Genomic DNA, 144,179 nt, shown 5'->3' on the forward strand with positions numbered 1-144,179 from the left:
CATCCTTCATCAATTAAATTGATGACAAGAAACGGATTTGGCATACTACTTATTCTCGTTGAAAGGATTAAGATAGATATAGCGCAAACTTGCGAAGGTCTTCAATGCACCACCGGTATTATTGAAATAACAAATAAATTGATATGATAAATGAAGGAAGAGGAACTCTTGAAAGAACCACCGTAAGAATTGAAAACGAACGAAGAAGAAAAATAAAGAAACACCGGGAAGAATTATCAAATGCACGAAGGTGCTTGAGGGAATTTAGATCCACGAGAACAAAGAGATCACGAGCTGATTAGAGAAAACTTGAATCATGCACCGGAAAGATTAGAGAATGATAACTGACAGCTGAGGATAAATAAACCTGAATTGATGGACTCTGGATAACAAACAGAGAAGACTCTTGCATTGCTCCGGATGGGTGAAAAGAATTCTGACAATCGAAAACGATTATGAGAGGATGGCAACAATCTCGAATGACGAATCATGAAGAGAATGGAGCAAGGTTGAAAGAAGAATGTTCTTTGGTCTTCAAAATATAAGAATGACGATGAGAAACACCATCAAGAATCGTTTAGGCACTCCGGAAGAATCAAAACGAAGAGGTTGAACCAACGATGAAAAGAATTTGAAATATCTTGGAGAAAACATTTGACTGATGATAAATCATTCTTAGGTCAAAACTTCGAAAGGAATTTGAGAATACCTCCGGGAAAATAAGAAGAGTCAGGTAAGATCCTGGGAAAAGACCTGTGGGTTAGGGCCCACTCAAAATAAAACACCGTTGAACGATTACTTGAAAAGAGAGATTGCATCGGTTGAATTAAATGAATTGAGTGAGATAACAACCTCGAAGATCTTGAATGAATGCAGAGTGGAAAACACGAATCTTCGAGATATCTTGGGCACTCCAGAACAATTAAATAGCAAGAAGTGAATGAATATGAGGTGCACCGGCATGAGAAGGTATTTGAAACGAGGATAAAAGGATATGATCAACACCAAAGCTTGATTTGAATTCATCAAATAAAAGAGAACGAAGAATGATCAACTAGATGCTCCGTTAGCATCTTCCTAAGAATCACCGGATAAGAACATTGCCGGAAAAGAATGGAGAGACTTCATATGAATAAAAGGATACTTGATTAAGAATTCCGAGTCCTCGAAGAAAACAAGGGAGGGAGGGCGGGAAAAACAAAGGAAACTTGGGATGGATGAAACGAACACCGTTGAGAAAGCTGAGATTGAATCTTGCGGATATTGAAAAGATCGGATCCACTTGAAGAGAAAAAAAACACGCCGGGTGAAAATGATTGATATGACACTCTTGATGATCAAGAAGGATTGGTATTCACATCGGAGTATGAGAACACCATTTGGGGAAGGTATGGAATCAACATTTTGACTTTGTGAAGCACTCGAAAACCACAACTCAAAACAAAACAAGGATTGGCTTGCAGAATAAGCCGGAACAAACATATGAATAGAGATTTCGTCTGAAGTTTTCGTGGTGGGGCTACACGGACTCCGATCATATAGCACCATCATGTACAAGGAAGTGCACATGACATACGAAGCGTCCCCGGGTCGGCATAGCCAAGGACTCTTTAAGACACACAAGAACAACTGTTAAAACCCAACCGATGAAATAGGCGGACCACTTAGAACGTCGAACCCCAATTTCATATCATACATCTATGGGAAAGATATCCAACGAGCTACTTGAATCCAACCTATGAAACTCCCGAACCTTTCCGGTTATGCAATTCAGGTGTTGGGGATACAGGGGAAGCATAATATCTCACCCAATTAGCAAAATCCTACATCCAGCTGTATCCCATCCTTCAACACATAACCAAGAAGAAACTTCGGAAACCATCTACCTCAACCTTCAAAAAACATCCGTTATACAAGTTATGGCGATACTCCCCAACTCCGCCCAGTACTGGTGGCGTCGAGGTTATCTCACCAACAACTGCATAAAAGAGATTTTCGATGTCGGCGAAACTAAACTCAGGTATTCCAGAACTGCAACGATAAAATTGTGACGACAACACCTCGGAGTTTAACTCCCCGGGACACTGCCACAACCCCTAAATGTCAGGAGGCACCAAGAACAATGTTCTCATCACAAAACCATCGGAACGATTCCAAGATACCCGCGTGATCCTAAAAAAATTTTTTAGTGAAATTTGAGAAGAGAAGAGTCAAAACTCTACGTCAGGATGCCTCACCAGAGCGATGAAGGGACTGGGGAGTAAAAAGAATTCTAAACTCTCCGATATATAATTCCTAAATGACTCAAAACTTTTTTCTAGACTCAACAACGTCAGCTAATTCGATATAGTGATACACACGTCGTCGTGGGAGTAGTGGTTCACGCCACGGTAGTCGAACTTGACGAACCTGAACTCTTCGAGGGTCGTCGTGGTACTTGACGATATCCAGGACGATTTTGTGATCTGCCGGTCTCGATGAACTGTAGGGGTACTTCATCTCGGGTTTTGCGACGGTAGTGGAACTTGATGCATCCAATGCCTTCGTGTGTAGAGGTACTTGCAAAAACCGAGATGGTCTTGATGATCCGGCGAGACGACATGGTTCAGGGTGGTCTCGGACTTGCGGCATTGGACAGAAACATGACGAGGTGCAGCCGCTTGTACAGGGGGAAGGGCACAGCCCACGCGTTGGGCATGCAATCCATGGAGGCGCTTCAGGTGCGCCAGGCTCGCTCGCTCGTTCTGGAGCAGAACGGCAAAAGCAGGCGGTGCTAGGTACTCACGGCGGCAGCGCTGGGACTCCGGTGGCATGGAGAGATGGCGGGGAAGGGTGGATCCGGTCCGTGGGCGTCGGGGCTGGCCGGAGATGGGTGAGGACGGCGACGAACTTGGGGCGGAGGAGGCAAGAAGGCGTGGCGGCGGCCTGGACTCGGGCAGGAGGCCGAGCGTTGCAGGCACGTGACGAACAGGCGAGAACGGTGGAAATGAGGTCAGGCTCGGGAGGATGGAGGCCATGGCCGAGGGTGGCGGTGCGGAGAAGAGGTACGGTGTGGAGGAGGAAGGGCCGGCGTGGTCCTGGTGGAGCTCGGCGGCGGTGGCGCAGGCTTGCCGGCGCCGGGAACGAGGTGCGAGAGAGGAGAGGCCAGCGAGGAAGACCGAGAGCAGGGGCATGGCGATGCGTGAGCTCCTCTCTGGTGCGTGAGGCGGGAGACGAGGAAGAAAAACGAGCAGAGGAGATGGGGAGAGAGATCGAGGGGATCGGGCTCCTGGCACTGGCTGCGTGCGCGAGCGGCGGCCTGGAGGGAGACGAGGGCTATGGACGAGGGAGATCCCAGGGGTCTGAGAGAGGCTAGGGTTAGAGGGGTGCGGGCCAAGGAGGGGCAAAAGAGGCCGGCTGGCCTAGGTGGGCTGCGGGGGAGGGCCTATTGGCCGACTTGGCTGGGGAAGGTTGGGCCGATGAGAGGCCCAGTTGGGCTGGACTCTCTTCTCCCTCTCCCTAATTAATTTCTTTAACCGAAAAGAATTAGAGAGAAAGGAAAAAGAAGGGGTTTTAGGGAAAAGAATTTGAGCATGAGGAAAATTTTCCCGGACTCATAAAAATAAGCATGATCACAGAAAAATAGAAGTGGCAAGATGGGAGGAATTAAATTCAAACGCATTTGGATTTAATTCAAATGGTTTGGATAGGAAGTGAGGGTTGGGAAAGTCCAAAAATGTTGAGATTTTTGATGGGGCTCTGATAAACAAAGAAAGAAATATTGACAAGGTTTGGAGGTCAACTCAAAGCAGAAAAGGCATGTGATTTGTTTGCGCGTGTGTTATGTTTAAAACCAAATTAATGAAATATTTAATATAGCTCCCTAATGTATTGGGAGGATATGTTATATATAGAAATCACCAGGTGAGTTCCCTCAATTTAAATAGATCAAAGATCTATGCATTTTATTTAGTTGAGTTTTTTTTAAATGAAATGGCATGATGACATGATGCAATGCTCAAGATGCAAAGATGAATGCAACAGACAAAAGAAATCACCCGACGAAACTCGAAAAACATGGAAGGCATCTGAAGCTCCGGTCTTGGGGCGTCATAGAAGGGGCGGAGTCCCCTCCCCCCCCCCCCCCCCCCCCCCCCCCCCCCCCCCCCCCCCCCCCCCCCCCCCCCCCCCCCCCCCCCCCCCCCCCCCCCCCCGCTTATCTCTGCCTTCTCGCAGTCCGCCGTTCTTCCTCCTCTTGGTCCCTCCATCTTGCTAACTTGCGAAAACATCATGGCGCCGATTAGGAGGTTCTCCGCGATGGAAAAGGGAAAGACCCCCCTTGTGGAGCCCGAGCTGCTTCCGTCGAAGAAGAGGTCCCGGCGCCCTCACGACGCCGGGGCAAGGCAAGAGGTGACACAGTGTCACATCCCTAGTTCTGGTATGACCTAGACCAGCTAGTCAGTTGTGCATCATGTTCAAATTGCATATAAATTTGAAATGGGGATTGTGAAACCCTCAGAAATCATTTTTGGGAAGAACCCAGATAAAAATTGCTCCAAAAAGGTCCAAGAAAATGTTCATGTTGCTCTCTGAAAATATTGGTAAGAGGTAAAAATCAAACCAATATTTTTAGGAACTCATAAATATTTATTTTGGCCATTTGGAATTAATGCAATAATTATTTGCTTGGATATATATATGATATATATAATATATGTCCAAAAATTATGCCAGTAATTGAGGAGCTCTGGAATAATACCACTAGCCCCTGCAAAAATTGGCATAAGAAAATAAAATGGTTTAGTATTTTTATTAAACCAAACAAATGTTAGAAAAATAGAAAAGAAAAACAAAAATGGAAACACCTACCTGGACCTTACCTACGGCCAGCTCCTGTGCTGGCCCAGCACTGTGCGGCCTGGCCCGGCCCAACTGGCCAAGCTAGTCATCCTCCTCCTTGCCAGGAGGAGGCGAAGGAGGGCACAGCGAGCGCGCGCATGCACGCCACGCTCCTACCTGCCTGCCCCCCCCTTTCCCTCGGCGCTGTCCACCCCAGAGAGCTCCACCGAGCCCCCTGGCCTCTCCTCACTCTCTCCCGAGCTCTCTCCTCTCCTCTGCTCGTCTTCTCTCCTGCGCCCGAACGCCACCGCAGCACGTTGTCGTGAGCCACCGCGACAATCGCCACCGCCCCGTCCCTTGCTGTTGTCCCGGAGCACCGCTGCCCTCGACTACGCCTCCTCATCGAGCTGGACGATGCCAGGAGCACTGCAGCGTCGCCACCGCCGTCAACCCCTTCGTCGGAGCCGCGGATCGCCGCCACTAAATTCGTCGCCGACTGGTCCTCCCCGAGCCCACCGACGACGCCTTCGAGTTCGCTGTGAGCTCCCCTTCCTCCTCCCCCTAGCCCCGTAGCTCAAGCGCCCCCCTAGCCATGTCGGCCACCTTGGCCGAGAGCCCGGCTCCGCCATTCATGTCGCCGCCGTGGCCACAGCTGCCACAGCTCGCAACCGAGCTCACCACCGTTCTCAGTGCCCTCCCGCGCGTCGTTTGCACCCAACCGCAGCCCCCCTACTGCCCCGCAGCACCTAAACCCCACGCACCCGACTCCGGCCGCCGCCGGGAGCTCTGCTCCGGCGAGCTCCGCCGTTTCCGCGGCCTCCCCTAAGCGCGGCTAGATGCGCCTGTGCACGGGCTACCCGCCGGTGGCCTCCGTGTGCCAAACCATGGCCTCCAGCTCGTTCCGGCGAACTTCTGCCGTGGCTCGAGGTCGTCGCCGGCAAAACTCCAGCGGCCGATGTGGCGCGTGATTAGCTGCTAACCCTGCCATCTAATCCACCCCCTAAGCCACTGACTATGGGCCCCAGGGCTCGGTCAAACCCTGGTCAGCTGGGTTTGACTTGGGTTTAGCCCTGGTGTCACTGACGTGTGGCCCCCACACATTAGGTTTGACTTGGTCAGCCCTGCTGACGCCTCTGTGACGTCATGCTGACGCAATAATGATTTTTTTGGATTTTAAATAATTCAGAGTATTCCACAAAATGCTATAAACTTCAAAAATTCATAGAAATTCAACCGTAGCTCAGATTGAAATAATTTATATATGAAAAATTATCAGAAAAGTTCAATCTATCCATCTGTACCTGTTTCATGCATGTCTAACCAACTTATACTTGCTGTATAGGTGAAAAAATATAAATGGCATTTATAAACATTTAATTTAGAGTTGCATTTGAACCTTTGGTTCAAATGGACCTCTTCCAAATAGAATGCTAAATGCATTAGCTCAAAGCACATCACATACTCATGCCATGATCATGCATCATATTGTTGCATATGCTTGTGTTTGATTATCGACACCGTTCCTTCTCGATAGGTCCTGCTCCAAAGACTGATCCAGAGTACCTGTCTGAGGAGCAGTGCCCCCCTGTTGATCTACCAGGCAAGCAAACCCCCTTGTTCATTCCGATACAATCCTACTCTCTCGCTCCTGCTCTCATTTATTGCATTAGGACAACAATGATTCAACTACTACTTTATGCTGCGGTAGTTGAACCCATTCCTCTGCATGACCTGTCATTGCCACAATAAATAGTTAAAACCCACTAGCATGTGTAGGAGTTGATTGAGCCATGTTGTGTTCTTGCCATGCCATGCCTGCTATTGCTTAGAGTTGTGTCAGGTCTAATTCATTGGGAATGAATTGGAGTGGTACGATATGTTCTAGTGTTGAGAGTTAAGCATGTGAACACGATTTGGTAAAGGTAGCGGTGAGAGGCCATGTAGGAGTACATGGTGGGTTGTCTCACTGGAACCGTCCTTAAGCACTGAGTTCTGTGTATGTTGTCCAATGACTAGCTACTACCACACATTGGAATTCTTAAGTGCCCCTCTCGACTTATTAGCCAACTTGATCTCTCTCCAGGAGTTGCAAATAGTTTCTGGTGTTTGTAGGTAGTGTTAGTAGTCTACCAAGTGGCACCCGGCTAGGTGGGCTTGGGACAGACTAGGCACAAGTGGCATGGTGTACCAAGCATAGATCCATCCGACGAGGTGGGCTTGGGAACCCTGCACATATCGTTTGGGGCCGTGAGCGACACCCCGGCCGGATCTCCTTGCGGATGGAACCCGAATAGGCGATAAACCTGGACTAGAGTCTTGTGTGGTTAGTCAGGTCGTGGCCGACACCCTCGCCAGGCTTCCGCTTGAAGGTTGCCGAGATACATGACGTGTACATGGTGATAAGTGGTGAGAGCGTGTGTGAAGAAGTACACCCCTACAGGGTTATCATGATCTATTCGAATAGCCGTGTCCTCGATTATGGACTTCTTGGATGCTTAAGTGGTACATAGACAACTTAAAGTGGATACTCTAAAATGCTCAAGACAAGTGTGAGTGCTATGGATGGCCTTCTCGTAAGGAGACGAGGATGAATCCATAGTAGTGTATTGATGTGGTGATTAGTGGACTCGTGTGTGCTGCCTCACCTCAAAGAAGTTTCTCGTTGTCGTAGAACAGGATAGCCAATGAGTCAAAGCTGGCTTGCTGCAACTAAACCCCACATTACCTTCTTGATACAAATGCATGTATGATAGGATCTGATGTAAGTCTTGCTGAGTACCTTTGTACTCACGTTGCTTTATTTATGTTTTTGCAGCGGAGACTTCGGTCTTATTAGTTTACTTGGACTTCGACGAGTAGCTTGCACCTCAGCTACAATCTTGTGCCCCTGGGAGGGACTTGTAGATAGTCAGGCTTCTTAGCCCTTTTCTTTTGTAGCTGTCCGTACTCAGACATGTAATGCTTCCATTGCTTGTATGCTCTGAAAGATGGGTCATGTGACCCATGTTTGTATTTAATGCTATGTGGCTCTTCTGGTCCTTTATCTATATGAGTTGCATTATGTTGTGATGCCATGTTGTACAGCACATACTTGCATGTTATGCGTACGTGTGACGTGAATTGCTATGTGAGGGATCCGACAATCTAGTTGTTTATCCTTGGCAGCCTCTCTTATGGGGAAATGTAGTCTAGTGCTTCCTTGAGCCATAGTAGTCCGCTACAGCCCGGTTCACCGGAGAACTACTAGCCCAGCACTACTGCTCAGGACACTTGACTGGCCGGCATGTGTTTCATTTTGTTCTTGTGTCTGTCCCTTCGGGGAAATGTCACGCGGTGACATCCGGAGTCCTGACTAGCCTGCTACAACCCGGGTTCCTCGGAGTCCTGTTAGCCCAGTTCTACAGCCCGGATTCACACGCTGCTGACCGACATGCTCGATGTGAATCATGTATGCCTGTCCCCATAGGTTAGTGCCGCTTTGGGTTCACGACTAGCCATGTCGGCCCGGGTTCTCTGTCATATGGATGCTAGCGACACAATCATATACGTGAGCCAAAAGGCGCAAACAGTCCCAGGCCAGGGTAAGGCGACACCCGTGGGAATACCGTGCGTGAGACCGCAAAGTGATATGAGGTGTTACCGGCTAGATCGATGTGACTTGGGATCGGGGTCCCGACACACAGCCTTGGTACGAGCGGCTGCGCCCTAGCTTCCCACTTCCTCTCTACGCTCGAGCGCAAGGCTAGAGAGAAGGCGGCATCTGCCCACGCCATAAGAGCTGCGGTCGCGGGGACCAGGCTAGAGCCGTGCGTCCATCTGTCCTGCGAACCCACGCCGAGGCCTCCTCCCATGAGTTCATGTTGTGGGCGGCGCTGCCCCCGCGCACGTCGATCCGGTTCCCGCAGTTCTGCACCGAAGAGATGCCACCGAGGGGCCGCTCGAGTTGTGGCTGCAGCATGCCGGGTGCTGTAGTCTAGCCTCGGGAGCAGAGGTTGAGGTCATGTCCCCCGTGAGGATGGGGCGAGGTCGCCCGTGCCTGCCGCGTGGAGGGGGCCCTCGCCATCCACTTCGAGTACGACAATGCCTCCACATTGTTCTTCAAGGTCTTTGACGACGAAGGCCATCGCTTGGAGTGCTGCCCCGGAGGAGACCGTCAGTAGGGCGAGGCGACGAGCGCAGTGCCTGCCGTGGGTCCTACAGATGGCTCCTCCAGCAGCAGCAACGACTCCTGGGAGTCCAGCGACTCTCCTGAGCCTAGCGAGTCTCTGGAGTCGAGCGATGACAGCCACATGCCCCCGAGTTCCCGCCGTGCCCGGAGCGCCGAGGCGACCTCCGCCCGGTGCCGACGGTGATCTGGATGGGGTTGGCGCCGGCCTCACATGGCCCACTATTGATGATGGCGTCGGCAGCAGTGCCCATAGCCGGGCCTCTTGAGGCCGTTCTTGTTTTTTTCCCTGCGAGGAATCGAAATGAACCCCAAGGGGGTATGTAAAGAACCTGTAATGCTTTTGTTCCATCGCTCATTACTCTTAATATGAGGTTGTGGTTGCGTGTCTCGCTCAGGCATTACTCCCCCTTTTCGTTCTTGTGGTAGCTTTAGCGCTATATGCCGTCAGGTCCCAGTCCCCAGGCGGGCTCCAGCTGTCACTAGTATGCCAGGTCGCGATGCCGTGGTCAAGGCCAGGAGGTGAGCGGCCTGAGGTCCGGTAAGAGCTCCTGAGGCGCGATGCATAGGAGGTCCCCATTGGCGTGCAAGCAGCTCCCTGGAGGCCGAAAAGGAAAGCAGCACTGCCGAAGCGAGTTTACGAGAGCGGTGGGCTTCAGACAATGGGATTCGCTCTATTACACATGGGCGACTTATCTTTTGGCAACATTATGGTGATTCCTTGCATGACGCCCAGCTTGTGCTTCAGCGGTGATGCTACTAGGTAGGGCCACGCCGATCTCCCCTTTCCCCGCTCATCTGGATGCTCTGCATAGTCGGGTCATGTCCCTCGAGCGAGGCTCAGTTGCTGCTGGTATGCTAGGTCATGATGCCATGGTCAAGGCCAGGGGGTGAGGGCTGGAGAGTCAGTAAGATCTCTTGAGGGGCTATGCTCAGGAGTCCCCCCTTTAATGCACAAGCGAATCGCATAGAAAAAGGGGCGGCCAGCGAGGCCGCTTGTAGTTGAGCTCCGGAGATCCCTGCTGGGTAGTTTGGGAGAAGAGCAAAACTCACAATTGCATTTGTTGTCCTGCCGCTGTTCTTTCCGCAAGAAAATGATGGCACTGAGTATCTGGTGAGGTTACGTGCGCGGAGTGGGCCATGAGCCAGAGCTCGATCGCACAGGTTTATCAACGTTGCATGGACGGACCTGAGGACAAGCGACGTGCCAGCATCTGAAGCCCCCATTATGGGATGAGCGAGAGGCTGGTCAGCAACGCGGGGAGCCGCGAAGGGCGTCAGGTAGGTAGGTGATAACATAAATCATGTTACGGGAGAGGATAAAGCTAGTACAGATAGATGCAAGAATGATACGTGCCACAGGGACGGACCCTATGCGTCATGCGGATGATGCGGCCCGTGGGGCGCCCCCAACGAGATAAACTGAAGACGCAAAAGGATACGCGCCACAGGGACAGGCCCATACTACTTGGGGATCATGCAGCCCGAGGGGCGCCCCCACTGAATAAACTGGAAGATGTCACCTGGTGCCATTGCTGGAGAGATGTTGAAGTAGCTGAAGATGCACCTTGAAGAGGTTTCCCCTTACGAGCCGCCTTGGTCTTGGACCTCAGGAGGCTCTAGGGGCTCGAGGGGTTCGTGAAGAACCGTCGCGACCTCCGCCAGGACCACGTGGTTCCTGGCCTCCTTAGTAGCCACGATGCTTCACAGGCGATGCTGGAAGGCGACAGCCGCGTTCAGCAAGCCAAAAGGCATGCGAACGTAGCTGTGAGCTGGGCCCTCACACTGACCAGCGCGCGAAGGCCAGAAGCGCTCCTGAGCTGCGGGTCTGTTTAGCCCTGGGATGTTGATGCAGACGCGCAACTCGTCATCCTTGCTAGGACAAGGAGCTGTGCCAGGTGGTGAGCGGCGGTCGCCGCGCATGGCTCTTGCCTCTTGAAGCTCCTCGGTCGCCCTGGTGATGAAATCCTGAGCACCTGGCACCTTGTGCCTAGTGCCCTCATGAGGGAAGCGTGTGGTGAAGCACACCTCCATGTGGTGCCCGAACGCCTACCTCGTGACATTGGAGAGGTTAGAGGCCCTCTAGAAGAGAGCCCTCGAGCCCAGCCTAAGGAGGGCGCCGGGCACGCCTTCCTATGCGAGAGAGGCAGGCGCCCCATCCATGGGCGCTGGTCCTGAGGTGGTGCCGCTGGAGATGCCACTCTCCCTAGGCTCTTGGCGGAGCAGCTGCTTCATCTTCTTGGGGACTGCCTGAGGGGGGTTGATGGCGCCTTCATTGTCTGGGTCTTGAACCACCACAGCCTGGTAGGCACGCTCAAGGGAGCACACCGCGTCCTTCTCCTCGCAGGTGACCATGATGACACCGCAGCTTCCTGGCATCTTGAGGGTTGTTGTAGCCATGGTTGGTCAATGCCGTGAACTTGGCCAGGGCTGGATATCCAATGATGGCATTGTACGGCAGGCAGATGTGGGCGACGTCGAAGTTGATGAGCCCGCTGTGGTAGTTGTCGCGCTGGTCGATGGTGCCAGTGAGCGGATCTGCCCTATCGGGGTGGTGGAGCCATTGGTCACTCTGGAGAAGGGCTTGGTGGGCTGCAACTGATCATATGGCACTTGGAGGCAGTCGAACGTCTCGATGGAAAGAACATTGAGTCCCGCACCGCCATCGATGAGGGTTTTGGTGACAAGGACGTTGCTGATGACGGGCGAGCAAAGCATCGGGAGGACGCCGGTAGTTGACGCGCACTTGAGCTGGTCGGACAAGCTAAAGGTAATGGTGCACATGGACCACCTGAGCGGGCGCGTGGCCTCGAGCTTGGGGAGGTCCGCGTTCACCTACGCGCAAACTGCTTGAAGATGCGGTGGGTGGCCGGGGCCTGAGCGCCACCCAAGATGCAGGCGATGGCGCTAGGCTCCTGGAAGCCCCCAGCCCAATCGTCCCGGTGGTGGTCTTCATTCCTCCTTTGTGGTGGCGGCAGCGGAGGGAGATTGGCCTTGCCCTGAGGACTGTCCTCACGAGGCTGGTCCCTCCAGACGCCCTCGCGAGGCTGGTCCTGCCAGCGGTCCTCACGAGTCTGGTCGCACCACTCCTGGCGGGGCCGCGGTCGTCCCAGCACCTTCCACTTCTGCCTCCTCCACGATTGTAGCCTCGGTCGTTGCGCTCGGGGCGTCGACCAAAGTGCCCGTCGTCGATGGCCCTGAGCTCCTGACAGTCATTGGTGTTGTGGCCGTGTACGTTGTGGAAGGCGCAGAATGGGTGGCTGGCCTTGGATGACTCGGGGTGGTCGCAGCCGCGCTTCATCTGTGGTTTAGCCACGAGCACGGCTGCCCCCTTGCGCTTCACGTCCTTGGTCTTGGCCTTCTTCTCTTCTGAGTCGGCAGCTAGGAGCTCGAGGAGGGAGAGGCGCCCCTCCTCAGCTCTCGCGCACTTGGTCGCCATGTTGAACATCTTCGGGGTCATGCACAGGTCCTCATGTATGGAGAGCTCCTCCTTAATCTTGACATCGCGGACGCCATCACAGAATGCAGAGATGATGGCCTCGTCCGTCATCTTGGGAATCTTGAGGCGAACACTGTTGAAGTGCTAGATGTACTTCTACAGCGTTTCCCTTGGTTGTTGCTTGATGCGACGCAGGTCACCCGTGGCCGGCGGGCGGTCGCGAGTACCTTGGAAGTTGGCGACGAAGTGCTCACGCATCTCGCCCTAGGAGGAGATTGATCCCGGTGGCAGGTTCGGGAGCCATGGGTGCGTGCCGCCTTTGTGGGCCATGGGGAACCAGTTCGCCATGACTTTCTCATCGCCGTTGCCTGCCTCGATGCTCAGCTCCTAGAGCTGCAGGAACTCAGTAGGGTCGGGGGTGCCGTCGTTGCGCGGAGGCATGTCAGGTTTGAACTTGTCGTGCCGGACAACGCTGCGTAGCTCGGGGGTGAAGACGCGACAGCCCGCGGTGGTCGCCGAAGCCCGTCGTGTAGGCGGAGCCCGGTCTTGGTATCCAATTACCGCCGCCGCAGGCGGCATGCAGTCTTGATGTGGTGGTGCCGGGAGTGCAGGAGAGTCCCCCTGCGGCCGCTAGACCTCTTGGCAGCTTTCTTCTTCACGCGCGGGCGCCCTGCACGGCGGGTCACGCCGCGGGGTCGCGCGTCTTGGTCCGAACGCGACATCTTGACTGGGAGGTGGTGGAGGCGCTCCATGGGCTACGTCGCCCGCAGTAGGGGGCGGATGAGGTAGTGAAAAGGACGGTGCAGAAGAGCTCCTAGCAGCGCTGACGTGCTCAGTGATGCGGTCTAGCCAGTCTTCGTATAGGTCATTGATGGGGCAGTAGCGCAGCTTGCGCGTCTACGGGCCAATGACGACCGTGGGACGATGAGCCGGCCAGAGTCAGCGACGGGGTGGTGGTGCGTCCGTCCCGCCGCACAGAGGGGTGCAGCGACGAAGCTTGCTGCTCGTTCCCCGCCGGGCCGGTGGCAGCGTTGGAGCAGGTGATAGAGAGCATCAAGGAGGCCCATGGACAGGCGCCGTCTGGGCGACGCGGGCAAGGAGAGGGGCTCGGCGCTCAGCACGGGCTCGACGAGCGTCAGCCATGGAAGCGGTGGAGCGGCGGTGCGTCGGTGGATGGAAGAGAGGTTTCAGCGCATCCCCTACATGGCACGCCATATGTAGGATTACGAGTTCTGCAAACCCTTAAAAGGTTCGAACACTGGGGTGCGCACGAAGAACAACCTATCCCCAGTGCGCTCGCTAAACGATCCCACGACCTACCTCGACGAACCCAAAGAACGAGTGACACAGAGATTTATCCTGGTTCGGGCCACCTTGCGGTGTAATACCCTACTCCGACTTTGTGGTGGATTGCCTCGAGGGGCTGAGGATGAACTAGTACAGTGGATGAACAGCTTCAGGAGGTGAGGTGTTGTTGAGCTTGATGAGCTGGTGAGGTTGTCAGCGTAGAATGGCCCCCGATTCCCTTTTCTCCCTCCCCCTGGTGGTGGCTAAGTACTATTTATAGTGGTCTTGGTCCTCTTCCCAAATGTAGGCGGGAAGGGATCCCACAACGGCCAAGTTTGAAGAGAGACAACTAGTACAAGCTATCCTGACAAAAGTAGTCTTCGCCTGCAAAAGGCTCTGGTGGTGACGCTGCCGTGGGCTCCGCGATGTTCTCCATCCTGTCATCCTGGCGGTCTTGGTCTTGTTGCACCGATATGGAAACCTTTGCCTGATACCTCGGGACCCTGTACCTGCACTTGCCTCCTTAGCACCAAAGAGGAAGCTGGTACACTTCGTCCGCTGGTGCCCGCCTGGCCTTTGTCATCATGGCTCACGTCATGTGAACCACGCGAGGTGCACCCTGCATAGATATCTCCGCTCCTCGGGAGCCAGCCTAGCGAGGCTGCCCCTAGGGAGGTCTTGGTGTCATCCGCCTCACGAGGGTCTTGAGTTGTAGCTACTAAAGCTGGGCCGTATCGGGCCGCTGATGGAGCAACACCATGAGCCACAGACAGGAAAGTCTGTGTATCCCCATTTCCAGAACGCCGACAGCGACAATATCTTCAGTCAAGCACCAACAGGTTTTGTGGGTGGCATGTGATTGGCACCTCCTGTCTATGATGTGGCGGCTACCGCCAGCCCTGCTGTAGCACCGTGACCTAAGCAGGTTGAAGCAGTAGTGGTGGCCTTTGTAGGGGCTAGCGGCAGAAGTGGCCAAAACTAGACGAGTAGTTGTCGCAATCACAAAGTCGGCAATGACCATGGACTGAAGCATGGAGGCGTCTAGGAAAAAATAGTTGGATTGTTTTAAGATTGTTTTGCCATGAGGCTACCATTGGAGAGGGTCTAGCATACTAGACCGTGCGACCCGGTCGTATAGGATTTTCTTACATGCTGACCCGTGTGCCCTTTGTTTAGCACTAACCCACCTTAATTATAGAAGACCATCCTACCTAATTATGGTGTGCATTTTTATTTAATGTGAGCCCACAATCAGTGGCGTACAACTTCCTTTCCAATCAAAGTTTGCATGCATTGCATGGCAGCCCACAATCTCCTCTACTCCCAATCAATTAAGGCAAGTTTCAGCCCACAAATCCCTCCTTTCCAATCGCGGCGTACAACTTCCTTTACAATCAAAGTTTGCATGCAATGTATGGCAGCCCACAATCTCCTCTACTGCCAATCAATTAAGGCAACCTTCAGCCCACAGATTGATCTTTTCCAATCGAGTTTACAAAGCAAGCATCCCATAAATCCTTCCTTTCCAATCGAGGCATCTCCTATGTTATATTCTTTGTTCTTTGATTTTTGAGGCTGCCTGTTGATATTCAATGCAATTCGTGACATATATAAATTGAAGTGATTCGTTGTAATAAACCGAGGTGGTACTATTAATTGTGATTACACGTCCTTTTTTCTTAATATGATGCCTTCTTTTATTTTTTTAAGCACACTTGTGTGGCTCCTGGTCATCAGAATTTGTTTTTGGGAAAAGCCCATAAGAATTTATTTACGAAAACATATTACCTGGATCTCGGCCCATAAGAGCAGCGGTTGCCTGGTATCGCCTTCGAACTGGTTTTATCCATAGGATAAGTAGCCCATCTGGCAACATTTGTTGCGTGTGGATGGGAAGGTCTTAAGTTCAAACCCCGTGCTAGGAATATATTTTTTGCTTCTACCTCACATCTGAATTAATCATTAAATAATAAAAATACTCAAAACAACTAATAAACGTATGGAGAACTATGAAAGCTTCCACCCTATATTATTAGGTAATGATAATGATAGCAAACAGTTTCAGCCAGACACATAGAAAGATAGGGGCTTATAATGTTGCCTCCCAACTTATTCACCTCAAGGATAATGTAAACAATAATAACTCATGATCACTCATATCCAACTAGATATATATGCCTACATCTTTCCCCAACACATGATGCTTGCAGAAGAGAAAAATAAAAAGGAATAGATGAGAACACTATTGACTCTTGCGTGAAAAGTACATACATAAAAGTAAAACATTGGCCCTTTGCAAAGGGAAGCACAGGTTGTCATACACATTTTATTTTTGGATGTGCAAGCTCTTAGTGCAAAGGAATGTCAGTTTGTATCACCCCTTGTGATAGCAACCTTTATGATGTAGTCTGTCGCTTTTAATACTTTACCATCACAAGATCGTACAAAGCTTATTTTTGGATCGTTACATATTTAGGAGCAATTTTGATTGCTTTATGCACCGATGACAACTTACTTGAAGCGTCTTATTCAATCCATAGGTAGGTATAGTGGACTCCCATGACATGAAACTGGGTTTAAGGGTTTTTGGATACACAAGTAGTATCTCTACTTAGTGCATATTTTTGTCTAGCAAAGATATCGAGCAAGCACCACATGTTGGAGGATCTATAAAAATATAACATCTATCTGAATATAAGAAAACATAACTCGTTATGTTGTCTTCCCTGTCCAACGCCAAAAGTTTGACATAAAATACTTAATGGGGCTCACAATCATAAAAGATATCCAAGATAGTGTATCTGCATGTGAATCTTCCCTTCCCTTATTAACTCTTTCATGAATTGCATCATTGACCAATGTTGTGTGTTAAATTTATATAAATACCACTTACACTTTTCTTTATGTAAAGTCATTCCTTTCCATAAGATTGGCATATGATCTTTTTCATTGTTTCCATTGCTAGGATTGAAACATGAAAATAAAGAAGCAAAAAAAACTCAAAGTACTATTTATAATATAACTCTCATCTCGATTACATAGATAGATAGATCACGAAACTAGCACTCAAAAATAGATCATTCTAAACTTTTATTGAACTAAATCACGAAGTAACTAAGGATTAAACTAAAAATAGGTAAAGATAATAAAAATGATGGTGATACGATACCGGGGCACCTCCCCAAGCTTGACACAAGCCAAGGGGGGTGCCCATACCTGTGTACTCAAGGGGAGTACCCATACCTATGTACTCAAGTGGGCTTGCTCTCCATAATGCTCATGACTGAGTCCCTCAAACTCTGAATTTCCCGGAGAGCTTGATGAGTTAACTAAGTGTTCCTTTCCACCTCAGCCATAATATGTTTATTCTCCGGTACCCAAGAGGTTGTTCCTGCATCACTTTCTCGTGGACGAGATATGTCCGAATTGGACGGTGTGTGCATATGAGGAATATTTTCAACCCCATAGTTGTGAACCACATTATGAAAATTGTTCTGATGTGACCTATGTGAGGGCTTCCTAGAGGGAAGACCTCCTTGCACTTCATGATTCCCTTGCTCGTTCATTGGCCTCATGGCTTGATTAGGGTTCAGAGTAGTGGAGATGCCAGCCATCATGTCCCTCTCCGAGGCCGGAGGATGGACTCCGAGCGAGTCTCCATCATCTTCTTCCATGGCGGCCTCCTCGGTCCCCTATCTCCTTAGTTCCATCTGCAGCAACCAAGAATCGTATTCTACATTGCCGCGGGAGGAAGAAGACATGATGCTTGGCTTGGTAGATCTGATAGAGAACAACACGGAACAAGAATAGGGGATTATTCCGCGATGCGGCGGTCAAAACATCCAGTAGTATATATAAAGAATTTGTATCTTGCAAAACAAGTGTTCCAAAAGAAAACAAAGTCGGGAAGGCTCACGTTGTAACGCCCGGATAATCAATCTACAGTAACCTTATGCTAATGGTGCCATGTCATCATGTTACTATTGCTAATATTCACTTGATCCAAATCACAATTCAAATTCAAATCCAATCTAAAGTCAAAAATTCTTATTTGTCAGTCATGAAATCTAAAATGTTCATCTGGTGGCAAATGATGCATAACAAATATTGGTGGTGAACCAACATTATTTGCAACGTGTTTAAATGGCCTAAACCAATTAAAGAAGTGGCTAAAACAATAGATTAAATGCCTTTTTAAATTATAAAAGTGGCAAAAGGCATCCCAAACTTTTGTGGCAGGGCTCAATTTTTCCTAGTATTTGTTTCCTCCACCTCCACATACTTGCGAAGTCATTTGGTGGCTTAACTAAATGCAAATGGAGGTTGTTAAAAGAAAGCAGTATAAAAAAACAAAGGATAAAGAAAAAGGGGGCCTCCCTTCCCCAATGGGCCTCAGCCCAGCTAGCCTCTGGACCAACCAGGCCGGCCCACTCCGTCCTCCCTTATCCCCCCATGCGCCCGAAATATCTAGCAGAATCCCCCACTCCTCCTGACCCCCGATCCACTTCCCCCATCCCCCATGATCCCAGCTCTCGCACGACCACCCCTGCCCCGCTCGATTTGGACGCCCTCCCGCGCCCAAGGCATCCGTCGCCTTCGCTGCCTCACCTCGCCCCCGATGCCCGTCCGCGCGCCGCCTCGTACCCTCCACCCCTGATTTGCAACTGGGCTCGGCCACGATGCCGCCGCCGCTCGGAGCCCCCTCGCAGGAACCAAGACGTCGCCAACCGACGCCACGCCGTCGCCGGACCTCTCCCCCTCACCGGATCATCCCCGTCCTCCTCCACGCCGGCTCCTACGAGCCTCGCCGACCCCCCTGCTCGGCAACGGCCGTGAGCGCACCCCCCTCCATCTTCCCTCTTTCTCCGTCGCCGCGAGCGCCGCCCCCCTGCTCGTCACCGCCTAGGGCCGCTCTGGCCGACCGTGCCACCCGCTCGCCCTTCCGCCTGCGCCCGCCTGCCTCTGCCGCCTGCTCCACCTCGCCCCGGCGTGCGCCTCCTCCCCTGCTGCTGCCGCGGCTTGCGGCGCGCTATCTGACCCGAGCCGCCTCCACCCCATCGCGCCGCACCACCCTGTCGCCCCGCCTCTAGCCTCGGCTCCGCCGTGCCAGGCCTCGCCGCCGCCGCGGTCACCACGGCCCTCCCCGCGCCCGCACACTGCTTCGCTCGCGCCCGAGGCTCCATGGCCGCACCCCCTGGCCACCGGCCCCGCGCGTCCCCACCACTTCAGCTTGCTGCTCCACCCCTGGCCGCCAGAGCCCTGGCCACTGCTCCGGCTGGCCTCGCCGTGCCTAGCTTCGCCCAGTGACCACGTGCGTGCGCCACAGCCGTGGCTGGCCGGCCACAGCCGCCGCCCCACCCTGGGTCGCTGACCACAGGGGCACCCACCCTGGCAGATGGGCCTATGACAGTGGGGCCCGCCCCCAAAATGTTTATAAGAAAATGTATTTTAAAAAACTAAAACAATAATAAGTAATTAATTAATTAATTAGGTAATTAATTAATTGAATTAACTCTGTTTAGTACCTAATCAACTAGGTTAGTTAAATTAAATATGCTGGAGGAGTCTATGACAAACAGGTCCCACTTGTAAGTTGACTAGTAGTGGTCAATGTAGACCGCTGACGTCATCATTTGCTATTCTGGATAATGTTAAAATAAATAAATAAAATTCCAAAAATTAATAAAACTTTAGAACATCATTTTAAATAAACCGTAGCTCGGATCGAAAAACTTTGTACATGTAAGTTGCTCAGAACGACGAGACGAATCCGGATACGTAGCCCGTTCGTCCGCCATGCATCCCTAGCATAGCGAACACATAACTTTCCCCCTCTGATTCTTTTGTCTGAAAACGCGGAACACCGGGGATTTCTTCCTGGATGTTTCTCCCCTTCACCAGTATCGCCTAGTACTGCGTTAGGACACCCCTGGCACCGCGTTTTGCCTTATTATATTTTGTGATGCATTGTTTGCTCTGTATTTACTGTTTCTTCCCCCTCTTCTCTCCGGTAGACCTTGAGACCGATGTAGTCCCTATGGTTGACTACGTCGACGATGACCCCTCCTTGCTAGAGCAACCAGGCAAGCAAACCCCCCTTGAGCATTCCGATATCGCCCATTTCTTTCCCTCTCATGCTTGCATTAGAACTGCTACTGCTTTCTGTATGATCCTACTCTGATGCATAACCTGTTTTTGTTACCTGCTTTCATACCTTACCTGCTTATCCTAAACAACTTAGTATAGGTTGGTGAGTGATCCATCAGTGACCCCCACCTTGTCCCAGTTGCCCCGCTTTATGTTCGATGACGCGATCAACATGATCGACGTCCAGGCCCCGACACCGCACATCACCCCCCTTAGTTGTACGACTCTATAGAGTTACCATCGAGTGCCGAGGGTGGAACCTCTTATATCACTCCTGATGAGACCTCTGTAATGTAGCTATTCGGTCGTGGTCATCGAGGGTGATTTCCTCCTTAACCACTTTCGATACGGCTCTGTCGTGCAACCCATCAAATGTGAACCTCGAGGGTGGATCCTCTTACGTTCACCTTGATGACAACATCGAGTGGAATTCACCGGGGGTGATTCCTCGGGTTTTCCCCTTGGTGTTAGACACACAGTTACTATGGTTACTATGACTTTGCAATGTGCCATGTTACTAAAGACGGGTCGGCCCTGAGGGGTACCCGCGCGAGTTTAATAGCGAGTGATGTGGAGTCGGGTTGACCTGGAAGGTGCCCGCGACATACTTATGAGGCGTGGCCGGACATTCTTAGCCCTTACTGCAAGTACTCGAGACGGGGCGACGGGGTCACATCGATCGTGAGTCTCTGCTCGTTACCGCGTGCTCCTAATCGACTACGGTTTGGATACTTGATCTGAGGGGCCTCTAGCCTGATAGCACTAACCATCACGTGGGCATTCTATGGGCGTTCTGCGTCGTATGCATCAGCCGATACTTAATAGATGTCAGCGACTGAGCGGAGCGCGCCGGGTTGGACTGGTAAGCACCTACCTTGTTGAAGGAGGTAGCTAGGTCTGCTCACCGGCCGCGTACGAACGTGCAGGAGTTCCCAGGGAGATGGCCCATGACCCCTGGGGGCATAGGTTTAGTCCGGCGTGCTGACCTCTCTATTAAGCCTAGGTCGGGTTGCAGCGTATTGTTTGGCCGAGGCCGGGCATGACCCAGGAAAGTGTGTCCAGCTGGAGTTAATCGAGTGTGGTGGGTAAGTTGGTGCACCCCTGAAGGGAAGAAAACATCTATCGATAGCCTGTCCTATGGTAACGGACACTTGGAGCTGTATCCCGATCGATACAACTAGAACTGGATACTTGAGATGAGACATGGAGATGAGACTTGGATATGAGATGATAACTGGATAGTATGGCTCTATGATTGCTTTCTCACAGGGAGTCAAGAAAGGATCTCTGGCCGAGGTTGATAACATTACTACTTTACATTATGTTGATCTATACTCTTCTAGATGCTTGAAGATGCTAGTCTTCGATAGGCTAGGCTTTCCCCTTCCCTTCTGGCATTATGCAATTTAGTCCACAGATACAACCCATTCCTTTCATACAGATGCATACTTAGTTTAGATCTGATGTAAGTCTTGCGAGTACTTTGGATGAGTACTCACGGTTGCTTAGCTACTCCCCCCCATACCCGATTGTTGCGACCAGATGATGGATCCCAGGAGCCAGACGACGCCACTGATGACTACTACTACCCGGAGGATGCCTACTACTACGTGAAGGCCGCAGACGACTAGGAGTAGTTAGGAGGCTCCCAGGCAGGAGGCCTTGCCTTTTCGATAGTTGTTGCTTTTGTGCTAGCCTTCTTAAGGCAAACTTGTCTAACTTATGTCTGTACTCAGATATTGTTGCTTCCGCTGAATCTTGTGTATTCGAGCTTATGTATTCGAGCCCTCGAGGCCCCTGGCTTGTAATATAAAGCTTGTATTATTTTAATTTGTGTCTAGAGTTGTGTTGTGATATCTTCCCGTGAGTCCTTTATCTAGATCGTACACATTTGTGTGTATGATTAGTGTACGATTGAATCGAGGATGTCACAAGTTGGTATCAGAGCCGACAGCCTGTAGGAATCCCCCTTCCACACTCCTTGGCTGAAGTCAAGTCTAGACATTACAAAACTTTTTACTAACATGGCTGTGTGCCTTACGGGCCCACGTCGCCATTTGGGTGGTATTAGGATCCTTTATTCCTCGTCTATACTCTGGGACTCTGATCTCTCTCCTATTCGAGTTAAAATGGTTTTACTAAATCTAACTTTAGGTTCTCGATAATACTTTCTCCCGGAGAGCCCCTCATTCCAGATGATCGCCTGCTACACCAGAAGATTCTGAAGATACTCTCCGATGTTCTCTCAAGACTTTGTGCCCGTTGCTTTTGTAATTCCCTACCACTAAAATATCCCTATGGATAAATACATACACCCGTCGATCTTACTTTTATTCCAAGTTGATCTTGTTATTACAAGATACCTCGAACTTCTCTCTATTGCTCCGAGAAATCTTTGTGCTTACTGTCTTGTAGTTCCTTGTCGCCTGAATACACCTACAACTTAATCCTCACACTCACCAAGGATTTGTTTCTCCCTGGTTGTTCATGTGTTCACAAAAGTCTTCTAAATGCCATTCAATCTTTCAAAAATCCTCAGCAACCTATGGCTCTTGAAATTCTTGCTTGCTTTCATTATGGTCAATCCCATAAGTCTAGTAATCTTATTAACATCCTTTGCCACTATCATTTTGAGTCCATTGATTCTATATGTGCGCGAATGCACGCAATCATCAGTTGATCCTTATAAATTATCTTCCTGGCTCGGACGTCATTTTGAACATGAGCGGGATCTCGACCAATCATATTGCCATCGATTCTACCCCTAAGGCTATTCAACTTATCCATCCCTAATCATAGCATTGCTTCTGATCCCTTATCTTGGAATTCATAATTCCTTTGCATTTGAACTTTGAGTTAGTCAGTTGTTTCTATAATCCGATGCACTTGCATTCCTTCTTCCTTTGATAGAGTACCGATACTCACATCGGTTCCCTTGTGGACCACCAGATCCCTTTTTCAGATTTTATCCGGCAACGTCCTTCATATTCAGTAACCTTGTAGCCTTTTCCTCGGATACATAATGCCTTTGGTAAGTTCTATCCTCCGCTTTCTCAAGCATGCTCTACTACCGAGCTTGTGTTACTTACTCTCGAAATTTATGATATATGTTCATAAGATGCCCCGATGGGTTGAAACTATGCCTTCCCTAAGCCGTGTGAACTCGAAAGTTATACGATTTATACTCTACTGGCTTTTCGTTAGATAAAATTTCAATACTAAAACTTCATCAAGAGCAAGAAGTAAAATGAAAGATTATGCATTGTAGAAGTGGGAGTCGACCCTGAACCTTTGTGTTCATGCCCACGGACACGGTGTGGAACTTATCATGAAAGCTTCTTGCAAGGATGTTTAATCAGTTGAATAATTCTTCTGGTACCGTAAATTGGATCCCTTGCGCTTATGGTCTCGACCATATGTCCTCCTTGATCTCATTCACTCGGTAAGTTAAAATTACTTATCCTCTACAAATAGTTTCCCCCGTCCAACCTCTACTCCGATTTACCTTCTGGCATTACACCTAGTACTTGATACTCGGAAGCTTTATACCTCATCACATCATTCCTAGCCTGATCGGCTATATTTTATCGTGTCAACTTTTAACTATTTTACCTGGTCCTTATTCCCGGAGCAAAAAAATATCGAGGTGATCTAATCTTATGTCGATCTTCCTTGTCATAACAATTGTCCTTGGATGACAAGCTTGATTTCAAGTTTGTGTCGTACCTATGGTTTCAATAACTTCTCGCTTCATCATTCCGTGGACTTGATGTCATTGCCGATCGGTTACATCTTCTTGAAACCTCTCAACAAATGTGTCGTGATCATCATCAACATTTTGACCCCTTCCAGGATATCAATTGAATTCATGATGAGAAGTACCATCCTTTTCCTCGATGATTTGTGTTATCATCGACCAATTTATTGCCATCCGTTCTACACAAACTTGTTCGTGTTTTTAGCAACCCTATCGCTTTCAAGTTAATGGTAGATATTTCATTCTTAGACTATTGGTTGTTGAATCACCTTTCTAACATTGATCATGCTACCTAAGACCATATTTTGGGTGTACTTTTCAACGAATGCTTAATTATGTGTATTTTCCTCGAGCATACATCCTTATATCATTTGATCCGACAAATGTTATCTCCTTGTTCACATAAGTGTGGAAATCCATCTTTTGAAAATCTCAATGAATTGTTGCTAAGTTCATCATCCACCTCTTCATCCTCTCCTTGGTTTTAGTGATGAACTCTTGTTTCGGAACTCGCCTCCATATTACATTTCCCAAGAATCTTACAATGTCGTCTCGTCAATTGTGTTGCACCTTTTCTTCTGAGGCATCCTGAGTCTGAGGCATCCTGGCACCAATCAGATCTGAATCCCGGTCAGATATGATGGTTGGAATATATTTCCAAGAGTTATTACATTGGTCCTTATATACCGGTAAGGTGATGTCATGCCTATCACACCTAGCCGGAGGACTTGTTGATATAGATTCCTTTTCAGCAAGGTTATCCCTTCTTCCATGAGGCAATGGTAAGACCTATTCTACAAGTTATTCCTGATGGATCCGACCTTACCTGATGACCATGTCAATGCTATCCCGAAGCATGACTGTGGTACTACGAATTTTATTAAGAACATTGGAGGTGCAATGCTAAATGTTTCTTGATCAATCATCCAAACACCGTTGTATGGATAAACATCATGATTCTCCTTGCCCCATTAACTAAATGGATAAGTACTTGATGTCATGTCATGTATATCATGCTCTGTTTGTTCTGGGGAAGCATATACTCTAATGCTTTTGTATAAGCACATTTTCCTTTCCATTATTTTGTTTAACCTTTCTTATGATCTATTTATGTTATAAGCAGAAATAATTCCCTGCTTATGGGAATACCTCGGTTTACAACTCTGTCAGTGTGACCCTTTTATTATTGCTGACGACATCCTGGTAACCCCCGATGGACGAGAACTTTGCCTATTGGTCCGCCTCGTTCAACGAGCAGGAAAATGGTTCTCTTCGTCCCTCGCCCTTGGTACCAACGTTGTTGCCAACATAACTGACAGACCATCCTCTGCCATGCCTCGCTACCATGACCGTGCAATATGTCGGCGTCCTTTCTACTTTTGAACCACATGGTGGGCCCATAACCCACAGTTCCATAGGATCGGAACCTGACTCTCCTGTACAACCTTGATTCCAAAATATTCTTGGCACTCAGCTTCGTATGTAATAAACGAGCTAACTTCCTCACCATGTTACATTTCGGTATCAGAGGCGACATTATTCTTCTTTGCTTTGAATCCCTTCATTGTCTATTTTAGGCATCAGCTGGATGCCTACCTGGTTAAAACATGTTGAATCTCCGTATAGCACTCTCGATACATCCTGGTGCTTCTAAAATCTGCTTCCTTGAGATAACTACCGGATGCTGCTCCTTTTAGACAATTGTCCTTATAGCTTCCCCCTTGCTCCACCTCTTATATCTCGGGACGAGATTTCTTATAGTGGAGGAGATTTGTAACGCCCGGATAATCGATCTACAGTAACCTTATGCTAATGGTGCCATGTCATCATGTTACTGTTGCTAATCTTCGCTTGATCCAAATCACAATTCAAATTCAAATCCAATCTAAAGTCAAAAATTCATATTTGTCAGTCATGAAATATAAAATGTTCATCTGGTGGCAAATGATGCATAACAAATATTGGTGGTGAACCAACATTATTTGCAAGGTGTTTAAATGGCCTAAACCAATTAAAGAAGTGGCTAAAACAATAGATTAAATGCCTTTTTAAATTATAAAAGTGGCAAAAAGCATCCCAAACTTTTGTGGCAGGGCTCAATTTTTCCTAGTATTTGTTTTCTCCACCTCCACATATTTGCAAAGTCATTTGGTGGCTTAACTAAATGCAAATGAAGGTTGTTAAAAGAAAGCAGTATAAAAAACAAAGGATAAAGAAAAAGGGGGCCTCCCCACCCTCGTGGGCCTCAGCCCAGCTGGCCTCTGGACCAACCTGGCCGGCCCACTCCGTCCTCCCTTATCCCCCCCCCCGCCGCCCAAAATATCTAGCAGAATCCCCCACTCCTCCTGACCCCCGATCCACTTCCCCCATCCCTCACAATCCCCTCTCTCGCACGACCCCCTGCCCCGCTCGATCTGGACGCCCTCCCGCGCCCAGGGCACCCGTCGCCGTCGCTGCCTCAACTCGCCCCCGACGCCCGTCCGCGCGCCGCCTCGTCCCCTCCACCCCTGATTTGGAACTGGGGCTCGGCCACGACGCCGCCGCCGCTCGGAGCCCCCTCGCAGGAACCAAGACGTCGCCAACCGACGCCACGCCGTCGCCGGACCTCTCCCCCTCACCGGATCATCCCCGTCCTCCTCCACGCCGGCTCCTACGAGCCTCGCCGACCCCCCTGCTCGGCAACGGCCGTGAGCGCACCCCCCTCCATCTTCCCTCTTCCTCCGTCGCCGCGAGCGCCACCCCCCTGCTCGTCACCGCCTAGGGCCGCTCCGGCCGACCATGCCACCTGCTCGCCCTTCCGCCTGCGCCCGACTGCCTCTGCCGCCTGCTCCACCTCGCCCCGATGCGCGCCTCCTCCCCTGCTACTGCCGCGGCTTGCGGCGCGCCATCTGACCCGCGCCGCCTCCACCCCGTCGCGCCGCACCACCCTATCGCCCCGCCTCTCGCCTCGGCTCCGCCGCGCAAGTCCTCGCCGGCGCCGCGGGCACCGCGCCCCTCCCTGCGCCCGCACGCTGCTTCGCTCGCGCCCGCGGCTCCATGGCCGCACCCCTGGCCACCGGCCCCACGCGTCCCCACCACTTCAGCTTGCTACTCCACCCCTGGCCGCCGGAACCCTGGCCGCGGCTCTGGCCGGCCTCGCCGTGCCTGGCTTCGCCCAGTGGCCGCGTGCGCGCGGGACAGCCGTGGCTGGCCGGCCACAGCCGCCGCCCCACCCTGGGTCGCTGACCACAGGGGGCCCCGCCCTGGCCAGATGGGCCTATGACAGTGGGGCCCGCCCCCAAAATGTTTATAAGAAAATGTATTTAGAAAAACTAAAAATAATAAGTAATTAGTTAATTAATTAATTAATTAAATAGGTAATTAATTAACTTAATTAACTCTATTTAGTATCTAATCAACTAGGTTAGTTAAATTTAATATGTTAATTAGTGGAGTCTGACAAACGGGTCCCACTTGTCAGTTGACTAGTCAGCGGTCAATGTTGATCGCTGACGTCATGCTGACATCATCATTTGCTATTCTGGATAATGTTAAAATAAATAAAATTCCAGAAATTAATAAAACTTTAGAACATCATTTTAAATAAACCGTAGCTTAAATCGAAAAACTTTGTACATGAAAGTTGCTCAGAACGACGAGACGAATCCGGATACGCAGTTTGTTCGACCGCCACGCATCCCTAGCATAAAGAACATACAATTTTTCCCCTTTGATTCATCTGTCTGAAAACGCGGAACGCCGGGGATTTCTTCCCGGATGTTTCTCCCCTTCACCAGTATCGCTTAATACTGCGTTAGGCCCCTGGCACCGCGTTTTGCCTTATTATATTTTGTGATGCATTTTTTGCTCTGTATTTACTGTTTCTTCCCCCTCTTCTCTTCGGTAGACCCCGAGACTGATGCAGTCCCAGTGGTCGACTACGTTGACGACGACCCCTCCTTGCCAGAGCAACCAGGCAAGCAAACCCTCCTTGAGCATTCCGATATCGCCCATTTCTTTCCCTCTCATGCTTGCATTAGAACTGCTACTGCTTTTTGTATGATCCTACTCTGATGCATAACCTGTTTTTGTTACCTGCTTTCATACCTTACCTAATTATCCTAAACTGCTTAGTATAGGTTGGTTAGTGATCCATCAGTGACCCCCACCTTGTCCTAGTTGCCCCGCTTTATGTTTGATGACGCAATCAACGTGATCGGCGTCTAGGCCCCGACACCGCACATCACCCCCCCCTAGTTGTACGACTCTATAGAGTTACCATCGAGTGCCAAGGGTGGAACCTCTTACATCACTCCTGATGAGACCTCTGTTGTGTAGCTATTCGGTCATGGTCATCGAGGGTGATTTCCTCCTTAACCACTTTCGATACGGCTCTGTCGTGCAACCCATCAAATTTGAACCTCAAGGGTGGATCCTCTTACGTTCACCTTGATAACAACATCGAGTGGAATTCACCGGGGGTGATTCCTCGGGTTTTCCCCTTGGTGTTAGACACACAATTACTATGGTTACTATGACTTTGCACTGTGCCATGTTACTAAAGATGGGTCGGCCCTGAAGGGTACCCGCGCGAGCTTAATAGCGAGTGATGTGGAGTCGGGTTGACCTGGAAGGTGCTCGCGAGATACTTACGAGGCGTGGCCGGGCATTCTTAGCCCTTGCTGCAAGTACTCGAGACGGGGCAACGGGGTTACATCGATCGTGAGTCTCTGCTCGTTACCGCGTGCTCCTAATCCACTATGGTTTGGATATTTGATCTGAGGGGCCTCTGGCCTCATAGCACTAACCATCACGTGGGCATAGTATGGGCATTCTGCGTCGTATGCATCACCTGAAACTTAATAGACGTCAGCGACTGAGCGGCGCGCACCGGGTTGGACTGGTAAGAACCTACCTTGTTGAAGGAGGTAGCTAGGTCTGCTCACTAGTCGCGTACGCAACGTGCAGGAGTTCCCGGGGAGATGGCCCATGACCCTCGGGGGCATAGGTTTAGTCCGGCGTGCTGACCTCTCTATTAACCCTAGGCCGGGTTGCGGCATATTGTTTGGCCGAGGCCGGGCATGACCCAGGAAAGTGTGTCCGACCGGAGTTAATCGAGCGTGGTGGGTAAGTTGGTGCACTCCTGCAGGGAAGAAAACATCTATCGATAGCATGTCCTACGGTAACGGACACTTGGAGTTGTATCCCGATCGATACAACTAGAACTGGATACTTGAGATGAGACATGGAGATGAGACTTGGATATGAGATGATAACTGGATAGTATGGCTCTATGATTGCTTTCTCACAGGGAGTCAAGAAAGGATCTCTGGCCGAGGTTGATAACACTACTACTTTACATTATGTTGATCTATACTCTTCTAGATGCTTGAAGATGCTAGTCTTCGATAGGCTAGGCTTTCCCCTTCCCTTCTGGCATTGTGCAATTTAGTCCACAGATACAACCCATTCCTTTCATACAGATGCATACTTAGTTTAGATCTGATGTAAGTCTTGCGAGTACTTTGGATGAGTACTCACGGTTGCTTTGCTACTCCCCCCCATACCCGATTGTTGCGACCAGATGATGGATCCCAGGAGCCAGACGACGCCACTGATGACTACTACTATCCGGAGGATGCCTACTACTACGTGAAGGCTGCAGACGACTTGGAGTAGTTAGGAGGCTCCCAGGCAGGAGGCCTTGCCTTTTCGATCGTTATTGCTTTTGTGCTAGCCTTCTTAAGGCAAACTTGTCTAACTTATGTCTGTACTCAGATATTGTTGTTTCCGCTGACTCTTGTGTATTCGAGCATATGTATTCGAGCCCTCAAGGCCCCTGGCTTGTAATATAAAGCTTGTATTATTTTAATTTGTGTCTAGAGTTGTGTTGTGATATCTTCCCGTGAGTCCTTGATCTTGATCGTACACATTTGCATGTATGATTAGTGTACGATTGAATCGAGAGCGTCACACACGTGTGGCCCACAAGCCACCGAGGCGTGCCCTGGTGCCTCATGTGCACCTCGTGGGTCCCCTCGGCTATTTTCTATTTTTATTATTTTTATAATATTCCAAAACTGATAGAAAATATTTTTATGGAATTTTTGGAGTCGGTTTACTTACCGTGTTTCGGAAGGTCTATCTTATGTATTCATCCGGTGTTATAGTTTCTATAATGTTAGTTTCAACATTAATAGACGTATCTGAGATATAATGCTTAATTGTTTGTCCATTGACCACCATCGAATTGGTGCCTTCGGCGATTTTGATCTTAATAGCTCCAGAATGATAAACTTCTTCGATGATATATAGTCCTTCGCATTTAGAGAGAAGTTTTCCAGGAAAAAATCTAAAACAGGAATTGTAGAATAGAACATACTCACCCACTTTGAATTCTTATTTTTGTATTCTTTTGCCATACATCTTTTAACTTTTTCTTTAAACAACTTGGCATTCTCATAAGCTTTGGTTCTTAATTCATTTAAAGAACTAATATCAAATAACCTCTTCTCACCAACAAGTTTGAAATAATAATGGAGTTCTTTAATTGCCCAATATTCTTTATGTTCTAAGTCAAGAGGTAAATGACATGCTTTTCCATAGACCATATTAAACGGAGACATGCACATAGCATATTTATAAGCAGTTCTATAAGCCCATAATGCATCATCAAGCTTCTTAGACCAATTCTTTCTAGATCTATTGACGCTCTTTACAAGATTAGCTTTATTTATCTATTGCTCAATTCAACTTGACCACTAGATGGAGGATGGTAAAGAGATGCAATTTTATGATTGACATCATATTTAACAAGTAGTTTTAGGAATGCACCATGAATAAAATGTGAACCACCATCAGTCAATAAATATGTAACTTGGGAAAATAACTTCTTTAAGCATTTTAATAAAAGTGTTATGATCAGCACAATTAGTTGGAATAGCTTCTATCCACTCAGTAACGTAATCAACAAGAACTAAAATATGTGTATAACAATTAGAGGAAGGAAAAGCCCCCCCGCCCAATATCAAATGGTTCAACAACAAGTGAATAGTTCATAGGAATTTCCTGATTTCTACCAATATTACCAATCCTTTGAAATTCATCACAAGATAAGAAAAACTTACATGCATCCTTGAAGAGAGTAGGCCAGTAAAAAGCAGATTGTAATACCTTATGTGCGGTTCTATCTCTAGTGTGGTGTCCTCTGTAAGCCTCAGAATGACACTTCCGTAGGATTTGTTCCAGGTCACGCTCTGGTATACAACATCTAATAATATCATCTAATCCTTCTTTATAAAGATGTGGGTCATCCCAGAAGTAATGTCTTAAATCAAAGAAGTACCTTTTCTTTTGTTGGTATGTGAAGCTAGGTGGTATAAATTTAGCAATGATGTAAATAGCATAGTTTGCATACCAAGGTGTATTACGAGAAGCATTTATGACAACTAGTTGTTGATCGGGAAAACTATCATCAATAGGTAGTGGGTCATCAAGAGTATTTTCCAGTCTAGATAGATTATCAACTATGGTATTCTCATCTTCCTTCCTATTGGTAATATGCAAATTAAATTCTTGTAGCAACAGTACCCACCTAATGAGGCTAGGTTTAGCATCTTTCTCTTCCATAAGGTATTTAATAGCAGCATGATCAGTGTGAACAATTACTTTAGAATCAACTATGTAAGATCTGAATTTATCACATGCAAAAACAACTTCTAAAAATTCTTTCTTGGTAGTAGCATAATTTCGTTGAGCACTATCTAGAGTTTGACTAGCATAATGGATAACATTTAATTTATTACCAACTCTTTTTCATAGGAAAAAATCAATAGCATAATCACTAGCATCACACATAAGTTCAAAAGGGAAGTTCCCATCAGGTGGTTGAACAATAGGTGGAGAAGTTAAGGCTTTCTTAAGTGTTTCAAAGGCTTCTACACAATCATCATAACAAACAAATGGAACATCTTTTTGCAAGAGATTAGTAAGAGGCCTAGAAATTTTAGAGAAGTCTTTAATAAACCTTCTATAAAAACCAACATGACCAAGGAAAATTCTTATACCTTTAATATCTTTAGGACATAACTTTAGCTTTGTCTACTTCAATGCATCTTTTAGAGATTTATGTCCCAAGACAATACCTTCATTCACCATAAAATGGCACTTCTCCCAATTCAATACAAGATTAGTTTCTTCATATCTCTGCCAACTCGATCAAGGTTGCTTAAGGAATCATCAAAAATGTCCCATAAACAGAGAAATCATCCATGAAAACCTCAATAATCTTTTCACAAAAATCAGAGAATATAATAATCATACATTTTTGAAAAGGAGTAGGTGCATTACATTAACCAAAAGGCATACGTCTATTAGCATAAGTTCCAAAAGGGCAAGTAAAAGTGGTTTTCTCTTGATCTTCCGACGATACAGGTATTTGAGAGAAACCAGAATATCCATCAAGAAGGGAAAAGTGTGTGTGTGTGCCTAGATAGTCTTTCTAACATTTGATCTATAAAAGGCAAGGGGTAGTTATATTTTCTAGTAGCTTTGATTAATTTTCTAAAATCAATTACCATCCTATAACCAGTTACAATTCTTTGTGAAATGAGTTCATTCTTGTCATTAGGAACAGCGGTAATGCCTCCTTTATTGGGAACACAATGTACGAGACTTACCCATCGACTATCAACTATGAGATAAATTATACCTCCTTTCAGAAGAGTTAATATTTCAGTTCTTACCCCATCCTTCAGCTTAGGATTTAATCATCCTTGTTTATCGATGGCTGGTTTAGCATCGGGTTCCATTTTAATCTTGTGTTGACATACAGTGGGATCAATGCCCTTAAAGCCATAAAGAGTATATCCAAGAGCACCACGGTGCTTCTTTAGAGTTTTTTGTAATCTATTTTCTTCACGCTCTGAAAGGTTAGCACTAATAATAACAAGATATGTGTTATTTTCATCAAGATTGGCATATTTCAATGTACTAGGCAATTGTTTTAATTCAAGCCCAAGATCTCCTTTGGGTAGAGGAAAACTGATACGTCTCCATTGTATCTACTTTTCCAAACTCTTTTGCCCTTGTTTTGGACTCTAGTTTGCATGATCTGAATGGAACTAACCTAGAGTGACGTTGTTTTCAGCAGAATTGCCATGGTGTTATTTTTGTGCGGAAATCAAAGTTCTCGGGTTGATGTGAAAATTTACGGAGAATTTGTGTCGAATATAAAAAAATACTGGCGCAAGAAGTAACCAGAGGGGGTCCGCCCAGATGCCACAAGCCCTGGGGACGCCCCCGGGGTGCGCCTAGCAGGCTTGTGGGCCCCCTGGACCTCATACGACCCTAACTCCAACTCTATAAGTACCTATTCGGGGAGAAAAAACAAGGATAAGGATTCATCGTGTTTTACGATACTGTCGGTGATGAACGACACCTATGGGATCACAAGAATCCCTACTACGGTTGCGGGGCGCGGGGTCGTGAGAAGAGCGGATCAAACAGATAGCACACGGTTCGTTTATCCAGGTTCGGGCCGCGAGGATGCGTAAAACCCTACTCCTGCTTTGGTGGATTGTATATCTGTGTTCTTGAGCTAGCTATGGGGCGTGAGGAGCTCCAAAAAGCCGAATCCTCCTCCTGGTCGCCTCGGGCCTCCTTTTATAGGAAAGGGGTTGCCACAGTAGCACTAGGAGGTGGAAAGGGAACAGTGATGCGAGGTTATCCCTCGCATTACATGACAAGGCACATTTAATGCGTCTTGCCCAGGTGTCCTCGCTTTATCGGGGACGGGGGAGAGCCCTGTCTCATCCGTCGCCGCTCCCTCTCGCGTCGACACCCGCCCTGGCCAGCGGCGCCCGTGGTGCCATGTAGGCAGGCAGGCAGCTGAGGTGGCGCAGTGCTGGGTCTCCATGAAGATCTGCATGCCGCCACGCAGGTGCCTGCCCAGCTGGTTGGGTGGGTAGCTGCATGCGAACGGCGGTGGAGGTTTGACTGGCGTGGGCCTGATGGTGGCCCTATGGGTGTTCTTGGTAAGGGCCTTGTCGGGGCCTCGGCAAGGGTCTTGCCGTGGCTCCTGCTGTCATCCCCGGCAAGGCTCTTGCCAGGGGCCTTGTGGTCCTCCTTGCCTGGGATCCCACCAGGGATCATCATCTTCTAAAGGGTGTATCTGATCTTGAATGTCTTCACAAAGATCTGCAAGCCACCACGGGGATGTCTCCCGAATCCTTGCCCCATGGGGGCAGTGGACTCAAGGGTGACTCACTCCGTAGGTATGGGGCGAGCTGCCACGGCAAGGGTCTTGTCGGGTTTGCTAAAACCGCCTCCCGGCAAGGATCTTGTCGTGGGGGAGGTTCGCTTCGTCCCCTTTGCTCTTTGTGGTCTTGATCTTGGCGTCGTTCTGCTTCTCCTGAGCTTCAGCCTTACCTTGGCTCAGCTCCCTTGCCTTGCTCAGTGTGGTGGTGCCCGTGGCTCAGACTGCCCGTGCACAGTTATAGGGGTACAAAAAAAGCATACCCCTCTTTTTGTACACCGACAGGAGCCCCCGGGCCTAGGCCACACGTAAGCGCAATCGCGTCGTTGGGCTAGGCCCAAAAACGGTGCGCGGGCAGGCGGGGCGGTTTTTACCGCGGTAAGTCTCTTCGCGTGCTGCGCTTCCCATGCTTCCCGTGCGTGGCACGGTGTGGGGAGGCGTGTGTGACGTGGGCGGCATGCATGGGGTTGCTTCCCGCGGGCATGCGTCACATCACAGTTAATGTGAAAGGAGGCGGCCCGTGTTTTTCCCCCATAAGAAGGAATAACCACGGGCGCGCTGCTCACTTTCTCCTCTTCCCTCGTGCCTTTTCTGATCTCAGAGGCGCCGCTCCCTTTCTTCCTTCCTACCTAAGCTTTAGCTGTCGCCCGCCGCCGTCGCTTTGCCATCCCCCTTCCTCAGCCCTCTAAACTTCTTGGTCGCCATGGCTCCCAAATTCACCAAGGGCAAGGGGGTGGCTAAGGGCGCCGGGACGGTGGAGCCGCTGGAGAGCGCGCTGTCGGGGGACCGGACGAAATCCGCCTTCTTCTTCCCCTCGACTGTTGATGTTCAAGAGCTCCCGGCCTCCTTCAAGCCCGTATGGGGAGTGAAGACGGGGGGAGAGGATTAGGGACACCCAGCGACGCGCATCATTCCTGCTGCTTGCGCTGATCCCACCTCAAATCGGTACCCCTTCTTCGTCGATTACTTTTCTTGCGGGTTATGCCCTCCTTTCTCCGATTTCTTCTGTGACGTTATGCGCACCTTCGGCTTTCGCCTCTTGGATTTTACTCCGAATGCGGTGGTGTGCATGGCTTTCTTCGCACATCTTTGCGAAGGCTTTGCCGGGATGCAGCCCAACACGGCGCTCTTCCGCCATTACTTCTTCCCTCGAATCCAGCCAGGACGAGCCATCTCCGGTTGCGTCACCTGGATCCCAAGATCCAAGGGGGCGTACCCGGACGGTGCCGTGAAGGAGAGGTGGGAGGAATGGCGTGGCCGGTGGTGCTGGATTGAAGATGAAAACCCGCCGGAATTCTGCAAGGTCCGCCGAGTGCCGCCGGTCCGCGGCAGCAATTGGAGCGATGTCGACGCCGCCGATGGGAGGCTCACCGTCTCCACCACCAGGATTCTCCGGCTCACCCAGGCCGGAATCACCCTTGAGATGATCGGGCGGACTTCATTCGCCGCCGGATCGCCCCGTTGCACAGCAAGGGGAGGCCAGCTTGGCCCTTCACGAACCCGGCTGACATTATGCGACTCCGCCCCGGCCTCGATCACAACTTCACGGTGCTGGCGCATGCCCACTTTTGCCAGCGGCTTTTCCAGCTTGATGTCTGTCGCGATGGCGAGGTCGAGCGGACCGGCAAGGCCGCGAGGGCTGCCGCAAAGGTCAGCAAGGCCCTCAAGGGGCCATTTTTCAAGCTACCAGCGGGGGTGGTCCCGTTGTGCAACAATTCGCATCGGTCCGAGATCATCGCCATGATGCCGGACTATAATGCACATGGCCCTGTCCCGAGCTGGAAGGAGCCGAAGGTCGAGGATGTGCAGCATTTCTTCGACACCCTGATCGAGGTGTACATCAATGCCGACGCCGAGCGGTGGCTTATCATGGACACCACCCAGGCAGAGCTGGATTACATCGCCATTAGGGCGAGGGAGGCACAGCTTGCCATGGAGGCTGGCAGCGCCGGGGGCGTGGAGGGCGTGGCCGCAACGGCGGCGGAGGAAGAGGAGCTCTCCCGGTGGGCGGCGGCCTCCGGGGAGGTCAGCAGCGCCAACACTGGATCTCTGCTCGTCAAAGACGCGGCCGACGAGTCGTCGGGGGAGGAGGAGGACGCGGCGGAGGGCTCAACGCCAACCAGGGGAAGAGGGCGAGTCCCGCGGCGGGCTGGCTCCGGTGAGCCGGCTCGGCCCGGCAGGGCTGCGCGGCCTCAATTGACCCTGGAGGGGTCTGGGCGCCACACGAGGGCCATGGCAGCCAAGAGGCTGACGAAGGCCGCTGAGAAGAAGAAGACAACAACCCCTTCCTCATCCGGGTGCGCACAAACCCCGCCGCCTCCTTCGCCTCCTCCGGCAGGCGTCGACTCGAACGATGATGCGGAGCTCCCTTTTGATCTCGGGCCTCTCAGCCCGGAGAGGAAAAGGAAACTGGTGGAAGAGGAGGAGACGGATGACGAGTAATTTCTCCGTTCCTTACTATCTTTTCCATTTCCTTGAATTGGGTCACTTGTCTTGATCCATTTTTGCTTCCGTAGGGAGACAGAGACGTTGGCCCAAAGGGCGAAGAGGGCGAGGACCTCGGCAAGCAGCCAGCCCCCAGCTGGGGCTTCAAAGACACCACTGGTGGTGCTGACCAGCCCGGACAGCAGCTCCCGGCGCAGCCCCCAGCGTAAGTTCGTCACCCTCTTCTTACTCAACATGTGGTAAGTGCTCGGTGCTACGATGCTGACCTTGCCGGGTTTGCAGGAGGGGAGCGGCAGCAGGAGGAGCCACAGAGGGCTACTCCTAACACACCACCCCCATCGACTACGCCACCGCGGGGGCGTCCCCGGCAAGGGCATCAAGCACGGAGCCCACACCCATGGAGGAAGAGGGGAACTTGGGCGTTGGTGGCTCTGCCACGGTGCCAAATGCTGGCAGAGAGGGGACTTCTGCTTCTCAGCCTGGCACTGGTGAGTCGCCTGTCCTTCGTCTTTGTTTTTCCCTTATTCTTTTCTTGGCTTCATTGCTCCTGTTGCTGCCCCAGGCCCACCTTCAACAGGTATGGAGGACATGGATACCGTTGCTGGGAACATTGCTGAGGAGGCCGCCAAGGATGCTGCCGAGGACACCGCGGCGGGGGCCGCCATGGCGACCGGCGAGGCTTCTGCCAAGGGCACCAGCGGTGGACCTGCCGGTAGGGCCGGCAAGGCCTCCGCCGAGGAAGAGGTGGTCTCCCTCCTCCTCAACCTCGGGCCCCGGCAGGTATCTAAAGGTGGGCGACGATCTCTTCGTCCACCTCCCAGGGGCGTCAAGCCGGGCGCCCGCCGAAGGGGAAGTTTTCGACGGCAGGGTGCTTGCCGCCACCGGGCTCGAGGTGGTTGTTGAGCCGGGCGTTGGTGGTGACGGTTCTCCAGAAGAGCAGCATTTCCGTGCCATGGGGGCCAATTTCTGGAAGCTCCAAGTGCTCTACCGTGCTCGCCTGGACAAGGTCAAGTCTAGGATGGCAACGGTGGACAACGCGGAGGTGGACTTCAAGGCGCGCGTTGCCGAGACGCAGACCTGGTTCCACCAGGCTCGCGAGGAGCAGAGGGCCTTTCAGGAGAAATTGGCCGAGCGCGATGTGGAGCTCACCATGAAGATGGCCGACATCGAGAAGGCCTAGTAAAAGGCGGCGAACTTGGCTGCAGCGGCCGAGGCCGCCCGAAACCATCATCAAGCCACCTTGAATTCCCAGGAAGAGGACCTCGCCGCATGTGAGGCGAAGCTTGCCGCAGCGCTCGGTGGCAAGGATGAGGAGCTCGAGGCCCTTGTCGCGCGACTGACTCACGAGTTGGAGCAAAGGCACAAGGAGGCACTCGATGCCCAGGCTCTGGCCCATGCCGGCAAGGTAAGGGAGTTGGAGGTGGCGCAGGACGAGCTGAAGGAGTGGGCCCTCAAGCTGTCCAACGAGAAGAGCACGCTCAACAGCGCCTTGGTGGAGGCGCAAGGAGCGGTCATCAGTAGGGCTAGGGAGCTCTCCGAAGCGCAAAACTCCGTCAGAGACCTCAAGCTGAAGCTGGAGGATCTCGAGAAGATGATGTCGGAGAGCAGGGCTCGGGAGGAGACCTTGACCAGGAGCCTAGAGGAGGAGAAGCAGCTGCGGGCGAACGAGGCCACCTCCCACCAGGATTATGTGGCGGGCGAGAACAGATGGATCAGCCGCCTGGAGGAGGTCGCTGGCAGGGTCACTTCGCAGTTGGCCACCATGGGGATGCCACACGTGAGGTATGCCCCTGAGCGCAGCAGGACCGTCAACACCAAGTTGACCCTGTTCTTCGAGGGCGTCCTCGGAGCCTTGGCGTATCTTCACTCCAACAGGGCGGCCACGCTGGCCGAGGAGGCCCGGCGACTCTGCTGGAGGGTCGTGACCAAGGTCCTCACCAAGACGGCGTACTGGAATCCCGATCTTGACTTCGCGGCCGCGATGAAGATCTTGCCGGATGGTGCTGACCTCACGGTGCTCAAGGAGCGCATCAAGCCCATCACCGACTGCATCGACGAAATCAAGAGGGTGGAAGGCCAGCGCTGGGATTAGGCATCCCGTTCTTCTTTGCCGCTGCGGGTTCCCGACCAAGACAAATTTTATCTTTAGTTAGAACCGCAGCTATGATGTGATGTAATATAACTTTGAAGTACTCTTAATTTTCATGCATGTTATTTCCCCGTTCAATTCGTCTTTGTATGCGCGCCCTACGCCGATCGGGAAGGCTTGCCGGCGCGGAAGCCCCTAGCGGTGTTTTGGGGACGGATCCCCATGGCCAGCCGGGTACTTGTGCTGCCGGACGAGCCACCTTTCCGTTCTGAACACGGCCGCTCGAACAGTCGAGCTTGACTCGAGTCAGAATCGGGGGCTTTGCAGATCGCAGAAGGCTACTCTGCCATTCTCGACGCAGCCACTTGAGCTGTTGAGCGGACTCGAAACAGGGCAAGGGTGTTGCCGATTGTGGTAGAGCCCCCTGGCGTGCAGGTTTCTCATACAAAGCAAATATCTCCGGGGGGAATAACCTCAAATAAGAAGGGGAGCACAAATAAGGGTTCAGTGCAACTTAGCTTCTGTTTGCGATCGCTCGAGCGTCGATCTTCTGGCCTCCTTTCTTCTTCAAGGGTCACGAAGATGAAGGAGTGCCGGGCTAACTGCTAGATCCGATTCTCACAATTGCGCCCCCTACCTGGCGCGCCAAAGATGTCGGTGATGAACGACACCTATGGGATCACAAGAATCCCTACTACGGTTGCGGGGCACGGGGTCATGAGAAGAGTGGATCAAACAGTAGCACACGGTTCGTTTATCCAGGTTCGGGCCGCGAGGATGCGTAAAACCCTACTCCTGCTTTGGTGGATTGTATATCTGTGTTCTTGAGCTAGCTATGGTGCGTGAGGAGCTCCAAAAAGCCGAATCCTCCTCCTGGTCGCCTCGGGCCTCCTTTTATAGGAAAGGGGTTGCCATAGTAGCAACATGAGGTGGAAAGGGAACAGTGATGCGAGGTTATCCCTCGCATTACATGACAAGGCGCATTTAATGCGTCTTGCCCAGGTGTCCTCACTTTATCGGGGACAGGGGAGAGCCCTATCTCATCCGTCGCCGCTCCATCTCGCGTCGACACGCGCCCTGGCCAGCGGCGCCCGCGGTGCCATGTAGGCAGGCAGGCAGCTAAGGTGGCGCAGTGCTGGGTCTCCACGAAGATCTGCATGCCGCCACGCAGGTGCCTGCCCAGCTGGTTGGGTCGGCAGCTGCATGCGAACGGCGGTGGAGGTTTGACTGGCGTGGGCCTGATGGTGGCCCTACGGATGTTCTTGGTAAGGGCCTTGCCGGGGCCCCAGCAAGGGTCTTGCCATGGCGCCTGCTGTCATCCCCGGCAAGGCTCTTGCCGGGGGTCTTGTGGTCCTCCTTGGCTAGGATCCCGCCAGGGATCATCATCTTCTAAAGGGTGTATCTGATCTTGAATGTCTTCACAAAGATCTGCAAGCCACCACAGGGATGTCTCCCGAATCCTTGCCCCATGGGGGCAGTGGACTCAAGGGTGACTCACTCCGTAGGTATGGGGCGAGCTGCCACGGCAAGGGTCTTGCCGGTTTTGCTAAAACCGCCTCCCGGCAAGGATCTTGTCGTGGGGGAGGTTCACTTCGTCCCCTTTGCTCTTTGTGGTCTTGATCTTGGCATCGTTCTGCTTCTCCTGAGCTTTGGCCTTACCTTGGCTCACCTCCCTTGCCTTGCTCAGTGTGGTGGTGCCCGTGGCTCAGACTGCCCGTGCACAGTTATAGGGGTACAAAAAACGTACCCCTCTTTTTGTACACCGACAGATACGGAGCCGTCGCCTCCTGTTCCCCATCAGGAGGGCTGATCTAGAGTCCGTTAGGGGCTCCAGAGAGGGGGATTCGTCACCATCATCATCAGCAACCTTCCTCCATCACTAATTTCATGATGCTCACTGCCGGGAGTGAGTAATTCCATCATAGGCTTGCTTGACGGTGATGGGTTGGATGAGATTTATCATATAATCGAGCTAGTTTTGTTAGGAAATGATCCCTAGTATCCACTATGTTCTAAGATTGATGTTGCTATGACTTTCTATGCTTAATGCTTGTCACTAGGGCCCGATTGCCCTGATTTTAGGTTTGAACTTATTATGTTTTCATGAATATATGTGTGTTCTTGATCCTATCTTGCAAATTGTAGACACCTATTACGAGTTATGATCTGCATACCCCAAGGTGACAATAATTGGGATTCTTTTCGGTGATTACCGTAGTTTGAGGAGTTCATGTATTCACTGAGTGCTAATGCTTTGGTACGGTTCTCAATTAAAAGGAGGCCTTAATATCCCTTAGTTTCCATTAGGACCCCGCTGCCATGGGAGGGTAGAAGCGCTGCCACACATCAGAGGCGGAGTTGAAGGCCCTCCGCGACAAGCAGGCCAACCGCGCCCGCCAGCTCGAGGTGCAGGAGGAGGAGTTGAAGGCCTGGAATGCTGCCCTCACCAACCGCACTGCCGAACTGGAGCAGGCAGCCTAGGAACAGGCTGCGGAACGGAGCCGCCTCGAGAAGCTGAAGGAGGAAATAGAAGCGGCCCACGCGTCCTACACCAAGCTTGTCCCCGAGGAGAAGGTCCGGCTAGAGGCCAAGGAGAAATCCCTGGCCGCAGCTGAGAAGGAGGCCACCGCAGGACGGGATGCCTTCGTCTCCCTCGAGCTGAGGTCCCGCAAGGCACTACAGGACCTCTACGGGGAGGGGTACGAGAAGCCGCTGGCGACTCTTTAGGAAGGCACCGCCGGGCTCTTCCCCAAGCTTGCCACGGTGCTCGAGGGCATCGTCGTCGGAGTGGGTCCCATGGTGGAAGAACAGGCTCACACGCTTTTTACCTCGACCGCGACGCGCATCTTCAGCCACCTCCGTCTTCGGGACCCCAGCTTCTACCTTGGTGCGCTGCTCGAGCCTATGGATCCTGAGCTCCACAACATTGCCGCCGAGGCCATGAAGGAGCAGGTGGAGGCCCTGCTATCGAAGTTCCGCTGCATCGACCCAGTGGTTGTGGCTGACAAGGACGGTAGCGGCATTGTCGGTGACGGGCCTCCCCAGGTGGGCGACGGTAGTGTCCAAGGCTGAGGAAGAGGCTCGAAGACGACGCTTCCCCCATCTTAATCCTCCAACATTTATCGTGCCTCGTGGAGGCGCCAGAACTTATGCTTTGAGCTTTTTAAGGACATTATGCTTTGTAATAATTTTCTAGGGTTCCGCGATTTCCTTTCTGTTCGCTTAGTGTTTTGCGTCAGCAGGGCTCGGCCCCGCGCATACCTCAGCTGCTGGTGGGTCATCTGGATCACCAGGACGATACCAAGTGTTGAGGGCTACGTAACCAGTGAGGCTCCTGAGTCACGATGCTTAGGAGTCCCCCTTGACATACGAACAGCCCTCAGGAAGGAGATGCGGGTGTAGGTCTTAGCTTTCTACGTCGGCAGGGCCCGACCCCGCTCATACCCCAGCCACCGTTGGGTTGTCCGGGTCACCAGGATGAGACCAAGGGGTGAGGGGCTACGTGACCAGTGAGGCTCCTGAGCCACGATGCTAAGGAGTTCCCCTTGACGTACGAACGACCCTCCATACCTTTCCTCGCCGACCTCTCGCTTGGGAGGGGCGTGCGAAGACCAGGTCCGAGGGACCTGGCGAGGTGACGTATGCCAGGCGTAACATGAGCATAGAGCCCGTGCCCAGCCCCCTCGCATGACCCTCCGGAGGGAAAAGCGGCGCGGTGAGGCTAAGAAGCGAGCCTAATGGCTCTCCTGAGGTTACTGCGGCCGTAAGGCTACCCTCAGTTGTTTATTCACCAGCATGGTGGAGTGTTGTAACGCCCCGAGACCGATGTGCCAGGTGTCGTTCAGTTATTCACTGGTGTTGCCTTGTCTTTGCTTGCGTGTCATGCATTGCATATCATGTCATCATGTGCATTTCATTTGCATACGTGTTCGTCTCATGCATCCGAGCATTTTCCCCGTTGTCCGTTTTGCATTCCGGTGCTTCGTTCTCCTCCGGTGGTCTTTTCTACCTTTCTTTCTTGTGTGGGGTTTAAACTTTTCCGGACTGGACCGAGTCTTGCCAAGCGGCCTGAGTTTACTACCGATAGACCGCCTGTCAAGTTTCATACCATTTGGACTTCGTTTGATACTCCAACGGTTAACCGAGGGACCGAAAAGGCCTCGTGTGTGTTGCAGCCCAACACCCTTCCAATTTGGCCCAAAACCCACCTAACTCTGCTCCATCATCTCGGTCGTTCGATCACGATTGCGTGGTCGAAAACCGCACCTCATTTGGACTCTCCTAGCTCCCTCTTCCTATAAAAGAGCACCCCTCCCCGAAATTTCGGATCATTTCGCGGTCTAACCCTAGATCCACTCCTCCCTCAGCGCCGCCGGACATGTCCACTCCGCCGCCGGACGCGTCCGCCGCCTCCAGCCACGTCGCTCCGGCCAATAGCAGGCCGCGACGTCATCACATCGCCGCCCTGACCCAATCGACGCCCGCCACCTCAGCCTACGCGCCGCCCCACTTCGCTGCGGGCCACCGGAGCCCATCGGGAGCCCGCCAGGGGTCGCATCGGGCCAGATCTGCCCCGAGCTCCTTCCCGCTCATCCCCGTCACCTGGAGTTCGTCGCCGCGTCCCGCACCTTGCCTCGTCGCCGGCCATCCTCGCTCTGCGCGCCACCGGAGCTTCACCCCGCCGCCTCGTCAGGGTCGTCGTGGGCTCGCCGACCTCGTTCCTCGCCGGATCCCGCATCCCTAGCGCCGTCGTCTCGTCATGGCCAGATCCGGCCCCGGGGAGCCGAGCCCCGCCGGATCCGGTGCTCCTTTGCCTCCCTGCCTCGCCGGAGGTCTTCCAACTGCCTCGCTGGAGCTCCTTCACGCCGCCGCCGCCGGACGGGATCGGGAGAGCCCCGATCCGCTTCGCCGTTGACCATCGGGCGCCGCCGCCCCTGCCTCCCTGATCCGATCGGGATGGAGGGAGACGAGCGCTCCGTTGACCGCCTCCGCCTCCTTCCGCGTGGGCCCTGCATCCAGGCCCAGCTGGCCTGCCCCTCCGGCCCGCTTCGTCCTCCGTCGTCCCGCGCGTGGGCCACGATGGCGCCAAGGCCCAGCGCGCCGCCCCCGCCTCGGCCTGCTTCCTCCTCCACCGACTGGGCCAGGCCCTGGGTGAGCCGAACCCCAACGCCCCCTCCTCTTGTTGTTTTACTCTTGTTGGGCTGCCCAGTGCACTATTCAGATTCGGCCCGATTCATGTTTTTTCCTGCGGAACGATTTTGCCCATTTATCCAGAGATTGCCAGTTTTGCAGATTAGTCCCCCTAGTTCATGCATTTAATAACTCACTAACCGTGCATCGGATTAAAATGTTTTATATATGAAACTTGCTCAGAATTTTGTGTAGATTAATAATATCCAACTTTCATCTATGTTTGAAATGTTAAAAATGTTGTTTGCATTAATTTGCTCCTATGCCATGTTAAAATGATTTAATTCATAACTAAATAACCGTAGCTCCGATTTAAATAATCTTCATATGTAAATGGGGTAGAAAAATGCCTAGTTTATCATGGTGCACTCATCTTTGCATGTTTAACAACTCTAAAATATGGTTTAGGGCAGAACATGACCTAACCTAATATATGCTCATGAGGAGTTTCCGGAATTGTTGTTCGTTGCTTCCGGCCTCATTTAACCTTGACTAGATAGGTAGTTTTACTTTGCTTCACCCTCTTGCCATGCTAACAACATTTAATATTGTTGAGTACATAAACGAGATCGAACTAAATAAGTCATGTGGTGTTCCGTCAATATGCAACTCGTTGCATATTGAGCTCCATTTAATTTGTAGGATTGCTTGTGCACTTTGCCATGTCATGCTTCATTAAACCGGACATGCATCGTACTTGTTTGCGCACTGTGCCATGTTCATGTGTTGATTGTTTACTATGTTGTGTGCTTCTTTTCCGGTGATTGCTTCTTCGGGTTGGTTCCGATAACGTCGCGTTTGTGAGGAACCGTTCGACTACGTCCGTTTGTCTTCTTCATGGACTCGTTCTTCTTCCTTGCGGGATCTCAGGCAAGATGATCATACCCTCGAAATCACTACTATCTTTGCTATGCTAGTTTGCTCGCTCTTGCTATGCCAATGCTACGATGCCTACCATTTGCTTGTCAGCCTCCCAAATTGCCATGTTAAACCTCTAACCCACCATTTCCTAGCAAACCGTTGATTGGCTATGTTACCGCCTTGCTCAGCCCCTCTTATAGCGTTGTTAGTTGCAGGTGAACATTGAAGTTTGTTCCATGTTGGAACATGGAGATGTTGTTCCTTGTTGGAACATGTTTACTTGTTGGGATATCACAATATATCTTATTTAATTAATGCATCTATATACTTGGTAAAGGGTGGAAGGCTCGGCCTTATGCCTGGTGTTTTGTTCCACTCTTGCCGCCCTAGTTTCCGTCATATCGGTGTTATGTTCCCGGATTTTGCGTTCCTTACGCGGTTGGGCTATAATGGGAACCCCTTGACAGTTCGCCTTAAGTAAAGCTTTTCCAGCAATGCCCAACATTGGTTTTACCATTCGCCACCCAGCCTTTTTCCCTTGGGAGTCGCGCATCCCGAGGGTCATCTTTATTTTAACCCCCCCGGGCCAGTGCTTGTCTAAGCGTTGGTCCAAACTAGAGCCCCTTGCAGCGCCACCTCGGGGAAACTCGAGGGCTGGTTTTAGTTGTACGGATTGCTTATCCGGTGTTTCCCTGAGAACGAGATATGTGCAGCTCCCATCAGGATGTCGGCACATCGGGCGGTGTTGCTGGTTTACTTTTACCCTGTCGAAATGTCTTGTTGTATCGGGATACCAAGTCTGATCGGAACGTCTCGGGAGGAGGTCTATTCCTTCGTTGACCGTGAGAGCTTGTGATGGGCTAAGTTGGGACACCACTGCAGGGATTTGAACTTTCGAAAGCCGTGCCCGCGGTTATGGGCAGATGGGAATTTGTTAACGTCCGGTTGTAGAAAACCTGAACTTAACCTTAATTAAAATGAATCAACCGCGTGTGTAACCGTGATGGTCTCTTTCCGGCGGTGTCCGGGAAGTGAACACGGTTGTTGGAGTTATGCTTGACGTAGGTTGTTTTAGGATCACTTCTTGATCATACTTTCACGACCGTGCTTTGCCTTCTCTTCTCGCTCTCATTTGTGTATGTTAGCCACCATATATGCTAGTCGCTTGCTGCAGCTCCACCTCATACCTGTTACCCTTCCTATAAGCTTAAATAGTCTTGATCGCGAGGGTGCGAGATTGCTGAGTCCCTGTGGCTCACAGATACTTCCAAAACCAGCTTGCAGGTGCCGATGAGTCAGTGCAGATGACGCAACCAAGCTCAGGAGGAGCTCGATGAAGATCTTGTCCTTTGTGTTGTTTCGTTCTAGTTGATCAGTAGTGGAGCCCAGTTGGGGTCGATCGGGGACCTTTGTCGCATTTGGGGTTCTTCTTTTATTTTGGTTTCATAGTCGGACCATGAGTGTATTTGATTGATGTAATGTTTATTCATGTAATTGTGTGAAGTGGCAATTGTAAGCCAACTATGTATCTCTTTCCCTTATGTATTACATGGGTTGTGTGAAGATTACCTCACTTGCGACATATGCCTTCTATGCGATTATGCCTCTAAGTCGTGCCTCGACACGTGGGAGATATAGTCGCATCGAGGGTGTTACAATGGTGCTTCTGCTCTTGCACGGTCATAGCCGCTCCTCGACAGTGTCGTCCGCCAGAGCGGAGCACGGGGCTTCCACTGTTGCATGGGTGGGAGTTCCCTCTGAGTGGAGACTCCGGGGCATGTACAACCCCTCCCTAACACGTGGCTTGCACGGCATGCTAGAGGAGGTGTGTATGGGCACTCGTGAGCCAGCGCGGGACTCACGAGTCCCTATCTCAAGGCGGGTGGTGCCTGAATTTGAGTCGAAACACTTGTGATGGTCCTGCGAGATGGTTAGGTGGCCTGCGCCGAGTGAATCTCCTGAGGTTATCACATGAGAAGGCCAAAGACCAACGACCCCAGGAGGTGACGTGAATGGGGCCGGCCTGCCAGATAGAGCTCAACTGTTGGGTTTGTCGATGCTGCTGGGACGGACCCGAGAACAGACGACATGCCCAGTCTTCTCATGTGAAGGTCATAAAGAAAGACAACCGGCATGCAGCTCCCGTGGTGGCGAGGCACTGGGTCGAGCGCCCTAACTTATCCACCCCCGGTTAGCTCATGCGAGAACAAGGCACCAGGGACCATGGGCGGTGACGTGCACGGGAGCTATCCCATGAGCCAGAGCTCAACCACTTGTGTTTAGCGATGCTGCAGGGACGGACACGAGTACAGACATTGTGCCAGTCCATAATCATGAGGCGGTCATGGGCGGGTTTGCAAGGGCGGACGAAGTTCATGGAGACGAAGCACCAGACAGGTAGGTGGTAATCATAAAGCAAATCATGGAAGAGGGTAAAGCTAGTTCTGATAGATGCAAAGAACGATACATGCCGCAGGGACGGATCCACACGGCTTGGGGATATTGCAGCCCGAGGGGCTCCCCCAATCGAAAAACCCAAAAAGTGTCACCTGGGACCGTTGAGGGAGTCCTGGACTAAGGGGTCCTTGGGCGTCTAGCCTGTTGGACATGGGCCGGACTGTTGGGCCATGAAGATACAAGACTAAAGATTCTATCACCCGTGTCCGGATGGGACTCTCCATGGCATGGATGTCAAGCTTGGCATTTGGATATGAAGATTCCTTTCTCTATAACCGACTTCGTACAACCCTAGTCCCCTCCGGTGTCTATATAAACTGGGGGGTTTAGTCCGTAGAGGCAATCATAATCATATAGGCTCGACTTCTAGGGTTTTAGCCATTACGATCTCGTGGTAGATCAACTCTTGTAACCCCCATACTCATCAATATTAATCAAGTAGGACGTAGGGTATTACCTCCATCAAGAGGGCCCGAACCTAGGTAAAACTTCGTGTCCCTTGCCTCCTGTTACCATCAACCTCAGACGCACAGTTCAGGACCCCCTAACCGAGATCCGCTAGTTTGACACCGACATTGATGCTTTCATTGAGAGTTCCACTATGTCACCGTCAGAAGGTTTGATGGCTTCATCCATCATCTGCAACGATGCTGCCCTAGGGGAGGTTTTTCTCCCCGGCCAGATCTTCGTATTCGGTGGCTTCGCAGTGCGGGCCAACTCGCTTGGCCATCAGGAGCAGATCGACAGCTACGCCCCAGGTCACCAGATTAGTTTTGGAAACCTGGATTATCTCGCTGATATCCAAGGAGATGTGATCTTCCAAGGATTTATGACCCCAACCTCCACTGCCGAAGCGCCTCGCCAGTACCGTAGATGGGATTTCTAAACCCGCCGGACTATCTGTGGCCACTAGGCCCAGTACGGGAGAGGCGGAGGAAGCAGCGTCACCGACGTCCACCACCAAGCCGGACTCTTCCGCGGACGCCGGCTCCGAAATCTCGGAGTCGGCATCATGTGAGCTCGGCCAAGGAATTCCCTTCCCGCCATACTCCACGAATTCTTCTCTCCCTCAAAAAACCTCGCCTTTAAGCAACGTCTGAACTACGCCCAGCCCGGACTAGGGGTTGAGAGCAGGGAATTTTACGTCCCACCCACCACCCACTTCATCGCCACAGTAGAGGACTTAACTAACATGCTTGATTACGGCTCCGAAGACATCGCCGGTATGGACGACAATGCCGGAGAGGAGCAAGCCGAAAACCCACCATTTATCGGACGCTGGACGACCACCTCTTCGTATGATGTGTACATGGTGGATGCACCCAAGGAGGGTGACAGCGATAAAGAGAAGAATCTAGTAGATGACAAACCTCCCGAGATACAACAAAAGCACCGACGAGACCGCTCTAAATCAGGCCGCATCAAAGATAGCAATAACGGCACGAGAAAAAACAACACTCGGGATGATGCCGAAGATCAAGAAAATCTCGTCGAGAAGAACTTCAAACAAGACAGTCGTGAGGATGGGCGAGTTAGCTCTGATGAACATGCTGCAAATGAAGACTGGGAGGACAGTAATTATCTTCCACCCTCCAAGGATGAGGTGAGCCTTGGCAACAAAGACTTTATTGTGCCTGAGGAACCTCTCGAACAGGAGCGCTTTAAGCAATGGCTAATAGCCACTGCAAGGAGCCTGAAAAAGAAGCAGCAGCAGCTTCAAGCTAATCAAGATCTGCTTAACCATAGATGGACTAATGTCCTGGCAGCAGAAGAATACGACCTCGAGCGCCCAACCAAAATTTACTCGAAGCGTAAACTGCTACCTCAATTCGATTACGAGGAACTTGAGCCCGTACCATCAGCGCGTAATGTTGTTAATCGACCACCACGTGGCCGGGACACAACAGCAACTCTAGCCGAACACCGGCCCGTCCTACCTTGCCGTAAAGGCAGAGACAAAACTGCTCAGGGATACACGTATGACCTGCGGGAGGACCTCAAGAATAAAGGAGGTCCGGCCAGATCGATTTACGGATCGTGGGGGCGTGCCCCGACGCGCGATGATGACTATCAAGACGAACATGGAAAGCACAATCACGTCCGAGCCGAAAGCCGCAAATGGACTCCATCCGAACTACGTCACGATCTGGCCCGATATAGAGGCGCCGCACACCCCCTTTGCTTCACTGATGAAGTAATGGAACATGAGTTCCCAGAAGGATTCAAACCCGTGAATATCGAATCATATGATGGAACCACAGATCCCGCGGTATGGATTGAAGACTTCATTCTCCATATTCATATGGCTCACGGCGATGATCTTCATGCCATCAAATACCTACCCCTAAAACTCAAGGGGCCAGCCCGACACTGGCTGAACAGCCTGCTTGAAACCTCCATTGGCAGCTGGGAGGACTTGGAAGAAGCCTTCCTTGACAACTTCCAAGGTACATATGCTCGACCTCCGGATGCCGACGACTTAAGTCACATAATTCAACAGCCCGGAGAGTTAGCCAGGAAATTCTGGACTAGGTTCTTAACCAAAAAGAACCAGATCGTCGACTGTCCAGATGCCGAAGCCCTAGCGGCCTTTACACATAGCATCCAGGACGAATGGCTCGCCCGACACCTCGGCCAAGAAAAGCCGAAGTCCATGGCAGCCCTCATGGCACTTATGACCCGCTTTTGCACGGGCGAAGATAGCTGGACAGCCCGTAGCAATAACAATGCAAGCGAACGTGGCACTTCGGAAGCCAGAAATAGCAACGGAAAGCCCCGATGCAACAGACACAAGCGTCGAAGCAAAGGTGACAATACCGATGACACGACGGTCAACGCCAGATCAGTGGCTCCAAGTCCGGTCAGCGGAAGGAGCCATATAAAAGAAATAATCAGGGCCCTTCCAGCTTGGACCGCATAATCAATCGTCCATGTAAGATCCATGGCACCACTGATAAACTAGCCAATCATACTCACTGGAGTTGTGGGGTCTTCAAACAGGCCAGCAAGTTAAATGCCAAAGACAAGGAGAAGGGGTTGCAAAGCGAGAATGACGATGAGGAGCCCCGTCCACCGAACACAGGGGGGCAGAATAAGTTTCCCCCTAAAATCATAACGGTGAACATGATATATGCTACCCATATCCCCAAGAAGGAGCGCAAGCACACGCTCAGGGACATCTATGCGATAGAGCCAGTCGCCCCAAAATTCAACCCATGGTCGTCATTCCCGATCACCTTCGATCGCAGGGACCATCCGACTAGTATCCATCATGCCGGTTCAGCCGCACTGGTCCTCGACCCAATAATTGATGGATTCCACCTCACACGAGTCCTCATGGACAGTGGTGGCAGCCTCAACCTGCTTTATCAGGATACATTGTGCAAAATGGGCATCGATCCATCAAGGATCAAGCCCACAAAAACTAACTTTAAAGGAGTTGTACCAGGTGTAGAGGCCTGCTGCTCGGGCTCAATCAAATTGGAGGTCATCTTCGGATCTCCGGACAACTTCCCAAGCGAACAGTTAATCTTCGATATTTCCCCCTTCTGCAGCAGCTATCACGCACTGCTTAGACGAACCGCGTTTTCCCGATTCAATGCGATGCCGCACTATGCTTATCTCAAGCTCAAGATGCCTAGACCACACAGTGTCATAATAGTCAATGGAAACACAGAGCGCTCCCTCTATACCGAGGAGCACACCGCTGCCCTGGCAGCAGAGGTACATAGCGGCTTTCACAAGCAGAACCTTAATTCGGCGGCCACGCTCCCGGACACTGTCAAACGAGTCCGGGCCACTCTATGGCAGGAGAGTCCAGCTCATCAGGAGCTCGATTAACAATTCGACCTCCGTCTCAGTCCCGACCAAGTGGCGGCATATGTAGCGCGCGTACATAACGACGTACTAAAAATACCATGGGCAGGGATGGAGGCATAACCAGACTATGGTCCACAATATGGCTCGACCTTCCTTGGACACACATACTTTTACTTTTCTTTTAATCCTTTCCAGGTTTCTTTTCCGCAGGCCCCTCTCGACGGCCTCATAATCGGTCCTTTCGAAGGACGGATATACCAAGGTGGCAAGTAGCACAGACGTGAGGGGGAAATCTCTGGATGTTCTTATTAACGATGATTCTACCTGCTTTCAGGACCCGTACGCAGCTCCTCCTTGGTCTTGGCATGTTAATAGGCACTGTCGCTTATCACACTATTTGTACAAAATACGCTTTGACGTATTAATCAAACTATGATGGAAACAGTTTGCGGCCCAACTTTTGCGGCACTAGCTTGCTATTTCATTTTTCTTGATAATGTTATCAATTGCACTCGTACACTTTGGTACGCCTTAAATCGCCAGGGGCTTCATTGCGCCCCATATTACGGCAATGAAGTCCGAACACTTTTTACAGTATAGTTCGGCACCCCAAATTTTAGTATTATATGCATTGGCTGTGAATCATGTCTTTGGTCAATAGTTGGGTTGCCCGGCTCCTGTGCTTACTACCTTATGTTCCGCTCTATCGGCTACGGCAGTATAGGGAGAACTACTGCGATTCTCTCCTGGTTTATCCGGATGAGCACCTCAGTAGAGAAAGCTGAAAACTGACTGTCATGATGCGACATGAGCCGGTCAGCTGTTCGGAGATTAGAAATCTTTTGCGATTTTTTCCGCATTATGCGACGAATCGGTCTTTACCCAATTGGGTGTTTACATCACCCTAGTTTAGACTCACAAATACTAGGGGTTGCACCTAAAATCTATTGTCAAACTCCTATGGCTAAGTGAGGGTGATAAAGCCACATAGTTCGATTGCCTGGTTCGTTGCGCTAAACACCTCCTTCAAGGACCAAACTTTTGGATAAAGAGTGTTTTAGATTCATCCCGAACACCCCCATACTACATACATGGGGGCTGAAGCCGACGACTGGCCAACTCTCAGACTTAATAAAATAGCCGCACAGGAGGTAAAATTTTAAATAATAAACATCAAACCATTATATTACATATCATCCTTGTTTTCATCATACAGGAAGTGACAACATGAATGATTTTGTTCAAAGATAATGTCTTTTGAACACTGCCCTTCCACAATACGGGATCCCTTCAGGACATCTTCAAAATACCGCTCGGGCGTGCGATGCTCCTTGCCCGCGGGTAGACATTCGGTCGCGAGCTTGACGGCGTCCATCTTCGCCCGTTGCATCTTGACACGGGCGAAGGCCATCCGCGCACCTTCTATGCAGACCGATCGCTTAATAGCATCAAGCCGAGGGCAGGCATTGACCAGCCGCTTCATGAGCCTGAAGTAGCTGCTGGGTACAGCTTCGGCAGGCCACTGCCGGATTGTTACATCCTTCATGGCTAGTTCGGCCACTCTATGCAGTTCGACCAGCTGTTTTAGCTGGTCGCTAAAGGGCACCGGATGTTCTGGCGCAAGGTATTGCGACCAGAACAGCTTCTCCGTCGAGCTCCCCCCTTCGGCTCGGAAGAACTCTGCAACGTCGGCTACACAGCGCGGCAAATCCGCAAACGCTCCTGTGGAACTCCAAATCCGGGTTAGTAAGAGATACCTCTTCTTCTCAATATTGCGCCTTGGGCTTCAACCTGGGCAGCTTCTTGGCCTCTTGAAACTCCTAGAGAACGCCATGGGCTTCAACCCGGGCATCTTGTGCGCTTTGGTAAGCCTTGGCGAGTTTGGCCTTTTGATTCGCAATATTGCGCTCCAGGGACTCGCATTTCTTCACGGCGTCCTGGAGCTCTTGCTGGACCTCACCGACCCTGGCCTCGTCTTTTTCACGGGCGGCCTGCTCCTGTGCCGCTTTCTCTTGGGCCTCGACCAATGCCTTCTTGACACTACTAGGGAAAATCCTATACACATAATCTTAGCAGCAGCGCGGCTCAAAAAGGAGCGCTGCTACTAATTAGCAGTAGCGCGGGTGTGGAAAACCCGCTACTGACAAGTGCTTAGCAGTAGCGCGCTCGGCGTAACCCGCGCTGCAACAAATATCGACCGACAGTGGCCACCCAACTCCATTTAGCAGCAGCGCGGTGCCGCGAGCCATGCTACTGCTATAGCTGTAGCAGTAGCGTGGTTTTTCTGAGGTCGCTGCTGCAAATTTTCAAATCCTGCACACTTTTGGTCCCGGTTAGCAGTAGTGCTTGTACCGAAAGCGCGCTGCTGCTACTTTCTTAGCAGCAGCGCGTTTTACGTACCGAGCTACTGCTAATCCGCACCCACCACCTTTTCCCCACCCGTCCTCCCCGTCCCCCAAATCCCTCCTCTCTTCCGTCACTCCCTCCTCTTTCTCCATACGTTCTCACATTGACCTCTTGCCCATGCGCCCCGCCTCCTCCATGGCACCGAAAGAGGGCGCCGCCTCGCGCCACCGGCGTCTAGGAGCTCGCCCGTCTTCCACCGGCGTCTAGGAGACCGCCGCGTCGCGCCACCACGCCGGAGACCTAACCACTGGTGACCAGCCCCGCTACTCCCTCCATCTCCTTCCTCTCTTCCTCGGATTTCTCTCTCTCTCTCTCTCTCTCTCTCTTTCTCTCCCTCTGGTTTGACTCACAATCCCATGTCCATGCCCGTGCAGGTAGTCGCCATGGAAGACTATATCTGGCATGGTCGGGAAGAGGAGCCCCACGCCGTTGCCTTGCTCTTCCATGGAAACAGGCCCTCCTCGAACAGCCACCGCCGGATCTGGTCTGCCGCTGCTCGTTCATGCCTCCGGTGACCGCAACCATCGCTGGATCGAACAACGGCTGCCATTGACAACACGCACGGTATCGAGATATTTTTTTTGCTTTTGAAAGTAATAGTAGTAGCGCGGGGTATAAGACCCGCTACAGATAATTAGCAGTAGTGTTGTACTGCAACACACGCTACAGCTAACCATGTATAGCAGTAGCGCGTATCAACACACGCTACTGCTACAAGTTAGCTGTGGCGCCGTATCAGTAGCGCGGGCGCCCGCGCTACTGATACACCCAAAACCCGCACTACTGCTAGGCTTTTCCCTAGTAGTGTGAGGGTTTCCACCTCAGTCGCCGCTCCTACGAATACCATGACATTATAGTCAATATAAATCATCAATCATTTCTGATATATAGCTGGTCATTACATACCTTGCTTCTCCTCCAGATGTTTCCTTACTTGGCCGAGCTCCTCCTAGGCCCGCCCCAGCCTCTGCTTTAGTCCTGAGACTTCAACGGCATGAGAGGTCGCGGCTAGCAGCGACGCCTGCTTATTCACATGGACATATATGGTTAGTCTCCTGTGAAAAACTATTTGATCCTCTGTTCGGCTATTCTTTCCGAACACTGGATAGAGTCTCAGGGGCTACCATCTATACTATGACTTTCTTTTTACTTAATGATGTCGCTTACCTCAAAGCCCGTAAGAAGTTGGGTACAGACTTCGGTCAGTCCGCTCTTAACGGACTGAACCCTTTCAATCACCGTACCCATGAGGGTGCAGTGTTCTTCCATGATAGAAGCGCCTCTCAGCGCTTCCATTAGAGTATTCTGTGCCTCTGGATGGACAGAGGTCACTAGTGGGATAGGTGCACCTCCTTCTTTCAAAGGAGGTTGCCTGCTTGATTCCGGAGCCATACGGGCCTCTGGAACAATATTCGGCTAGGAGCCGCATTGGATATGGCCCGCATCGCCAGTCCCTAGGGGTATTTGCTCCCCCAGCTGTCCGGCAGCCGAGGTTTTCCGCTCCGGCGCCATCCTAATGGCCCTCGGCGCCTCTCCCTGGCTCGTAAAGGTCCTTCGGGACACCGCCTCGGCATCGTCCATGGCCTTGGGAGAGGTGGCTGTCGGCAGCGAATCACTGTCCATAGCCTTTGGATCCAGCGGACCTCTCGATGAGGATTGCTGGGAGCTGTCGTGGGCCAGACTGCAGCACGTGATTCAACACATCAATATTACGAAATAAGAGAGTCGGGCATATAAGTGCGTCGGAGCCTTCGAATACTTACGATCTGGTCGGGGGCTTCTCCCTGAGGCGCCTCTCCGAGCTGCTGTCGGTGTCCGACGTGGTGTCGTTCGCGAGGGAGGTTTTCCCCCTCTTGGACGCTTCAGCCTCCAGACACCTGGAGGCCTCCCTTTTGTTCCTTCCACTCGTAGGGGGAGTTGCTATCTTCTCCTCCTCCTCGTTTTCAGTGGCGGGTGAGGACTGGGTCTCGACGTCTTTGGACTTCATGTCCGAAGTGCCCTTGTGACGGAGGCCAGCCCTGGCCCCCTTGGCCTTCTTCTTGTCCTTCTTCTCTGACGCCTGGTAGGGCGCCAGAACCAACATCTTCATCAGAAGAGGAATTGCAGGGTGTTCGGGCAGCGGAGCTGGACACTTTATCAGCTCCGCCTTCTTCGTGTAGCTATGAAAAAAATAGAGATGGGGAAGCTTAGACATGCCCCTTGAATATGTGAGTAAAGGATACACCTTGAAAACATGAGAAAACTTACCGGACTGGCGGGGTGGGTCAGGTTGTACCCACGGTCTTCGGTCTCCTTCGGTCATGTTTTGTCGGCCTTGAAGAGCACCTTCCAAATACCTTCGTGTGTAATGCCGAAGAAGTGTTGCAGGGTCTGGTTCTTAGCGGGATCGAATTCCCACAAATTACAGGTCCGGCTTTGGCATGGAAGGATCCGGTGAAAGAGCATCACCTAGATCACATTTACAAGCTTGATATTCTTCTCGACCATGCTCTTTATGCGCATTTGCAGCGCTGTCAGCTCGTCCGATGAGGCCCAGTCTAGGCCCTTCTCTAGCTAGGAGGTGAGCCGCATTGGGGCCCTGGACCTGAAGTCGGGGGCCTCGGCCCAGGTGGTGTCGCGGGGCTCTGTGACATAGAACTACTGTTTTTGCCACCTTTGACAGTGTCCACGAAAGTACCTTTGGGCCACACGACATTGGGCATCTTGCTCACCATGGCACCTCCGCACTCGACGTGTTGGCCATCTACCCCCTTCGGCTTCACATTGAAGATCTTCAGCCACAATCCGAAGTGGGGTGAGATGGGAGGGAAGTCCTCGCACATGACAATAAATGCCGAGATGTTGAGGAAGGAGTTGGGGGACAGATCGTGGAAATCCACCCCATAATAGAAAATAAGTCCGCGGACGAATGAGTGGAGTGGAAATCCCACCCCGTGGACGAAGTGGGGGATGAAAACTACCCTCTCGTGGGGCTCCGGGGTAGGGACGATCTGTCCCTCGGTCGGAAGCCGATGGGCAACTTCCTTGGCCAAATATCCAACCTCCCGGAGCTGGGTGATGTCCTTCTTGACGGAGGAGACCATCCACTTGTCCTGCGCTCCGGATCCGGACATGACTGGAGTGCTGTTTGGAGGCGGAAAGGTTAGAAGCTTGGGTGCAGGAGCTCGATAACGGATGGGCAGGGAGAGAGAGAAGGTGTGGGTGAAAGGGGGTGATTCCTTATCCCTCTATAAAGGTAGTGAATATCAAGCGCCTTCCCACTAGCCTTAAAACTCGCCTGTTTCCCAAGGGCCGTGCAGGCGGCACGGTTGGATTACCCACGCCCGTATTGATGAGAATCCCGTACTAAGGGGACACGATCTCTGCTTTGAGAAGACGTGCCAATAAAACCGCATCTCGAAATATGAAGCGGCAGGCCAAAAAATAGTTCGAAATAATGACCGGGTGGTGATGTGGTGTCACGCTACAAAAAGTTGTCAGTGGATTGGACTTGTGAAATATTATACTCTCTGCGGTTGTGTGTGGTGCTTGTTTTGCAGAGCCGGACACGTTCTTCATGTTCGAAAGCTATTTTGAAGTATTCAGAGGAGGAACCCGCCTTGCAATGCCGAAGACAATCTACGCGCCGGACACCTCATCATTGAAGCCTGGTTCAGGGGCTACTGAGGGAGTCCTGGACTAAGGGGTCCTCGGGCATCCGGACTATTGGACATCGGTTGTACTGTTGGGCCATGAAGATACAAGACTAAAGATTCTCTCACCCGTGTCCGGTTGGGACTCTCCTTGGCGTGGATGGCAAGCTTGGCGTTCAGATATGAACATTCCTTTCTCTGTAACCGACTTTGTACCACCCTAGTCCCCTCTGGTATCTATATAAACCGGAAGATTTAGTCCGTAGAGGCAATCATAATCGTAATCATATAGGCTAGACTTCTAGGGTTTTAGCCATTACGATCTCATGGTAGATCAAATCTTGTAACCCCCACACTCATCAATATTAATCAAGCAGGACGTAGGGTATTACCTCCATCAAGAGGGCCCGAACCAGGGAAAACTTCGTGTCCCTAGGCTCCTGTTACCATCAACCTCAGACGCACAGTTCAGGACCCCCTACTCGAGATCCGCCAGTTTTGACACCGACAACCGTTGCTGAAGAGGTGTTGAAGTAGCTGAATACATGCGCTACAGAAGTCGTTCTTCATGAGTCGTCTAGGTCTTGAACCTCACGAGGTTCCGGAGGCCCGGGGGATCACGAGGATCCATCGCCACCTCCGATAGGATCGTCTGGTGCCTGGCCTCTTGAGCTGCCAAGACACCCCTGTCACAGCCCTAGCTTTGGCCTTTGCTTGTCATTGCATATGCATCCATGCATCATCTTAAATTCAAGGAAATTGAATTGAGGGAATTCTCAAGCCTCAGAAATCTTTTAAAAATTATCAACATTAAATCCTTTTCAAATGAGACCAAGAAAATATTCCTATTAATCTCTGGGAATATTGGCAGGAGGTAAATTAAAACCAATATTTTTGGTATCTCAGAAATATTTGCTTTGGGAATTTGAATTAATCCAATATGTATTTGGTTTGGTGCTATAAAATGATATATATAGTTTTATAGTCTCAAACAATTTGAAACATGGTGTGAACCTCTGGAATAATTCAGTGAGTGCCCACAAGAAGTTTCAGATTTTATAAAATGGTTTGGTATTTAAAACAAACCAAAATAGATTGAAATAAATAGAAAATAGTAAAAACAGAAGGAAATAAGACAGAGAAGAGAGAAAGAGACCCATGCGGCCTTACCTAGCCCAGCAGCCGGCCCAGCTCCTGTTCAGGCCCAGCCACCAGGGGTAGCCTTGTCTTCCTCCTCTCGCCAGTAGGTAGAGGGGAAGCAGTGCACGGCACCCGCTCGCGCCCGCATGCAGCTGCCTGACTGGCTCCCCTCTCGACACGCCTAGACGACACCACGGAGACGCCGCGAGACCCCTCTCTCCTCTCCCTCACTTGCTGCTCTATCTCCCCTCCCCTGTCTTGCTCTCTTCCCACCACCGAGAGTGCCCGTCGCCGCTGTTCACCGTTATCGTGCCCTGAGCCACCGCCTCGCCCCCCGACGTATCCCTCATCGCCGCCACGTCATCCTGAAGCTCCACGCCCACTCACGCAAGCCAGGGAGCCCCACAACATCGCCGACGTCCTCGCGTTCATCATCGGGCGCCGGAGATCGTCATCGTCGATTCGTCATCATCAGCGCATCCCCGAGCTCTCTGGTGACTCCTTCGGATCCGATGTGAGCGACTGCATCGATCCCCCCTCTCCCCTAGCTCGTTTCCTTCCTCTAACACCGATGCCGTCGGAGCCGAGAGCTCTTCACCGCCGTTCATGTCGCCGCCGTGTCCACTGTCACCTAGGGCCACGACCGAGCACACCACCGTGCTCAGTGCAACACCAGGACCACAAAACCGTCACCAGTTGCTTCTGCCGTGCACCGAAGCACAGAAACTGCCAACTTCCGAGCTCCGGCTGCCGCCTTTGAGCTCGCCGCGGTCGTCTCCCGCCACCCCAGCTTCCGCCATCTGCTCCATCAGCTGCGTGCGAGTAGCAGCTCCTCGTAGAGCCTCCACACGCCTAAAACCATCGTCTGTGGGCAATTTTCGAAGCCCTACACCGTCTCTGACCTCGCCAGCGACGAGCCGTGGGTCAACTCCGGTGGGGTTGACCGCGTTTAACCGGGGTTTGACCCCCCTGAGTCTATGACATGTGGGCCTAGGCCTGCTGACCCTTTTAGTTAAGTTTAGTTTAACCACTAACTAGCTCTGTTAATCACTGGGTCACTGACCAGTGGGCCCCACTGGTCAGGTTTGACCTGGACCGCTTCGTTGACCGCTGACGTCAGCATGATGTCATGCTGACGCAATAACTCTTTTACTGGATTATTCTTATTCAGGAAATTCCATAAAATAGTGCTAACTTCTAAAAATCATAGTTATTCAACCGTAACTCCAAATGAAATAATTTATATATGAAAAATTATTAGAAAAATCCAATCTATCCATTTATGCTGTTTTCATGCATGTTTGAGCAAGTTAACCTCAATGTTTAGGATGAAACATGATTAGGCCAACTTTCCTAATAGGTTTGGAGTTGGAATTTGATGTAGTTTTGAATTTCACTTCAATTAAAATGACTTTCTATTGCGTTAGCCCAAATCACAACATATTGCCATGTCATGATCATGCATCATATTGTTGCATCACATTGATTGTGTTTCCTCATGTTTTGCCGGTGTTTGTTCCCCCTCGGTAGAAGTATGTTTCGGCGACGAGAACGATTACACCGATGAAGTGTGTTTCTCTTCAAAAGTGTCAGGCAAGCAAAAACCCCTTGTTCATTCTGATACAATCCCACTCTCTCGCTCCTGCTCTCTTTTACTGCATTAGGACAACAATGATTCAACTGTTACATGCTGCGGTAGTTGAACCCCTTTCCTCTGCATGACCTGTCATTGCCATAGTAAATAGATGAAACCCACTAGTATGAGTAGGAATTTTTTGAGCCCTAATGTGCCTACTCATTCATGCTTGTTGTCATGCCTGCTATTACTTAGAATTGAGTCAGGTCTGATTCATCGGGAATGAATTGGAATGTGGTGAACATGTCCTACCGTTGAGAGCTAAGTGTGTGAACATGATTTGGTAAAGGTAGCGGTGAGAGGCCATGTAGGAGTACATGGTGGGTTGTCTCATTGCAACCATTCTTAGGAACTGAGTTCTGTGTTTGTGGTCCACGAACAGTTACTACCACACATTGGGTTCCAGTAACTCGACCCCTCTCAGCTTATTAATCAACTCGATCTCTATCCAGGAGTTGCAACTAGTTTCTGGAGTTTGTAGGTAGTGTTAGTAGTCTACCAAGTGGCAACCGGTACAGGTGGGCTTGGGACGGACTAGGCACAGTGGCACGGTGTACCAAGTGGCACCCGGATGGTGGGATTGGGAACCCTGCACACATCGTTTGGGGCCGTGAGCGACACCCCGACCGAATATCCTTGCGGATGGAACCAGAATAGGCGATAAACCTGGACGAGAGACTTGTGTGGTTAGTCAGGTCGTGGCCGACTCACTCGCCAGGCTTCCACTTGAAGGTTGTCGAGGTACACGACGTGTACATGGTGGTAAGTGGCGAGAGCGTGTGTGAAGAAGTACACCCCTATAGGGTTATCATTATCTATTCGAATAGCCGGATTCCTCGGATATGGAAACTTGGACCCCTTGCATCGTTCATAGACAAGTGAAAGTGGATACTCTAAAATGCGCAAGATAAGCGTGAGTGCTATGGATGGCCTTCTCGTAGGAGGACGGGAGTGGATCCATAGTGGTGTATTGATATGGTGAATATGTGGACTCGCGTGCACCACCTCAAAAGAGTTACTTGCAGTCCTAGTTTAGGAAAACCACCAAGTCAAAGTTGGCTTGCTGCAGTTAAACTCCACCACCCCCCTTTGTTGATACCGATGCATATGTAGATAGTTCTGATGTAAGTCTTGGTGGGTACATTTGTACTCACGTTTCCTTATTTTATGTTTTGCATAGACGTCAGTCTCGCTAGTAGTTCCGTGTGGACTTCGACGTTTAGCTTGATACCTCAGCTACGATCTTGTGCCCTCGGCAGGATCTGGTAGATAGTCAGGCTTCTCAGCCTTTTTCATTTGTAGAAGTCTGTACTCAGACATGTTAAGCTTCCGCATGTGCTTTGACCTGTATGCTCTGAATGTTGGGTCATGAGACTCATGTTTGTATTATCTGGCTCTTCAGAGCCTAATAAATAAATACTTGAGTCGTAGAGTTATGTTGTGATGCCATGTTGTATTTACACATATCGAGCATATTGTGTGTATGATTGAATTGCTTGGTATGTGTGGGATCCGACAACCTAGTTGTTCATCCTTGGTAGTCTCTCCTATGGGGAAATGTAGTCTTGTGCTTCCATGAGCCATAGTAGTCCGCTACAGCCCAGTTCACCGGAGTCCTGCTAGCCCAGCACTACTGCTCCGGAACACTTAGACTGGCCAGCATGTGATTCACTTCGTTCCTGTGTCTGTCCCTTCGGGGAAATGTCACGCGGTGACATCCGGAGTCCTGCCTAGCCTGCTACAGCCCGGGTTCCCAGAGTCCTGTTAGCCCAGTGCTACAGCCCGGATTCGCACGCTGCTGACCGACATGCTCGATGTTGATTCATGTATGCCTGTCCCCGTAAGTCAGTGCCACTTTGGGTTCATGACTAGTCACGTCAGCCCGGGTTCTCTGTCATATGGATGCTAGCGACACTATCATATATGGGAGCCAAAAGACGCAAACGGTCCCGGGTCATGGTAAGGCGACACCCGTGGGAATACCGTGTGTGAGGCCGCAAAGTGATATGAGGTGTTATAGGCTAGGTCGGTGTGACTTAGAATCGGGGTCCTGACAGCTTTGGTATCAGAGCCTGACTGCCTATAGGATTACCAAGCCAAGCTGGTCGAAGTCGTGTCTAGAAATGCTTTAGTTATATGTAAGGGAATTGATTGTGGGAGGGAACGTAAGGCTCTTTTTACTCCTTTACCTTATGCCTTCTGATCTAAGTCAACCTCTTCTCTTCTACGGGGATTAAGAACTAGGCCTTCTCATCTATCTACCAGGATGACGTGTTACTAATCCATAGACTTATAGGATTGATGGATTTAAGTCTTAGTTTAGTTCTTACTACTTCTGTGTGTTGACAATTGATCTCAGAACCTTGATATTGCGATGTTTAGTGGTTATGCCACCATTTTGCAGGATGTCTCAAATCTTTTTGAGCATTTACAGCTGTTATGCTGTCCGAGTCATCCCAGGTTTCTAAACAATCTGATGCATTTGCAAATCCCTTTCTCATGTGTTCGATGTCTTTTTGGGCCAGTCTGACCACACTAACTAGTGCGTTGAGGTAATTTATTTCCTCGACATATATGTTGGAGTTATTATTACGACCCTAGGCGTCTTAGAAGATTACCTAGTAATCTAGCCATGTTTTGTGCTCCCGGTGTGATCATTCTGGCCACCATCCTCGAAAGATCCCATGATGCCATTTAGTTAGTAGGCCTTCTATTTTTGGGTTTTGAATCCGAGATTCACCCTACTTACTTCATGTTGATAGTGTTTGCTCGTTCCTTTAGGTTATTAGTAACCTTTGCCTTAGTCCTCGAGGTCTGTGGTATTTCCTTCTTCCAAATACTATGAACTGCTTATGGTAGAAGTTATTTTGAACCAAAAGATCACAACCAGAGTGCTCTTGATGAGTTCTCCATTTTACATTGTGAATCTGCCTGTCCTACCTCTCTGCATGGGTTATCCGGATGAAACCTGTTGAACTTGGTTTGACATACTAATCTATGCATCCACAACTCATAAATATATATGTCCCCTTGAGTTGTCCCTCTTCCTTTGTATTCCGACCATCGTCTATCAAATGATAGTCAGGAGTAGATGTGCACTCATATTCATCGTTGCCTTTTACTCTTGAGGTCCGTCCAGCCATTCTATTCCGGAATGACTAGGAGAAACAAACTCCAGAACCTCATCCATATCTAGGATTGGGTTAAAGCAATTGTATCCCGCGAATCAAGATGCCAATCCAACTTTTGCTCTGCTCTACCCTGGAGTGTTACCATCTTTATGTCAAGAGTGTCATGAGAATTGCACCACATCTTATAAATTCTTGATCCAGTAATACTTCTTGCCATCATTGTTCATTCCTCGGTTCCCGTGTTATTGTAACCGGAATGCCGACAAGTGCACTGTGATGTGCAAAATCAATACTCCTAGCAACTCTGTTGCTTGGTAGTTAATGGACAATACTCTCATTCTTAGCGTGCTGGTTATTGAATTATCATTCTAAGACTGATCGTTCCACCTAGTCCATTATCGTTAGTGCAATCCTCGATCAAGAGTTAGGATTGTGTCAATCCTTGCTTAATTGATCACATCATACTGCCTCAAAAGCAAGATTGTTCTTGAGCTCAATAACATATCGATGGTTCGTGATATTCTGAATATCTTCTCGGAGGTATTACCGGGTTGTTCCCTAACTGTTATGTTGAGCTCATGATCATGTTGGTTTTCTTCTAAACCACCCATTCTCCAAGATTCTGTGTTGGATACCTTGAGCTAGTTGGTTAAGCTGAACAACAACTGGGAGAGTTGGAAGATCAAGCTTTGCCTTATTTAGTTCATTCCAGAGGGATATCTTTTACGTGTGTGTGTGTTGAAGGAAGATGATATCTTCATCGATTGGTCCTTGTGATTAGTTGTTGGATCTATTGTCTTGCCAAAACTTTGATTTGAGTGTGGGCTATCGTCAAATCAAATCAGAACCAACGATGATCGTAATGTTGTCTTACTCGTGGTTGATTCCTCGAGCATACACCATTACATCTTTTGGTCTGACCAATGCTATCCCCGTGTTCACTTAATTGTGGAATTCCATCTATATGGAAGCCATGATGGATTGTTGTTGAGCCCATTGACATCATTTTCATCTTGTCCATGATTCATGTTGAACATATAAGTTAGTGTTGGAAACTTTTGAAAGCATATTCTTCGTGCTACCTCATGAAATTTATGTTTGAACAAAAGTAGTGACTTCCTCTAAGTTAACGTGCATTTGATGGAAGTTGACACCGTGAATTCGAGAAATTTTGTTTTGCCTCCTATGGAATCATCGCAAATCAGTCATGCATACTTGCGAAGTATTCTGTGGTCTAGAGACTTGCAACCTTCATTCTATATGTGTCCCTAGCACACCAAGCCACTGATTGATTTGTTCAAGGAGAAGAAGTTCCTTTTTAAGAGCTAACCCGGGCTTAATCAAGGACTTCGTTATCCACAATGATGGTTCCCCACCTGAACTCAGTAGTGTTTCGCTGTAAGACTACTACGTGGTCATGCTTGTCTGGGACAGCATGTTCACATGTTTGTAACAGAACCGGCTCATGTTTTGGAGCTTACCACCGTAGTCCATTTCCCGAGAATCCTGCAATGTCATCTCGTCGACTTGTGTTGCAAACTTTCATTTTTCCCTCTAGACTTGATGAGTCTGGAATATCCTGACACCAACCAGATCTGAATCTCAGGCAGATATGATGGTTGGAACATTTCCCAAGAACTATAATATTGGTCTCTCTGTAACCGGTAAAGTGGATGTGAAAGCACAAGTGCTCCCTGGGTGATTTTGATAATTAATGACAACATATCTCTTGTTGGACTAATACTTTTACCTAGTATGTTTCAGACAAGTTCAACAAATTAAGTGGCATGGACTAAAGGATGTGGAACCCCTTCAAGATGCTAAGGACAAAGGATTGGCTCAAGCTTCAAGATCAAGACTCTACATTTTCTATTTTAGTGATCCAAGATCACATTGAGTCTATAGGAAAAGCCAAGACTATCAAGGAGGGATGAGGTGTTGCTTGATGGCTTGCTTGCTCAAAGTGCTAAGTGATATGCTCCAAAACCTTCAACTACCTTCCCACATCCACATATGACCTAAACCAAAAGTCCATCTCGGCCCCACCGATTCTTTCTATCCGGAGCCACCGAGTTCAGTTGACATAGCCACTTCCAAAACCCTAATCAATTTGGTCTCACCCATGGGATCTCGGTCTCACTCAGATGGGCTTGCAAACTCTCTGTTACCTATTGCAATATTTTCGGTGCCACCGAGATATGCAATCGGCCCCACCGAGTTTGCTTGGCCAACTCTCTGTTTCACTTATTACCCAAATCAGTCCCACCAAGTTTGAGTAATCGATCAAACCGAGTTTTGGATTTACCCTAACCCTAGCACATCGGTCCCACCTAGTTGATCCAGTCGGTCCCACCGAAAACCCTAACGGTCACTAGGTTTGCTGAATTGGTCTGACCGAGTTTCTCAATTCGGTCTCACCGAGATTGGTAAATTGTGTGTAACGGTTAGTTTTTGTGTGGAGGCTATATATACCCCTCCACCCACTCTTCATTCGTGAAGAGAGCCATCAGAACATACCTACACTTCCAATACACATTTTCTAAGAGAGAACCACCTACTCATGTGTTGAGGCCAAGATATTCCATTCCTACCATATGAATCTTGATCTCTAGCCTTCCCAAGTTGCTTTCCACTCAAATCTTCTTTCCACCAAATTCATATCCTGTGAGAGAGAGTTGAGTGTTGGGGAGACTATCATTTGAAGCACAAGAGCAAGGAGTTCATCATCAACACACAATTTGTTACTTCTTGGAGAGTGGTGTCTCCTAGATTGGCGAGGTGTCACTTGGGAGCCTCCGACAAAGATTGTGGAGTTGAACCAAGAAGTTTGTAAGGGCAAGGAGATCGCCTACTTCGTGAAGATCTACCCCTAGTGAGGCATGTCCTTCATGGGCGATGGCCATGATGGGATAGACAAGGTGGCTCCTTCGTGGACCCTTCGTGAGTGGAGCCCTCCATGGACTCGTGCGACCGTTACCCTCCATGGGTTGAAGTCTCCATCAACGTGGATGTACGATAGCACCACCTATCGGAACGACAATAAAAACATCTGTGTCTCCAATTGTGTTTGAATATTACAAACCCTTCCCTTTACATTCTTGCAAGTTGCATGATTTACTTTCCGCTGCTCATATACTCTTTGCATGCTTGCTTGATATGTATTGTGTTTGTTAAACTTGTGCCAAAACTCCACTTCAACTTAAAGAAATTAAAAACGACAACTTTTGGTACTTAGTGTCTAATCACCCCCCCTCTAGACACCTCTTCTTGATCCTTTCAATTGGTATCAGAGCTTTGGTCTCCATTGCCTTGGTTTAAACACCATTGGAGGAAGATGGATGAGTCTACTTTGGGGAGTCTTAGACATAGAGTGCCTATTCTTGATGGAGAATATTTTCATGAGTGGAAAAATGAAATGCTTGAGATTTTCAATGAATATCACTTGAACAAGTATATTGCTAGCCCTTGTGCACCTCATGTTGATCCCATGCAGCCTACCCTTGATGAGTCAATTGACATGATTCGCAATCTTAGAACTGTTAATTTTATCACTAGAGGCTTGCCTAGAAACTTGATTGGATGTTTGCCTACTCTTAAGTGTTCCTACACCATATGGAAATTTCTTAAGGAACTCTTTCCAAATCATTCCTTGAAAGATCTAGATGAAATCCTCCATAAGTCTATTGCCTTGATTAAGATGAGTTCCAATGATCCCAAATTTGGTGGTTGCTTATTTGAGCTTACTAATCTTACGAGTGCCAAAGGAGATGCTGGAATCATTAGCAATATCATCTCCAGAGCTATTAGAATTCATAAACATAACTATAGAAATGATCATTTATCTAAGGAATTACCCTCTCTAGGAATTGATCAATCACAAGATGATGTTGAACATGGATACTCTCATGAGGATGATGATGATAGTGACTACGATCTCGATGATGCGATGAGACACTTTAGTCTTATGGCAAATCTTCGCGGCTACATGGCTGGAGGAAAGGAATGGGTCCTTGATAGTGGATGCACTGATCATATAACCGGAGATAAAGACATGTTTCGTGAGCTTGCTGAAAACGATGGCCCTCAAAAGTATGTCACTTTTGGTGATAATTCAAAGGGTAAGGTGATTGGCCTTGGTAAGGTGGCCATCTCACATGATATCTCCATACAAAATGTCATGCTCGTTGAATCTCTTAGCTACAACTTACTTTCAGTATCTAGACTTGCTGATTTTGGTTTCAATGTCCTATTTACTGAAGTAGACTGCAAAGTGTTTCTTAGAGATAATCATAAAATGGTCTTTACCGGTATACGTAGAGGAGATCTTTACATTGTTGATTTCACTAAAAAGGCTCAACCTAAAACTTGCTTAATTGCTAAATCTTCTAAAGGCTGGTTGTGGCATAGAAGGCTAGGCCATGTGGGCATGCGAAACCTTGACAAACTCATTAAAGGAAATCATATCCTTGGCGTTAATGATGTCATATTTGACAATGATAGACTTTGTAGTGCTTGTCAAGCAGGGAAACAAGTTGGAGGAAGTCATCACGCTAAGAACATCATGACCACAAGAAGACCACTCGAGCTACTTCACATGGATCTCTTTGGTCCAAACGCCTACAAGAGTCTCGGTGGTAACTCATTTGGTCTGGTCATAGTTGATGATTTTTCAAGATTTACATGGGTGTTCTTTCTTGATGAAAAATCGCAGGTCCAAAAGATCTTCAAAAACTTTGCTAGGAAGGCCCAAAATCAATTTGACGTGAAGATCAAGAAGGTTCGGAGCGACAACGGAATGGAGTTCAAGAACGCAAATGTGGACACCTTTCTTGACGAAGAAGGGATCGCACATGAGTTCTCGGCTACGTACACACCTCAACAAAATGGAGTTGTTGAGAGGAAGAACCGGACTCTTATCGAGATGGCATGAACTATGCTTGATGAGTACAAGACGCCAAGACACTTTTGGGCGGAAGCGGTAGAGACAGCTTGTCATGCAACAAATCGCTTGTATCTTCACAAACTACTCGGCAAGATGGCATACGAGCTCCTCACTGGTAACAAACCCCAAGTTGGATACTTTCGAGTATTCAGCTCAAAGTGCTACATTCTTGATAAGCATCGTCGTTCTAAATTTGCTCCTAAGTCTCATGAAGGTTTCCTACTTGGTTATGGCTCAAACTCTCACACATACCGTGTCTACAACAATTTCACCCGAAAGGTTGAAGAAATGGTAGATGTGAAGTTTGATGAATCTAACGGCTCGCATGTAGAGAAATTGCCAATTGATGTAGGAGACAAAGATCCCTCGGAAGCAATCCAAGACTTGTCTATTGGCAAGATTCATCCAATGGAGGTGAAGGAGAGTACCTCGTCCGTCCAAGTGGAAGCTTCTACCTCATGACAAGGTGAACGAAGAGTTGATACGGAAGCATCCACGAGTGGGACACACTAAGATGAAGAAAACGAGGAAGTGCACCAAGACGAACGTCAACAACCTCCTTCTCCACCACGACAAGAGAACGACAACGCCAACAATGAAGAAGGCCAAGAAGAAGAACAAGATGAAGAAGATGTTCAACCAAGACCCAAGCAAAAGCTTTCATGAGTTCAAGCAAGAATTGCTAAAGATCATCCCGTGGAGCAAATACTCGTTTAGCTAACTTTTGTGAACACTATTCATTCATCTCCCTCATTGAACTTATGATGGTTGAAGAAGCATTGGAAGATCCGGATTGGATAAACGCTATGCATGAAGAGCTACACAACTTTGAGAGAAATCAAGTGTGGACATTGGTTGAGAATCCCGACAACAACCACAACATCATTGGTACCAAATGGGTGTTTCGCAACAAGCAAGATGAAGATGGACAAGTGGTTCGCAACAAAGCACGTCTCGTCGCCCAAGGCTACACACAAGTCGAAGGTATGGACTATGGTGAGACATATGCTCCCGTGGCTAGACTTGAGTCCATTCGCATTTTAGTTGCTTATGCTAATCACCATGATATCACTTTGTACCAAATGGATATTAAAAGTGCTTTTCTAAATGGTGAAATTGAGGAGGAAGTTTATGTTAAGCAACCTCCCGGCTTTTTCAATCCTAAGAAACCTAATCATGTCTACAAACTTCACAAAGCCCTTTATGGTCTTAAACAAGCTCCTAGAGCATGCTATAAATGCTTGACCAAGTTCCTTATTGAAAAAGGCATTGAAATTGGAAAAATAGATTCTACTCTTTTTACTAAAAGGATTAATGGAGAACTATTTGTATGCCAAATTTATGTTGATGATATTATATTTGGATCAACTAACCCTCATTTTAGTGAAAAGTTTGGGAAGCTAATGTCGAAGAAGTTTGAGATGTCTATGATGAGTGAACTCAAATTCTTTCTTGGTTTGCAAATCAAGCAAACTAAGGAAGGCACCTTTGTCTCTCAAATGAAGTACACCAAGGACTTATTCAAGAAGTTCAATATGCAAGAATGCAAAGGTATGACTACACCCATGCCTACTAGTGGACACCTTGATTTGACCAAAGATGGTGAACCGGTTGATCAAAAAGTTTACCGCTCTATGATTGGTTCATTATTATATCTATGTGCTTCGCATCCCGATATCATGCTAAGTGTGTGCATGTGTGCACGATATCAAGCTGCTCCTAAGGAATGTCATCTTAAGGCCGTGAAAAGGATAGTGATATACTTAATACATACACCAAATTTTGGCATTTGGTATCCAAAGAGGGCTTCCTTTGATCCTGTTGGCTACTCTGACTCGGACTATGCTGGTGACAAGGTTGATAGAAAGTCCACTTCGGGTACTTGTCAATTCCTTGGTAGATCTCTTGTGTCTTGGTCTTCCAAGAAACAAAACTCGGTATCCTTATCCACCGCCGAAGCGGAATACATTGCTGCTGGTTCATGTTGTGCTCAATTACTTTGGATGACCCAAACTCTTAAAGATTATGGGATATATGTGAAACATGTTCCATTACTTTGTGACAATGAAAGTGCTATCAAGATTGCTCACAATCCCGTGCAACACTCTCAAACTAAGCGTATTGAAGTTCGTCATCATTTCATTCGAGATCATGTTGCTAAGGGTGACATAAACCTTAAGCATGTTCGCAAAATAAGCAATTAGCGAATATATTCACTAAACCACTTGATGAGAAAGTGTTTTGCAGATTAAGAGGTGAATTGAACATCATTGATGCTTCAAACTTGGAGTAGGAACTCCATTGGATACATGCAAGACTTGAGCTTATGACTAATCACTTGATATTTCTCCTATGATGATTATCTTATGTCTTGAAAATTTGCATCTTGCATGTTATTTAACCCTTGTAGGTACTTGGATGAATCTAATTCTATGAGATTGCAAATCACTTACATCTTGATCAATCTCTACATCACCAAGTCTCTACACAATGTTGGTTGATGACAAGGAAGCACGAAACCTTTCAAACATATCCTTTGACAAATTATATGTTGAGTTTCATGATTGTCATGTTGGATACACAAGTGCTCTTCCTTGAGAAAACTAACCCATGTAGGTAGATGAACTCAAAATCCAAAGGGTGCTCCCAACTCTTGATGGGCTACATCAACCTTGAGCAACCCACACAAGTTCAACTACATGATCAAGATCAACACCGCCACCCAAGGTATGTTATTCCATCTTAGAGAAGCTTTACTCCAAGTCATGAGTCAAAGCAACTCGACAAGATGTGAATACATCAAGATACTAAAACAAAAAATGGTAACCCCATTTTGAGCTAAAACGATGAATATGACCTATGATCAAGTGATCTCACTTGACTCCTAAGTTAATGTACTCTAATATAGGTGACTTTGTCACCGCCCAACTCTAGATGAAGTTCTCTTGTGATCTTTTCTGTGCTCTTGCATTTGTCTGATGCATATTTGTTTCCCCTTTCAAACTTCATCTAGACCTTTTAGTTTCTTTTCTTTGTTCTTTGTTCTGCATTTTCTACATCCAATTCATTGCAAATCTTAGTGAGATCTTATTTGTCTAGTGAGCTAAGGTGACAAGTGTTTTTCTCTGTGATGAACTTGGTCCCACCGGTTTCATGTCTCTGGTCTAGCCGAAGATTTTCAGAGCAACCGAAGCATACAATTCGGTGACACCGATTTCACTACGGGAAAAACATTTTGCCACTTATTCCTGCTTTATTCTTATCCAGCTCCACTCAATGAATCTTGTCCTCTGCAAGCATCACATTTACCTTAATGCTTTGTACTGTGATTCAAGGACCGAACCCATTCACAACAAATTCCAGAAGACCCTTCTTAGAAATTGATGTCAAAGGGGGGGAGAGAGATCACATCAAAGCTTAATAACATCTCTAGGGGGAGGGAATACTCTAGGAAAGAGTAATCTTCGAGGACCCCAGATGCTTAATGCTCAAGAGGAGAGATGCCACATGTCTTCTTGGGGAAAGACATGTTCATATGTGCTTATTTGCATTAGCTCTGTTCATTTGTTTCTTTGAGCTCTGTTTTTCTGTTCCCTATCTTCTCCCAGTATCCCGTGCTAGATTCAGGGGGAGCAAGACATCCAAGGGAAAGAAAAATTCTTAAATTCATTGCATATCTTTCTCTTTGGGGACATGTCAATATCTATCGTGGTACTCTGTACTCACTCTACATGTCATCCCAGTCTTGGTACTCTTGTGGTTTCTTTTGTTTGCTCTAGCTAGTGGGTGCATCTATGTTATCTAACCTTGTTTACGCAGGCTCATCCCATCCTAGCCAACTCAAGACCACAAGGTAAGTATATGCATCATAGTCATGTGTATGAGAAATTCTTGCTGATGTACATACTATTTGCAAGAAGGGCTCATGGGCATGAAGGTTCATTTCCCATATTCATATCTTTTGCCGTGATGCATATAGCCAAGATACATGTAACACATTGCTACTCTGTCATGGTTATGCTCTCACATGCTTCTATATTCCATATTCACATGATTGCATACATGTAGGGGGAGCCTATGCTTGTTACATGTCTTTCCAAAGCTTTACTTGCTATTCTCTATATATTTATCTAAAGCTTTGATGTATGTTGCCATCAATTACCAAAAAGGGGGAGATTGAAAGCACAAGTGCTCCCTGGGTGATTTTGATAATTAATGACAACATATCTCTTGTTGGACTAATACTTTTACCTAGTATGTTTCAGACAAGTTCAACAAATTAAGTGGCATGGACTAAAGGATGTGGAACCCCTTCAAGATGCTAAGGACAAAGGATTGGCTCAAGCTTCAAGATCAAGACCCTACATTTTCTATTTTAGTGATCCAAGATCACATTGAGTCTACAGGAAAAGCCAATACTATCAAGGAGGGATGAGGTGTTGCTTAATGGCTTGCTTGCTCAAAGTGCTTAGTGATATGCTCCAAAACCCTCAACTACCTTCCCACATCCACATATGACCTAAACCAAAAGTCCAACTCGGCCCCACCGATTCTTTCTATCCGGAGCCACCGAGTTCAGTTGACATAGCCACTGCTAAAACCCTAATCAATTTGGTCTCACCGATGGGATCTCGGTCTCACCGAGATGGGCTTGCAAACTCTCTGTTACCTATTGCAATATTTTCGGTGCCGCCGAGATATGCAATCGGCCCCATCGAGTTTGCTTGGCCAACTCTCTATTTCACTTATTACCCAAATCGGTCCCACCGAGTTTGAGTAATCGGTCAAACCAAGTTTTGGATTTACCCTAACCCTAGCACATCAGTCCCACCGAGTTGATCCAGTCGGTCCCACCGAAAACCCTAAAGGTCACTAGGTTTGCTGAATCGGTCTGACCGAGTTTCTCAATTCGGTCTCATCGAGATTGGTAAATTGTGTGTAACGGTTAGTTTTTGTGTGGAGGCTATATATACCCCTCCACCCACTCTTCATTCGTGAAGAGATCCATCAGAACATACCTACACTTCCAATACACATTTTCTGAGAGAGAACCACCTACACATGTGTTGAGTCCAAGATGTTGCATTCCTACCATATGAATCTTGATCTCTAGCCTTCCCAAGTTGCTTTCCACTCAAATCTTCTTTCCACCAAATTCATATCCTGTGAGAGATAGTTGAGTGTTGGGGAGACTATCATTTGAAGCACAAGAGCAAGGAGTTCATCATCAACACACCATTTGTTACTTCTTGGAGAGTGGTGTCTCCTAGATTGGCTAGGTGTCACTTGGGAGCCTCCGACAAAGATTGTGGAGTTGAACCAAGGAGTTTGTAAGGGCAAGGAGATCGCCTACTTCGTGAAGATCTACCGCTAGTGAGGCAAGTCCTTCGTGGGCGATGGCCATGATGGGATAGACAAGGTTGCTTCTTCGTGGACCCTTCGTGGGTGGAGCCCTCCGTGGACTCGCATGACCGTTACCCTCCGTGGGTTGAAGTCTCCATCAACGTGGATGTACGATAGCATCACCTATCAGAACCACGACAAAAACATCCGTGCCTCCAATTGCGTTTGAATATTCCAAACCCTTCCCTTTACATTCTTGCAAGTTGCATGCTTTACTTTCTGCTGCTCATATACTCTTTGCATGCTTGCTTGATATGTATTGTGTTTGTTAAACTTGTGCCAAAACTCCACTTCAACTTAAAAGAAATTAAAAACTGCAACTTTTGGTACTTTGTGTCTAATCACCCCCCTCTAGACACCTCTTCTCGATCCTTTCAGGATGTCGTCGCCGACACACCCAGCCGGAAGACCTATTATTGTAGTGTTTTGATTGAGGAAGTTGGTAGCTCCCCATAATGATTTCCTAGGATTTACTTCCATAGTTATTCCTTATGGATTCTTGTGCTCCTGAAGTTCGACCTTTTACTTGATGTCATAGGTACCAAACCATATCTATAATTGGGTTATGGTAGCACATCAAGGAGAACATTAGAAGCGAAGTGCTAAATGTCTCTCGGTCGATCACCCAGATTTTGTTTCCTTGGCCTCGCTAAGGTGAACTCTGAGAAGGTGTTATCTTCCTTTGCATCTGCATCGTCCATCACTATTCATCATGGTAGTATGTTGTGTTGCCAGGATCCTTGACATGGATGTTGGTAGAACCTTGATGAATATGGAAATGCTCAAGCTCTTGAGAGCACGCGCAAGCAAAATCATCCCTTGCGTTGTCTTGAACAAAGTAGTCCACATCATCCATTCCAGTCGGGATATGCCATCCCTTCTTACCCCGCCAAACGATTGTTGTGATTTGACTTAGGCTGGTATAAAGAGTTTCAATGATCTTTGTATCAAAAGTAATTCTTTTTGCCACTTAAGGGAATAGCTCTATGAGTCACCTCCCTAAGGTGTCACGTTATGAAATCGTGGTAACTATCTCCTCGTTACTTTGAAACCATGCACCATCTTACTCAAGCGTGGAATTCTTGCCTACCAACTTGAACCTTCGTCATATGTTTCTTCCATCCCTCTTGATGTGTTTTTCGTGTCTCAGCTCAAGATGTGTTTCAACATCTCACTCCATGAGTTGATCATGAGTTGCTCGATCTTTGAGAAGATCGATTCCTATAGAGTTTCCTTCTGTCGTCATCATGTTGGATGAAGATCTCAAAAGAAAAGACGTCAAGATCAATTGGAGCAATGAATCAGCTTCTTCGAGAAGGGCAATCGGATCATGAAGATCGTGTTAGCTTTGTGATCCCTCTGTCTTCTTACCTCACGTCTTGAATCTCAGGACGAGATTCTTGTTTAGTGGGGGTGAGTTGTCACAGCCCTAGCTTTGGCCTTTGCTTGTCATTGCATATGCATCCATGCATCATCTTAAATTCAAGGAAATTGAATTGAGGGAATTCTCAAGCCTCAGAAATCTTTAAAAAATGATCAACATTAAATCCTTTTCAAATGAGCCCAAGAAAATATGCCTGTTAATCTCTGGGAATATTGGCAAGAGGTAAATTAAAACCAATATTTTTGGTATCTCAGAAATATTTGTTTTGGGCATTTGAATTAATCCAATATGTATTTGATTTGGGGCTATAAAATGATATATATATAGTTTTATAGTCTCAAACAATTTGAAACATGGTGTGAACCTCTGGAATAATTCAGTGAGTGCCCACAAGAAGTTTCAGATTTTATAAAATGGTTTGGTATTTAAAACAAACCAAAACAGATTGAAATAAATAGAAAATAGTAAAAACAGAAGGAAATAAGACAGAGAAGAGAGAAAGAGACCCACCTGGCCTTACCTGGCCCAGCAGCCGGCCCAGCTCCTGTTCAGGCGCAGCCACCAGGGGTAGCCGTGTCTTCCTCCTCTCGCCAGTAGGCAGAGGGGAAGCAGCGCACGGCGCCCGCGCACGCCGGCACACAGCTGCCTGCCTGGCTCCCCCCTCGACGCGCCTAGACGACGCCACGGAGACGCCCCGAGACCCCTCCCCTCTCCCTCACTCGCTGCTCTCTCTCCCCTCCCCTGTCTAGCTCTCTTCCCACCACCGAGAGTGCCCGTTGCCGCCATTCACCGTTGCCGTGCCCTGAGCCACCGCCTCAAAACCCTGACGTATCCCTCGTCGCCGCCACATCGTCCTGAAGCTCCGTGCCCACTCACGCAAGCCAGGGAGCCCCGCAACATCGCCGACATCGTCGGGCGCCGGAGATCGTCATCGTCGATTCGTCGTCCTCAGCGCATCCCCAAGCTCTCTGGTGACTCCTTTGGATTCGCTGTGAGCCACTGCGTCGATCCCCCTCTCCCCTAGCTCGTTTCCCTCCTCAAACGCCGATGTCGTCGGAGCCGAGAGCTCTTCACCGCCGTTCATGTCACCACCGTGGCCACTGTCACCTAGGGTCGCGACCGAGCACACCACCGTGCTCAGTGCAACGCCAGGACCACAAAACCGTCACCTGTTGCTTCTGCCTTGCACCGAAGCACCGGAACCGCCAACTTCCGAGCTCCGGCCGCCGCCTTTGAGCTCGCCGCGGTCATCTCCGGCCACCCCAGCTTCCGCCGTCTGCTCCATCAGCTGCGCGCGAGTAGCAGCTTTTCGTAGAGCCTCCCCACGCCCAAAACCATCGCCCGTGGGTGATTTCCGAAGCCCTCCGCCATCTCTGACCTCGCCGGTGACGAACCACGGGTCAACTCCGGTGGGGTTGACCGCGTTTGACAGGGGTTTGACCCCCTGAGTCTATGACATGTGGGCCTAGGCCTGCTGGCACTTTTAGTTAAGTTTAGTTTAACCACTTACTAGCTCTGTTAATCACTGGGTCACTGACCAGTGGGCCCCATTGGTCAGATTTGACCTGGACCGCTTCATTGACCGCTGACGTCAGCGTGATGTCATGCTGACGCAATAACTCTTTTACTGGATTATTCTTATTCAGGAAATTCCAGAAAATAGTGCTAACTTCTAAAAATCATAGAAATTCAACCGTAACTCCAAATGAAATAATTTATATATGAAAAATTATCAAAAAAAATCCAATCTATCCATGTATGCTGTTTTCATGCATGTTTCAGCAAGTTAACCTCATTGTTTAGGATGAAACATGATTAGGCCAACTTTCCTAATGGTTTGGAGTTGGAATTTGATGTAGTTTTGAATTTCACTTCAATTAAAATGACTTTGTGTTGCATTATCCCAAATCACGGCATATTTCCATGTCATGATCATGCATCATATTGTTGCATTGCATTGATTGTGTGTCCTCTTGCTTGCCGGTGTTTGTTCCCCCTCGGTAGACATATGTTCCAGCAACGAGAACGATGACACCGATGAAGTGTGTTCCTCTTCAGAAGTGTCAGGCAAGCAAAACCCCCTTGTTCATTCCGATACAATCCCACTCTCTTGCTCCTGCTCTCTTTTACTGCATTAGGACAACAACGATTCAACTATTACATGCTGCGGTAGTTGAACCCCTTTCCTCTGTATGACCTGTCATTGCCACAGTAAATAGATGAAACCCACTAGCATGAGTAGGAATTGTTTGAGCCCTGATGTGCCTACTCATTCATGCTTGTTGTCATGCCTGCTATTGCTTAGAGTTGAGTCAGGTCTGATTCATCTGGAATGAATTGGAATGTGGTGAACATGTCCTACAGTTGAAAGCTAAGTGTGTGAACACGATTTGGTAAAGGTAGCGGTGAGAGCCCATGTAGGAGTACATGGTGGGTTGTCTCATTGCAGCCGTTCTCAGGAACTGAGTTCTGTGTTTGTGGTCCATGAACAGTTACTACCACACATTGGGTTCCGGTAACTCGACCCCTCTCGGCTTGTTAATCAACTCGATCTCTGTCCAGGAGTTGCAACTAGTTTCTGGTGTTTGTAGGTAGTGTTAGTAGTCTACCAAGTGGCACCCAGTATAGGTGGGCTTGGGACAGACTAGCCACAGTGGCACGGTGTACCAAGTGGCACCCGGATGGTGGGCTTGGGAACCCAGCACACATCGTTTGGGGCCGTGAGCGACACCCCGGCCGGATCTCCTTGCGGATGGAACCCGAATAGGCGATAAACCTGGACGAGAGACTTGTGTGGTTAGTCAGGTCGTGGCCGACTCCCTCGCCAGGCTTCCGCTTAAATGTTGTTGAGGTACACGACGTGTACATGGTGGTAAGTGGCGAGAGCGTGTGTGAAGAAGTACACCCCTGCAGGGTTATCATTATCTATTCGAATAGTCGGATTCCTCGGATATGGAAACTTGGACCCCTTGCATCGTTCATAGACAGGTGAAAGTGGATACTCTAAAATGTGCAAGATAAGCGTGAGTGCTATGGATGGCCTTCTCATAGGAAGACGGGAGTGGATCCATAGTGGTGTATTGATATGGTGAATATGTGGACTCGTGTGCGCCACCTCAAAAGAGTTACTTGCAGTCGTAGTTTAGGAAAACCACCGAGTCAAAGTTGGCTTGCTGCAGTTAAACTCCACCACCCCCTTTGTTGATACCGATGCATATGTAGATAGTTCTGATGTAAGTCTTGCTGGGTACATTTGTACTCACGTTTGCTTATTTTATGTTTTGCAGCGACGTCAGTCTCGCTAGTAGTTCCGTGTGGACTTCGACGTTTAGCTTGATACCTCAGCTACGATCTTGTGCCCTCGGCAGGATCTGGTAGATAGTCAGGCTTCTCAGCCTTTTTCATTTGTAGAAGTTTGTACTCAGACATGTTAAGCTTCCGCATGTGCTTTGACTTGTATGCTTTGAATGTTGGGTCATGAGACCCATGTTTGTATTATCTGGCTCTTCGGATCCTAATGAATAAATACTTGAGTCGTAGAGTTATGTTGTGATGCCATGTTGTATTTACACATATCGAGCATATTGTGTGTATGATTGAAATGCTTGGTATGTGTGGGATCCAACAACCTAGTTGTTCATCCTTGGTAGTCTCTCTTATGGGGAAATGTAGTCTTGTGCTTCCATGAGCCATAGTAGTCCACTACAGCCCAGTTCACCGGGGTCCTGCTAGCCCAGCACTACTGCTCCGGAACACTTAGACTGGCCAGCATGTGATTCACTTCATTCCTGTGTCTGTCCCTTCGGGGAAATGTCACATGGTGACATCCAGAGTCCTGCCTAGCCCGCTACAGCCCGGGTTCCCGGAGTCCTGTTAGCCCAGTGCTACAGCCCGGATTCGCACGCTGCTGACCGACATGCCCGATGTTGATTCATGTATGCCTGTCCCCGTAAGTTAGTGCCACTTTGGGTTCACGACTAGTCACGTTGGCCCGGTTTCTCTGTCATATGGATGCTAGCGACACTATCATATATGTGAGCCAAAAGATGCAAATGGTCCCGAGCCATGGTAAGGCGACACCCATGGGAATACCGTGCGTGAGGCCGCAAAGTGATATGAGGTGTTACAGGCTAGATTGGTGTGACTCAGAATCCGGGTCCTGACAGCCCCCCATGTGGCGGTGGTGCGTGGCAGCCCCGTTCAGCAAACCAAAGGCATGCGAATGTGTGATAGCCTGGCTTATTAGGGATGATAGACTACTCATATCAATACGGAATTCCTTCTTTTTCGGGAGCCCATTCGGAAAGAACTCCAAAGTTAAGCATGCTCAGCTTGGAGTAATTTCAGGATGGGTGACCGACCGGGAAGTTGCTCCCGGGTTCGCACGTGTGAGGACAAAGTGCGTAGAAATGACTAGTATTGATATGTGGGGCTAGTCTAGCTAGATACCGCCAGGAGTAACGACCACCGGTGGGTATGTCAGGGGCGTTACAAGTTGATATCAGAGCCGATCCTCACGGTTACACGTATGTTTGCGGACAGGTGCACCGTCATGTTGTGCATGACGTTTCTGACCCGTCGTGGCACACGTCATGGCACATGTGCCGGACTGGATGCATAGACGTATGTGCCAAGAGGGAATGTTCATGTAGCCCGACGAACACGTCGGTTGCTCTAAGTGGGGGTGTATGTGATTCCCTGGCTTATTGGGGATGATAGACTACTCATATCAATAAGGAATTCCTTTTTCTGGGAGCCCATTCGGAAAGAACTCCAAAGTTAAGCGCGCACAGCTTGGAGTAACTTCAGGATGGGTGACCGACTGAGAAGTTGCTCCCAGGTGCGCACAAGTGAGGAAAAAGTGCGCAAAAAACACTAGTATTGATTTGTGGGGCCAGTCTAGATCGGCCAACATGGGATGGCCAGAAAAGCTCCTGAGACGAGGCTCTGTTGAGCCCTAGGATGTTGACGCAGGTGAACAGCTTGTTGCCGTCGTCGGGGGAGGGAGTTGCGCCGGGTGGTGCGAGGATACGCTCGCCTCTCATAGCTCTTGCCTCCTGCAGCTCCTCGGTCGCCTTGGTCATGAACACTTGAGCGCCTGGCGCCTCCCACCCTGCGCTCTCATTGTGGAAGTACGTGTTGAATCACGCCTCCACATGGTGCCCGAACACCTCCCTCGTGAGCTAGCCAGGTCAGAGGCCCTCTAGAGGAGAGCCCTCGAGACTAGCCTAAGAGTGGCGCCGGGCACGCCTTCCTATGGGAGAGAGGAAGGTGCCCCGTCAGTGGGTGCAGGTCCAGAGGCGCAGTCGTCGGACGCCCCACCCTCCCGAGGTTCTCAGCGGAGCAGCTGCTTCTTCTTCTTGGGGACGGCCTCAGGAGGGTAGACAGCGCCCTCATCATCTAGGTTCTCGACAGCCGCAACCTGGTAGGCACTCTTGAGGGAGCACACCGCATCCTTCTCGTCGTAGGCGACCGTGATGATGTCGCAGCTCCCTAGCATCTTGACGATATTGTAGCCATTATGAGTCACAGCCATGAACTTGGCCAGGGCCGAATACCCAAGGATGGCGTTGTACGAGAGGAGAATGTGGGCCACGTCAAAGTCGATGAGCTCGGTGCGGTAGTTGTCATGCTTGCCGAAGGTGATAGGGAGGCAGATCTGCTCTATCGGGGTGGTGGAGCCATCGGTCACTCCTGAGAAAGGCTTGGTGGGCAGAAGCTGGTCGTACTGCACTTGGAGCATGTCGAACATCTCAATGAAGAGAACATTGAGCCCCATGCCGCCATCGTTGAGTGTCTTGGTGACGAGGACATTGTTGATGGTAGGCGAGCAGAGCATCGGGAGGGCGCCGGCACTAGCCACACACTTGAGCTGGTCAGTAGAGTCGAAGGTGATGGCGTACTTGGACCACCTGAGAGGACGCGCACCTCAAGCTTGGGGAGGGCCGCGTTCACCTCATGAGCGAACTGCTTGAAGATGTGATGGGAGGCAGGGGCCTGAGCTCCGCCCGGGATGCAAGCGACGGCACGAGGCTCCTGGAAGCCCCCAGCCCCGTTCAGCAAACCGAAGGCCTGCGAACGTGTGATAGACTGGCTTATTAGGGATGCTAGACTACTCATATCAATACAGAATTCCTTCTTTTTCGGGAGCCCGTTCGGAAACAACTCCAAGGTTAAGTGTGCTTAGCTTGGAGTAATTTCAAGACGGGTGACCGACCGGGAAGTTGCTCCCGGGTTCGCACGAGTGAGGACAAAGTGCGCAGAAATGACTAGTATTGATCTGTGGGGCCATTCTAGCTAGATACCGCCAGGAGTAACGACCACTGGCAGGTGTGTCAGGGGCATTACAAGTTGGTATCAGAGCCGACCCTCACGGTTACATGTATGTTTGCGGACAGGTGCACCGTCATGTTGTGAATGATGTTTCTGACCCGTCGTGGCACACGGCATGGCACATGTGCCGGACTGGATGCACAGACGTATGCGCCAAGAGGGAACGTTCCTGTGGCCCGATGAACACGTCGGTTGCTCTAAGTGGGGGTGTATGTGAATCCCTGGCTTATTAGGGATGATAGACTACTCATATCAATAAGGAATTCCTTTTTCTGGGAGCCCATTCGGAAAGAACTCCAAAGTTAAGCGCGCTCAGCTTGGAGTAATTTCAGGATGGGTGAATGACTGAGAAGTTGCTCCCAGGTGCGTACAAGTGAGGACAAAGTGCGCAGAAAAGACTATTATATATTTGTGGGGCCAGTCTAGATCCCACCAGGAGTAATGAACACCGTCGGGTGTGTCCGGGGCATTACAAAACGTAGCTGTGAGGTTAGCCCTCGCATCGCCCAACATGGGATGGCCAGAAAAGCTCCTGAGACGTGGCTCTGTTGAGCCCTAGGATGTTGATGCAGGCAAACAGCTTGCTGCCCTCGTCAGGGGGGGGGGAGTTGCGCCGGGTGGTGCGAGGAGACGCTCGCCTCTCATAGCTCTTGCCTCCTGAAGCTCCTCGATCGCCTTGGTGATGAACACTTGGGCGCCAGGCGCCTCGCGCCCTTCGCTCTCATTGTGGAAGCGCGCGTTGAAGCATGCCTCCACATGGTGCCCAAACACCTCCCTCATGAGCTGGCCAAGTCAGAGGCCCTCTAGAGGAGAGCCCCCGAGACTAGCCTAAGAGGGGCGGTGCGCCTTCCTATGGGAGAGAAGAAGGCGCTCCATCAGTGGGTGCAGGTCCAGAGGCACAGTCGTCGGACGCCCCACCCTCCCGAGGTTCTCAGTGGAGCAGCTGCTTCTTCTTCTTGGGGACGGCCTCAGGAGGGTAGACAGCACCCTCATCATCTGGGTTCTCGACAGGCGCAGCCTGGTAGGCACGCTCGAGGGAGCACACTGCATCCTTCTCATCGTAAGCGACCGTGACGATGCCGCAGCTCCCTAGCATCTTGACGACATTGTAGCCATTATGAGTCACAACCATGAACTTGGCCAGGGATGGATACCCAAGGATGGCGTTGTACGGGAGGAGAATGTGAGCCACGTCAAAGTCGATGAGCTCGATGAGGTAGTTGTCGTGCTTGCCGAAGGTGACAGGAAGGCAGATCTGCTCTATCGGGGTGGTGGAGCCATCGGTCACTCCTGAGAAAGGCTTGGTGGGCAGAAGCTGGTCGTACGGCACTTGGAGCATGTCGAACGTCTCAATGGAGAGAACATTGAGCCCCATGCCGCCATCGTTGAGTGTCTTGGTGACGAGGACATTGCTGATGGTAGGCGAGCAGAGCATCGGGAGGGTGCCGGCAGTGGCCACACACTTGAGCTGGTCAGTAGAGTCGAAGGTGATGGTGTACTTGGACCACCTGAGCGGACACGCACCTCAAGCTTGGGGAGGGCCGCGTTCACCTCACGAGCGAACTGCTTGAAGATGTGATGGGAGGCAGGGGCCTGAGCTCCGCCCGGGATGCAAGCGACGGCATGAGGCTCCTGGAAGACCCCAGCCCCGTCATATTGTGGTGGTCCTCATTCCTTCTTAGTGACGGTGGCAGTGGAGGAAGGCCAGCGTTGCCCTAGGGTCGGTCCTCACGAGGTTGATCCCTCCAGGGGCCCTCGCGAGGGTGGCCCTACCAGCGGTCCTCACGAGGTTGTTCCCGTCAATCCTGATGGGGGTCGCGGTTGTCTCTGCGTCCTCCACCTCGGCCTCCTCCACGGCCGTAGCCTCGGTCGTTGCACTCGGGGAGTTGACCGAGGTGCCCGTCATGGATGGCCCTGAGCTCTTGGCAGTCATTGATGTTGTGGCTATGCACATTGTGGAAGACGCAGAAGAGGCGGCTGCCCTTGGATGACTCCGGGTTGTCGCAGCCACACATAATCTTAGGTTCGTCCATGAGCACAGTTGGACCCTTGCGCTTCACGTCCTTGGCCTTGGCCTTCTTGTCTTCTGGGTCACCTTTTGGGAGCTCGAGGAGGGAAAGGCGTCCTTCCTCAGCTCTTGCGCACTTGGTTTCCATGCTGAACATCTCCAGAGCCAAGCACAGGTCCTCGTGTATGGAGAGCTCCTCCCTCATCTTGACGTCGTGGATGCCATCAGTGAACGCCGAAATGATGGATTCGTCCGACACCTTGGGAATCTTGAGGCGAACATTGGCGAAGCGCTGGATTTATTTGTGCAAGGTCTCCCTTGGTTGTTGCCTGATGGACCGCAGGTCGCCCGTGGTGGGGGCGTAGTCACGGGTGCCCTGGAAGTTCGAGACGAAGCGCTCTCGCATTTCGTCCCGGGAGGAGATTGATCCCGTGGGGATGTTCAGGAGCCACGAGCGCGCGCCATCCTTGAGGGACATGGGAAACTAGTTCGCCAAGACCTTTTTAGCGCCGTTGGCCGCCTCGATACTCAGCTTGTAGAGCTGCAGGAACTCGGCAGGGTCGGGGGTGCCGTCGTATTGTGGTGGCAGGTCCGGCTTGAACTTCCCTGGCCAGACGACACGGCAGCTCCAGGGTGAACGCATGTCTGCCTGCTGCACTCACAGGGGCCCACCATGGAGGTGGAGCCTGTTCTTGGCGCTCGCGCACCACTTCCTCAGGCGGCATGCGGTCTTGACGCAGTGGTGCTAGGAGTGCACAAGCCTCTCCTTGGGGCCGCTGCACCGCCTAGCAGCTTTCCTCGTCGCGCGCTGGTGCCCTGCCCGGCGAGTCGCGCCGTGGTGTCTCACGCCTTGGCTCGGGGACAACGTCTTGCATGGGAGGTGGAGGAGGCATGCCGTGGTCCACGTTGCCCGCGTGATGCGGCGGGGGAGGCAACGAGCAAGACGGTGCAGGGGCCTCTCCCGAAGCACTGACGAGCTCGGCGATGCGGTCCAGCCAGTCCTCGTAGAGGTCGTCGGCCGGGCGATAGCGCAGGAGCTCGCGCGCCATGAGCAACGCAGCCCGTGCGTTCGCCGGCCCTCGATTGGCGTGGGATGATGAAGCGGCCGATGGAGTCAGCGACGAGGTGGCGGTGCACCCATCGCGCCGCACTGTAGGCTAAACCCTGATGCTCATGGGCCGCGGGGCCAGTGGCGGCGTTGGCCGAAGGTGACATGGAACGGCGGGGAGCACCATCGCCTGCAGGCGTCGTCTGGACGACACATGCGGTGAGGGCGGCCCGGCACTCAGCCTGAACTCGATGAGCATCAGCCATGGTGACGATGAAATAGTGGCGGATCGACCGAAAGAAGAGAGGCTTCGACGCACCTGTACCTGGCATGCCAAATGTCGAACTCTGGGCTCCGCAAACCGAAGATAGATTCAAACTCTGGGGTGCGTGCGAAGAGCTCAACCTCCTCGGTCTGCCTACTCATCAATCTCACGGCCTAGCTTGATGAACTGGAAGAAAAATGGAACCAGACAGTTTACCTAGGTTCGGGCCACTAATGTCTACTATGCAACTTCATTCTTGTAGACTCGTGTTGGGCCTCCAAGCGCTGAGTTTTGTAGGACAATAGCAATTTTCCCTCAAGTGGATGACCTAAGGTTTATCAATCCATGGCAGGCGTAAGATGAAGATGGTCTCTCTCAAACAACCCTGCAACCAAATACAAGAAATCTCTTGTGTCCCCAATACACCTAATACAATGGAAAATTGTATAGGTGCGCTAGTTCGATGAAGAGGTGATGATAAAAGTGTAATATGGATGGTATAAATATATTTTTAATCTGAATAAATAAAAACAGCAAGGTAGCAAATAGTAAACGGGCACAAAAATGGTATTGCAATGCTTGAAAATGAGGCATAGGGTCCGTACTTTCGCTAGTGCAATCTCTCAACAATGCTAATATAATTGGATCATATAACCGTCCCTAAACGTGCAACGAAGAATCACTCCAAAGTTCCTATCTAGCGGAGAAAATACGAAGAAATCGTTTGTAGGGTACGAAACCACCTCGAAGCTATTCTTTCCGATCAATCTATCGAAGAGTTCCTACTAAAATAACGCCAAATAATTTCATATTCATAATACTCAATCCAACACAAATAACTTCAAAGAGTGCCCCTACCAGGGAAACAAAGACAAGAACATGCATCAACCCCTATGCATAGATTACCACAATGTCACTGTAGGAATCCGCGAGTTGAGTGCCAAAACACATATCAAGTGAATCAATATGATACCCCATTGTGACCACGAGTATTCATATGCAAGACATATTATAACGTTTTCTCAAATCTATAAAAGGTTTCGATCCAATAACAATGAAATCTCAAAGGGAAAACTCAATTCATCACAACAAGATAGAGAGGGGAAAACACCATATGATCCGACTATACTAACAAAGCCCACGATACATCAAGATCGTGACATCTCAAGAACACGAGAGAGAGATTAAACACATAGCTACTGGTACAAACCCTCAGCCTCAAGGGTGGACTACTCCCTGTTCATCGTGGTGGCTGCCGGGATGATGAAGATGGCCACCGGTGATGACTTCCTCCTCCGTCAGAGTGTCGGAACGTGGTCTAGATTGGTTTTCGGTGGCTACAGAGCCTTGCATCGGCGGAACTTCTGATCTAGGGTTATTTCTGATGGTTTGTCTATATATAGGATTTTTTGGCGTTGGTTTCACGCTAAGATGGGCCTCGAGGTAACCAAAACCCACCAGGGCAAGCCGGGCCTACCAGGTGCGCCCTGGTGTCTTATGACCAACCCTTTCACCTTCTGGTCCTTCCATGAAGCTTCAGGGGTCTCTTGTTAAAAAAATTGTCAAAAAGTTTCATCTGATTTGGAGAAGTTTCATTTCTGCAAAAAAAACACCCACGGTAGTTCTGCTGAAAACAGCATCAATCAGGGTTAGTTCCATGCAAATCATAACATAACCATATAAAATTATTGTAAACATGGCATGAATACTTTATAAATTATAGATACTTTGGAGACGTATCAGCATCCCCAAGCTTAATTCTTACTCGTCCTCGAGTAGGTAAATGATAAAAGAAATAATTTATGAATTGTGAATGCTAGAAAAGTGCACAAGTTTTATCAATGACAGTTTCAATCACTTTTCCTAGCATCATAACATCAATTATTTCCTATATAACTTCTCATGTTAAAGTAGCAACCAATTCACATGTTAAGGTTCAAACAATAAATTCTCTTGAAACTCAACAACCTATGTTCTCAGTCATCAAGCAATTGTAATTCAACTTATTCAACAGAGTGTAAGTAAGAGCTCCACATACTCAACCATCATATGGTCTTCTATGATTGCTAACACTCACCGTATACACATGAGCAAAACATTTCAACCGGAGACATAGAAAGATAGGGGCTTATAATTTCGCCTCCCAATGTATTCACCTCAAGGGTGATGCCAACAATAATAACTCATGATACCCATATCCAACTAGATATATGTGCCTAGATCTTTCCTCACCACATGATGCTTGCCAAAATAGAAAAATAAAAAGGAGTAGAGAGAAAAACTTTGACTCTTTCATGAAAGTAAATACATAAAAGTAAAAGATAGGCCCTTCGCAGAGGGAAGCAGAGGTTGCCCTGCACTTATTTGTTTGTATGCTCAACCCCTTAGTGAAAAACAACATCACGTTATATTGCCCCTTATGATAGCATCCTTTATTATGCTGTTTGTCGCTTTTATCTTTGCCATCACAAGTTCGTACAATGCTCAATTTTCTCTTACACTAAATGATCTAACACTTTTAGAAGCAATTTTTATTGCCTTATTGCATCGATCACAACTTAATTCAAGGATCTTGCTCAATCCTTAGGTAGGTATGGTGGACTCTTGAAAATAAGATTTGGGTTTAAGGGTTTTTGGATGCACAAGTAGTATCTCTACTTGGTGCGGAATTTTTGGCTAGCAAAGATGGGGGGGCAAGCACCACATGTTGAAGGATCTATGACAATATAACTTCTATGTGAAGCTGAACAAACATAAACCATTACGTTGTCTTCCTTGTCCAATGTCAACAATTTTGGCATATAATATTTTGATGGGGGCTCACAATCACAAAAGATTTCCAAGATAGTGTATTTTCATGTGAAAGTTCTCTTTCTTATACTAATTATTCATGAATTGCTTGTATGACCAATATTGTGATTGTCAAGCTTCAAAAGATTTCACTTTCTAAACCCAATGTGAAGCTACCACTAGGCATGATATAATTTCAACTTCATGATATTCAATTCATTCAACAATTTACTCATTGGATATAAGTGAAGCACAAGAGTAAATGACAAGCTACTCCAAAAAGATATAAGTGAAGATCGAGCGAGTAGTTATGTAAATGGGAAGCTATTTGAGGGCTCTCTTTTATTTAAAAAATTCGTATCAAAGTATTTTATTAAAAGAGAAAGCAAAACATAACAAAATGATATTCCAAGAATAGCACAACTCATGTGAAGAAGCAAAAACTTAGGCTCAACCAATACTAACCGATATTTGTTGATGAAGAAAGGTGGGATGCCTACTGGGGAATCCCCAAGCTTTGATGCTTAAGACTTCTTGAAATATTATCTTGGGATTCCTTGGGCATCACCAAGCTTGAGCTTTTGTGTCTCCTTAATTACTTCTATATCATGGTTTCCCTAAATCTTAAAAACCTCATCCACACAAAACTCAACGAGAACTCGTGAGATAAGTCCGTATAAACCAATGCAAAAACCTTATCATTCTGTACTGTAGAAAATCACTAAAATTATTATTAAACATTGGATACTAAATGCCTCTCCATATTTAATAATCCTATCCTCAAATAGAATCATTAAACAAGCAAACATATGCAAATAATGCAAACATAACGGCAATCTGCCAAAACAATACAATCTGTAAAGAATGCAAGAGTGTCAATACTTCTTTAAATCCAAAAATTATGAAAATTTACCACACTGTAGAAATTTGTCAGAGCTTAATATTAAAAAAGTTTTAGCATTTTATCACATTCTGACTTTTCTAGGGATTTTTTGCAACAGCGGTAAACTTTCTGCTTTGAAACAGCAACATATGGACTTGCAAAATAAGCATGGCAAAGGCTATACTTGACATTTTTATTGAAGTAAAAGATGCAAAACATTATTATAAATAAAAGAAAGAAAATACTAACAAAATATAATGACACTTCAAGCAAAACACACATCATGTGACAAATAAAAATATGGCTCCAAGTGAGGTTACCGATAATGTTGGAGACAAAAGAGGGGATGCCTTCCGGGGCATCCCCAAGCTTAGTTGCTTGGATCTTCCATGAATATTACCTTGGGGGTGCCTTGGGCATCCCCAAGCTTAGGGTCTTTTCACTCCTTATTCTCCTCATACCGATATCTCACGCAAAACTTGAAAACTTCAATCACACAAAACTTAACGGAACTTCATGAGATAGGTTAGTATGATAAAGAGCAAACCACTTCGCTTTGGTACTGTCAAAGACAAGATTCATAATTTTTCTCACACAATGCCTACTGTATCATATCATTTCCACAATTTATATTGAGAAATATAAGCCATAGAAACTATAAAACAAGCAAACTATGCATTGAAAACAAAATCTATCAAAAAAAGAACAGTTTGTAGTAATCTGTACTCCAACCATACTTCTGCTACTCCAAAAATTCTGAAAATTAGGAAAACCTGGGAAATTTGTCTATTAATATCCTGCAAAAAGAATCAGTATTTTATCACGCTTCTGTTAAAAATGAGAATTATTTTGCTGAGCACAAAAGTTTCTATTTTTCTGCAAGATCAAATCAACTATTACCATAGACCATCCCAAAGGTCTTACTTGGCACTTTATTGAAACGAAAGCAATGAAACATGATTACTACAGTAGCCTCAAAGTGCAACTATCCCCAGATGATTTTGGTAATTATTAACAACATATAGATCATTTATCTAATGATATTTCAAGATAAATATTTCAGGAAAGCTCAATGATTGGCATGGCATGGATTAGGAGTGTGGACCTCTAAAGCTCAAGACTCTACATTTTACTTTTAGTGATCCAAGATCATATTGAGTCCATGGGAAAAGCCAATACTATTAAAAGGGGTTGAGGTGTTGCGTAATGGGTTGCTTGCTCAAAATTCTTAGTGATACTCTCCAAAAACCCTCAACCACATTCTCATATCCACATATGTCCCAAACAAAAATTCAAACTCGTCCCCACCAAAACATTCCATCCGGCGCCACCGAGTTCTCTTGACATATCCACTGCCACAAACCCTAGTACTTCGGTCTCACCGATAGGTATCTCGGTCTCACCGAGATGGGATTGCAAACTCTTTGTTTCCCTTCGTAACGTTTTGGTCCAACCGAGATTAGAGATCGGTCCGACCGAGTTCACAATGCAAACTCTTTGTTTCCCCTTTGTGACGTTTCAGTCTCACCAAGATGAGAGAATCGGTCCCACCGAGTTTGCCTGACCAACTCTCTGGTTAGCCTATTACCAAAATCGGTCCCACCGAGTTTGTTTAATCGGTCTCACAGAAATTACGTTATGCCCTAACCCTAATGAAATCGGTCCCACCGAAAATCCTAACGTTCACATTTTGAATTAAATCTGCCTGACCGAGTTTTCTGATTCGGTCCCACCGAGTTTGGTGATTTGTGTGTATCGGTTAGATTTTGTGTGGAGGCTATATATGCCCCTCCACCCACTCTTCATTCTTGGAGAGAGCCATCAGAACATGCCTACACTTCGAACATTCATTTTCTAAGAGAGAACCACCTACTCATGTGTTGAGACCAAGATATTCCATTCCAACCATATTAATCTTGATCTCTAGCCTTCTCCAAGTTGCTTTCCACTCAAATCATCTTTCCACCAAATCCAAACCAGTGAGAGAGAGTTGGGTGTTGGGGAGAATATCATTTGAAGCACAAGATCAAGGAGTTCATCATCAACACACCATTTATTACCTTTTGGAGAGTGGTGTCTCCTAGATTAGTTAGGTGTCACTTGGGAGCCTCCGTCAAGATTGTGGAGGTTAACCAAGGAGTTTGTACGGGCAAGGAGATCACCTACTTCGTGAAGATCTACCCTAGTGAGGCAAGTCCTTCGTGGGCAATGGACATGGTGGGATAGATAAGGTTTCTTTTTTGTGGACCCTTCGTGGGTGGAGCCCTCCATGGACTCGCGCAACCGTTACCCTTCGTGGGTTGATGTCTCCACCCACGTGGATGTACGATAGCACCACCTATCGGAACCACGCCAAAAATCTCTGTGTCTACATTGCATTTGCTCCCTCCAAACTCCTCCCTTTACCTTCATGTGCAATATTTTACATTACACTGCTATGCTCTTAGACTTGCATGTGTAGGTTGATTGCTTGACTAGTGCTAAGTTGCTAAAATTTGCCAAGACTTAAAATTGGGAAAAGGCTAAACTTTTATTTGGTCAAGTAGTCTAATCACCCCCCTCTAGACATACTTTCGATCCTACAAGTGGTATCAAAGCTTTGGTCTCCATTTGCCTTGATTTTCGTAGCTTTGGTGATCATAGCCTTGGTTTCACAACCTTGGAGAGTATGGCGTCTAGCGAGGGAAATTACCACCGTAGAGGTACTTACTTTGATGGTACTAATTTTGCTAGTTGGAAGCATAAGACGAAAACACATATTCTTGGACATAACCCCGCCGTTTGGGCTATTGTGTGTATTGGCTTGCAAGGTGAATTCTTTGATGGGAGAGAACCAAACCGTGAAGCTACCGCGGAAGAGTTGAAGATGCTGCAATACAATGCTCAAGCCTCCGATATCCTCTTCAACGGATTGTGCCCCGACGAATTCAATAAAATCAACCGTCTTGAGAATGCAAAGGAAATTTGGGATACTTTGATTGATATGCACGAGGGTACCGACTCCGTTAAGGAATCCAAATTGGATGTGCTTCAAAGTCAATTTGACAAGTTTAAAATGAAGGATGGTGAAGGTGTCGCTGAAATGTACTCTAGGCTTGCTCTCATCACAAATGAGATTGCCGGCTTAGGAAGTGAAGAGATGACTGATATATTCATCATCAAGAAGATCCTAAGAGCCTTGGATGGAAAATATGATATCATGTGCACATTGATCCAAATGATGCCCAATTACAAAGATCTCAAGCCAACGGAAGTCATTGGAAGAATTGTTGCTCATGAGATGTCACTCAAGGATAAGGAAGAGCTTCACAACAAGTCAGGTGGCGCTTACAAAGCCTCATGTAATGCTCCTACATCATCTAGTGAGAAACAAGCCTTCAATGAAGAATTGAGCCTAATGGTGAAGAATTTGAACAAGTTCTACAAGAGTAGAAGCAAGGAAAGAAGTTCCAAGTCAAGGTCCTATAATGACAAAAGATCTTCAAGTCGTGAACGTAATTGCTACAATTGTGGAAGATCCGAACACTACTCCAATGAGTGTACGACTCCCTACAAAAGAAGAGAAGATTCTGCTAAAAGAAGTAGAAGAGAAGAATCACCACCAAGAGAGAGAAGGAGTAGATATGACCGTTATGAACGAAGAACATCACGGAGATGCAAGGATTCAGAAAGGAAGGAAAAATCATCGAGGAGCTACACAAAACGAAGACATCAAGCTCATGTTGGTGAATGGGTATCTGACTCCGACTCCGACAATCACTCCGAGAGAAGTTATCACTCCGACTCCGAATATACTCAAGATGAAGGTGTTGCCGGTCTAGCACTTGTGTAGGCCAACTCCTACGACATATTTGAGTAACCAAATGAAGGAATTCGAAGATGCTTCATGGCTAAAGGCCCAAAGGTATCACACCCCAAGTATGTTGATTTCAATAGTGATGAAGATGATTTGCTAGGTGAGGATGATTTACTTGTTGACAATTCTATTGATGAAAACTATGATGAATTTGCTATTAATCATGCTAATCAAGATAAAATGAGTGATGATGATAATAAGGAGATTGAGCGTCTAACTAAATAACTAAACACTCTTAAGTTAGATCATGAAACTACCTTGGAAAATCATCGAGAGCTTTTAAAGACTGATGAAAAGTTATGCTTTGAAAAGTTGAACCTTGAGCAAGAGCATGGGTTCTTAAAGGCAATGAATGATGATCTTCGCAAGAAAAGTTCTTCTTACATTGCCAAACGTTTACTCTTGTCTACATACATGCCACAAGTTAAATCTAGCAACAAAAGTAAGAAAGATTCTTCATCTAGTAGTAACAATAATCATGCTAAATCCAATGTTGTTGCTTCTAGTAGTTCTCTTGATTCCACTAATGATTCTCTTAGCCAAGTTACACTTGAGCAAGAAAATAGCTTATTGAAGGGAATTATAGAGAAAGGTGTTTACAAGAGCCTTGCCAGAAGTAAGAAATTTGAGGAAATTGTACGCAAGCAAGGAAGACACCGGAAGAATCAAGGTGTTGGTTTTAAACGGAAGTTCAATGCCAATGGAGTTGAGTGGGAAGAAGATCAATACCCCAAGACAAAGTTTGTTCCTCAACAAGAGAAGTATGATCCTACTTCTTTTCAAGGGACACAAGCTCAAGATGATCTTCCACCACAAGACCACAAGCCAAAAGGCAAGGACAAGCTTCAAGAGGAGACTGATGCATTTGAAGAAGCTCCCAAGGCCTTGGTCAAGTGGGTTCCCAAGACTACATCAGGTTCTACTACATCAAGTATGACTACAACTCCAAGGATTCCCATCAAGATGATGTGGATACAGAAGAAGAAGAACTAGAGAGTTCTTGAGGGTGACTTCGCCAACATACTTCACTCATATCTTTTGGCAAGGACATGTGCAAACAACTTCCACATCTTGCACTAGTTCTAGGAGTCACAAACCCTCTAGTTGGTAAGACAAGGGACAAGGTAAACTTATGCTTTCATGGACATCATCTTGTGTGAACATCACTCTATGTCTATGGATATCCTTGTTTGTTCCTTGTGGGACTAACCCGTGTAGGTATTGAAAGTGCAACTAACTCCAATTGATTGCTCCAAATGATCTACATCAACATTGAGCATCTACATCTTCAACACCAACATGAAGTCGTCATCGACATAACCCAAGGTTAGTTCATCCCTCTTAGGGGGGATATCACATCTAGGAGGAGCTTTATTCTAACCAATTGAGCTAAAGCAACTCTAATAGTGTGAACACAACAATGCATTATGTAAAAGTGGTAACCCCACTTGTGCTTAAACGATGAGTACGACATACGATAAAATGTCTTCATTTGACTCCTCAGTCAATATACTCATATATAGATGACCTAGTCATCGCCAATTGCTTGATATATGCTAGAGTGTTTGTGCATGCTTTGTCACATATTTCAATTTGCCATTTTATTGTGTGAACATGTTGATTGCATATTGTACTCATTCGAGGACATCCACTTGTTGTTTTGATTGTTTGGCGTTTTCTCCTTTGCCAAGTGGATGGACAAGAATGCCTAAGAACCTCCTCTAGCTATCTATGCTTTTCTCGTCTCAAACTCTATTCATGCTACATCCCCAAGTTTGATCAAGTCAGATTCGAACCACTCTGTGTGAGGAGCACTCGGAGTCCCCGATTCATCATAGACTTAAACTTCCAAAACCTCTTTGTGCATTTCTGTATGACCGATTCATCCAGTTCGGTCACACCGAGTTCACTAAGTTGATCTAGGTTGTCAATCTCAGTGCAACCGATTTGAACTTTTCGGTCACACCGAGTTGTAGTGACCGCTTGCGATTCTACATCTCGGTGCCACCGAGTTGTTCCACTCGGTCACACCGACAGGGTCGGGATATATACCCACAGGTGAGATTTTGGAAATTTCTTCAAAACCTCTCCGCCCGCGCGTGTCTTGCTCTTCCTACTCAGGTCTCCGGATCGTCTCCTTGCTGCCAGCGACGTCCCGCTGCTGGTTTCCATCACCGTCAATGGAAATCTGCTCCACCGTTGCCGCTGTAGCAAACTCCCACCGAACTAGGGTATGGGTTCGACTCTTTGTGCTATGTCCTTACTCCGATTCATAGAACATTGCGTTCCCATGATCTTTACCACGTATGAGAACACTCTATCCAGATAAAACATCCTTTAGGTTAGATTTGATTCGAAAATTTAGGGTTATGTTTCCGCCGAACTCATCTCGGACCGACCGAGTTGTAGAAATTAGTCTCACCGATTTGGCTTAGCCATTGCACATGAGTTTTCGGTCTGACCGAAAATTGCAAATCGGTGTGACCGAGATCGATTCTCTATGAAACCCTAGAAGTCTCGGTGCCACCGAAAAGTGACTTGGTCTGACCGAGTTCACTAGTTTAGGTTCCAAAATTGCTTCGGTATCACCGAGTCTAACAAATCGGTACCTCCAAAATGCTTTTTGTGGAGAACTAAAACTAAGTTTTTGATTCATTTGTTTTGCAAAAACTTTGCACTTTGTGATGCTCATCCACTCTACCTCATCTATATCTATTCACAGGGTCTGTTGTTAGCGTGTTTGCCAAGATGTCTGACCAAAGTGACAGTCAGAATAGATCTGAAGAACACGTGCAATTGAGTGAGGGTTCTGATCCCTCAAGCAGCTATGATGAGGGCAGCAGGAGCACACCTAGTAACTTGCCCAAGGCAGCCACCAGGTCAAGGAAGAAGAGAACCTCAGATTCCGAGGATGAGGATTATGTGGCTGTAGAAGAAGTCAGCTCAAAGAAGAATCTCTTGAAGAAAGAGTATGGCAGAGCTGCTACAACAAAGCCAGGGTAAACAAGAAGGCACCAGGAAAAAAGATTCCTATATCTAAGGCCAGAGCCTCCACTCAAGAAACTATGGAGGTCACTCTTGAACCGAAGTTGGAGATGGAAAGAAGAGGAAGGAGAGGTGTTGGTGTCAAAACCGGCGGATCTCGGGTAGGGGGTCCCGAACTGTGCGTCTAAGGTTGATGGTAACATGAGGCGGGGGACACAATGTTTACCTAGGTTCGAGCCCTCATGATGGACGTAATACCCTACTTCCAACTTGATTGATCTTGATGATATGAGTATTACAAGAGTTGATCTACAACGAGATCATAGAGGCTAACCCCTAGAAGCTAGCCTATGATTATGATTGTTGTTGTCTTACGGACTAAACCCTCCGGTTTATATAGACACCGAAGGGGGCTAGGGTTACACAAAGTCGGTTACAAGGGAGGAGATCTACATATCCGAATTGCCAAGCTTGCCTTCCACGCAAAGGAGAGTCCCACCCAGACACGGGATGAAGTCTTCAATCTTGTATCCTCATAGTCCAACAGTCCGGCCAAAGTATATAGTCCGGCTGTCCGAGGACCCCCTAATCCAGGACTCGCTTAGTAGCCCCTGAACCAGGCTTCAATGACGATGAGTCCGGCGCGCAGATTGTCTTCGGCATTGCAAGGCGGGTTCCTCCTCCGAATACTCCATAGAAGATTTTGAACACAAGGATTGTGTCCGGCTCTGCAAAACGAATTCCACATACCACCGTAAAGAGTATATTATTACACAAATCTAATCTGGTGATAACTTTTTATAGCGTGACGTCCTGCCGTGGCCCGGTCATTACGAACCGTTTTTCGCTGCCTGCCACTTCACGTGTTGCGAGGCGGTTTTATTGGCACGTCTTGTCGAAGCAGAGATCATGTTCCCCTTATCACGGGATTCCCATCAATACGGGTGTAGGTAACCCAATCATATTTGTTAGTATGACTCCTCGATTTTAGGCAAGTTCCAAACGGCCACGGGGAGGACGCTTGATATTCACCCTCTTTATAAAGGGGCCAAGGCCTGTCCTTTTCTTCTCGCGCCCGATCCTTCCCCTCCCCCACCTCGAGTTCCAACACCAAAGGCTTAGGCTAAGCGCTTCGGACCTTCAACCATGTCCGGATCCAACCTTCAAGGTTGGTGGCTGGCCTCCTCTGTCACAAAGGAGGACATCAACAAGCTAAGGGAAGCCAGGTATCTGACTGCCAAAATCGCACAGGCTGCCTGCTCAAGGGCAGGTCATCCCACTCCCGAACCCAACGAGAGTGTCATATTTGTTTCCCACTTCCTCTGAGGGCTAGGCTTTAGTCTTGATCCCTTTGTAAGAGGGCTTATGTTCTATTATGGGCTCGATTTCCATGATCTAGCTCCAGATTCCATCCTTCACATCTTGTCGTTTATCGTCGTGTGCGAGGCCTTCCTCCGCATCACCCCACACTTTGGCTTATGGCTCAAGACCTTCGATGTGAATCCGAAGACGATCGACGGGCGACACGCAGAATGCGTAGATGCCATAATAAGCAAAGGCACTGATGCTACATGGCCTAAGGGCTCCTTCCCGGAGGTGTCCAACTTATGGCAGCGGGAGTGGTTTTACATCATAGCTCCCCGAAGTAAAAGGTGGGCCGCTGCCCCCGCCTTCCACTCAGGCCCCCCCCGCCGTAACTGGCGTCGTGGGTCACCAAGGGGCTAGACTGGGGGCCAGTTAATGACGTGCTGACATTGCAAAGTCGCATCCGAGATCTCCTCAAGAGGGATGTTAGTCTTGTCAAGGTAATGCAAGTTATGCTAGTTCGTTGGGTCCTGCCATGGCAACGTCGATCTCTCTGTATGTGGGAGTTCAACCCGGAAGGACCGCGAACAATTCAACAATTCTTCGGCGTGACGCTCGAAGAGATGTACAGATTGTTCTTCAGATCACGAATAAAGTGTCCAGACACCACCGAGGATGCGGGTATCAACTGCAACCATCCACATACCCACGTAAGTAATTCTGAAAAACCGAGGATGCGGCCGAACATGTTGTCTTTTTATTTGTCACAACATCATTCTGAAAAATCGCTCTCGGCCAGGACTGGATAAGAAAGGCGAAGATGATCAGGTGTTCGGCCCCCCTTCCCGAAGGCTCACCGGATCCTGTGCTAGCCAGGATGCTTGAGCGCGCACCTTATCAAGTGCCATAAGGGGAGGATAAAGGGAGGAATAAAGGAGCCAAAAGCGGGCTTCATGCATTACTCATCCAAACCGGGGGAATTAGTGTCTCCACGAAGGAGGATAATCAGGGAGAAGAATCCAGAATCCCCTCTCCCCAAGGAAGGAAAAGGACCGCCTCTGAAGACTTGGAAACGAGGATTTCTAAACGAGGAAGAAAACCTTTGCCAGGGGGCCCTGCCCCGGAGGGCGTCCTTACCGCACAGTGCCCGCAAGGGGGCCAGCCCTCCATCAAGCTATAAGTGACCAAGAGTTCTTTTGGTAAATATATACTGCTTTATCTTCGCGGACACTAACCGCGACATATATCTTGCAGTCCGGCTCGTAGCCCTTCTCGACAGAGTTCGTCTTCGGGGGATCTTCTTCCGAACATGATGGAGAGCAAAATGCCTCCCCCTGCCTCCCCGCCACCTGGGGTGGACGACCTTGAGGTGTCATCATGGAGGATTTCTCCTGATCCGCCAAGGCCAGAAGGTGACCCTTCGGCCACCCGAAGTCCGGAGTATTCAGCTCCTAAGGAGAGCAAAAGAAAGATTCTGGGATTGTCCGGTGCACAACCGGACCCACTGATGGGTCTCTTGGAGCAAGCGGCTATCTCAGAGGCACATCGTACTTTAATGGGTATGGTGGCTGAGAGGATTTCATCAACCGAAAGTGGGTTGCATGAGGCTTTTATGATCCTACTAAGAGGCTTTGAGGTACGAAAAATAATATATAAATTTTTTGACGATACCGCACATGCTAGGTGTGCTCTATATAGATAGTAGCCCCTGAGACTCTAGTTGCTGTCCAGAGGCCGCAAACAGAGGATCATAGTCCCCGGTAATTATCATGTTGCTTTCATGTGCAGGTAGCTGAGGGTCCGGTGGCTGGCTGGACTGCTGAGTTTGCCGGACTGAGGCCGCAACTTGACGTGGCAGATGCCGACATTGCGCTTGTGAACAAGCGGCTTGACGAGGCACAGGGTATGTATTTTCTCATGGTCAACAAATATTAAGAGGAGCATGATGCTAGTATCTATAATATGTTGTGACTGCAGATGGAGCTGCGGCCATGGAGACCCTTCGGGCGGAACTTGCCCAAACCAAAGAACAAGCAAGGAGAAGTGATGCGGGCGGCCGAAGACTTAAGAGCCAAACAGGCTGCTCGTCGCCAGAGCGAAGATAAAATAGCCAAGATGGCTGTTGAGCTGAAAGATGCCGCTGGCCGATATGAGCTTCTTGTAAAGGAAAGCCAAGCGAAAGCAGCTGACCTGAAGAAAGCCATGGAAGCAGCCAAGGAAACCCGCTCTGAAATTAGAACGGCGAAGGAGGAGCTATGTCAAGCCGGAGATATCACGGCTGGTGTCGGTGTCAAAACTGGCGGATCTCGGGTAGGGGGTCCCGAACTGTGCGTCTAGGCCGGATGGTAACAGGAGGCAAGGGACACGAAGTTTTACCCAGGTTCGGGCCCTCTCGATGGAGGTAAAACCCTACGTCCTGCTTGATTAATATTGATGATATGGGTAGTACAAGAGTAGATCTACCACGAGATCGAAGAGGCTAAACCCTAGAAGCTAGCCTATGGTATGATTGTTGTTGTGTATGTTGTCCTACGGACTAAAACCCTCCATTTTATATAGACACCGGAGAGGGTTAGGGTTACATAGATTCAATGACGATGAGTCCGGCGCGCAGATTGTCTTCGGCATTGCAAGGAGGGTTCCTCCTCCAAGTACTTCATAGAAGATTTTGAACACAAAGATAGTGTCCGGCTCTGCAAAATAAGTTTCCACATATTGCCATGGAGAGAATAATATTTACACCAATCTAATCTGCTGACGTATTCCGTAGCGTGACACACCACGGCCAAGCCTTTATCCGAGTCGTTTCATTATCCCACCTCAGCGCGTCATGCGAGGCGGTTTCCTTGGCACGTATTGTTAAAGCAGAGATCGTGTCCCCTTATCCCGGGATTCTCATCAATACGGGCGTGGGTAACCCAACCGCGCCATTGATTACGGCGCTTGGAGATAAGCGAGTTTTACCAGGCTGGTGGGGACATGTAGTTGCGTCCACCCATATAAGGGGATAAGGATCCACCTTTTCACCTACGCCTTCTTCCTCCTTCGCCTATCCATTCTTGCGCACTCGAGCTCCAGCGCCCAAGTCCGCACTCCCCACCTCAACCTTCTCTAGCCATGTCCGGAGCGGGAGGTAAGTGGATGGTCTCCTCCGTCACGGAGGGACACATCAAAAAGCTGAGGAAGGCCGGATAACTGTCTAACGACATCGCATACCGGCTTCACGAGAAGGGGCAGCTCATCCCCACCCCTAGGCCCCATGAGAGGGTGGTGTTCCTCCCCCATTTCCTCCGCGGACTGGGCTTCCCTCTTCACCCATTTGTCCGAGGGCTCATGTTCTACTATGGCCTGGATTTCCACGATCTGGCCCCGAACTTTGTCCTCAACATCTCGGCGTTTATCGTCGTGTGCGAGGCTTTCCTCCGCATCCGCCCCCATTTCGGCCTATGGCTCAAGACTTTCAATGTCAAGCCGAAGGTGGTGCACGGCAACCAGGCGGAATGCGGAGGCGCCATGGTGGGCAAGATGGCCAACGTCTTATGGCTCGAGGGCTCCTTCGTGGAGACCCTGAAGGGGTGGCAATCGGGGTGGTTTTACATCACCGAGCCGCGCGACCCCGAATGGGTCGCAACCCCCGTGTTTCGATCCGGACCCCCTACGCGGCTCACCTCCTGGAAGGAGACGGGCCTGTCGTGGGGTAAAAAAGGAGAGCTGACCGGACTCCAAACATGCATCCAAACCCTGGTGGACAAGAAGCTCAAACTTGTCAACATTGTCCAGGTTATGCCCATCCGCCTGATCCTCCCGTATCAACAACGGGCTTTCAACCTATGGGAGTTCGACCCGGCGCAGCACCAAACGCTGAGCAGGCTCTTCGACACGACATACGAAGATGCCTGGAAGGTGCTTTTCAAGGGTGCCGAGGCCCCCGCATCCGCTACCGAGGATCGCAGATTCAGTACGCAGCGTCACACTCATGTGGTAAGCTGTTTTTTTCCTTTTACAGGGTATCAGTCTTTCATAGTTTGACTCCATGCGGGATCTAAACTCCCTTACCTTTGACAGGATTGGCAGGTGACGTCCGGACAGATCAACTGTCCGGCTCCTTTGCCCGAAGGCCCAGCGGACGCTCGCTTGGCCAAGCTGCTGGTTCCCGCACCCTATGTGGTGCCGGAGAAGAAGGCCGCGAAAAAGGCCATGGGGACTCGAAAGAGTGCCCGGCGCCAGGAGGTGTCGGATCCATCATCCAACGGTTCCGAGGAGCATTCCTCCCGTGAAGACGAGGAGGAAGAAGAAAAGACCTCTCCCCCCCAGTGGGAGGAGAGAAGAAAAGGAAGAACGCCCTCTCTGGGGGTGCCATGTATCTGGCACAAGCGGTCGAGTATTCGGTCCAAACTGGACGGGCCCCTAGGATTCCTTTTGAATGTCTTTTTCCACTGACCGGATTTAGAGCCTCTGAATCCGGCATTAACTGCCGTATCCTCAGCATTGTCGCCGTTAATGCGGCGCTTCTGCTTGTTGCGACGCGACTTGCCACTATTGTCCCTGGTGTCCGAATTACCAGGGTTCTTGGTCATATTGTTGCTATGAGCAAACCAGCCGTCTTCTCCCGCGCAAAAGCGGGTCATGAGTGTCGTGAGTGCTGCCATAGATTTCGGCTTTTCCTGTCAAGGTGCCGGGCCATCCACTCGTCACAGATATTGTGCTTGAAGGCAGCTAGGGCCTCAGCGTCCGGACAGTCGACAATTTGATTTTTATTTGTTAGGAACCGTGTCCAGAATTGCCTGGCCGATTCCTCTGGCTGCTGAATTACGTTACTTCAGACTCACGTGTCTGAAAAGAAGAGTTGCAACACAAATCAAAGATATGACGTTGCAAGATTCTCAGGAAATGAACTACGATAGCAAGCTCCAAAACATGAGTGGGTTCTACTACACACATGTAAACACGCTGTCCCAGACAAGCATGACCATGTAGTAGTCTTATAATAAAACACTACCGAGTTTTGGTGGGGAGCCATCATCGAGGATATCAAAGTCCTTGCATAAGGCATGCTCTTAAGAAGGAACTTCTTCTCCTTGAACAAGTCATTTAGTGGCTTGGTGTGCTAGGGAACACATATAGAATGGAGGTAGCGAGCCTGTCAAACCATAGCATACTTCGCACATGCATGACTGACTTGGGATGGTACCAGAGGAAACAAAAACAATCTTTCTCGAACTCACGGCGGCAACTTGCACCAAATGCACATGAATCAGAGAAAGTCGCTTCTTTCATCCAACATATGCTTCATGAACGGGACATGAAGATAATGCTTTTAGAAGTTTCCAACACTAGCGGGATGTTCAACACGAATCATGGAGGAGATAAAAATGTTGCTGATGGGCTCAACAACAATTCATCCAGGTTTCCATATAAGTGGAATTCCACAATTATGTGAACAAGGTGATAGCATTGGTCAGACCCAAAATATATAATGGTGTATTCTCGAAGAAACAACCACGAGTAAGACAACATTATGAATATCGTTGGTTCTAATTTGATTTGAGGATAGCCCATACTCGAATCAAAGATTGGATAAGATGATAGGTCCATTGACTGATCACGAGGGTCAATCAATGAAAATACCATCTTTCTTCAACACACATACAAGATATCCCTTAAAATGAACTAAGTCGGACAAGCTTTTATCTTCCAACTCTCCAAGTTGTTGTTTACCTTAACCAACTAGCTCAGGGGTATGCAGCACAGATTCTTGGAGAAAGGGGTGGTTTATAAGAAACCAACTTGATCACGAACTCAACATAGCGGTCAGGTGACAACCTGGTTATACTTCCAAGAAGATATACGGAAAATCACGAACCACCGATATGTCACTAAGCTCGAGAACAATCTTGGTTTTCAGGGCAAGATGATATGATAAAATAAGCAAGGATTGACACTATCCTAACTCATTGATCAAAAAGTGCACCAGAAATAAGGACTAGGTAGCACGATCAATCTCAGAACGATGGTTCAGTAACCAACACACTAAGGATGAGAATATTGTCCTTTAACTACCAAGCAACGAAGTTGCTAGGAGTATTGATTTCACACATCATGATTCACTTGTTGGCATTCCGGTTACGATAACACAGGAACGGAGGAATGAACAACGATGGCGAGGAGTATCACTATATCAAGAATTCATGAGAGGTTGTGCAATTCTCATGACATTCTTGACATAAGACGGTAATACTTTAGGGTAGAACAGAATCAAAAGCTGGATTGGCATTTTGATCTGCGGGGCACAACTATTTTGACCCAATCCTGGATATGGATGAGGTACTGGAGTTTGTTTCTCCTAGTCATTCCGAGATAGAATGGCTTGACGGACCACAAGAATAATAAGCATCGATAACACGAATGCATAATTACTCCTGACTATCAATTGATAGACGAAGGTCGAAATACAACTAAAAAGGGACAACTCAAAGGAACATATCACTTTCTGAGTTGTTGATGCATAGATTAGTATGTCGAATCAAGTTTAACATATTTCTTCCGGATAACCCATGCAGAAAGGTAGAACTGGCAGAGTCACAATTATGAATGCAAAACTCCACAAGAGTACTCTGATTGTGATATTTCGGTTCAATGAGGAACTTCTGCCATAAGTAGTTCATGATATTTGGAAGAAGGATATACCGTGAAGCTCGAGGACTATCGCAAAGATTACTAATATCCTAAAGGTACGAGCAACACTATCAACACGAGGTAAGTAGAGTGGATCTTGGGTCAAGAACCCAGGAGTAGAATACCTACTAACTAATAATATCACGAGATGCTTTTGAGAATGGTGGCCAGAATCATCACACTGGGAACACAAAACATTGCTAGATTACTGAGTGGTTCTCAAAGACACCTAGGGTCATAATATTAACTCCAACATATATGTCAAGGCAACGGAGTACCTGAACAGACCGATTAGTGTGCTTAATCTGGCACAAAGGAACATCGAAAACGGGAAGAAGTAATTTACAAATGCATCAGATTGTTTAGAAACCTAGGATGACTCGGTCAACATAACGGCTGTAAATCCTCAAAAAGATTTGAGACATCCTGCAAAGATTGTGAAATAACCACTCAACATCACAATATCAAGGTTCCGAGATCAACTATCAACACACAGAAATAGTAGGAACTGAACTGAGAATTGAATCCATCAATCCTATAAGTCTATGGATTAGTAGCACGTCATCCTGATAGATAGATGAGAAGGCCTAGTTCTTAATCCCCATAGAAGAGAAGAGGATGACTCAGATCAGAAGGCCATAAGGTAAAGGAGTAAAAAGAGCCTTGCGTTCCCTTCCACAATCAATTCCCCTACATAACTAAAGCATTTCTAGACACAACTTCGACCAATTTGGCTTGGCAATCCTACAGGCAGTCAGGCTCTGATACCAAAGCTGTCAGGACCCTGATTCCAAGTCACATCGATCTAGCCGGTAACACTTCATATCACTTTGCGGCCTCACGCATGGTATTCCCAAGGGTGTCGCCTTACCATGGCCCGAGACCGTTTGCGCCTTTTGGCTCACGTATATGATAGTGTCGCTAGCATCCATATGACAAACAACCTGGGCCGACATGACTAGTCATGAACCCAAGGTCGCACTAACTTACGAGGACAGGCATACATGAATCAACATCGAGCATGTTGGTCTGCAGCGTGCGAATCCGGGCTGTAGCACTGGGCTAAGAGGACTCCGATGAACCGGGCTGTAGCAGGCTAGGCAGGACTTCGGATGTCACCGCATGACATTTCCCCGAAGGGACAGACACATGAACGACGTGAATCACATGCCGGCCAGTCAAGTGTTCCGGAGCAGTAGTGCTGGGCTAGCAGGACTCCGGTGAACCGGGCTGTAGTAAACTACTATGGCTCATGGAAGCACAAGACTACATTTCCCCATAAGAGAGGCTACCAAGGTTAAACAACTAGGTTGTCGGATCCCACACATACCAAGCATTTCAATAATACACACAATATGCTCGATATGTGTAATTACAACATGGCATCACAATATAACTCTACGACTCAAGTACTTATTCATTATGCTCCGAGGAGCCAAGTATTACAAACATGGGTCTCATGACCCCAACATACAGAGCATACAAGAAACGAGCACATGCGGAAGCTTAACTTGTCTGAGTACAGACAACTACAAATGAAGAAGGCTGAGAAGCCTGACTATCTACCAGATCCTGCCGAGGGCACAAGATCGTAGCTGAGGTATCAAGCTAAACGTCGAAGTCCACACGGAACTCTTAGCGAGACTGACGTCTATCTGCAGAACATCACATAGGCAAACGTGAGTACAAATGTACCCAGCAAGACTTACATTAGAACTATCTACATATGCATCAGTATCAACAAAGGGGGTGGTGGAGTTTAACTGCAGCAAGCCAGCTTTGACTCAGTGGCTAATCTGAACTACGAATGCAAGCAACTCTTTTGAGGTGGCTCACACGAGTCCACATATTCACCTTATCAATACACCACTATGGATCTGCTCCCGTCACCCTATGAGAACGCCATCCATAGCACTCACGCTTATCTTGCACATTTTAGAGTATCCACTTTCACTTGTCTATGAACTGTTATAGGCAACCCAGAAGTCCTTTACCTCGAACACGGCTGTTCAAATAGATCATTTATAACCCTGCAGGGGTGTACTTCTTCACACACGCTCTAGCCACTTACCACCATCTACACGTCATGTATCTCGGCAACCTTCAAGCGGAAGCCTGGAGAGGGAGTCGGCCACGACCTGACTAACCACACAAGTCTCTAGTCCAGCTTTATCACATATTCGGGTTCCACCAGCGAGGAGATCCGGCCGAAGTTTCACTCACAGCCCCAAACGATGTGTGTAGGGTTCCCGAGACACCAAACGGGCGCCCGGTACACCGTGCCATGGTGTATCTACCGCATCATAGCCCACCCCTAGGGTCAGCGCTACGCACGGCCACGAACACATATCCTATAAACACCATAAACTAGTTGCAACTCCTGGACAGAGGACTATGGCAGTTAATAAGTCGAGAGGGTCAATTAAGGATCCCAATGAATGGTAGTAGTTGTTCATGGATCACAAACACAGAACTCAGTTCCTGAGGACGGTTTCAATGAGACAACCCACCATGTACTCCTACATGGCCTCTCACCGCTACCTTTACCAAATCATGTTCAGACACTTAGCTCACACGCAGTAGGACATGTTCATCGCCATTCCAATTCATCCCTGATGAATCAGACCTGACTCAACTCTAAGAAGTAGCAGGCATGACAAACAAGCATGAATGAGTAGGCACATCAGGGCTCAAACAACTCCTACTCATGCTAGTGGGTTTCATCTTTTTACTATGGCAATGACAGGTCATGCAGAGGAAAGGGGTTCAACTACCGCAGCATGTAACAGTTGAATCGTTGTTGTCCTAATGTAGTAAAAGAGAGCAGGAGCGAGAGAGTGGGATTGTATCGGAAGAACAAGGGGGTTTTGCTTGCCTGGCACTTCTAAAGATAATATAGCTCTTCATCGGTGTCATCGAACTCATCGTCGGAACCACGTCTATCGAGAGGGGACAAATACCGGTAACATAGAGGAAACACAATCAATGCAATGCAACAATATGATGCATGAATGTGACATGGCAATATGCTGTTATTTGCGCTAATGCAGCTAGCAACGAATTAAATGGAGTCTGTTTGAACACTAGATTCAAATTTGAACTCCACATGAGGCATTACAAATACCATTGATTCAAATTGTCATATACAGTGGCTTTAAGTTGTTCAAACATGCATGAGAATGCCATAAACAGATTCTTCATATTTTTCTGATAATTTTTCATATATAAATTATTTCATTTGGAGTTACTGTTGATTTTCTATGATTTTTAGAAGTTTAAGCAATTTTCTGGATTTTCTAATTATTGAGAATTAAACTAGTTCCAGAAAATGGATTACTGCATCAGCATTGCATGAGCATGACGTAAGCGAGTCAACGGGGCGGCCCTGGTCAAACTAAACAGTGGGTCCCGTGTGTCAGTGATTAGACTAACTAACCTAATTAAAAATAACCCTAACTAACTTGGTTAGCCGGGCGGGGCCCGCATGTCAGTGACCCAGGGGGGTCAAATCCCTGGTCAACCGGGGCTAAACCACCGGTGTTTAGCCGCCGGCGACGACCAGACACGGCGGAGGCTCGGGATCGCTCCTCCGGTGACCAAAAGCAATGCGGAGTGCATCTACGCGGAGCTGGCGAACGCGCGCATCCAACGGGGCAAAGTGGGAGCAGCTGGGGTGGCCAGAGCTCGCGGCGGTGGTCGGTGTGAGGGTGTGCTCGGGGTCAGCGTTATACTACACGGCAGGGGCCACGGAGGGGTGCTACGGGCACCTGGTGATGCGCTGAGCGCTATGACGCGCTCGGTTGCGGCTCTAGGTGACGGTGGCCACGGCGGCGGCATGGCCGGCAGAGCCAAGCTCCCGGCCACGACGGCAAAGGCGTTAGCGGAAGCAAAAGAGCCAGAGGAGAGGGGGATCGACGCGGAATCTCACAAAGGTTGCAGTGGAGCGAACGGTGAACTCGGAGGTGGCCGGAGCTGAGCGCGGTGACGAGGGGGATCTCCGGTGACCGAACGGTGAGGAGGAGCTCGGTGGAGGCAGTGGAGCGTGTCCGGCGGCGTCTGGCTCATCGAGGAGGTCGGGGCATCCACGTGGAGCTCGCAGGAACTTCGAGGAGGCGAGGGGGAGGCGATAGCTACGTAGGCAACGGTGGCGAGCTCGCGGGTGAATCGGCCATGGCGGGAGAGGCGAGGGACAGAGCAGGGGGAGAGTGAGAGAGTCAGAGCGATCGGGACGGCACCGAGGAGGTCGGCCACGGTGTCGAGCTGGCCTTGGGACACAGGCAGACGCCCTGGTGGCATGGCGCTCTCGGCCGCACGCGCGTGCTTGTCCTTCTCTCTCGAGGAGGAGGACGACGGGCTTGGCCAGTTGGCTGGGCCGTCTTGCTGGGCCAGAGCAGGTGGTCCGCCAGGTTAGGTTACTCTCTCTCTCTCTCTTTCTAATTTAGCTTCTGTTTTCTATTTTTCTGTAATTGGTTTTGATTTGATTTAAAACATCAAATCATTTTTTGAACTTTCTGTAAATTGTTATGTGAGCTCAGAAACTAGTCCAAGGTCACAAGCAACTTACAAAAATATTTGAACTTTATTTCTTATATAATAAAAAATAAATTCAACTCAAATATGTCATTGATTTAAGTCAAAGGCCCAAAATAAATATTTCTATGATTCCAAAAATATTGGTTTGAATTTTACCTTGTACCAATATTTTCACAGGGTAACAGGAACATTTCTTTGGACTCATTTGATGAGAACTAAATGTTAATTATTTTTAAAAGGTTTTTGAGGCTTTGAAAATTCCCTCAATTCAAATTTCAGAATTTAGACATGATGATCATGCAAGGACAAGCAAAGGCCAAACTAGGGCTGTGACAGACAAAAGATGTCACGCAAGTTCTTTTCCATAAGCATGTATGACTATATTCGGAATACATGCCTACATTGCATTGATGAACTGGAGCTAGTTCTGTGTCACCCTATGTTATAACTGTTGCATGATCGATCGCATTCGACATAATTCTCCATCACCGATCCAATGCCTACGAGCTTTTCATATATTGTTCTTCGCTTATTTACATTTCCATTGCTACTGTTACCATCACTATAAAACCCAAAAATATTACTTTTGCTACCATTACCATTATTATCATATTACTTTGCTACTAAATACTTTGCTGCAGATATTAAGTTTCTAGGTGTGGTTGAATTGACAACTCAACTGCTAATACTTTAGAATATTCTTTGGCTCCCCTTGTGTCGAATCAATAAATTTGGGTTGAATACTCTACCCTCGAAAACTGTTGCAATCCCCTATACTTGTGGGTTATCAAGACTATTTTCTGGCGCCGTTGCTGGGGAGCATAGCTCTATTCATTGAGTCACTTGGGATTTATATCTATTGATCACTATGAAGAACTTGAAATAACAAAGTACCAAGATTTTTCCCTCAACTACGAGGGGAGGTAAGGAACTGCCATCTAGCTCTGCACTTGATTCACCTTCTGTTTTGAGTAAACTTGCGACACATACGCATGCTATTGATTCTGATAGGTCGCATGTTATTGGTGATGCCACTTCTACTTTGCATGGTACTTATGATGAAACTACTTCTATGCTTGATACTATTGTGCCATTAGGTGAATGTCTTGATGAACAACTTGCTAGGGCTAGAGAGAATGAAATTATTGAAATTGATAATATTGATAAAAGTGATGATGAAGATTCTCCCCCTAGATATGAATTGCCTGTTGTTCCTGAGGGTTATGTTATGGATGAAGAAACTCTTAGCTTGCAATGATAGATCTGATCTTAAGAAATTATTAGCTAAGCTTAAAGAAAAGTCTTTGAATGCTAGAATCAAATATGATCCTGCTTTTGCTACGTCACCTATGTTTATTACTGATAAGGATTATGATTTCCCTGTCGATCCTGAGTTAATTACTTTGGTTGAATCTGATCCTTTTTATGGCTATGAATCTGAAACTGTTGTGGCACATCTTACTAAATTAAATGACATAGCCACCCTGTTTACTCATGATGAGAAAACTCGCTATTACTATATCCTTAAGTTATTTCCGTTCTCATTAAAGGGTGATGCTAAAACATGGTTTAATTCTCTTGATCCTGGTTGTGTGCGTAGTCCCCAAGATATGATTTATTACTTCTCTGCTAAATACTTCCCAGCTCATAAGAAACAAGTTGCCTTAAGGGAAATATATAATTTTTTGCAAATTGAAGAAGAGAGTCTCCCACAAGGTTGGGGAGGCTTCTCCGATTACTTAATGCTTTTCCTAATCATCCTCTTAAGAAAAATGAAATACTTGATATCTTTTATAATGGACTAAACGATGCTTCCAGAGATTATCTAGATAGTTGTGATGTTTGTGTTTTCAGGGAAATAACTGTTGATCAAGCTGAATTGTTATTGAATAATATGTTGACTAATGAAAACAATTGGACACTTCCTGAACCAACTCCTAAGCCAACTCTGAAGAAAAGTGGTATTCTATTTCTCAGTCCTGAAGATATGCAAGAGGCAAAGAAATCTCTGAAATAAAAAGGTATTAAAGCTGAAGATGTTAAGAATTTACCACCTATTGAAGAAATACATGGTCCTGATAACCCGACACATGTAGTAAAGGTAAATTCTCTCTATAGATTCGATAAATGTGAAATCCCATTTACTAACTTTGCTAGCCAATGCTTGCATGAGTTTGATGACTTTATGGTTAAACAAGAAAACTTCAATGCTTATGTTGGTAGACAATTGAAACACAATGCCGATATGCTTGAACACTTGAGTGATTATATGGCTAGTGTTAAAGGTGAACTTAAACTTATTAGTAAACATGCTTCTATGGTTACCACTCAAGTAGAACAAGTACTTAAGGCTCAGAATGATTTGCTCAATGAATTAAATAATAAGAAGAATGATAATGTTGTTAGAGTTATGACTAGAGGTGGTAAAATGACTCAGGAACCTCTGTATCCTGAGGTCCATCCTAAGAGAATTGAGAAAGATTCTCAAAGAACTAATGTTGATGCACCTAGTCCTTCTAAGAGGAAGAAAAGGAAAAATGATAGGACTTTGCATGCTTCTAGTGAACCTGTTGTTGACATACTTGAGAATCCCAATGATATTTCTATTTCTGATGCTGAAACACAATCTGGTAATGAACATGAACCAAGTGATAATGTTAATGATGATGTTCATGTTGATGCTCAACCTAGCAATGATAATGATGTAAAGATTGAACCTGCTATTGATCTTGATAACCCACAATCAAAGAATCAACGTTATGATAAGATAGACTTCGTTGCTAAGAAACACTGTAAAGAAAGAGAACCATGGGTTCAGAAACTATGGGGACCCCGACTCGTAAGTCGTGATCACCAAATTCATGTGTACAGTGATCCCAGAGATCAATGCTCACTGAACACACAGAAGCTGATTAACAAGAGTCTTACATCCATACATACCGTATTACACAAGTAGGACCATTATGGTCAAGTCTTGAGAATATCATCACAGCGGAAATCTTCATTGACAGCTTGGACCCATGCCATCTGCCTTAACCCTACAGGCATTCTGACTGGGAAGCATCCTAGCTCGTTTGTTTGTCACCGAAGTATTCTTCATCATAACCTATTCTTTCAAGCCTGGCCAATAAAATAACCAGTGGCAAGCAAATGAGTACTTTGATGTACTCGCAAGCAACCCAAGAGTGATAACAGAATAATTAGGCAAGGCTCAACTGCTAAATTGGCATTTTTGCGGAAAGCTAGTTTTGCTCATGCAAGTACGATCAACATTTATCAAGGACATGAATGCATCTACAACAAGTATCAGGGGGTTACAGACATTAACATCGAAAAAGAGTTGTGAACAACTCATGCTAAAGCTCATCGTGATTTCCTCATGAATCACATCAACAATATACTCAACCCGTGTTGTTTTCTAGAAACATATGGACATAGTCTAAGAAGCACCACCCAACTGTCCTTGACCGCAGACATGGCTATTCGAATAGTTTGACACTCTGTAGAGGTTTCACACTTTACACTACAAAAAAAGACAAATCCGTGACATTTTGGGCCGAATAAATTTTTTCTGTCATACTTATGACACTTCTATGACGATAATTGTGACAAAACCCGGTATCATCATAGATGTGGTGGGGTCCTACTTCTATGACAAAAAATCATCATAGAAAATGGGCTTTTCATCCTGGGCGGGCCGGAGACGCAGCTGCATGACATTCTTTGGGCTGTCCATGACGGAAAAAACTGTGGTATAAGCGAGGGAGAGGAAAATATCGGGGTGTTCCCAGTTATGGTGGGTGGTCGGGGCCGAGCGATGCGCGTTTCTCTCGTACACGCACACGCGTGGGTGCGAGGCGTTGGGCTCTAACTGAACCCAAGCGATTGCACTGCATGCTACGCGTTACTGAACCCGAGCGATCGATGGATGGCTGTTAACAGAACCCGATCGAGCGATTCCTTCGCTACTGCTGCTAACTGAAGCCGATCGATGCTCCCTCCGGATGAATAGTGAGCGTTACTGGGGGGTTTGGATGAACAGTTCTCGGTGGGGGTGGATGAACAGGACCCCGTGGTTTTGCCTCTAGATGAACAGGACCTCGATCGATCGAGTCGGTTGGGGCTGGATGAACAGGACCCCGTGGAGGGATGGATGAACAGGACCACCCTGTGTAGCGCAGGATGAACAGTAGATGGTGGAGGGCTGGACGAACAGTAGCCCATCGAGGGGTGGTTGGACAGGAGCCCGTGGAGAGGGCTGGTTGAACAGTAGTCGATGGAGTAGCGCGCGGTGGAGGCTGGATGAACAGGAGCCCGTGGATGGACAGTGTAGGTGGAGGCTGGAGGAGGTCGATGGTGGATGAACAGTCGCCCATGGAGGCTAGAGAGGGTTGACGGTGGAGATGAGCAGTATCCCGTGGAGTCCCGTTTTGTGGTACGCCACACCCCTCCCGATGAACAGGACCCCCGTTTCGACCGTAGCGCTCGAACACAAGTCCGTTTCCTCCATTTTGCTGTACGCCACACCCCTCCCGATCAACAGGACCCCCATTTCGACCGTAGGAGGTCCGTTTCCTCCGTTTTGCGGTATGCCAGACCCCTCCCGATGAATAGGATCCCATTTCAAACATGGTCGGTCGACCACAAGGCTGTTTCCTTCGTTCTGCGGTACGCCAGGCCTCGTTTCCATCGGCTGTTCCGTCCAAGCCCTCCCGATGAACACGACGACGCATTCCGTTCTGACCTGGCCGGTTGGCTCCCCATGAACACGACGGTGATGCTGTTTCTCCATTCTGACCCAGCCATGTACAGGAGCCCTGGCCATATGTATGCGCGAGTAGGCATTCGAGACCCTGTCCGTATGTACGTACGTGCCCGTATTTTCTTTCTTGCACACTGGCCGCTATACGTACGTGTACATGCTACGTGCGCGCCTCTATTATGACACGTGCGCGCCTCTACATCGACCAGTATGTACGTACACGTTTGCGACAAGAATGACAATGCTACATATGCTTCGACCAGGTGGGTCCCCACTGTCAGTTACTTCCTTGCACGCGAAGATGTAGCTGGTGGGTCCCAACAGTCAGGGGGCGAATCGTTTTTTGTGTTTTTGCCCAGACGCACTTCCTTTTGTGCGAAGATGTAGCTGGTGGGTCCCAGCAGTCAGGGGGAAACGTTTTTTTCGCGAAATATGGTGCCCCATCCGGTGGGTCCCCGCTGTTCAGGTGGAGGAATAATTATTTTGCGCGTAATAAGGAGGCACTTCCTTGCTGCGGTCGTGGACCCAGCTGTCAGCCTCTCCACGTACAGTCCACGTCCGATGGAAGCCGTTCCTTAACCACGTTGACCACGCCGCACCAAGAGCACCAGGGCGGTGAACGACGGTGAGGCCTAGGAAGGGGACGACGCGGAGCTGGGGAAGACGCAACAGTGGATGCCCACGCGTAGAGGAGTATGAGGGTTCACTGTTCGCTTCAATGTGAGGTTGCCGTCGGCACAGAATAACAGGGGGTGTGGGTGAGTAGAGGGATGGCCTGGCCAGCGTTGGGAATAGTAGGGGGCCTTGAGGCCTCCGGGGCAGCACAGCCGGCCACGGGAGGCAGGAGCATGCGGCACGACCGACGCTGCTTTGGGCGGCTGGAGTGACAAGACCATAGGTTGAAGAAGCACTACGGCCGTTGGATGGACATCGTACGGTCACTGGAGCTAGAATCGTTCATATTGCCTAAGTTGACAAAGCACTCCATCCCCGTCAACTTAGTAGGCCCACAAGTTAGCCTCCCACCAAGGTGGGTCCCAACTAGCAGGGGGAGTATTCATTTTTTTTGTGCGTAATAAGGAGGCACCTCCGGTGGGTCCGAGCTGACAGCGGGGGGAATGTTTTTTCGCAAAATACGTTGCCTTGTCCGGTGGGTCCCAGCAGTCAGGGGAGAAATGTTTTTTTTTGCCAAATACGGTGGCCTGTCCGGTGGGTCCCCGCTGTCAGGTGGAGGAATAATTATTTTCTGCGTAATAAGGAGGCACTTCCTTGCGGCTACCGTGGACCCAACTGTCAGCCTCTCCACGTACAGTACTCTTCCGATGGAAGTCGTTTCTTGACCACATTGACCATGCCGCACCGAGAGCACCAGGGCGGTGGACGATGGAGAGGCCTAGGAAGGGGACGACACAGAGCCGGGGAAGACGCGGAAGTGGATGCCCACGTGGAGAGGAGTACGAGGGTTCACTGGTTCGGCTGCGGTGTGAGGCTGCCGTCGCCGCAGAATAATAGGGGGTGTGGGTGAGTGGAGGGATGCCTGGCCAGCGATGGCAGTAGTAGGGGGCGGTGAGTCCTGCATGGCAGCACAGCCGGCCATGGGAGGCAGGAGCAGGCGGCATGACCGGCGTTGCTTTGGACGGCTAGAGCAAGAAGACCAGAGGTTGAATAAGCACGACGGCCGTTGCATGGACATCGTATGGTCACTGCATCTAGAATCATTTATATTGACTAAGTTGACAAAGCCCTTAGTACGCGTCAACTTAGTAGGCCCATAGGTCAGCTTCCGAAACAGTGCGCCCCAAATGTCAGGGGGAGGAATCATTTTTTGGGCGGGTGAAGCTAGAATATCCGAGATTGAAGAAGAAGCACGGCATCCGTTGGATGGACATCCAACGGCCGCTGCTGCTAGAAGCGTGTGTTGACTATAAGTTGACAAAGCCTTACATACACGTCAACTCTCTTTTTTTAGGGGACGCGTCAACTTAGTAAGGCCACAAGTGTGTGGTAGAGAACTTATAGCCCATTTGATATTTGTAAGAATATGCAGCCCATTTTTAAAATCTAATGGAATTTACTACAACCCATTTATAGTTTGTTAAAAGTACAACTTATTTCAACCAACCGTTCAAAACAGAATTCAATAAAATTTCCCACATTTTTATGGGATCCGAATACTTTTTATCCAGAAATTTCTAGTCAGATTAAATATAATTTCAATATAAATTTATATTACGTAAAAATCCAACGAAACATTGCGCTCGCAATAATTAATGAAATTGAAATTTTCAATATCCAAAAATAATATTTTATAAAGTAATTACGTGTTTGGTGCTTTTTTATAGTTACTGCCCAGTTTTTATAATTACATCCCAATTTATTATTTCTTAAAGCCCATTTTCTTGTTAAGCCTAATGCATCCCTCCTAGGAAAAATTTGCAGCCCAGCGGGGCGGAGAATAACAACTTGACCTTGCCTAGGTATTCCTAAAAAAAAGTATAGCTGGGCTACCATTTTCAGCTTGAAAAAAATTAATATCTGGGCTGGTTATCTGGCCTGGGCTAGACAGGCCACATCCCACCCAGTTAATAGCTGCAGCGATGTTTTCGTTGTTGTTCAGAGGAGAAAAATTAATATCTGGGCTAAACATTGCTCAAGAAAAACTCTGCAGTTCTCACACCTCAAAAACACAAATACTGCTCGAGCTGCTTGGTCCCAGCTGTCGACCGCTTCTTGTGCAATTCTCTCATTTATTGACTACATAGGTTGACAATGGTGCGGGACCCTGATGTCAGGAAACCAGGAGGAAGCAAAAAAAAAATTTTATATACTAATAAGGAGGCACTTGTGTACGTGCGGCTATGTCCCTGGTGGTTCCCCACTGTCATCCTCTCCGTGTAAAGTCATCTCCTCATCCTCATGTCCGTTGACCATGTTGACAACGCGAGACGGTAGCGCCACGGCGAGCGCAACAACTCGAAGGATGACGGAGAGGGCCTCGCGGGCCCTACGGATGGTCTGATACAGTGCCCGCTGCTCATTCGGGAAGCCAAGATCATAGGGCCACATGTATGCGACGACATTGTCGTTCGCTTGTTCACCGGTGCTCGTTGAGGAGACGGATGTTGCAGCACATGTCCTCCTATGCTGGTAGCTCTTCCGCCATTAGGGCGTCGAAGTGCGGCCGCACCTGCTCTATGGTGAACACGGCATGAACCGGCTTGGACAGTGGCTCCGGCTCCTGGTCAGAAGCTACGTCCATCATCTGATTGTCGTAGCTCAGCTCAGTGAGGTAGCTGGCGAGCCAGCATGTCCGGCTACTGGAATGACCCGCAGCAAAGCATGAGTCTGACTGCCCTGACCCACCCAGACCGCCTCGCTCGCCCGCGCGCTTTTCGCCCGAAACGATCAGCGCCACCGGCCCCGCTTCCCGGTGCATGTCGTTGCTCTGCCTTCAAACGACACAAGTGTCGTCCATCCGTCCTTCTGCCGCCCACATTAATGATATGCGGTTGCCGAGGCGGCTACTCTGGCGCCACACGTCCGTCCCTCCGCCGCTCACCATTCCTATATAAACTGCTGCGCTGGCCATAGCCGCAGTCATCTGCATCCGTTCCTATTCTCCTATCCACACCACTACTTCCCACCATGGCTTCCTCGCGCTCCAGCGCTCATCAGGACAGGCAGACGATGGACCACATGGAGATGGAAGCCATTGCTGCCGACTGGCTGGCCGGCAGGCAGCCGGAGGACGACGACGTCCCAATGGAGAACATGGTAGTCGACGATCCGGCGCCAACACCCTCCTCCGCGCCATCCTCGCCTGTGCATTGCACCATGACCATCGGCAAGGCCCGTGCCCAATATATGGACATGGTGAGGCAGAAGCATGAGGAGCAGTTCCGGGAGGCGCAGGCCGACGCCGCCTACAACCACCATCTCCTCCAGGAGCACCTGCAAGCGGGGGAGCAGATCGCCGTGGAGCGGGCGGAGCAAGAGGCACTGCTCGACTTGTACCGCTCCGCCCGCAAGGGCCGCCTTGAGCGCTGGCGACACCGCATGCGGGTGGCGGATGCTGCGGCCGCCTACAAAGAGGGCGATGAAGTGGGCGAGGCACTGTTTGGCTAGACCGAGGATGAGGTAGAGGACAATGCCAGCTCCGACCAGTCCCCGGTCTGCTGTGGTCGACGATGCCCTGCTCTGCTGAGGCCCCGCGGCGCCAACAATGAGGCAGAGGACACCGCCGGCTCCGCCGAGGCCCCACCCTGCCGGCAATGAGGGGGGATTTCCCTTGCTCCGCCGAGGCGCCGCCCACCGGCAACGAGACAGAGGACATCGCCAGCTCCGCCGAGGCCCCGCCCCGCTACCAGCGAGGCCGCGCCACACAGAAAACGAGGAAGAGTAGAACAAGGTAGGTCACCGCCGCTTAGGTCCAAGTAAAGCCACCGCTGCTACCCTTGGTTGAAGCCAAGCTAGGCGGGTTGACCACTGATGGCCGGTTAGCTTCTTGGCGACAACGTGGAGTCGGAGAGCTATGTTGGAGAAGGACACTGCTTCTACTTAACTGCTGGTGCAGTTGGCTGACTAACACGTGGGCCCAATAGGCATCTGGGCCACATGTCAATTATGCAACCGCACCTGCAGTTAAGTCACTGAAGCTTCTGTTCGGCTCAGCAGGACACAGGTGGGTAGCTTTGGTTAATTAATTATACCTCCAGCGCGCCCCTTTTTTGTTGAAGAATGTATGAAATGTAATGAATTCCGGCATGTTTATATGAGATCCGACCGTGTATGAATGAATTTATTTCGATTAGTTCGAATTCTTGTATCACTGGCATTGGATGAACATGCAAAACAATACATACTAGCATTATTCCCATGGTGATCACCTCGTTTGCAGCAGTTTCACATGTACTCCCTCCGGTCCTTTCTAGTCTGCATACAAGTTTTGTCTGCAGTCAAAGTATCTCTACTTGGACTAATCTTATAGAAAAAAGTATGCACTTTCACAATGTGCGAAGTAAAAAGGAACAGAAGGAGTACAAAGAGTTTGAGCAGCGTTTTAGCATTCCTGTACATTGCAATCAAACACACAGGCCTGGAAATTCATAGAGAACATTCAAAACAATCGATGATTATGCATCTCAGCGATTCACATGTCAGAGTCAATAGTTACTTCACAACTAAAGAATAAAGAAAAAATGGATCGACGCTGCCGACAGCAAAGGGCGTCCCATTCGAAAATATCAAATGCATGTCTTCTTGCTAAAATCAATGAGCAAAATTTGACAAGGTTTTCCCATTCCAAAATATCAAATGCGTACGATTATGGAATGGACAAGATTTACCATTAGTTCGGACATTCACATGGTACCTCGTGCTAAATAAACCAATTGTTCTTTTTGTGCAGGTCCACCAAAATCAACCAAATTCGCGCGTAGCTTGTATGATTTCGCCCTTATATGTTGCAACACCTTGAACTTATCGGCACCTCCTTTCTTGTGGTGGAAATGAATGATTCGATGTATTCATGAACATTTTGTGCAGTTCCCATTGAAATCAAGCTAAGCATCCTGTTTGCACAAAAATACAAAAAAGTGATTAGTATAAAGCAAACTATACTATGAATTGACAGTTTAAACAGGCACCGACATGGTCCATGTAAAGCACACTTTTCAAAAAATGGAACTCACCGGAAAGAATCCTAGAACAACATTGTACTCGCGCATCACGGCAAGAAAATGGAGATTTGTCAGTCCTTCTGAGCTAAAGTTAGTTTGGTCTTGTGGGGGGTAATGTAACCATCCTTAAACTGCTCCTTCTGATGAGAAGATATACATGGCTTCTTCATCCTGGCATAATCGGAACTAGTCACTTCACGTACTCCATATTCTACTTAAGAGGAGGATGATCCGGTTGTGCAAAGACAAGAGGATAACTGTAACACCCACAATGCGGCTATATCTCCCACGTGTCGGGGCACGACTTAGAGGCATAGCCGCATGGTAGGCATGTCGCAAGAGGGGTAATCTTTACACATCCCATGTACTGAATAAGAAAGGGATAAAGAGTCGGCTTACAATCGCCACTTCACACAATACATAAATATATCATACATCATCCAGAATACAATCAAGGTCCGACTACAGAACCAAAATAAATAAAGACAACCCCAAATGGTAGATCGCCAATCGTCCCAACTGGGCTCCACTACTGATCAACAGGAAACGAAACAACACAATGAACACGGTCTTCATCGAGCTCCCACTTGAGCTGTGTTGCGTCACTTGCACTGGCATCATCGGCACCTGCAACTATTTGGAAGTATCTATGAGCCACGAGGACTCAGCAATCTCACGCCTGCGAGATCAAGACTATTTAAGCTTAAGGGCAGGAAAGGGTAGTGAGGTGGAGCTGCAGCAAGCACTAGCATGTATGGTGGCTAACATACGCAAATAAGAGCGAGAAGAGAAACAACGCAACGGTCGTGAACTAGAAGTGATACTGAAACTACTTACGTTCAAGCATAACACAAGACCGTCTTCTCTTCCCGGACTCCGCCGAAAAGAGACCATCATGGCTACACACGCGGTTGATGCATTTTAATTTAGTCAACTATCAAGTTCTCTACAACCGGACATTAGCAAATTCTCATCTGCCACATAACCGCGGGCATGGCTTTCGAAAGTTCAAACCCTACAGGGGTGTCCCAACTTAGCCCATCACAAGCTCTCATGGTCAACAAAGTATATTCCTTCTCCCGAGAAGACCCGATCAGTCTCGCAATACCGGTTACAAGACATTTCGACATTGGTAAAACAAGACCAGCGAAGCCGCCCGGTGTGCCGACATCCTGATAGGAGCTGCACATATCTCGTTCTCAAGGAAACACCGGATGAGCAATCCGTACAACTAAAACCAGCCCTCAAGTTTCCCTGAGGTGGCGCTGCAACGGGCTCTAGTTCGGACAAACACTTAGAGAAGCACTGGCCCCGAGGGGGTTAAAAATAAAGATGACCCTCGGGAGCGCGACTCCCAAGGGAAAAGTAGGTGGTGGTGAGGCAAATGGTAAAACCAAGGTTGGGCCTTGCTGGAGGAGTTTTATTCAAAGCGAACTGTCAAGGGGTTCCCGTAACACCCAACCGTGTAAGGAACGCAAAATCAGGGAACATAACGCCGGTATGACGGAAACTAGGGCGGCAAGAGTGGAACAAAATACCAGGCATATGGCCGAGCCTTCCACCCTGTACCAAGTATATAGATGCATTAATATAAATAAGAGATATTGTGATATCCCAACATATCCATGTTCCAAACATGGAACAAACTTCAGCTTCACCTGCAACTAGCAACGCTATAAGAGGGGCTGAGCAAAGCGGTAACATAGCCAAACAACGGTTTGCTAGGAAAGGAGGGTTAGAGGCTTGACATGGCAATATGGGAGGCATGCTATAGCAAGTGGTAGGTAGCGCGGCATGGCAATAGAGCGAACAACTAGCAAGCAAAGATAGAAGTGATTTCGAGGGTATGGTCATCTTGCCTGAGATCCCGCAAAGAAGAAGAACGAGTCCATGAAGGAGACAAACGGATGTAGCCGAACGGATCCTCACAAACGTGATGTTATAGGAACTCACCCGAAGAAGCAACACCGGAAAGAAGCAAACAATCATGGTAAACAACCATCACATAAACATGACATGATGCACAACCAAGTATGATGCATGTCCGGTTTAATGAGGCATGGCATGGCAATATGCACAAACAATACTGCAAATTAAGTGGAGCTCAATATGCAACGAGTTGCATATTGACGAAACACCACATTCAAGTTATTTAGTTCAGTCTCATTTATGTACCCAACAATATTAAATGTTGTTAAACATGGCAAGAGGGTGAAGCATAAGAAAACTACCGATCTAGGCAAGTTTAAATGAGGCCGGAACACTAAGCAACAAGTCCAGAAAAATCCTCATGAGCATATATTAGATTTTGTACTGCTTTGCCCTAAACCATATTTTAGATTCGTTAAACATGCAAGAAGAGTGCACCATGTTAAACTAGGTATTTTTCTACCCCAATTACATATGAAGTTTATAAAATTTGGAGCTACGGTTATTTAGTTATGAATTAAATCAGTTTAACATGGCAATTAAGCAAAAAATGCAAACAACAGGTTTAAACATTTTTAACATGCATGAAAGTGGCATATTATTAATCTACCCAAAATTCTAAGCATTTTACATATATAATTTGTTTTAATATGATGCACCGTTTGTGAGTTATGAAAAGCATGAACTAGGGGGACTTTTCTGTAAAACTGCCAAACACTGGATAATAGCAAAATTCGCAGGACCAGGGAAAAAACATAGTGGCCTGAAACTGGTGCAAGATGGGCCAACAGAGATGAGGGGCTGTGGGGAGCTGCTCATAGCGGGCCTTGGGCCGGTTGTCAGATCTGGGCCTGGTGCGGACGGAGCGGCTGCAGCAGGCCGGCTTGGCACAGGCCGGGCCCTGCGCTGGGAACCGGCCCATGGGGAGGTGGCCGCAGTCAACAGAGCAGTGGATCGAGCGGTTCATGCTCCTCCCCAAAGCAGGACGACGGCGGCGGCCTAGCACAGCTCCGGCGAGGTCAAGTGGCACGGGACGGCCAGAGACGAGGTCGGGAACGGATGCGAGGCGGCGGAGGACGACGGATCCGTAGGCAGCGGCTCCTCCTCCGGGTGGATCCAGCGGCGGTAGGCGAGGGCGGAGCCGAGGGAGCTCCGGCTCCGGCAAACTCCCATGGCGGTGGTGGCAGTTACCTGCGGGAGAATGGTTTCGGCGGGGTGAGAGGAAGACGTGGTGAGGAGAAGGAAGAGAGGAGGAGGCAAACGATAGGGACAACATGACCTGAGTGGCGGAGGAGGTCGTCGGCGGGCGTGCTCCGGCGGCCTTGGACGCCGGCGGCGGACAGCGGAGCATGAGGGAGAGGAGATTGGGGCTCCTCCGATCTGGATCGAAGGCTGCGGCGTGCGGGGTCGGGGACAGGCACCGATGGGCTTCGCGGGCTTGCCCCGGGCCTGGGCACGCCACGGCGGCGCGAGACACCAGGAGGGACGCATGGCGGCGCGGGAGAGGCCACAGGGGGCAGCTGGTGGCGGCGCAGCCACTCGCGGCTTGCCAAGTGGCGGGGTGAGGTGGCCAGTGGCTGATCCGAGCAGGGAGGCGGCGGCTGGCTGATGATTGGGGCGGCGTTAAAATTGAGGAGGGGGTAGGTAGGAGGCCAAAAATGGCAGGGGAGGCATCTATATATAGAAAGGGGGCTAGGGCTAGGGGTTTGCTCCGTTTCTGGACCCTACGACCGCAAACGAACGGTTCCGGTCAGAGGAGGGGTTAGGTGGGCTACAGGTGGGCTGTGCTAGAGAAAGATGGGCTGAGAAGAGACGAGAGAGCAGCCCGGCAACGGTTTCCGGAGACCGAAACATCCGACGATAGACCGGTTATACTACCGCTATACGTTTAACGGTTGGGCTATCAAACGAGCTCCGAATGCGATGAAACTTGGCAGACGGCCTACCTACAACATAACAAGACCACACGCCAACTTTCAACCCATTGTGAGAACATTTTTCGGCCACTTATAAAATAATATTTCAGAGGTGCCGCGGGCACGTGCAAGTGTGTCTTGGCTCAGAACGGGCAACGGAAAGAACTGAGAGACCCGGACAAATGCAAGTTTTGAAAACATGATGATGCAATGCACATGATGACATGATGAAATGCAACACTCAAGCAAAAGACATGGCAACATCGGCGAATCACTGGAAGACACCTAGCGCATCGGACTCGGGGCGTCACAATAACTAAATGCTAGCATCCCTGTTTGCTCGAAAAAAAAAGGAAAGGAAATATTCAGAACATCACAGATGAAGCACTTCTCAAGGACAATACCACTTTTTGATGACAGTATCTAAACTGTAGCACAACACCAATAGAGATGACAAAGCTCAATCATATGGATGAAATCAGTGGGCGAGTACCAACCTTTGTCAGGAGGCTTATTGTCTAGAGCATACAGATGAAGCACTTCTCCGGAACCATCTATTGCTATCTACTGTGGTGGCCATGCTTACTATATACTCCTCGATTAGTTTAATGTTTCAAACATCTTCTTGTGCAGTTCCACTAAAATATATGGTATCTTCAAAGAAGATCCCTATTTGCACAAGTAGAGATAATTACGTATTACATTAAGAGTGGCATCAAATCAGTGGCAAAACAATTGATCGTTCCAGCCATAGCAATAAATTAAGATGCAAAATTATATCATTACTTGTGTCATCACAGTTCCAGTGCTTCATTACAGCACCAGGAGTTGATTTTTGTTTTTCTTCCGCTTGTTCTTCCCCTTCATCACTTGGTTCAATAATAGACAAGCTTCGCCTTCAATGTAAGATTTGGCATGTTCATTAGGTTACACAAGTATAGCACTAAACAATGACATTAATTTTCTGATGAAAGTGGCAAAATACAGGCCGACAGTTGTGAAATATCCTTATTTTACCTCAATGGGATATTGCGGTGCACATACGGATTGGCAGTCTTGTCTCCATTTCCGCAGTTCACTAAAATCAAGCAACATTACCGTACAAGTAGCACAACATATGAAAGCACACTGCATAATCATGTGAAAGAAGGCTAGTACTGACCTCTGATGACGCAGAATTCAAACAACTCACAAGAAGAAGATCTGAACCAAATTTGCCAACACGGATAGGAAGTAAGATCTCCTTGTGTGCAGTTCCACTAAGATCAAGAAATAAACCAACGTTGTCGCTGTGACATTTTGGTTGAACTGCACAAAACACTCTTAAAACAAAAGTGTTTTGTGCAGTTCAACAAAAGGTCACAATGGCAACGAGGTGAAGTACATAACCCAGTTTACACAGAGGTGCAAAGGAAACAACTAGTGGTCAATAATGGTGGATGACACAGAAGCCAACAAAAAGAAGCATCTACCTTACCTAAATGGGAAAGAAAGCAAGACAGTAGCATTTCTCAAACGGTGGCATTGATAAATATTAATAGAGAGATTATATTAACAATAAAATTCATGAAACATGTAATTTGCTTTTAACTGTGGCATTGCATCAATTTTCCAGTGGCATTATTAGAGGGTGCTTGTTTACAGGGACATTTTGGTGGAGGGACTAAAAAAACTCTGTGTCAGTCCCATCTAAACCAAACATGAGGGACTTTTAGGGACTAAAAGTGGGCATTTGGGACTAAAGAAAGAAGACCCCGAGGGAGAGTCTTTTGGGACTTTTTTCAACAGTTGCCCCTGCCACGCATCGCACCTTGTCTCTATTAGTTCATTACTAGGGGTAACATGGTCTTTTAGCATGTCATATAATAACCTCTAGTCCATGTTTAGTCCCTTGAACCAAGAAGGTAGGGACTAGGGAGTTTTTAACCAAACAGGGCCTTAGATTAACAACAGCTAAAGAGTTGGACGGGACAGTGGACGCACCAGCACCATGTGCATCTACCAATGTACTAGGGTGATGCATAGTCTGTTGCAACAAAGAACAAACAACCAAGGAGCATATTTGTGTTGGTCCCAGTTTTGTTATCTTTAGACACCTTTCCCTATGTGAGCGGAGCAAATCTAGTCCTGCTCAAACTCTACAGCCTTGTCCCCCAAAACAAAAGATCGGTTCATTACAGATGTGTGTACTGCGTTTGTCATTGTTTTCCCTTTTCGACCAACGTAGGTGCTGGATAGCCAGTCTGTACTAGTACTTTCCCCACTTCCTTTCCTCTGTGAACCACGTCCTAGATTTATGCTATAATACTTTCCCCACTACTTTCCCCCATTCATGTCCTCTTGGAACCACGTCTTAGATTCATGTGATACAACTTTCCCCCTTCCTTTCCTTTTTGAACCACGTCCTAGATTCATGCTATACAACTTTTCCCACTACTTTCCCCCATTCCTTTCCTCTTTGAACCACGTCCTAGATTCATGGTATACAACTTTCCCCGCTACTTTACTGTTTGATCCAACACCTAGATTCAAGTGCAGAAGCGGAAAAAGCCCACATGCAGCTAGAGCAATGCATGTGGAATAAGTAAATTATACCTTAAGGTTCTTGGGTTGTGGTTCGGTGGGCGACCGGAGGCCGTTCGACCCACACTATGTACGGCGGCAAAGAAGAAGGGGTCGGCGGCCCTCCCGCGCCGCCGCTGGGTGAAAGTGAATAGCTGCGCCGGTAATGGATTCCCTCCTCCCCCGCCGACGGCGACAGTGTTAAGCCTCCTTCCCTTCCTGACGGATGGATCCTGCCGGCTCTTTGACCAGTAGTGAGGGGAGAGAGACAGGCCAAAGAAGTCTTGTTTAGATCTGGAGAGGGTGAGAGAGTGTGAAGAGAGCAACTACAAGTAGACCAACAGTGAGGGGAGAGAGAGAGGCCAACAGAGTCTTGTTTAGATCTGGAGAGGGTGAGAGAGAGTGCAGAGAGCAAGTACAAGCGCTGAGGCTCCAGCATGTATATATATACTGGAGAGAGTGTGAAGAGTGCAAACCCTAGAAAACAAATGCTGTAGCTTATATGTGATGAGGTGATTATACGGTCACTACGAGATCGTATAGCTCTGTATCCATCCATTTTGACCAGTCAAAGAATCCTCATGGCACGAATAATGCTCAAGTGTAGTTATCGAACCCGAAACCTCAAGTTTGATGAGCGAACAGGCTAACCAGCTACACAACCCTCCCGTTATGTTCAACGAGAGGAAAATAACCTTTTATACATTCCTGCATTTGTGTGACAAGCATGCCGTGTTTTTTTGTGTGTGGGAGTCATTGGGATTTAAATCATAATCATGTCATGTGGCTTTGGTGGTAAGACTATCCACAGTGGTGCAGAAATAATGCAGCCTTAGTCACCTTACCTCTCTCCACGTAGTATGTTGGGTCCCACTGGTCAAAGGGAGAAACAAACAAATTATTAAGAAAAATTAAAAGCGCCAGCAGTGTATCTTACCTCACACATCTCGCTACTGCTCAGGAACACTGTCCAATTGATGCCTCTGTTCGCTCACGTACTATTTTAAGTGAATCCTTATTATAACATGCACACAATTTTGGGCACTTGTATTCGACCTAAGTTAGTGTGCCACTGTATCTCGTACGACTCCCTCCGTCTAGGTGTAATAAGTCACGTTAGAAGGTGCAGCGGGACCAAGGTGCAAGCAGATTGGAGGAGAAGGAGAAACTTGACCGGTAATTCCTCCAATCAAAGCCCTGATTTCTGTCTCTAAACGCAAAAGTTAATCCAAACAACTAAGAGATGTCGTTTTAGCTACCATGCAGGGCCACGTATTAACTCGCATGCAAACCGACTTTGATTTCTTGACTGATCAACGCGTAGTTGCGCTCCATGCATTGGGTTTCCGGGGAAGATAACAAGGCAGAGTAAGGAGCGTTTTGTTATATTGCTTAGGCTGGTCATAGTGGTGAGTAACTTGGACTAGTACAACATGCATATGTTACTAGTCTATGTTACTACTAAGCGAAGTTTGCTGTCGGAAGCGAGCCGATCTGGCTCTCCTGAGCTAGCAAGGTTTTTCTAGCCACCCAAGCTAGATGGCCCATAAAAGCTAACATATTTTAACAGTTACAAACGCCTAACCTTGCCTGGCTATGCTATAAGCTGTTCTTGCTAAGGATCCAAATGCTCCCTAAGTAACAATGCTCGCTAGCAACGAGGCCAGGAGGGGATTGAGATGCGAAGTTAATGGACGACGCCTAAACATTTTGGGAATATCTGATTTCCGTAGGATGACTTAACACCTAGACGGAGGGAGTACCACTCCTCAGTCTAGGTTTGATGGAATATTCGTCACCTCTTCTCTTCTTGTACGTACTCCATTTGTATCTCACTTCCTGTGGCTTCGCACTCGCATGATTTTCCTATTCTATGAACCTGTGTGTGCGTGTGCGTGTGTGTGTTTAACAGCATGTGTGTGTTAGAGAGAGCGACAGCTCGACCTACTCCTACAGAGAGATGGTGTGTAGTGTACGATTTTAGCCGCCAGAGTCGGCGCATCCTCTCATTTCTGGGCGTCCGGTAGGGACAGGCGGACAGCTGCCATGCTCGCTCCTGACCAGCCTGGCCCACCCAAAGCCCCTCCATCACCCGCGCATGCTTCTCGCCTGAAACGGTCAGTGCCGCATTCATGCCCGCGCAGAGCGGACGCGACCTCTCACTGGCGCCTGCGTTGAAGGGAGAAGCGGATTCAAGAGTGATGGTTGCTTCGTCCGTCCAACTTACTGCAGGGTCTATGTGATTTGACGGCTCATTGGTCATTATTACTGAGGTGGTAGGACTGCTGGATGTCCCACGCTTTCGGCAAAAGGAGGTACTACTAGATTACAATTTTCTCCATTCTTACGGCGGAGGAGTGCAAGAGCAGTGAAAACACGCAGGCTCAGTGATTACATGGGCCACCTCACACTATCACCATATTTTCTAGACACCGTGCGACACTTAACTCTTTACATAGTACTCCCTCCGTTCCTAAATATAAGTCTTTGTATATATTCCACTAGGTGGACTACATACGGAAAAAAATGAATGAATCTGCACTTAAAATGCATCTATATACATCCGTATGTGGTTCATGGTGAAATCTCTACAAAGACTTATATTTAGGAACGGAGGAAGTACTTGTATAGTGCATACTGTAATTTATTAGTGAGATAGTACAATGCTATGAAGCTTCCAGCTTCTGTTACATGTATCTTGCGTCCAAGGTTTACCGTTGCAACATTTCATCAAATACAAAGGATACTAACATGCATGCTATTGCATCTATATGATTAACAGATCATAGCAAATATGTACTCCATCCATTCCAAAATAAGTGTCTCAACTTTATGCTACATATAGAGCAAAATGAGTGAATCTACACTCTAAAATACGCCTATATACATCAGTGTTTGAAGTATGTACTAGTAGTTTATACTGAAATCTACTAAAGGACATATATATTCCAAACAATATGATAATCTCTCTAACCAAGGTAGTAGGGACGAGGAGTAAACGGAGGGAGTAGTAAAATTTTCTCCTCGTCCTGCGAACCACCGCGCGCGTGGGCGAGGGAGTGGGCATAAGGCGTACAATACTACTACTACTCATGCAGTCCCTAGCCATTGAAACAGAGACAACTAAAGATAAAAATGATCCATGCAGTCCCTAGCCCTTGAACCGTAAACCCTAACCAGGCTTTAATTTGCTGGCAACATCGGCGCTTCCTAAGAGATGAAGTTTGCAACCCTTTAACCATCGGATCATTTTGTGCAGTTTCACCAAAATCGAGATGAGCATTCCTTTGGCAAAGAAATTGAAGAAGCGTGATTAGAATAAGATTACTGGGACTAGTTGATGAGACATAAACTCATCACAAATATAGTACGTAGAAGCTAGTAGAGGTATGTGCGGGGCAAAGAATTAGAGAATTATCCACATGGACTGATGTCGGCAGCTGGAGCAGTGGAGCAAGCCGGCTGTAAAGGGCATTGTACCTGAGGGGTGTCGGGACGTAGCTCAACCTAGAGGAGGGTGGTGGGAGGAGGCAACTACCAACGTCGCAGCAGTGAGCAATGGATGAAGGCAACTTCACCGGCTTTGTGAGAGAGAATGGCGGGGACCCCTAATCGGGGCGCGCCAACAGTGGGTTTTCGCCGTCGGCGACGGCGACCGCATCTACACTAAGCATCCACCCCTTGCCCCGGCGGACGTGATCCGCCGGGATGTTAGAGATGTGGCCACAGTTGTTTTGTGCGAGAGAGTGTGAAAACTGAAGAGAGCAACCACAGCAAGCAACCATGTAGGCTCGTCCTGCCTATGTATATATTGGAGCGGTTTCCTTTTCTCTCCATATGAACTAATTTATATTGCGTACGTGCCACTGAAGAAAAAAACTTTATTTATAAATGACGCGGCACCTACTACTCGTTCTCCTATAAACCTTGCTCTTGGCATCTCCGAACTATTAACCTTGCGATTGGCTCTTCGCCTCTTCGGGAAGTCAAGCAATAATGGTACTGTATTATATATTGTTCTGGCTATATGAGACCGAATGAATTGCTACACGTCCACCACGTGGCGAGGGTCGAGGGGCGAGGGAGAGTGCGTACTATTACGTCTGTTTCAAGATGGACTACATATGGAGCAAAACGAGTGAATCTACACTCTAAAATACGTCTATATACATCATTGTTTGGAGTATGTACTAGTAGTTCATATTGAAATCTACTAAAGGACATATATTCCAAACAATATGATAATCTCTCTAACCAAGGTAGGAACGAGGGGTAAACGGATGGAGTACTAGTAAAGTTTTCTCCTCATCCTGCGAGCCACCGCACGCGTGGGCGAGGGAGCGGGCGTACTAAGCAAGCTTCTCCTCGTTCTGTGAGTTGATGGGACACATCAAAAGTACTCCAGTGTATAGAGCCTTGCCTCTAAGGTAGGCCCCACATGGTTTGCCTCTTTTTTAACATAACGCGTCAAGTCGCAATTTGTTTGTTCACCCGTGGTAGACGATCCTCCCTCCATCTAGTGGACAACCAGTACACATGTCAAGTTACCATGTGGGCCACCGTTTCATACAGAAATGAGATCCACTATGTACCCGCGCAGGTGTGGTTGGGAAAGAGATGGGAGTACGTGCATCGTGCATGCACCTCTTCTCTTCGTGCACGTCCCCCACCTATGTAGGTATGTGTGAGAGATACAAACCTAGACAAATGGATTGTGCGTTCGTGAGTGTTTGGGGGGGGGTTGATTTCGTGAATGTACTTCTGGGAATATGTGTCGATGACATCTCAAACAAAATTTTGCATGCAATGTGTGTGAAATGGAGGCCTATCCATATCATATATAGAGGGTCGGGCGATCCACGAGAAGAGAGGGAGGGGTCATAGGTATTGATAGAGTCGAAGAGAGGATCAAGTGGGTGGGTGCGAGATCGATGAAGAGAGCCATCGAAATTGTGTATGTGTGCAAGTCAAAGATATAGGGCGACTGACCTAGCTACTGGAACGTCAGAGGGCACATGTCAAGTTTGTGTCGCAGGGAGACATGACTAGAGCGCTCGATGTATCGGTGTGTGTGTGTGTGTGTGAGAGGGGGTGGGTGGAGGGGTAGGCAGAGGCCTAACTATAGAGGTAGAACGGCTCGTATATGTGTTGAGAAGGAGAGACCCAGCTATGTCTTGAGGGAGATCGGTCGACGTCCATACATAACTGAAGGACGGGAAATAGGATGGGACTGAGAAAGAGAGGAGAGAGGGAGGGAGGGAGGGAGAGGGGTAGAGTGCTAGATGTGTGATGGAGTTGCTTCTCGAAGATGGTGGGAGAGGCCTACTAGACAAACTGAGGGTGGAATTGCAATATTATCAATAAGAGTGGGGATGTGTTTCTGTGTGTGCCTTTGCGTGATAGATCTATCGGGACACATCCATGGATGATGAAGGGGAACCATGTGTTTGGTAAGCAAACCTAACTAGATCGATAGATCAATCGTTGTTTGTCAGAGGAAGGGAGAGACACAACTAATGAGGTAGATCGATCGACGCGTGGGGAAAAATGAGTTATAAGGACCTAGCTAGCTATATGTATAGCGGGAGATCGGTCGGTGTACGTCCATTTGTTAGAGGCAAATAAGGCCCGGCGAGATGGATAGACAGAGAGAATAGAGCTAGGAGGTGGTGCGAGAGGCCCAGCTACTAGCTAGATAGGGGGAGGAGTGTGCGGTTGTGAGATTGATGAAAAGAGGGGCGAGAGTTTACACGTGTGTGGGACCGTATGAGAGACACGAGGCAGGGACACATAAAGGAGGAGATTGAAGGTGCGTGTATATGTTGTAGGCAGACATCGCTGGAGAGGTTTATCGACCGGTGTGTGTCGGAAAGGAGTTGTGGAGACTATGGGAGAACGACCTAAAGAAAAAAAATGAATGTGCACGATGGACAGAATGCCGAGGGAGGAGGAGGGCGAGGAGGGAGTGTGCATGCACGAGAGAAAGTTAGTGGTAGCTACAAAGGTTAGAGGATTGTGTGGTTGTAAGAGACTAAGAAAGATCATAATTTGATATGAAAGTGGATTCATATATTTGAACAGGAGATCATAGTGTTTTGAACATATGCATGCATGAATATAGCGGTGATACGCGTGTTGTGGTTTTGCACATCTTATACCATAATGTTATAATGCCTGGCGTTTGCAACTCACAGCTAAATGTCAAACAATCTAAACCATACTATACATCGAACAATCTCACATTTTATTTGAACTTGTGATAATGTGTGGCGTTTGCAGCTTACAACTAAATATCGAACAATCTAAACAATACTATGTATCGAACATTCTTACATTTTATTTGAATTTATGGTAATGTGTGGTGTTTGCAACTCACATCTAAATACTTGTAGGCATAGGGGGAGGGGCACCATACATAATGTGATGAACATATTATACATATGAGACATGGTTTAGTTTGTGAAGATCTAGCTATAGCTTGAAATGTACTATGATTTTTAATCAACATAAAGTGGATTCAAAAAATGGAGATTTCATATAGTACACATAGTTCATATGTAACTCGAGACTAATCATGTGGTGTGCTGTGAAGATAATACACAAACCATGGTTTAACTTGACAATAATGACGATTGTAGATCTTAATTAAACAGAGAAACTATTTCAAATGCTTTGACTTCACAACAATCATTATTGTAGATCTTATTCAAATAGAGAAACGAATTCAAATTTAGTTCATATTGAAGCGGTAGTATATACGTTTGGAATGCACTGAAACGTTCATTTGAGTACTAGGTTGCATGCATTATACATGTGGCGAAATATTTTAATTGAACATAACATGAATTCAAAGTTTTGAATGACATTTGTACTACGAATTGATTTGGTACAGTACATGTTAGGCTTGTCCAGAAATTTCAACCCGCGCCTTGTTTTCCCGAAATATTTAAGATATATCTTTGCCTCATTGTGCTCCGACAACTCCCTCCATCTCAACCCGCGCCTTACTATTCCAAAATTACAACACGCGCGAAAACTCCCACCTCATGTAAAATCCCGACATGCGAAATGCCCGTGATACCCCTGAACCGAAAGAACCGCCTCAAATCGGTGGGGGTACTTTTGTAACTTACCCCACATTTCGGACAAGCCACGGTTCCCCACTCCCATCCCATCCGCCCACCCATTCGTACACCGAGGCCCGGAAAACCTGCGAAGCCCCACACCCTCCTCCGTCCGCCACCCAGCCGGAGCCTCTTCCTCGACGACGTCATCCACAACAACACCTCGACGTCCCTCATCCACCATACCGGATGAGGATCTGTCGTCGATCTGGTCGTCCCGCCGGTTCAGCCACCCCGTCCTCCACCTCCAAGGAGGTGCCCTGATGTTCCCCTCGTCTTTTGCGCCACCTCCATTCCCACACCGCCGTCTTCACCTGCACCACCGGAAGAGCATCATCATCACCGTTTCCTCGAATGAAGTTGCGGCCTAATCGGCGCCACCAAAGAGGTTGTACACTAATCACCGCATTTTATTCTTGATTCGATCTCACGGTGCAGCTAGCGCTCGGTCTCGACCCGACACGGCGCGGCTCCATCCACGGCAGAGTCGCCGGCCACTTCCTCCACGGCGTCGCTCCCTCGGTGGTGGCATCCACATCAGTAGGAGCTGCTGCTGCTTTAGCTCTCGCTCACGCTGCTGCTCTGCTCTTGCTCTCGGTCCCCTGCTTAGACTGCTCTTGCTCTTGCTCGCGCTACTACTCTCGCTCTTTCTCTTGCTTGCGATGCTGCTCCGATTTAGCTACACTTCAGTCGACTGAATCTAATTTTTGGCCAGTCGATTTTCAGGGGGTGGGGGGCTCACCGGAGTTAAGGAAGAACCAGCCGTAGCAGGGAGGGGGGCTCGCCGGAGAGGTACCCCACTATCTATCTTAGGGTTCAGGGTGGGGGCGGTGGTCGCCGGCGGTGGTGGGGCGGTGGCATGGGGATCGCCGGAGAAAAAGCTCGGCACGGGGGGGCTACAGGGATGGCCGGCGCGACGGAGGACTGGCGGTGGGGAGTGTTTTCGGGGCGGGCGGGGCGGCGCACCGCCGGCCGCGGGCGGCGGGTGGCGGCTGTTTGGCCGGTGGTGGCTGGCAGCTCAGGAGGGTGGAGGTTGAAGATGAACTGCAGGCCCTTGATTTCGTATCCAACGGCTGCAAAATCGATTGACCAGAGATGAAAAAGTCAGTTGACTGACGTGTAGCTCACCTCTAGTGTGTTCAGTTTCGACAGTAAAATTCAGTTTCGACGGCAAAATTCAGTTTCGACAGTTAAGTTCAGTTTCGATAGTTAAATTCAGTTTCGACAGTTAAGTTCAGAGATGAGCGGCTAATGTATACATCTAGCACTTTCTGGTTATGTATTTTACGTCATCTATTGGAGATGCTATTAGAATTCCACTCAGGTTAACGTTGTCTCTCTTGTCCTGCTTCAGCCTCGGTGTCGTACAACTCACCGGAGCTGCTCCAACGATGAAACCCTCCATCAAAGCGGAGCAGTACCTCGGGCTCCATCTCTCTAGACGCCTAAGATCTTCTTCCCCTCCTCCGACAGCCAAGTCAGCCGGAGCATCCTCACCGGCCAACCCAATGACGCTGAGATCGACATGGCTTCGCCAAAGAGGTTGTACACTTGTTGCATATCTTTTTTACACTACATGTTATATATATTGTCCACTGAGCACATGGAGTAACGGGAAATACGATCATTTTGTCCTACTATATGACAAGAAGTGAGGTACCAGGCAACTTAGCTATCCGTGATCGACTCTCTTGAACGCCATCATTATTTATCTCTGCGCATTTGAGCTGTGCATTTGTCGGTGGCCCTGGGAGTTGAGCTAGTAGGGCAGTGGCCTAGGTCCAAAGTAATAGAAGAAGCACAAAAACATTTTTTTAGTGTAGGCTTTTCCTTGCTCAAGCCTGCCTACTGGAATCGCCAGTGCTTGAAATGAAAAGTGAATGAAAAACATAGGAATTGGAAAGTTTCGTATGGTACTACTTTCCATGAATTTGGTGCAGAGGAATGGAGCAAAGGAAAACTATACACTACTAGGGAAAACCCTATACACAGAATCTTAGCAGCAGCGCGGCTCAAAAAGGAGCGCTGCTGCTAATTAGCAGTAGCGCGGGTGTGGAAAACCCGCTACTGGCAAGTGCTTAGCAGTAGCGCGCTCGGCGTAACCTGCGCTGCTACAAATATCGACCGAAAGTGCCCACCCAACTCCATTTAGCAGCAGCGCGGTGCCACGAGCCGCGCTACTGCTATAGTTGTAGCAGTAGCGCGGTTTTTCTGTGGTCGCTGCTGCTAATTTTCTAATCGGGCACACTTTTGGTCCCGATTAGCAGCAGCGCGTTTTACGTACCGCGCTACTGCTAATCTGCACCCACCACCTTTTCCCCACCCGTCCTCCGCCTCCCCCAAATCCCTCCTCTCTTCCGCCACTCCCTCCTCTCTCTCTCCATACGTTCTCACATTGACCTCTTGCCCGTGTGCCCCTCCTCCTCCATGGCACCGAAAGAGGGCGCCGCCTCGCGCCACCGGCGTCTAGGAGCTCGCCGGTCTTCCACCGGCGTCTAGGAGGCCGCCGCCTCGCGCCACCACGCCAGAGACCTAACCACCGGTGACCAGCCCCGCTACTCCCTCCATCTCCTTCCTCTCTCCCTCGGTTTTCTTTCTCTCTCTCTCTCTCTCTCTCTCTCCATCTGGTTTGACTCACAATCCCATGTCCATGCCCGTGCAGGTAGTCGCCATGGACGACCATATCTGGCATGGTCGGGAAGAGGAGCCCCACGCCGCTGCCTTGCTCTTCCATGGAAACAGGCCCTCCTCCAACAGCCACCGCCGGATCTGGTCTGCCACTGCTCGTTCATGCCTCCGGCGATCCCAACCATCGCTGGATCGAACAACTGCTGCCATTGACAACACGCACGGGATTGAGATATTTTTTTGCTTTTGAAAGTAATAGTAGTAGCGCAGGGTATGAGACCCGCTACAGATAATTAGCAGTAGTGTTGTACTGCAACGCACGCTACAGCTAACCATGTATAGCAGTAGCGCGTGTCAACACGCGCTACTGCTACAAGTTAGCTGTGGCGCCGTATCAGTAGCGCGGGCGCCCGCGCTACTGATACACCCAAAACCCGCGCTACTGCTAGGCTTTTCCCTAGTAGTGATAGGATTTACAAAAACTATAGGAATTTTAATTTCCACTTGTCCTGCTTTTCAAATTCCTATTCATGAAGCACAAGACTAAGAGATAGTAGCATAATAGCATTATAACCGTACATTTTCTTGTGGTTTGACTTAATCTCACCATGCTTCTTTGCATCCTGTGATCTTCCAATTCTTGTGAACCAAACACCCAGATTGGCAGAAATCCTCTTTTTTAAAATTCTCTGTTTTGCACTTGCATTCCTATCCTATTCCTGTCTATTTCCTATCCCTGCATTGTTAGAATACTCAAATTCAAACAAGCCCTTACACAATTACTTCTATTACAAATATGTGTCAAAGAAAACCTTGTGTGGTTTGTCCTGCTCCTGCGGTCTGTGTTCCACCCCAGCTCAGCTTCTCCAATGATGGAAGGGTTCACCACAACAGGGATCCGCTCTCCAGACTGTATTTCGCCGCCTCAGATCTTCTTCCCCTCCGCTGGCAGCCACGACAACCTCATTACCATCATCAACTGAGCAGATGACCTTGAGGACTACACGGGTCTGCAAGAGAGGTCGCACTCTTCCGTGTCTGCTTACGTTATGCATCACTTAATATGATGACATGCTACTTTATCTCCATGTTCACCTACTCCGAGTCAGGTCCAAACTTATGCTTAAACTTGAGTTTTTAAATGGTTGTGGGGTACATATTGGCGCAGCAATTAGTACTATCTGTCTACTATCTAGTTAATCCCGGGTGTCTACTATGAGATTCATGTTGGATGCAAACAAACATTAAAGGAGCCAGTATCTGTATTTTTTAACTAAAGCTATTATCTGCCTGCTATCATTGGTTTTGGGTCTATCCATACTTTGCTACCATCACTCTGGATTGACCATGCACTCCTTACATAATCTCACTATGTTTTATTCCTATGCATGTCAGTTATTGTACACAATGGAACTGAACATGTAGAGCAAAAGAGACGAGCCTTGTGTGGCAATAAAATTTCATGCAGACGTCGCTCCATGGTGGGCGCAAAGGCAGCCCCCCTCCACCTATTTTGGATCTTAATCAAGAGGAAGATAACTGTTTTGAGGGGGATTCAGAAGTAGAAGACCACTCTTATTTACTACATGAGGTCTTCGCTATAACTTGGCATGTTGATGTTGGTTATATCATGCATATGGTGCCTTGCATTGCTTACTTTATACATCAAATATGTCAAATGCTTAGTTTAGACATGCTTTGTGTGAATGCCATCTGTTTAGTTCATTCATCATTTATGTGAATTATGCAATGCCATCTTGTTTAGCTAGGCATCATATATGTGAATTTTGCAATGCCATCCTGCTTAGCCAGTCATCTTATATGTGAATTATATCAAGCCATCCTTTTTTCCGTTATGTATTGCATTTGTCAACAATGTTAGTACATTCAATTACTCTTCGTGTGCATCAGCCATTTGACACGGTGATGGAAAATTCTGGATTGAAAACAAGGTCTTAAGAGTATACTATGCTATCTGACGAAGCCCATATCTCGCGGGTTACGGATAGCTCCTCAAAGGAGGATTCAAAGACAGATGACCAGTCCTACCCCCCCCCCCCCCCCCCCGAGGTGTATGCTCTAATTAACTTGGCAGGGTTATGTTGCTCATATCGCGCGTATGGTGTCTTGCATTGCGATGTCATTTGATTAGTTTAGACATGCTTTGTGTGAATGCCACTTGTTTAGTGTCTAATTACCATATATGTGAATTATGCATTGCCATCTTGTTGCAAGACATTATATATGTGAATTATGCAATGCTATCTTGTTGCAAAGGCATTATATATGTGAATTATGCAATGCCATGCTGTTGAGACAATCATCATGTATGTGAGTTATATCATGCTATCCTTTTTTTGTATTACGTGTTCCATTTGTTGACAACGTTTGAATATTCAACTACTCTTCCTGTGCATCAGCCATTTGAAGCGGTGATGGAAGTATCTGGAGTGAAAACAAGGTATTCAGAGCAGACAATGCTACCTGCTGAAGCAGACATCTTGCTGGATACAGAGAACTCCTTAGAGGAGGATTCGGAGACTGATGACCAGTCCTATTTCCCCCCTGAGGTCTATGCTCAAACTTGGCAGGGTTATATTACCCATGTCATGCATGTTGTCTCGCAATGCTTAATTTTTACATCATATATGGATTGCCATCTGCTTACTTGCTTAATATATAAATCATATATTTGAATTATATCATGCCATCATGTTTACATACACAACATCTATCTGAATTATGGCATGGCAACCCATTTAATAAAGACATCATATAGTTATATCATCTCATCCTGTTTAGTGTTTACAGTCATCATGTTCTGAATTATGTGATTCTATCCGAAAATTATATCATGCTATCATGTTTCCATAGGCGGCATGTATGTGAATTATGGCATGCCAACCTATTTAATAAACACATTATATAGTTATATCATGTCATCCTGTTTACATAGTCATCATATTTTGAACTATGTCTTTCCATATTTTTTAGTTAGCCATCATAATGTGAAATTCTATCATGCTATCCTCTTTAGTTAGCCATCATATATGTGAAATTGTGTCATGCTATCTTGTTTGGTTAGAAAACATAAATGTGAATTATTTCATGCCCTCTTTTATTCCCCACTATCCATTGCACATGTCTATCATACAATGTTTGTACATTCAATTACTTTTCTTGTTTATCAGCCATTTGAATTGGAGAGGGTGATGGCAGTATCTAAGGGAGTAACAACACGGTCTTCAGAAAAGATAGTGATACCGGTTGATGCAGATAGAACCATGGTTGTACTTGCCCAAGAACCAGCCCCACCACACATAAGCCAGACTCTCGCAGATTGTACCCCTACACAGTTGGACAGAGAACCAGCTACACCCCTTCTAACCCCAACCCCAGCAGATAGCAACCCAGTTCCAGTTGACACAACATCATCTCCACCACAGAGCACCCAAACATGAGCAGTTAGTAAGGGAACTGCAGTGCCCAAAGCATGAGGACCACCACTCCGAATCCCAACTCAATGCTTAAAGGAGAAGAAGAATTGTTCTCAGGTCAGGTTCTGTAGCTATGGTTCATACTCCTTTGCTCTTGCATCACTGTATTTACTTAGACCAACTATTTTCAAATTTGAAGGATGGAATTGAAACTCCAATGGCGCAACAGATATGTTTTAAACTTGTTTCTTTAACTGGTTTGCTGTTGTAACTTGCTCTATATCGATTTCAGTTTCAACTGAATAAACAGTTATGTTCTCATGTCATGCACATTACAAGTGTCTCTATAGTTTCCCACACTTATATTTTGTCTATTCTGCTTTGTCTTGAACAAATATTATTTGAACTGTGTCTCTATCTTGATTTGGCAACAAAAACTAGAATGATATAGACCATAAAGTGACCATGGTACATAGATATATGTTTGTTTCATGTTGTTATGCTGTGCACTTTACTACTGAACTGATTTACCAAAATGAGTTTCATATACAACATGGTAAACCTGTGACGTGTCTGCTTGCTTCTCTTTTAGAATGCGGACAAAATATTGGAGAACAATACCCCGTTATGCAATGGTGACGGAAGTAATGCAGATAGGGTTCAAGATAGTGAGACATCCCTGTTGGTCTCTAAGAAAGCTGATAAAAACTACCTTGACGACAGTGAGAGAACCCAGAAGTCCTGTCTTGATGTAGTGTTCGAGTTACTGGCCACTACTGCTGGCACAAGCTCTTCGAACTCGCTGCCTGAATCAGTTCGTCTTCTTGAGTCTCTGCTTCAAGTTGAAAGACATCGATCAGATGTGTTGCGACAGGAAGCTGAAGGACTGAGGAAGTCCCTGCAGAATTCAGATGCATACTTTCTGGTACAACAGCAAGTGTTGGAGGATTTAAGCGCCAAACAAGAGAAAGTTAATAAGCTTGCTAAGCCTCTTGCCAGCATTATGGGTACCCAGGATATTGTTTCTTGAGATCTTCTGAAGTGGTTGCAGTTCTGGACTTGTTTTGCTGCGGCGTTTATTTGTACTGGTCACCAACTTTGACAACCAGTGTATATGATATGCTGCTTTGGTCCCTATATTTGCACTGGTGACGACCTTTGATGCCTAGTGGATGTAATATGTGTAATAGCCATGATAGCCTAGCGTAAGTTGCTTGCTTATTTATTTCCTTGTTGTCTTGTTTATTTGTTTGCTTGTAGTCAGTGCTGTTCTTTTTCCGCGGTTTGCTAGTGGCCGCAATAACCTATTTTTTAAAAACTAGGCCACAATAACCATGGGCTACATATTTACTGTAGTGACACTGGGTCTTCTACGGGATGTATCATCAATGGGGCTTCTACGGGCCGTATCATCAATGGGCCTTATACGGGCCGTATGATCGATTGCCCAAAGATGGGCCAATAACATACCACTTTATGGCCATAAATGGGCTAGAGTTGGAATCGTCCGTTCATGGGCCGACCATAATGGGCCGTCGTTAATCGGCCGTATTTGATGACGCTATGAAAACGGCCCAACGTATTAACGGGCCACAAATGGGCCGACTGTAAGCACGGGCTGAATTTGGCCCACAAGCAGAAAATGACAGTAACGGGGCGTAAGTAACCGAATGCTGGAAATGGGCCCTGATAAGGCCGAAAGATAACATGGGCTGGAAATGGCCCAACGGAATAATGGGCCGTTAATGGGTATAAAGTGATACACTGTTCATTACGGGCCAGATTTACCACAGGCCGTTACTGGGCCGAGGGTTACTAAGGGCCTCATGGGCCATACATGAGCTGGAAGTTAAAACAGGATGGAATTATATTGGACGGCCCAGATGACGCTACTGGGCCTAATTCGGATAGGCCGTAAACGGGCCCTGGGTTAGCGGGCTGTAAATGGGCTATATGCGAACAAGCCGTTAATAGGCTTGCCGTGGGCCGGCCCGCCACATTTTGACCAAGTCAAACGGGCCAGCCTTTTCACAGGAATGGGCCTCTGTTGGGCCATGCCACGTGTCGACGTATCATAGGCACTTTGGGTCCAATGAGTGGATGACATCTGTCCCAACAGTGAGCCGACACGTGTTTCCTCCAGCCAATGATAATTTTATAAGTGGAAAATCCCCATTGGTCGGGGCTGTTAACGGGTTATCAGATCCAAAACCGGACCCGATAGCTTAACGGTGTTCCGTTACAGTGGATGCCACGTGTCGGTCACCCTTGACGAAAGCACTTCTGTGACGCGCGATTTATCGTCATGGAAGTGGACACTTCCGTGATGATAATTTTGGTAATGTCATGGAACACTTCTACGACAGCACAGGTATGACTATCTTGATTCTGTCATAAATTTTTCATGGATGTACATGCATGACAGAAAACGTGACCTACTGTGACAAACACGTATCATCACGGAAGTGTAATTTTTTGTAGTGTATACCCACAAGATCCGGGAAGCTTTCGTGTCATCCACGATCCCGCAGTACCTCAAGTACTCGGGGGAAGCACCCGATCACTACCTTTCCCTAGTCATGACCAACATAGAGTCCACTCGATCGGTAACAGCCCTCGTGGCAAACATTTTCACAATTTAATTCGGTGGAGCCATGCTCCCATATTCATCACATCTCACATGCATGGGGGTCCCAACAGTGTGTCCGGTGCCCTGTGAAAACAGTCATGGCCGCCTATCCAAGCGCGACCACGTCCCGAGAGTGACCACGTCACTCCCATCAATAGTAATGCAGGCATCCATGCTAGCACGACTAGGTAATCAATAATGCCCCATCCCATAAGGGTTAGTGTGGTTGTACATGTTTGGTTGGGACGGTAGACGATCTTAAACCTAATCCGTCTCTATAAACAACACTTTCATCAAGCCTCGGTGCACTACCTCTCCACCAAGTAGTGACCTAATTCATCATCATCTCCCAGGGGCATTAGTGGCACCCACTGGGCTAAATGCAAGTATGTCATCCACACTTGTTTTTTCCATACATAACCCTTACACCTTTTTCGTAGCCAACTACTATAGCATATTTCTACAATCCATCAGCACAACTCTAAATAAGGATAGAGTCATGAACAATGCAAGTATCAACAGGTATGCAACAGAGGCAAGCCCAGCAAGGTTGCCATTCAAGAACCATCATGCACTCGATGAAACAGTGAAAATGTTCTCATGATATAAAAGGGTTCAACATGGTCAAAGGGCTCCTTGCCTGGTTCAGCAAAGTCTTCAAATCTTCTAGTCCATCTCCGATCATTCGTCTACTTCGTCAACTATCGTTGAAAGCAATCATAATAAGCAACACAACAAGGCTAAAAATAAAAGTGCTCTAAAAATATGAATTTGACTTTTCGAGGATACCCTTGGCCATAGGAAAAATAACCATAGTGGTTTCATTGGAATTGGATTAGTGGATATTTTTGAACATTTCAATATGATGGAACCTATGGATCTATGGATTTGCAAGAAGTGTACATAAATATTTTTTTGAAAAATGAGCAAAGGCACCCATTTAACAAAGGATGATTTTAGAAGCATCTAGGTTTGGTTTCACTGGATTTGGAGTTCAAATGAATATTCTATGGATTTGCAAAGTTGACAACCATGAAGAAATGGCTCATTATCATGTGGGGCACAGAAAGTATTTAGAAAAATGTTCATAACCTAAGTTATGAACTTAGATGTAACTGGAAATTTGAATCATGGCATTTGGTTAAAATTTGAGCTCTCTGTGATTTTCTAAAGTCCATCATAGAAATTGTAAAAAGGGGATTTGATAAATATGGGTGAAGATAAAGTTCCTGGAAAAATGTGCAAGTTCTACCATGAGATAGATCATGATTTTATAAACTACTATAAATTTGAATCACCAAATTGGGAGGTAATATGAATATTTGGGAGATTTTAAAAGTTTCTAGAAAAAGAAAAAAGACAAAGGGAGGGGGTTTATACCTATACTGCGCACTCCGTGCAGCATAGCGCCGCAGCGCACTGGGCCGGCCCAGCGGCTCGGCCACACGGATGACAGGGCGACATCGAAGGCACCCAGGCGGAGTGCGCTTTCACTGCGGGGACACAGGAGAGGGCGAACCCGCCTCCACTTGCTAGCGTTGCCCGGTGGCTGGGCCACTGACGAGTAGGGCCCGCCTGCAGGTTCACCCTCAACCTCCCGCGCGGGCACGAAGGGAGACAGAGGAGGCGTTCGACGTCGGCCGTCGGCGCTACATGGCGTCTCCGGCGATGCTTAGGGGAGAGTGGCGCATCCGACGAGGTACTCCACGGAGGCAGGGGTGGTTGGATGCGAGCGGTGCATCGCCCGCGGCGGACGGAGGCGACGGTGAGGTTGGGGCATGGTGAGTCAGGCATGGGAAGGATGAAATGAAGCGCGGGAAAGATCCAAGATAGTGGTGGCAATGCTCTGGAATTGAGAGGTGGAAGGGAGGGGGTCTTGGTGGCACGAATTTGGGTGTAGTCCGGCGGCTCGGCTTCGGCCATGGGGAGCGATGGAGGGCTCGATGAGAGGGTTGGCTGGGTCGAAGGTTCTTCTAGGAAGGAGAGGGGACGAATGGAGTGGAGAGGAGGGCTCGTAACGGCCTCATATGGGAGCGGTTAGGAGCACCGTGGGCGGAGCTCACGGCCACGGCCTAGGGCGTCGCCAGGGGGCAAACAGGCGCTTTGGGGCATGTCTGAGGTGCTCGTGGGCATGGTCCAAGTCAAGGGAGAGAAAAGAGGGAGCGGGGACGGGTCAGAGGCATCGCGCGCGTGAGGCTGCCCATTGGAGCCCTCGGGCGGCCGGTGCGTGTGTGAGAGGAGGCAGCAGGAGGAAGAGGGAGGAGGGGGCAGGATGCTGGCATGTTGCGAACGTCGAGGCACCTCGACTAGCGCGAGGGAGGATCGAGGTGGTCGAGGGGTGCGGTGTCAATGCTCAGGTGCTCTGCCACGCGCTCCAGAGCATGCAAATGGCCGACATCCATGGTTTTTGCACACACACACACACACACGTCCACTTGTGTCCAGTGGCTGCAGGAAGAATAAACAAGGGGGAGGGGGCTTTGGATGCTCTGGAAGTTGCCAGGAGTGGGAGAGAGATCTGAGAGGCAGAGGAAAGTGGTTGTCCAGAGAAGAAAAATTGGTCTCTGCCCCCTTTAATCATTTCTCCTTGGGCAGAAAAGCATGTAGTACTTAGAGGAGCACCAGATGAGGCTGTGGGAAGAGTTTCAGCTCATGGAGATTAGTGGAAGTGGTTGAAACCTGCATTTTGAAATTGTGCCAGAATGTGTTTGATGGTGTTTTGGGCAAGAAATTTACTTTCACTTGACATGAAACTTAACAGGATGAAATGACACATGGAATTAGGGTCTTCCACCAAGTTTGAGCTCATTTGGGTAAAGTATCCAATGTAACTTTGGTAAACCCTAGAAATGGGCAGAAACAGTTTTGGCTAGATTTGACCATGCTATCTTGTTCTCCTTGATGCACCTCTTGGTGTAGTGTCATGATTTTAGGATTTGAACATGTCCACAAAAATTCAGATCAAAAGGAGACACTCGGCAATGTAGAGTTGCTCAGATTTGGTTCTGCACAGAAAGGGTTTTGAGGCACTTTGATCACGTTATACTATTCTCCAACTTGTGCCACTTGGCCTAGGTGAAATATTAGGCCATATGAACATGTGTACAAATTTTGAGATCATTTGGACATGTTTGGCAGTGCAAAGTTGTTGAAACTTGAAAGGGGCAGAAGTGGTTTTGAGAGGTTTTCATGGGGTTATACTATTCTCCATGACATGAGACTTGGCAATATCATCAAGTTGGCCTTTGTTCAGAACATAGAATTTTCTTGGATTTATTTCAAAATATTTCTTGTAGAAATATTTCAAACACTTGAAATGGACAGAAATGGTTTTCGAGGGTTTTTCCCAATATTTTGAACATGACCATGTGTTGAAACTCTTATATATGGAAAATATATGTCCACTGAGTTTCCCTGATTTTTCTCAAATATTTTTGAAGCTTTTAAATAATTTTAACCTATTAAAGACCATTTCTGGCCTAAAGAAGAAGCCTTTAAATAAAATAGGTAAATTACTTTTAAAATTATATTTTTGCGGTTTCTGGGTGTCCTATACTAATAGGAGTCAAATATAATTTTTGAAAGATTTTTCACACCCTTAATTAAGTACTTGTAGTTCAAGTCTCAATTGAGGGGTTTTTGGAAAACCTTATTTAGAAAATACTTTTTGGCCAAAATATTTTTGCAACAAATTATTTTTATTTCCTGCACACATGGCATGATCATTGGGCAAGGTTTTGGATCAAGGAGAAGGAGTATAAGAGTTGGAGGATTTATTTTATTTTTAGAGCACTTGCAAACAGCAGAGAAAAATCAAATCAAGCAAAGAACAAACACTCAAAAGTTTTTGTCAAACCACAATCTATCATGATTTATTAGCTTAAGTGTTGTGGCATGAAAATCAAGGTGTGACAGACCTACCCCCTTACAATAATCTCGTCCCCGAGATTCCCAAACTATGTGCGGAATCCGGCTTTGTTTGAATGGCTTTTTCCGCTGACCAGGTTTAGAGCCTTTGAATCCGGCATTGACTGTCGTATCCTCGGTATTTTCGCTGTTGATACAATGCTTATGTTTGTTGCGACGTGACCTGCTATTGCCGTCCTTGGTATCCGAGGTACCATGGTTCTTTGATATGTTATTACTGCGAGCCAGCCAGCTGTCTTCTCCCGCACAAAAGCGGGTCATGAGCGTCGTGAGAGCTGCCATAGATTTCAGCTTTTCCTAACCAAGGTGCCGGGCTAGCCACTCGTCTCGGATGTTGTGTTTGAAATCCGCTAAGGCCTCTGCATCCGGACAATCGACGATCTGATTTTTTTTTGTAAGGAACTGAGTCCAGAATTGCCTGGCCGACTCTTTTGGCTGCTGAATTATGTGGCTCAAGTCATCGGCGTCTGGTGGTCGCACATAAGTGCCCTGAAAGTTGTCGAGGAATGCGGCTTCCAGATCTT

Source organism: Triticum urartu, chromosome 3 (genome assembly GCF_003073215.2).
Source record: "Triticum urartu cultivar G1812 chromosome 3, Tu2.1, whole genome shotgun sequence".
Lineage (NCBI taxonomy): Eukaryota > Viridiplantae > Streptophyta > Magnoliopsida > Poales > Poaceae > Triticum > Triticum urartu.